At 35.2% G+C, this 144179-nt stretch overlaps 3 protein-coding genes across 4 annotated transcripts in view; 2 read left to right on the plus strand and 1 right to left on the minus strand.

Annotated features, from left to right (window-relative positions):
- The window catches only part of LOC129217047 (AT-rich interactive domain-containing protein 1B-like), a 78509-nt gene extending 54956 nt beyond the window's left edge, over window positions 1-23553 (plus strand). Inside the window, exon 8 of the mRNA XM_054851285.1 lies at window positions 23357-23553. Within this exon, the coding sequence (XP_054707260.1) occupies window positions 23357-23454 (98 nt within the window). The 3' untranslated portion in view covers window positions 23455-23553. The remainder of the gene's footprint in view (window positions 1-23356) is intronic.
- Window positions 23554-31644: 8091 nt separating this feature from the next.
- Window positions 31645-113025, plus strand: LOC129217049 (homeobox protein Hox-A3-like). Of its 2 annotated transcripts, none has more exons than XM_054851288.1 (8): window positions 31645-31792; window positions 51294-51793; window positions 64124-64795; window positions 89962-90031; window positions 102513-102634; window positions 105571-105675; window positions 109207-109404; window positions 112906-113025. In XM_054851288.1, the coding sequence occupies exons 1-8, from the start codon at window positions 31731-31733 to the stop codon at window positions 112956-112958; spliced, it is 1782 nt and encodes a 593-aa protein (XP_054707263.1). In that variant the 5' UTR covers window positions 31645-31730; the 3' UTR covers window positions 112959-113025. The 2 variants fall into 2 exon arrangements, with proteins under 2 accessions (XP_054707263.1, XP_054707264.1); XM_054851289.1 differs by having other exon boundaries at window positions 105571-105666.
- A 9269-nt stretch (window positions 113026-122294) lies between these two features.
- On the minus strand, window positions 122295-125981 carry LOC129217050 (DEAD-box helicase Dbp80-like). Its single transcript, XM_054851290.1, has 3 exons — window positions 125863-125981; window positions 124773-125805; window positions 122295-122579 (listed from the first exon to the last, which is right to left on the minus strand). Exons 1-3 carry the CDS (start codon window positions 125979-125981, stop codon window positions 122295-122297), a joined length of 1437 nt encoding a protein of 478 aa, XP_054707265.1.
- Between the last annotated feature and the right edge of the window lie 18198 nt (window positions 125982-144179).

Below are 144179 nucleotides of genomic sequence, written 5' to 3' on the forward strand. Positions count from 1 at the left end.
TACACACCACCAAATACGTCATTTGAAAGCAGAATGTCATCTTTTGCGCAACAAAATTTAGAGCAGCTCCGGCTTTTAAAAAACAGCAAACTTCGTACTGCGTTGTTGAGAAAAGCTCCCAATAGTGTTATAAAAGCACTATGTGAATGCTGTAAGAATTTATTATGCGGCAACATCCCATTCAGTAAACAACGTTTGAAAAGACTGAGACCATATAAAAGGACTCTGCGAGTGTTAGCGCAGCAGAAAGTTCCCTTGTTCAAGAAACGACGCATCCTCGTTCAAAAAGGAGACGGTTTCCTAAGTATTTTAATACCTGCAGCACTATCTGTTTTAACGTCTCTCATTCATGGATAATGCAAAGAAATACGTGTTGTTACCCGAGGATCAAACGCAACACTTTGCTACGGATCATTTATCTACACTGGACAAGGATATGAATGCCATTTTACTTCGCCGCGATCTGGGTGACGAAGAAAAACGTGTGTTGTACTTGCAAATTTTGCAAAAATTCGTAAAATTTCCTTCTACAAAACCCTTGGAATCCGAAATGGTGGAAGAAAGAGGTCCCTCCTGATATTCTGAAAGATATTCTGGAAACAGCACCAGAAAAAGGGAAAAAATACGCGCTGAAGATTCTAGAGTTTCTCAAGAACAACAACAATCAACTGTTTCCTGGAATGATAAGAATGAGCTTCTGGTACAAGGTGAAAGTATACCGAATTCAAATATTACAGATCTTGGTCACTTTTTTACTGCGTTCTAGGAAAGCGAGACCCATTGGACATGAAGCATTTTTGAATGTATTAGACGATGTAAATTTTCCTTCCGAGTTTATTCAGAACAAGTATTTGAAAAAAAGTGTTCCCAAGCCCATTGTTAAAAGACAGAAAACTATGTATGCCAAATCACCTGTAAAAGAGCCCATTGTTAATCGACAGAAGAAAATGTATGCAAAACCATATGCCTGGAAAAATTATTTGTAACTTTTTTTGTTTTGTGTTAAATAAATATGAGTTGAAAAATAAAACTTTGTGTGGATTGTGTTACTAATTTTTTTATAATCGTTTTTTTAAAATAAAAGTGAAAAAAATTAAATTTACCTTAAGTCAAATGCAAAGAATTAAAAAAAAAAAAAGTTTAATAGAAAAAAAAAGGGGGGAACAAAAGACTACAAGGGGGAAAAAATGTAAAAAGTTGGAAAAAAATACTTGCAATAAAAAAAATTAAATAGAATAAACATTTATTTACAGAAAGAGAAAAAAAAAAATTCCAGATATGTTATTGCTTTGCTGGAAAAAAATATTGTGTGATGACAAAAAATTATACAGACAGTAAAACGAACTCAGAATTAAAAATAAAAAGAACATTTTATTATTTCTTAAAAATCATATTTACACCGAAATTCTTTTTAACATATTGATACAATTGAAAATCACTGACTTTCTGAAATAAATTTTTCACAATGATATCCATACATAAACCTTGACATCTTTTGGTTAGATAGTAAATACAATATTGTCCACATACATTTGAAGTCAAACTTTGAAGAGGTACTTGATTCCATTTTTACATGTTTATATTTCTTCACAAATCTTGTAATATGATGGCCATAGGCTTGAGGAGACAAACCATAGGAGTCGAAAAATTCAACAGTTTGAGGGTTTTCTATAAACAGGGCAATCCAGTGAGTTCCTGGTTCAGTGTGCTCATCAGTATTAACAACTATTGCAGCAGGAAACGATGTAATGCAAGGAATCTTATCACAAGGAAAAACTCCTACAAAGTATCTCGACGCATAGCGATGACGAAGCAATACTCTACGAATATCCAAAGAATTCATTAGTTACCGAAATCGTACAAGATATTTCTAGCTTTGTTGATTTCAATCAAATTTTCGAATTCGGCATACACCAATAAGGAAATGGTTTGAGGTAGAGGCACTTTAAATTTAAGTTCCAGTCTTAAATTACTGTGTCGAACGAGATTTAAATGAGCTCCATCGCAGAGGTCAGGGGACAGATCAAAATGAAATAAGCAGTATCCGTCGGGAAATTCTTCTCTTGACAAATAAAGTCCTCGATCTTCTGAAGTGCAAAATAAATTGTTAAATGCACGAATATAGTTTTTATTGGTAAAATCAGGCTGCAATGGATTATGAGGCATCGGTTGTCCGTCGATGTAAACTCCAATGAAATTAATATCATAGTGTTTAAATTCAAATGGTGACTTTTTATAGCTTCCATTAAAAGCATCGTTGTCCACACAGGCTACGACCAAGCGCTTTGGCATTTGTCCAGTAAAGATGTTGTCTTGCACAAAACTCATGTTTCCTCCAGGAATAGAATATACTTTACACAGAACTCTGTTAATAGGATACTTGGCTGTTGTCTTCTCCAAGCTTTTAGCATGCCCCAACACCACGCCAGGGCTGACTCGAACTTTGCGTACAAACATCGATGCTTGCTCGAGGACTACTTTAAAGTTACCATCTCCCAATAAGCAAAACTCTGGTTTGCTTCGTATTAGCTTGATTTTCATATCCACCATATTAAGCATGAGTCGATCTTGATGAAATATGTCAACATGCAGACGCCCTATCATATCCACTGTAGTACTCAGTTTAAACATATTTGCTCTTTTAATAAATCCTTCGTTAGGGGTCTTGTTTTCGGCAGTCAAATCACAGTTATTCATTCGACCTGCAGTGTCCTTGAAAAATAATTCAGAAGACAACTGTGACGTCTTTGCTTCATATCCGTGATTTAATAATTTTTCGATAATTGCTCTGTATGGATAAGTGTTGTTGCTCGAAGAAATTAATCTTTCATTCAAGCTAACATCTACCTGGGAAAACAAGGCATGTAAAAATAAATTGACTGGACCCACATTTTCTTTAGTTAATAGAGTTCCATTTCCGTTCACAATTTTAACTTTAACAAATAAGAGATTCTGTGACAAGTCTAAATAATCGTCACCGGTCCCAGAAATGTTAAATTCTATTGGACTACCATCAGATGCATTCGCAACAGGGTGAAATTCTATCCACTGCCCTCTTTCGATAACTGTTTGCGTGGGTGGTAAAGTAAATAAATTAAGTTCAGATTTAGCACATTCAGGAGAATCTTTTAACAAATAAGCCATTCTGATTAGGAGTCAAAAATATCACGTCCTTTTGCTTTCTTGACTTTGGTTCGAATGACTGGTTTATAAGCTTTGCGCTTCCTTTTCAACCTTCCATGGCCAATCATCTCATCCGCCTTTTTAAGAGCTTTCTTAGCTAACAATTTTCCAACTTCTTTGCCTCTTGTTTTAGCTGAGTTTTCTAATTTCTCTCCAGCTAATACATCATTAGCAATCATGGCTCCAGTTCGTAAAGCTTCTTTTCCTATTGTTTTAACTCCACTTCTCAGGAAAGGCAGTGCAGTGCGGAAAAGTTTTGCGAAGAAACCACCAAGGCCGTGTCCCTTTTGCAGAGACAGTCCTTGATAAAAGGGCATACCGTTTCCGGTTTGCCCGACATAATAGTCTTCAAATTTTTTCGGACAGCAAGTGTAAGGAACAAGCATGATTCACGTTTTTTACACAAATGACGATGCACGTCAATGTCATGCAGTATTTATACAATTTGTTTCATGCGAAAATGGAGCACGATGTATGCCATGCCTCGTTCAAAAGGAACGAATTCGCCAGAGTGTAGACGTAAATCTATTTCAATTGTTTGAAAATGTTGTCGTATGACAGGTAAGTAGTGAGGTCTCGTATAATGAACATTAACCATTTCACCATCTCTTCCTTCTACTTTGATAATTTTTAACAGAGGAGCTTTGACATCACCCACGATTTGTGGCTCTACGAGATCGCAATACACATACATGACGGGAAAGGAAGCTGCTGGATCGGCTATAAAGGGACTCTGTGTCGTTCCATTATATTCTCCGGCATGAAAACCTAAAAGTTCTGCTATGCCTGTGTGAAGAATGACTTTACCACCTTCTTTTGTTTTGATTGTCACTCGTTTTGTTACAGGATGATAGTGAAATTCTAATTTATTTTTGAATGTCGTTAAAATCATAGCTTTCAAGAGATCTGGAACTGTTTCATAACAACCAGGAGGTATTCGTCGCCCTTGTACCACTCCATCGCCTAAATCAAATCCAAATAAATTATTGTCCGACCTGATGTTATACCACGAATGAGGGTATATAATATCTGTTAAACCTACTTCCCATTCATGATGGCTCAAATGAATACTTGAGGGAAGCTGTGTAATAAAATGAGAAGTTTTATTCTCAGGGAAGAAGCGACTAGAGCTGTCACTGATAAGCGTCACATAGAATGACATGATTGCGACTGAATGAAAGAGGTAAGTGCAGCACTGTTTTATATCCCTTTCACATCATTCACCCATGCATTGAATTTTTCAGGATAGCCTTGAAACTTAACAAAATATTCCGTCTTTCCTAATCGCCGTCTTGTTTTTAAGACCTTTTCTATGGGATAATACCCGGAATCTGTTATTTTCTGAAGCTCTTGTGAGTAAAACGTCCCCTCTAACACTTCGCCAGTGAGATCTTTTAGTTTATACACTACGGGATTTCTGGGCAATACTTTATGGATCGTAAATATTTCTCTCGTCCAATTCTGCTCATATCCTTTCTCAAATCGCAATTTTTCTTTACTTATTCTAACGGTGTCTCCTTCTTTAAGTAAAGATTTACTTCCATGCCTTGGTGTGGTTTCAAGATCTCCGTAAAGATTTTTCCAAGCAATATCTTGATTATCTATGTTAACTGAAGAAGGCTTCATTTTTATGCTTCGATGCCACGTATTATTGTAACTGTAAACCAGTTTATCAATCACATCGATGTAGCGTTTCGTATTCATTTCTGTAAAATACTTCCACATTTTTGTCTTAAGTGTACGATTAAAACGCTCAACGACCGATGCTTTTGTTGAATTGTTTGTTGTAAAAAAGTGTACATTTTTCTTCTTCAGGTATTTTTGCACTTGATTGTTTGTAAATTCTTTACCCGCATCTGTCTGCATTATTTCCGGTGTTCGTTCCGAAAATATAATTTCAAAAGCGGATACGATTTCATCACTTTTCTTACTTTTTAGCGGTACAACCCATGCATATTTTGATAGAATATCCAGGCAAGTAAGTAAATACTTGTAACCATCATTGGTATCTGCTAGGGACTGCATGTCGACCAAATCAGATTGAAACTGCTCGTTTATACTTCCTACGATGACTCGATTTCTCTGGAACTTGTGTCTGATAGGCTTGTGCAAAGTGTACGAGTCCTTTGTCTGCAACCATGTTTTGATCTCCTTTGTCTTCACGCGTCCTTTTAAAGCACGATGTAAAGCATTCACACCTCCAAAACTTCCTGGAACTTGAGGATCCCGATACAGAGGATTCAGAACCTTGTCCATCACAGCAGTGATTATGATCAATCCGTACGTTAAAGTTCATATCGATACAATGAGGTAAAAATGTTTGGGCACCTCTTTTTATACGACTATTATGTAAGTATGCCAGAAACTCAAAACGCACTCTAAACTTTGTATCGCACTCTAAACTTTGTTAATATAAAAAACATGCTCAGACAAGTAATAAAAAAAAAACTCATTAATAATAAATTTTAATAAAAGTTTCTTTGCTTCATCATGCAGGGTTAAAATTGTGTTGCCTGATTAATCTACTCTTGACTTTCATTATTGAATTTAATGCAAATATATTCCTTGGGTGTCAACTGTGTTTGTATATAAACATTAAATCGTTTGTTCTTCGTAAGTTTCCACAGCCGAGCGGTCTCGCGTGTTATCCAAACCGCCGACTGTGGAAACTTTATGTCCCAGGTTCAAATCCCACCAGAAACATTTTATTTTTATTTCAAGAAAAAATAAACAAATATATATACATATTTACAAAAATGTCATAAATAATCCGATAGATGGCGCCACCATCGTTCAACCATTTAAATTAGTTTCCATTACCTCCAAAATAATCCAATAGATGGCGCCACTAATTTTTTTCTAGCAAGCAATATTTCTCACATCTCAAAAAATATTTCTTTATTGCTCCCAGCTTTCGACAGATGGCGCCACTACTGAATGTTGTCCATGTAAAGCTTTATTATCCTTCCCTACTAACTGCTTAGTCCGGTCTAGTGGTTAGCTCATCCTCGTTCGGAGCTAAAGATCACGGGTTCAAATCCCAGGGAGAGCATTTTAGAATATTACCCTCGTAAATATTTCAGAATAATTTCAATAAAATAAATTAATTAAAAAAACAAAATAATTAAATTAAACCATTCAAGCTCAGACATGAATAAACATGATAAATGACGTAATACAAGATGGCGGATGATTCAAGATGGCGTCGTTCATGACGTCATCATACCCTCGTAAAAGACGACAAGAAATCAGTGACGTCATCCTAAAAATACCCTCGTAGAAGACTACGAGAAATCAGTGACGTCATCCTAAAAATACCCTCGTAGAAGACTACGAGAAAAATCCAAGGTGACCACGCCCCCTTCAGGACTGTTGAGTTGTTTTCCTCCTTCTGCCCCGCGGTTTACGGCCCTTACTACTAGCGTTAATTGATGACAAAGTAACCCTTTTCGAAAAACTTTCCATAGAATTTGACCATTTTAGCAACTTTCTTCGATATTTTAAACCTCATATATGTTAAACCGAGATCAACATTTTGCTGATTATGCTCTTTTAAGAATTCAGTGTGACAGTTTGTGACAGAGGGTAGGGAGGGGATAACAAGAAGTGTGACATCGCGCGTTGTTTATAACAATATGTTCATGTAAAATAGCGTTACATGTGACAAGGGGGGGGGGGGCAAATTTGTTCAAAATCTTGTAAGATCGTTTATGGACAGCCCCTTAATCCAATTTATGTTACAGTTTCAGGGTTCTTGCAAGCTTATTAACAGAAAATCCAAGGAATTCAAAAAATATATAGTTGAAGGTATTTTGCTCTTTTTAAGCATAACAAACAAGCATAGAGCATTTGGCAAAAATACGTTGTGTATTCACTGCTCGAAAGTATAGCAATTTATGCACAAATAGCACAGAACTTAAAGACGACAGTGAAAATAACAAATTCATATATATTTTTTCATTTATTTACAGAACCAGCTAGTTTGAATAACATTGCAGTGGCGTAGTCGGAGGGAAATGTTTGGATATCGAACCCACGACCTCCGGCATTCAAAGCTAAGCTTCTACCTCAGAATTACGGAAGATCACAAGGAAAGTTTTTTGATCAAAATAACACATGATAGCTTATGAAACAATTTAATCGAAATCGAAAATATAAGATCAGTTCAGTTAAAAGCCTGTTTCAATAAACTTGTTTGCATAGCAACTGAATACCAACACTAAGTTTCGTTGCTTCTGGTAGCAACAAGTATATTTGCAGAAAATTTTGACACATGTATATTGTCAGCTTGGAAAATCCATTTCGAATAATGCGTGTACAAGATTGAAAAAATAAAGAAATAAAAAGTTGCAAGTTAACCGTTTCAAAATATTAAAGCAGTATGCTGAAATAAAAAATTACAGACAAAGATATTAGAAACGGACTGACAATCGTTTGTGTAAGGGAGTAAAAGTTAAGGAACCTTAACTGCATGAACTCTTCTGCATAAAAAGTAAATTAGTTTATCTGAGAAAAGTACTTACCTCTGAACTTAAATATTTATTCCATAAGGCGCCCAATATTTTCTTCGCATGCAGGTTGTTCGGAATCGGAAATCACTGACTCACTTTCACTTAAAAGAGATGTATATATTTTTTTAATTGCCTCTACATTCCGGTGTGTGCATGTGGACAAATCCAATAGTACGGTATTGAAAAATGTGCATCCGAAGTAACATATATCCTATTTCATCTATTTCAGCTAGAGCAAGCAACACTACTGTTTACTGGTAAACTGCACTGCTTTCAAAATTTCGCTCCAAGTTCATAGATCGACGACTGGTGACGTAACGAAGCGGGGGGGGGGGGGGAGTTTTCCGGTCTGTTATATCACGTGGGTTACGACAGGGTAGATCGGAACAAAATCCGGAGATGTGTGCATTGGCGACACGCTCTGCCTTGTATATAGTATTATGTATATAGTAAATGTAGCAATAAGAAAAGTAAAGTCTAGTATTATAATGTCCGAATGATCAATAACCCATTACATGTCCCAGCGAGCATAGGTTCCATAAAAGGAACCATAACAGTGGCAACGAGTGTGTGACGAAACCACTAATGTAGTGCTATAAAAGTTCTTGTTTCAAAAAGGATAGGGTAATTACCCGAAGACGGCTCAAGGTAGAAAATTTATATATTTTTGCATTTTGGATTGAAAAAATAATGGAGGCCCTGGTTCAGGAACCCATAAAACAAAATGAAGCCCTCGTACAAGCTCTCAAGCTTAAATCGGAAAACCCAACTGAGTCAAAAGTGACAGGGGTCTATTTTGAAAAATATGATGAAATGTCCGAAAATTTTGATTCCTTTATAGAACGTTTCGAGGCATTAGATATTCAAAATATCTCGAAAGAAAAAAAGGGCGAAAACGCTTATTATATCAAGTTTGTCAGCAAAATTATAAAATTTACTGATGACTCTTTTGTCACCTGACACCCCTGGGGGGAGAAGATTTCGAAACGCTCAAGGACATACTACGAGATCATCTCAATCCGAAGCTATTAATTAGCCGTAGCCGTCACATATTCTTAAACCGCAGCAGTACGAGAATGAGTCGATAAACGCCTACATCGCAGAACTTCGCTCATTAGCAATTCCCTGTATGTATAAACCAGATGTCTTAAATATGATGCTTCGAGATGTTTTTGTTAGCGGATTAAGAGATCGTGCAATACTAGATAGATTGTTTGAGGAAAATGACCTTAAATTGATGAGTCAAACCTTACAGATTGCTTTAGCGATGGAAAAATCTCATAAATCCACTGCAGAATTAATTGGTAGGCAAACGGAAATTCATTACTATAATGCTGGAAGGAAAAGAGCCAATATCAGAAGAAAAAAGTTCTCTCAAGAAAAAGATAAAAGAAAATGCTCGCGATGTAATGGAACGAATCATTCTAAAGATGAATGTAGGTTCAAGACTCTTACAAATGCAAATTATGCAGTGTTGCCAGATGGTCAAATCCAGATTTCCCTAATTCCCTTCCAATTTTTCCCCAAAAAGCGATGTTTTCTAGCAAAATTCCCCAAATTCAAAAATTATTTTTCCACTAATATTTTCAGAAAATGAATCAACTTCCTCTAATATTTTTGTCTCTTGAAAATTTTTTTCCCCCCAAATAGCCAAATTTTCTTATAAAATTCCCCAATTTTTTTTCTTCCCATTTTCGCTTTTTTTTTTCTTTTTGTCTTCTTTCTTTTTATCTTTCTTTATCTGTACTAATAATAGAGCTGAAAGTCTGGATATCTCTCTGTCTGTCAGGATCTCTGTGATGCGCATAGCACCTAGACCGTTCTGCCGATTTTCATGAAATTTGGCAAAGAATTAGTTTGTAGCATGGGGGTGTGCACCTTTAAGCGATTTTTCGAAAATTCGATTAGTTCTTTTTCTATTCCAATTTTAAGAACATTTTCCCGAGCAAAATTATCATAAGATGGACGAGTAAATTGCCAACCTATCATAACGTGGAACCGTAACGTGTGGGCAAGCCAATCGGTGAGAAATTCATCATGCATTATTTGTAAATATACAGGGGAACCAAAAGACCTTTCAATTTTCTTCTACGGGCAAAGCCATGCGGGTGCCACTAGTCATAAATACAAACGCCCCCCGAGAGATAAGAAATAGCTAAATGTTTTTTTTCCTACTTGCATTTACTACTCTGCTTCTGTATGTATATTTAAACTATGATTTTTGTATATATTTATCCAAGAACATTCTTCATCACACTTATTTTTACCCGTTTCACGTATCAACTAGTTACTCACGCAGAACATTAATGCAAATTCCGTAGCATTATCTTCCACATAATGCGAAATGCGAATTCCATAAAGTTGAGCAAAGCTAAACCAACGTTGTTTGATACAAACAATGTAACTACTACTTCTTGACGCGAATCTAAATACGAAAAAAAATCTTTTTTCCTTGAGGTTTTTTTCCCCCCCAGGTTTTCCCCCAAGAAAAAAAATCCCCCCCCCCCAAAAAAAATTCCCCTCAAAACCCATTTCCCCAAAATTTCCCCAGAGAGCACCAGATTTCCCCAAAATGGGGAAATTTCCCCCAATCTTTCAACACTGAAATTATGTGACAAAATTGGCCATTTAGGCAAAGCATGTTTTCTGTCAAAGAAAAGAAAGTAAAGTTAATAAACCTGTTATAAGCAAAAACAGGTGCATGTAGAAGCTTTTTCTGAAGATGAAGGTACAGATTCCGTGCCTATTTGCACCATTCAGTCTCAAGAGTTGTACACTTCCTGAACAAGAACCAAGGAAACCCATAATGGTAAAACTTCAAACAGAAGGCTATTGGGTAAACTTTGATGCCGATACAGGTGGAGCCGTTTCAATAATGTCGCTAAGGAATTTTCGAAAAATTTCTAATAAGAAAATTCAGCCTACAAAATTGATTTTTAAAACGTAAAAGGGGATAAAATAATTCCAATGGGTTACGTAACAGTTAATGTTACCTATAATGAGGTTACATACGCATTAAATTTGTATATCGTTAAGGAAAATTCAGATACAATTTTTGGTCGCGAATGGTTGTATAAAATTAAACTAGATTGGAATTCAACAAAAAATTGCAAAGCTGAAACAAATGTTAGTATTTCTAAATTGTTAGACGAATACAAAGAGTTATTTAGTGATGATTTGGGAGAAATTAAAAATTACGAATGCAAATTAGAGCTAAAACCTGGCGCTAGTCCGGTATTCTGCAGACCTCGACCCATGCCCTTTGCACTGAAAAATAGAGTTGGCGAGGAAATAGATCGCTTAAAACGCGTGAAAATATAATCGAAAATGTACATATTTCAGATTGGGCAACACCGATCGTACCGGTTATTAAATGAAATGGTAAAGTTAGGTTGTGTGCAGATTACTCCGTAACATTAAATAAGAATTTAAAAGTGCAACAACACCCACTTCCTAGAATAAAAGATATTTTTGCATCGCTGAGTGATGGCAAGGTGTTTTCTAAGGTTGATTTCTCACAGGAATATTTGCAAATGAAAATGCACCCTGAGAGTCAAAAATTATTGACAATAAATACACAAAAGGGACTTTTCCTGTGTAAAAGATTAATGTATGGGGTAAACGCCGCTTCAGCAATCTGGCAAAAATATATTGAAAGTGTTTTTCAGGATTTAAAGGGAGTTGAAGTATTTTTTGACGATGCTAGAATTGCAGCTCCAGACGTTGAAACTCATTTAGTAAGATTAAAGGAATTTTTTGAAAGATGCCGCGCTCATGGGTTAAAAATCAACAAAGAAAAAAGTAAATTCTTTCAAAAAGAAATAGAGTTTTTAGGGTATAAGATAAACTCTCATGAACTGTTCCAAACGTCAGAAAAGGTTAAAGCAATTAAAATTGATTCGAAACCCAAAAATGTCCATGAAGTAAAAACCATTTATGGGGTGGGTGAATTTTTCTTTGCGCATTTCAAAAAAGTTAACTACTCTGCACTGGCTTATCCATTGCATGAGTTAACGAAGAAAGATGTTCCCTGGAAATGGGATAAAAAAATGTAAGGAAGCTTTTCAAACGGTCAAAGACGAAATTTGCTCCGACAGAATTTTAACACATTACGACCCGGAACTTCCACTTTTGTTGGCAACTGATGCGTCACCAGTTGGACTGGGAGCAGTATTGTCTGGGAGCAGTCTGCTTAAACTTCTATCTCCAGCTCATGATTTTTGAGAAATTTTTATTACTGTGTCACAATATCTTTAGTTGGACATTTTTGTTGCTGCTTCAATTTACAGGGAAGAAAATTTTTTTTTTCTATTTTTAATCTCATATTTTGAAAATGGGGTAAAATGGGTATATGGTTAGGCTTATCATTCCAGCAAGTTGTTTTAAATGATACAGTATATTTTCCTTTTAATGAATATTAATTCATTTGTGGTTAATTTAAATTGATTTAAACATAAAACTATGCAATACCATGACTTTATAAAATAAACTTCGCTCCTTCATAATAAATAATAAGAAGCCCACGGTACACTTATTCTGGAGTTTGTGTGCACTTGCGCACAAAATCACAATTTCCTCAGAATATGCAGGGCCCAGCCTGTTGCTAGTCGTCACATTTGTATTTGATTGCAATCAGATGCTACCAATTTCTCTAATGTACCTTTAAATTCTCAGAACTCATCCTCGTCTCAATCCAAAAAATATACGTCACAAAGTACGATTTCGTCACCTTATAAAGATTTGAAAAGTGCAATATTGTCTGCAATTTCAACAAGAGCTTCAGATTTGACATCTACCTGCATGAGTTATTTAAAACAACTTAAATGTACGCTGCTAAATGCAGGAAATATTGACAAAGATATTTTAGAAAGGCTAAGAGTTGAAAGTGAAAAAAATAATGAATTAAAAAACAAGAAAATAAAAAATATTAGAAAAAGAAAGTTTCCATTTAGAGGAAGTATCTGGAATAAAAACTGCTAAAAATATGCTCATGAAGCGAAGTTTAACCACAGGTGCCTGGGTATAAATATTATGCTTAGAGGAAACAAGCAAGAAATAATTTATTGGCAAATATATGGCTGTTGAGGGAAATATTATGAGATGAAATATTTTTAAAAAATCTGAGATGGGGGGACTTTTTTTTATTTTCCTGATGCAGACGATATGGATTTCATTGAAAAACATCAAATAATTAAAAAAATTAATGAACCACAATTTAACAATAGAGGCCACTACTTTTTTTAAAGAAATACAAGTATGGATATCATGCATTGAAGGAAACTTGATTAATATTTCGTCAAATTGACTGTTTGCAGTATTTTTTTAAAATTAAATAGTTAACTTTTGTTAACTGACTCTTAAGTCTATATTATCACACTGCATTGAACAAATAGTATGCTTTTTATCACTTCTTAGACTTCAATACCCATTTTACCCCACAGGCTACCCATTTTAACCTGCGTGGGGTAAAATGGGTATAGAAAACATATAGTCATAAACACTCCTCTCAAAAATAAATTTGTATCAAATTATGTGTGAAAACCATTTAATTCTACTCTCAACATATGTAATGTATGCATAAAACTAAAAAAAATTAGAAACAAAATATTTTGACAAAAATATTTGAGTCAAAATCCAAAAGTAGGCTATTTTATACCCATTTTACCCCACCTGACCCTACTGCATTATGCGTTGACTCTGCAATCATTTCAATTTGACATTATTTATCGTCAAACTAAAGAACACAGCAATGCAGACTTTCTTTCGTGTTTACCTACGAATTCGAAACAGTTGGCTATATATATATATATACATGATGATATTGACATCTTCCAATTACATCAAATTGAATCGCTGGCGGTGATAGCAAAAGATTTAGCCAAAGAAACGGAAAAGGATGAAGAACTCAGTTCGTCATTACGAATCCTGGAAAGTGGAGGTGAACTGAAGGAAAGGGAGATGGAGTACAGCCTGCAAGATGGTTGCATAATGTATGGGCAAGGTGTATCTATTCCGAAGCTGTATAAAGAAAGAATTTTAAATGAACTGCATCACGGACACTTAGGTGTAGTCAAAATGAAAGCAATCGCGAGATCATACGTATTCTGGCAGAGAATCGACAAGGACATCGAAAGAGTTGCGAAAAAACTGTGTAGATTGTGCAGTTAACAAAAATGATCCTCCTAAAGTAAAAGTACACATTTGGGAGTACACTAGCGCCAAAATGGATAGAATTCATGTTGATTTCGCTGGACCTATATTTGAACACATGTTTTTAATAATAGTTGATGCACACTTAAAATGGCTGGAAGTATACCCCATGAGAACTAGCACTGGATTACAAACTATCGAATGCTTACGAGATTTCTTTGCTCGCTTTGGACTGCCGATCATGTTGGTAAGTGACAGTGGTCCACAATTTACGTCACAAGAATTTCAGGCATTTCTAAAAAATAATGGCATAAAACACAAACCCACAGCACCGTTCAAACCATCTAGTAACGGTCAGGCCGAAAAGTATGTGTTTACTGTAAAGCAGTCTTTGAGAACTATGAAAAATTATCCTGAAACTTTTGGACAAAAGATGAGTACCTTCCTTATGCAATATAGGAAAGCCCCCAACATGACTACATTACAAAGTCCTGCTATGCTTATGATGAAAAGAGAAATTCGTACAAGGATCGACCTGGTTAGACCAGATCTAAAGAACAGAGTCGAGGAAATAGTAATCAAGGGAACTTATGAATTTTCGGATAGAGGATTCAATGTAGGAGATAAGGTTGCAGTTAGAAACTATCGTCAAGGCGATAGAAAATGGCGATTTGGAACTGCCAGGAGAATCATCAGCTGTTCCACTTAGACGTTCCACCCGTACGAGAAAAGCACCAGATAGACTGGGCTACTAAAGATTAAAAAGGGAGGAATGTGGTGTATCGAACTAATCGAACTCCGCTATCATAATCGTAGTGACGTCAGAAGCCACTGACGTCACTGGGAAAAACATTCTCTGGACAAGGCAGATCGGAACGAAGTCCGGAGATGTGTGCATTGGCGACACGCTCTGCCTTGTACATAGTATTATGTATATAGTAAATGTAGCAATTAAAATAGTTAAGTCTAGTATTATAATGTCTTAATGATCAATAACCCATTACATGTCTCAGCGAACATAGGTTTCGTAAAAGGAATTATAACAGAAACCTTATCTTTAAGCAAAGCACAAAACAAAATCACATCTTATCTAAGTATTATAGGGGAAGGTGGGCAACAATGAGAGATTGTAAATTCAAGAATAAATACAATTCTGACAGCTCCCAACACCTAGGAGGAATAAATATAACCGAAATGCTTCCCAGAATTCCTAGTTCCATGCTGTTCTATGCCTTTGTTTTGTAGAAAAAAAATTAGTTACTGTTTGGACACACTGAAAATTATTTGGATAATTTCTTGCATCTATCATAATCTTGAAAAACTTCAACAATTAAGCTAAATGTTGTAGTTTATGTTGTTACTAACACTTTAATCTTCTATTATTCAGCTATATTATTTTTAACTCATGTTTTTTTTTAATAATATGAACGAAAATCTGTATTTTGTTGTTTGGGCCACAATGAGACGTCTCATTGTGGCCCAAGCAGCAGTAAGCAAGTGTAAAATTCTTATCTAGTTCTTGTTTTAGTTTACAAAAAAAAAAAAATTAACAATAAAAAATAGGCTTGATTTAAAAATATTTATATTTTAACTAATTATTACAAGTGAACTTTTTATTTTACTACACTGCTTTGTACAAAACAAAACTGGAAACCGGTTAGGTATTGATAAGGTTGCCAAACATAGTTTTTATTTCAAAGCACTTTATAATTATAATTAATATTTATAAAATAATTATGAAACATATAGTGCCTCTGTGAAAAGTTTTAAATCCTCTAAAAACAAATTCATTTACATAGATAACAATATTTCGAATTTTAGCATCCAAGATATTATCCTGGGAAAACTGCCTCAGCCAGATATCCATTGAGAAGGGAGAGTGCTTATAATGCAATTTCCAGGATGTATTAATACTGTTGAAAAACATTAAAATTTAACCTTTGCTTATTTTTTTGTTTAAATACTTTACTGAATTGTTTAAATGCTGTACTGAAATGTTGTTGTAAAACGCTTTTTAACAACTCTGTACCGAATTAAGTTTCTTTAATAAACTAGCTAAAGGTACTTATTTTGCAAACTTTAGGTAAAAATGCAGTGATTATCCAGCTGTCCGATTGTGTCCCTACTTATGTCTCATAGTGGCCCAAAACTGGGCCACAATGAGACACTTTTCATCAAATTTGTAAAGCCTCATAACTTTTTTTTCTGACATTAAATGGGCTAAATTTGGTGCAATATACTATAATTTGATACCTTTAACACAATCAAATACGTTTCTGTGCTTCAGAACTCACCAATATACGAAAAATGGATAAAAATATGTTTTTTGTCTAATTGTAGCCCACCCTCCCCTAATGTATTTTTAAATCTTAAAAAATTATTGACTATTTAGAGAACGTATCTTGATTTTAAATGTAAGTTGATTGGATTCATCTATTGTATGAAATATATTATGTTTAGAACTGTAAAAAAATAATATCTACAAATTTTTGAACATTAAAAAAAATAAAAATCTCATTTAAATATAAAAAAATCGATTTAAATAAAAAAAATCACGAACCCTGGTCCAAAGTGATGCCAGATCAGGGGATCGAGCAGGCCAAAGAAGGTGATGATGCGGACGAGGAAATCCCCTGAGACTCTTACTGTGTATGACCATGACCGAGAACAGCCCTGTTAACCAATGTCTTCTGACAGCCTCACAACGAATATCATTACAGTGTGGGTGAAAGAACAGGACATAGAAAAACTGCTCGTTAGGCTTCTAGTGTTTAGAATAAAATAAAATTTTAGGAATCAAGAAACCTAACTCAAGGTTATAAAAAGAAAGTATAGACATGAAAATAATGTAAATTTTCAAATTGGTTTGAATTTGTCTTTGAGAAAGCTTTCTAAAACATAAGTGTTCAAGCAATTCTTCCAACGCCTATTTTTAAGTACTGTAAACCTTATTAATAGACAAAAACAGAGCTTTCGTCAGTTTTTAACAAAATTTCTTACAATTTGCACATTTTTCTATAAGATCTATAAGCACAAATCTAAATTATATGAAAAATATTTTTTTCATTGAGGTTTAACTTTTCGTGAAATGGCTCATTAATGCTTTCCTTTTACATGTGTGCAATTACATTTCATTTTGACTACTCCTTCTCGATGCGTCGATTTTTTTTTTTTTTTTTTTGTTATAGAGTGTAAAAACTACAGAAAATCATGGCTTGTGTGTATAATCCGGACATTTTTTTAAATGTCATATCTTATCGATCAAAAATAGCGTTTTTTGTTCGATTGCTTAAAATTTTACGAAAGTTCATCCTAAATCAGAACGAGAACTCGAAATTCAGGAAAAAATCAGGACATTTTCAGAAGTACGTCAAACTTACAAAACCCAGGACAATTTTGTTAAAATCAGGACATCTAGGAGCTCGACTCATGTTGCAGTTAAACATGTTTGAAACATATCATCAGCCACGCCTAAACAACGGGGGAACGAGTCTTCCTTTCGCGGAGTTAACAATTTTTTTATATTTAGAGCTTTAGAAAGATTACAAATTTGCAAATTTTATTACATTAAAGTCATTCAAAGACAACTAATATGTGGTGCTTGTTCTCAACAGAAACTGCCAAGTGAACTGCTCGCACGGATATGCGTTTCCTGAAAAAAGTACAAGTAAAACCAACAAATGCTGGCACATGACTGGAGTGTGGAGACCAATGAAGAATTTTCCCGCATGTGAACGTGAGTTTCAGCACATTTTTTAGGCATAATCTCTGGCAACAGTAAAACAGTAAGCTAAAACAGTAAGGAGGGTCGGATACAAAAAAATCTTTTGGAGGGGGCACGGGAAATTGAATAGCTCCCCCCCCCCCCCCCTCGCCGTCACCTTCGATGTTTCATAACAAAGTTTTAAAGACTTTATTTTTAAATGTGCGTGTGGGGGGGTTTTAATTTTTAATTTTTTTTTAGGATTTCTTCAGGTTAAGGAATCTACTTCTAAGTACATGAATATTATGCACTAACATATTTTGAATGTAGATGGAAAGCATTTTTAACGTTTCAAGCCATTTAAATACTAAACCCAATATAATGTCACCGAGATGCTTGACTATGAGCGGCTTTACTTAGGAACATTGTCATAATGATTATAATAAGAGGGCAAGGTTATTAAATAAACCCATATCTCGAGTTTTTTTTAAAATTAATTTATAAAGAAAATCTTAATTTCATAACATATAAGTTTTACTTAAGAATTCAGAAATTATTTCTGTGTGAATTTCAAATTTCAAAACAGTTTCTGATTTGTTCTTAAAGCCATGATATAGTTGAGAGAACATATTGATACTACATGCCGTTTCCATTAAAAATCATGGTTTTTCCAAGAAACTACCATATAACACTTTCATTTTGCATTTTTTATAAGCTGAAAAAGAAATCTATTATTTCATAAATAGGTTCTTGCATCAAAATGACTCTTTTAAGTGCGCCTACACATTAAACAAAAAAGTTAGTTATTGATTCCATCAAAGAAGAATTAGTGGACAAATCGCGATAACACGCTCCCTTGAATTCGGAACCAGTGAGTTAAATGTATTCTGCAAATCTGGGCCTCTGACTCCAGTAATTCTACTCCAGTAACAAAAATGCTTTTATTCAAAATATGCTGTGTGTGTTTTGTGTTCTTTTTAATTAACTACGCAAAAAATGCTAAAGAAATGTCAATTAAAAAGTAATAAATAAAATAGTGAAATTAATTCATCCTTGGTGGGGGAGGGGGCACGGGCCCCTTGTGCCCCCTTAAAATCCGCTACTGACAGTAAGCAAAGCCAGTAAAAATGCAGTGCTTATTTTTCTGTCCCCTACCCCCCCCCCTTTTTTTTTTCTTTACCATGACAATTACTTTCGGATTTGGGGTAATAATTTAGAATCGCCTTTCCTGTTGATAATCGCTAGAAAATACTCTTCCGATTTTGACACCATCTGATTCCCCTTTATTCTGATCACTAATACACTTTCTGAGACACAAAGTTTGAAAACTTGGAAAATGTCCAAAATGTCAACTGATAATTTGCTCTAAAACAAATTAATTTTTATCAATACGACATTGAAAATTTTTACTAGATGATATAAGGTTAATAATAACATGGGTAATTACATCAATGGTGCCGCCTTAGAGTGGCGCGATGGTTGACCTCTTGCGCTGAAAGACGCAGGTTCAAATCTGGCTCCAGTTGGTGGATTTTCAAGAGGTAGAAATTAAGTTCCTAGGGCAGTCCCGCCCCCGCCTCGAAGAAAGCCTAGGTGCCTCCATCTGGTGGTGAAATTGGACATCCAAATTCTCGTGGTAATGTCTATCCGTCGATAGTAGTGCCACATGAAAGAATAATTGCAAATTTTGTTGGGGAGTGCACTAGGTGTGCAAAGGGTAACAACATTACTTTTGAGTTTCCCTAATATTTCGTGAAATGTTCTGCAGAAAGTAAATAATAATAAAACATAGGTTTTCTTTGTTTTAGTCCCTTTGAATCTATTTTTCTTTACAGGAAATCCATAACCGTAGGTCAAAAGAATATTGTATTGAGTAGACAATATTTTAATGATCTAAGATCATTTGGTACTCTTTTTTTTATTTGCCAGCTGTATGCAACCAGAGCTGTTTGAACGGCGGCAAGTGCATCGGCCCAGATCTGTGCGGATGCCAGCCCGACTACAGAGGTCCTCGCTGCGAATTTCGTAAGCAATCACATTATTATGTATTGTATTGTAGTATAGGTATCTATATTTAATACGGTAGTCCCTCACAATTCCAGGCCGCAAATCGGGTGCATTATTTAAATTCAAAAATTGCTAAAACCCACGCGATTATTCCTCATTGCAAAAATGATACTCATTTTATATCTTTGGCCCTCGATGTTAGAACAAAATTGGCGTCGTTAATGATTCGGCCTTTCGCCATATTATACTGCGTTCACGGGAAAGATAGACAAGGGATAAACAAAGAAATGCGCCCTTTGGCGACGTCGATCACATGTCTGGCTTGGACAAGAAGAAATAGGTGCCAAGCAGATGGCGAATACGAATACTATTGGGGAACTTTTTCTTTTATTCAAGAGAAAATTTCCAACAGTGGTATAGTGGCAAACCTTTCTTTTTACTTTCGGTCTATCTTTTCCGTGAATCCGAATTTTTGAGAATCTATTGTACATTCGAAGCAGCTGGTGGGTGAAATGTGAGGAACATGTGCAGTTTGAAAAACATTTAACCCTTTGAAGAGCGATTCATTAAAATCATTGAAGTATAATTTTTAAAAAACCATGAATAGGTTTAATTAATCATCATAGATCTAGATTTTGCAGTCTTTTTTTTATATAAATAAATTTCGTTAGCAGGAGGTGGTGTTCCCATTTCTTCACGCAGCTCCTTTAAGACAGGAAAAAAGCGTGGTTATGCATTCAAAACTGAATTTGAATCGTTTGCAAAAACGTGGGTGAATACCTCAAGAAAAATGCGAGAAAAATGATTTGACTGTTTCAACGTCAATTAAAAATTTTAAAATCTTTAAAAAAATTCCAATTTTTCAGTTCAAAAAAAGGGACGATTTGAATAAGAAACTGAGCCAACAGAAAAAAAATAGTTTTGTCCTGCTACTGTCTATTGGTGTTCACTAAAGTTAAAAGAAAAGGACTCACGTGATTTCAATCCAAAAGTCGTAAAACAGAGATAATTTTCTTTTTTAATTGATGGTTTCGAGGAGCGACTGCTGCCCTTTAATGTATTAAAATCGTTCAAAAAAATCTCCGACTCGTCTCCGCATTTCACTGTTTCTTATTAATCAAACAGAAATTGCGAATAAAAAATTATGTGTTTTTGCTACATTTAATTTGAGTTACATAATTCGTTTGACTGATTGTGGTCCATGGTCAAAGGACAAGGCATGCGTAATAATTAAAAATTTATTTCCAAACCGAGACTAAACTTTTAGCTCTTAGGTATACACGTCACAGATTCCACAGGGAACAGATTAAGAGTGAGGAATGAATTATTTTTTTTAAAAAAAGCTATGTATATCCAGTGACGTATACACGGGGGGGGGGGGGGGTTAAACCCCCCTTGACAAAAATTTAGGTTGAATTGTGAACTTGTGTGAACTTCTTATGATGATTTTTAATGATATATATATATATATATATATATATATATATATATATATATATATATATATATATATATATATAATTAAAAATCATCGTATGATCAAACCCTCCCCTTGGAAAAATCCTGGATACGTCACTGTGTACAACACTGTGTTTATTCAATCTTTTGTTGGAATACGAAAGAAAAAGTGTCAGTCACACTAAACTTTAGTGCATCCTTAGCAAAATTAATAAAAGTTAAAATCACATATAAATTTTTTGCTTACGAAATGCAGGGAAACCCAGCAGTTAAGCCCGATTCCACTTACAAAAATTTATAGCATTCTTAAAAGATGTTGAATTTGGCACACGCAGTAAAAATATTTTAATTGATGTAACAATTTTAAAAAGTATGTAAAAAAGTGGGAGAACTTTTACGGTCTTGAGCAGTTTTTTTGGAGGAGTTGAAGAAAAAAAAAGGGGGGGGGCATCAAACCAGTGAATGAGCACCCCCAGCCAGGAGGCAAACACTGCATTTTTTAGTCATGTGTACAGCACACTAGCGCAGAATAGATCAATGTAAACGGGCTCTAGTCAAGAATGATAGACTCCACTCTTGGTAGATTTCAGCAAAAGTTTCATTAACTTGGTACTTGATGTGAATCGGTCAAGTGGGAACTAGAAATAACAAAACTGTATACAAAAGAAAGCAAAAAAGAAATTAGAAGCAAAATGCATATCATACTTTTTACGGGTTTTGTCTAAAATGTGAAGAAGGAATCTGGTAATTTTTAGTAGATAAAAATTTGAACCCATAAAATAAATAATACTGGAACGCAATATACACCATTAGTTGAAAATTTGATTTTAAAAATTTATGTTGCAAGACACGATGTTCGATTGCCGCCCGCCTTCTCTAGTGGTCAGAAGAGTCTGACTGCTATGGCGTGGTCCCGGGTTCGAATCCCGGTTCGGGCATGGTTGTACTTTCTGTCTCCTGCCCTTTTCGTTTCTTTGTCTGAACGTGTTGTTGCGCTGTGAATGGTTGCCTTATGGCATGCCCTTACGGCATATGTGTACTGTCGAAGTCGGACTTCACACCAAATTACGGTACAGTTAGAAAAGTGAAGCAGCGCACCCCAAATTGCCAGCCCAGCTGGCACACGACAACAACAACAACGATGTTCGATTGACAGGCTATTACTGACAGATCGGTGTGTTGCTACCAATATGATACAAATTCCTTCTTTTCTCTATAGATTACTTGAAATGCGATATTTACAAGTGGGCAGGCAGTTCAAACATCAGCTGGGTCTGTACTCATAGGAAAAATGAGACTACATGCCGGGTCAAGTGCAAGCCTCTTGCAGAATTTGCAAACGTAACTACTACAGTTCAAGACTATCACTGCAATATTAATGGAACATGGACGCCAAGCTCCTTACCTGATTGTGTAAAAAAAGGTAAACAAGAAATGTTTAGTATTTATAGTTAGGTATTCATCTTTCAAAATGATTTTCAATGAAACTTCAGAGGTTTTGTTACGCGAGGGAGCAAACACATTATTATTTCTGGAACATATAACCTCTGACAATAAAGTTCGGTGATTAATTCTGTAACATTACGGCAGATGAAACCTTAATAAAAGTTATCTTTCTATCCTTCGAAATAGTAACCTCTCATATGCCGCTGAGATCTGCTGGAAACTTTTCAAGAAGTCTTATTTTTTTTTATGTCTAGAATATCGTCAAATCTCTTTCCTTTCAAAGCAAGTTAGATTCGTGGTACTAGGAAGAAGTCTAGAGGATTGAGATCTGGCGAGTATGGAGATTTGCACTACCCCCTTTTTTGCCAGTATATTTTGAATTTAAAGAAATTCTGAAAAACATTTGCACTTTTTACGGATATTTTCTTTCCAGGATACTCGTCTTTCGTGCCCTGCACTACACAGAGTTGCGAAGTCGGAGGGAAAATGAGCGACTCCGACTCGTTTGTCCCAAAATCAATCTGATTCCACAACTTCTATTCTGCAGCCATGACAGAGCTGTTAGGCTTGAAGATAATTATTTTGAATGTAATATCTCTTTTTCCGCTCCATATTTGAAAGCATAAAAGCAATTGGTGAACCCAAATTATTATTAACACAGCTTATTTTTAGCTCTCCACGTTCCTTGTTCACATCTTTTGTCATTCATTTTCATTCCTTCATAATACGTGAAATTCACAACAAATAAATTAGACTCATCTATATTTTGACTTATTTTCATAAAAATTACATTCAAAAAAAAAAATTCTTGAGAAATAATGTGTATGAAGTTACGATTTGTTAAGTGACGTAAAAATGCAGCTTTATTCGCAACTAGATTTTTTTTTTTTTTTTTCAGAAATTACAACAGAAAGTGTGACGACAACAGAGAAGGAGGTAACACAATCAACCACATTGCAAGTGGATGAACTCAGTATCATACAAGAAATTTTATGACAAAAAAAAGAACTTCCCCTCAAAAGAAATAGAAATCAGTGCTTCATTTCTCTTTCGACTGCTGTACAAAACTGAAATGCTAAATAAAATACATTTTGATCTCACAAATACATGTCTTGAAATTGTTTTCCTTGATTTATTTCAGATAACTTTGAGTAGGGCAGGATTTGGAAGTGTGGAGGCTCCGGGGCAACGAAGGAGTGGAGGGCTCTAATCAGGGTTCGAAAAGATCATCATATTTTCGAAAATATCCGATACTTTGATGTATATCCGAATATTTTGATATATATGTATATATCCGATATTTTTGATTAAAAAAATTTCCATTCAATTCATTTCGTCAAATAATTTTTAAATTTTTGAGCTCAAGAAGCGAGAAGTTGTAAGGATGACCTGCAAAGTTAACCATTTTTCGGATTTTTTTTTACTTACTTTATTCCTCTTTAACAGGGCTGCGGAGTCGGAAGGAAAATGGCCGACTCCGACCCCGACTCCGACTCCTGGATTTTGAAACGCCCGACTCCGACTCCAACTCCGACTCCGACTCCGGATTTTTTTTAAATTGTATTTTTTCAACTCCCTCTCTCCCTTCAGGGGAAGGGGGAAAACCTCTAAACAGAGATTGAAGTATTAATTCCTTTTTATGAAAATTTCGCATTTTGTTTTTTATTATAAACCCAAGACGCATACAACGTCAGAAATTCAATTTAAAAATCAAATTTTCCAACAGTTACGAGTTAAAAAGTGAGTTGACTTAAAAATCCCTTTTAAAAAATTTGAAAAGGATTATCTGTAATTTGCTCCCCTTTAATGTTTAACAAATAGACATTGATCAAATTGTGTGCTTTTAATTTTTGAAGGGAAAACAAAAACCTTTTTTTCTAAATCCAAGTTCTTGAGAGGGAGTGGTTTGCCCCGGGTGACACCCATCTGGTAGATGGTAACCAAAGTTAATTTCAGAGTTTATAAAAAAAATATAAATACTTTAATTCTGAAAATTTTCGCGAATATATTTTAAATTATATTTCATCAATAAAATTGCAACGAAAATAGGGCGCATATACATCAGGAGCTAATTTTACACAAAATGCGGCGGTATACAAATTCGTACGAATAGCTTTTACTATACCTATGTTTCTCATTCGCAAAATTTTTAATTTAAATTTTATTTGCTGCTTTAGAGTTAACCTTAATATGAAGATTTTAAGATTAGCTGCAATTATTGAGTGTTGTAATCAAGAAATCATTTACACTTATTTTGTTCCATACTTTTTAGTGAGAATCAAGCTTATAAATAGTCTTAATAAAGAAAAAACCATTAGATTATTTCGTCGGATCTTTTGGATTCGTGCTTTCGCGCCAGAACTTTTTTGAATTTGCCGTTCATCCTTAAACGTTTCAACATTAGCTACGGGCCTCAACTTACTAATTTGTTACGTTTCTTTTACTATTTTACAACTGAGATCGAACAAAACACTATATTTCTATTTTTATTTGTAAGTGATTACTTGAAAATGTTAGGCAACAAAACCGTTTGCTGACAGTTGCTATTAGTTAAGTTAAAAAGCAAGCAAACTAGGGGACGGCTACAGAAAGTTCTGTAAGCACTCAAGCTAGCTGGTTGCCATAATGGCAGTTATTTTCTCATTAGTATCTTTTCATACATGTAATCGAACCAATTGGAAGTCAGTTTTTAAAAAATGCAAGGAGAGTCAGCGAAAGGGAAAGAAAAAAAGAAGCCCGGAGTCGGAGTCGGAGTCGGCATGTTTTCTAACAACTCCGACTCCGACTCCTTTACCTCAAAATCAGTCCGACTCCGACTCTTCGACTCCGACTCCGACTCCGACTCCACAGCCCTGCTCTTTAACTCATAGGTTCAAATTACAAATTAAATGAATAAAAAAAATAATTGCCATTGAAATGCTCGATCAAATAAAAAATTGATAGTAAATGGATACTTGCAATCACGGCTTTCTGACATATCGATAATAATATTATTTTTGTGCAAGCATTCTTTGTAGAAATTATTTAAAAAAAAGTCTGGGAGAAAAAAAAACCGTAAAATTTGCTGACTCGTGAAAGTTGGATATTTTGTAAAAATTGTATTGTGGGGGCCCCTTTGTTGTGGAGGCCCCGGGGCAGTAGCTCCGCCTGCCCTCCCCTAAATCCGGCCCTGGCTTTGAGCATAGTTCTAAGATAATTCAACCCTTCTAAGTAGAGGAAGATATAAAATTAGAAATTTAAACAAATGAAGAGTTCGTCAATTGCATTGAAAGAACAAAAAATTATCTATGAATGTAAGTAGACGATAACGTTCTAATGTAAATTAGATTTTAGACACGTGCTTCGTGCAAAGTGAAAAATGTAAGCTTTGGGGTGAAAAGACTCCCGAAAAACATTTGGACTTTTTACGGATGTTTTTTCTCCCGGATCCCCTTTTTTTGTGCCCTACATTACACAGGGTTGCGAAGTCGGAGGGAAAATGAGCGACTCCGACTCGCTTGTCCCAAAATCAATCTGATTCCACAACTATTCTGCAGTCATGACAGAGCTGTTAGGCTCGAAGATAAAATGAGCGACTCTGACTCCGACAGTTTTAAAATATAGTACGCAGCCCAAATTGTGCAGCAGTTTGATTTGCATGGTAATGAGTTTAGCGTGATTGTTGAGATGATATTCTTTCACAGCAAAATAGGTAAAGATCTTATTACTTTATCCACCGGTGAGATTTCAGAAAGTAAAGGAAGAAATACAAGAAAATATATAAATTAAAAATTTTGCAAAGCAAAATTTAGTAGTTAGATTGAAAAATCTGTACCACATTCAAAACGTTTCAACAAACGTTCTCCTTGTTCCGCCGAGTGGCTTGCTCCTTCATGTGCGCATCCAATTTATTGAAAAGATACTTCTTAGATGTTGCTTCTTTTATGAAAACGGGCTTCAATATTTATTTCTATTTAGTTAAAATCATCAAATGCAAGCAGTTGCAAAACTGCACTGTTCCTCTTTAGAAGCTTTACATTCATGAAGCGAGAGTAGTTTCGGATCGTACAGATTCCCATTTGAGGAGGCTAACACCACTTACCACTTTTCCACTTGCCACAAAAACTCGTTTTTGACACTACTATATCTTTCATATGACCTTAATTGAATCTCCTAGTCTCTAGAAGTAAAAACGGAGCAAATCTCAGTTTATTTAAGGGTAAAGTTTGACTTTTCTATCAGAAGCTAACAAATCCGTCAACTGGAATTTTTTCAGGTCACTTCGAGCAAAAGGAGACATTAGGATGATTCAAAAAACTTCTTTTCAGCTCGAGTCCAGGACACCCTTTATTTCTTTTAGATTTACTAATAGTATTATGCAGTAAAAGTTTCAGCTTCTTACTCAAATTTTAAGAGGGTGCTCAATGACCCCTTAATTTAACATTAGCCGTCGCATAGAAAATGCCACAAATTTAGAAACATTTAATTTTCCCAGCTGTTTTTTTGTAAATAATGTTTTTTGGACACATGTTTTTTTTTGTAAATTGCAATGTTTAGGCATATTACTAGCGTATATTATAATATGTAGCATTGTTTTTTCAGTTCAATGTATTTTTAACCCCCTCCCCATACCAGGGCCGTCCCAAAGGATGGGCGAGCGGGGCAATTGCCGCGGGCGCCACGAAATGAGGGGGCGCCCCTCGTTTCGACGAACATGACGACTTTCACACGAAATGAGGGACGCCTTGCTGCGCCCCTCTTCGTATAAAATGCCCCGATTGTATAAAATAAGGGGCGCCTTGCAGCGCCCCCTCATTTTAAGTATCATAGATACGCAGCCATAGACACACAAAATAGAGAATCATTGCAATGATTCTCTATTTTGCCCCTATGGGATGAAAATATTCTGTCTCTCAGTCTCCAAAACACTCGTTTCCTTTGTATCATTGAAACAGATACAAATTCTGAGAATATAACTGTTTAAAATCAAACAAAAGGCACTTCTCATTTGTCTAGTTCTTACCAAATTTGCTCGATATCTGCCCCTGCATGCAGTGACGTAAAAAAGAAATTTTTTTTTAAGGGGCACATTTTTAAATAGATTGAAATCAATTCCTTCTCCCCCTGCAAGTTTTCGAAATTGAAGTTTCAGAAATGCAACTTTAGACAAACTTTGAAGATTTTATGGATTGGAGGATCTGGAGCATTTCCCAGGATAATTGTTCAAAATTATGGTTAAAAAAATTTAAGCTGTGTTTTACTTTCAGGGGCTATCCCACTTAAATTTTTTGCAAGTGTGGTTTGAAACATCCTTTGCTTGTGATATTAAAGAAAGGCGTCACGGGGTCCCTTGCACGAATATTTTTTAAACTCAAGTCTTAAAAGCAATTTGTAAGGCTATATTTTGTAATATTAGGGCCAGTGATTTTTCGAAATTAGAGCTCCAAAAACGCAATTCTGAGCGATTTTTTTTCTGTCTGTATTTGTGAGCTTCTCCCTAAAACTTACAAATATTTGATGCAAAAGAAGAACATCTTTGTTTATAACATATAAGAAAGCTGATATTAAATTGGTACAAGTAAAACCAAAAAACTCTTGAAAAGAATCATTGGATGAGTCCGGATCAAAATTTAAATGTGATATAATTTACTTCGATAAATACATTTTCTATTTATAATCAGCAAATTATTTATTCGTGTTCTTAGTTTGATCAATTAACCAATTCAGTTTTAATTGTTTGTTTTTTATCTAGTGGGATAACATTTTACTAGATAAATATTTGGATTTTTAACATTTCCATTTTTCGAAAAGTTTTTGGGGCATTAATGTTTTACTAATATTAAAAACAGATTCATTGCTTGTGTTTTAATTTGTATTATGCATAGCCCTTTGATTGTTCTGTTTATCAATATGTAAAAAATTCAAGTAGTGTTATGCACTAATGTTATAACTAACTTGATTTTTCTGTGTGTATAGGGGGGGGGGGCAGGAAACTTTCGCCCCGGGCGCCGCACAACAAGTTCAAAACGACAAAAAAGCGAAAAAAATTCAATAACTTTGAATATTCTCAAAAAATGCTTTGGAAAATTGTTAAAATTGTTGCATGGTAATATTTATCTTCATGCTTGCTGATCGTATTCACTGCGGAACCCCGATTTTACGTCCCTCGAATCTACGTTTTCCCCACATTTTACGTTTTTTATCATCAGGTCCCAGTTTTTCCGTACACTAATAACGTTAATTTAACCCGGATGGAAAGTTTGTTATTCATTAATTTCCCGCCTTTTACATTTTCCCTTGGCTGTTAAAAAAAAAAGAAAAAAATGTTTTAAAATTAAGAAAAGTGTTTCCCTCTGTGCATTTTTAAACATAATTCACTCTGTTGAAAGTTAATCCATTAAAACAGAAACGCTTCTGCTCCATCCGTAGCTGACCTTATGGACTTATCGGCCGCCAATGAAGATGAACAAGAAGAAGAGGAAACACAACTCGTCTCTTCTTTCAATACTGCATTTAAGAGTTTAATAATAGTGTAAGACTATTTTCTTTATCATAAAGACCAGGAAAAAACTTTGCAAAGTGTTCCAATCCTGGAAGATGTTGTATTTACTTTGAATTCAATGACTCATTATTACTGACTATTTTCAACCCAAACTCCCGAATTCGTTACTTAATGTGTTAGAATGATATAAACTGGTGTGTACAATAATGTTCTTTTCGTAAAATATCGCATTTTTACATTTTATAAGCGTCATCGTAGCAACCTTTATTACTATTTTTGTTTCGTTATCTGATTTTTGCTTTTTATACATTTCCCGTATTTTACGTTTTCCCATATTTAATGTTTTTGGATTTGAATTGACGTTTTCCCATATTTTATGTAATTTATGTTTGATTCAGGCCTCTGAGAAACGTGAAATCGGGGTTTCTCTGTAGTTCAAATTCATTTCTATTTTTAGTGAAAAATATAAATTAAATCAGCCGTACGCCACACGCAAGGTTTATTTATTGCAATTGATACCTTCGAACAATATTTTCTGGCAATTTTGACAAACTGAGAACAGCTTTATACTAGAATGATTTCGAAAAGGAAATCAGAAATTTCAAACGTTTAATGATTTTCTAATTTCATTGTTTTATGAACAGAATGGTTATTTAACTTTTTATATATAATTCTGTATGAGTTTTAAAAATTTCTTTCTCATATGTATCTTTTTTAAAACCAAACGGGTCCGAAAATTGTTATTTTCAGGTTACTACTGCATTGCATGTAGAATAATACTCCGCATTAAGCCATAACAACGTAAATCTGTTTTTAAAAAATCTTCTATATTTATTGATGAATGTTTCAAAAGCCCCAACTTTCGAAAACTGTAAACAAACGTTTTTAGGCTCTCCTGCAAAGTAGTGAAAGTGTGACATACGTTAGTCTGGAGCATGTCAAATTTGATGACCAATTCCTATGATAAAAAAGCAATTTACCCCTGTCATACCGTTACGAGTTATTTTCTAACTTATTATATTGGTATTCGTAAATAGCGAAGATCAAACAAAAACATCTGCCACGACTGCAGTCGCAGGTGGTCGCAGCTAAAATGTTGTTGTTTATTTACAGGAAGGATGAAACTATTGATACATGTAAATTTTAGCTCACCGGAAGCCGCAGATAAAAGTATATTCCACAATACTTTTCATTATATTTTTAAGAAAATGATGTTTTTTTATTTCAGGTAGTTCAAAAATTAAATTTTAGTACTCCTTATTGAACGAATAAATTACAACTGAAGTATAAGGCGTACGCCCTAAAAAAGTAAAAACATAATTGTTCAACACTCTCGGCCTATTTTTGTAAAAACGATTTTTTTTTTTCAAAAAACTCTTATGGAGTAAGTTACTACAACTCAAGGGCTAAGCAATTACGGCATGAAATATTTTTTATCTTAAAACTTAAAAATGGCTATTTTTTTCCGCCACTGTGCGCCGTCAGCTCTTCGGACGGCCCTGCGCCCATACTTATGAAGTTTGGGAGAAGGGGTTGTTCACTTGAAGTAAGAAGCTAAAATTCTTCCAGTATATTACTATCCACAACTCAATATTGAAGGGTGTCCTGTTACCTAGGAGAAACTTTCTTTTACATGTATTTTTGAACCACTCTAGGGGACATATCCCGAATGAATCTGTTGAATGTCAACTTTTTTTTTCTTCAAAAGACCACTTGTCCAAAATCTCTAAATTTATATCCACTACTTTTAGGATCAAGTTCTTCAATATGATGGTATAAAGTGCTGATATATTAAGGTTTTGGTGAAATTGGAGCTATCAATATTCAGATTTTCGTTTAAAAGGACACATTATCTTGTTTTCAAGCAAAGAAACACACATTAAAATGGCGATATCTTCCTTTTAGGTTTCGAGTTAACCTCAAAAAATCATAAATTATCTAAAGCAGTCTACCCCGGGTAACATCTGAAATAGATTTAAGAGTTTTTATGAGAAACAACAATACTTCAATTCTGAAAATTTTCCCCAAATATATATTTTTTCTCCACTAAATTTTTGACGGTTATGCATGTGTCTCGGGTGTCCAGAAGAGGACGATACAGAGTACTTTGGTAGTTTTTTTTTTTTTTTGTTGTTAACCACTTTTACGGTCTTTCCAGCTTTTGTATAATTGCTCCTCCAAAAATAATTTCACTATTCTTAAAACTTTTTAAAATATTTTCACATCTTGGAAAAAATCATAGCAATATCTCTGCACACAAGTAATATTATATTACATTTCTAAAAGTCGGAGGGTGTGGCGGCAATTTCCCTATTTTTATCCCCAAATGTCACAGACCTGCCCTAATACCCCCTTCATCGCTATGCCATTGTTTTTTCTAATGTTGTGTCGATGAACCAAAACTGCGACAAAAGATGAAAAAAAAAAAGATGCCTAATAATAGCTTACAAACAATCAAGGAAGACGCTTTTATATCGCTTATTTGCATGATAACGTTTCCTGACTACGCCTGCTACAACTCGCGATCTAAAAAGAAAGAAATCAAATTCTAAAGTACAATACAAACTTGCCATGACTTTTGTCACCACCCCCCTATCCGTGTTCTGTTGCCTGTGTTCTTGCAACTTCCCACCCCCGGCGAACGTCACGAGTGTATCCTGTTTGATCACACAAACACTGACCAATGCACGCTTGGCGTTGCGACATCCACTTCCTCGCTGGATTCAAGGTCCGCAGAAGAGTCAAGTCGATTAATTGACAAGAGTCGCGGATTAACATGCGATTTTGAAATATGCGGCTTCTGTCTTGTCCACAACTGGTTTTGTTCCTGCTGGTCACTCTCCTCTGCGTCACGTGAGTGTTTTTCCGCCAGTTTTTCTCTTTTTCTTTTCCGTTCATTACATTTTTTGATCTAGTTACAGCTTAAAGACCTCTTAGATTGCAAGAATTCCGTTGTCGCATTGGTGTCGAATTCGGAAACGCCATTCATACGGGGCTTGTTCTTGTTGTGGTACTGTTACGCAATTCTTTATTTGTAACGAAAGAAGTGAGAGTCTTATACTGCTCAAAAGTCGTATTATCAAAATTAAGTAATTGTCACGTGGTGGTTCTTTAGAACATGTTTTACCTACATACCAGGAACCAGGGGTTCCCAAAGTGGGTGCCGAAGGACAAGAGGCGAAAGTGTGGATGGTATCAATTACTCCCTCTATTTGAACACTTCTATATTCTGTGCACATTTTGATGGTCCCGGCAAATACATCTGCCTTATCCAGTTTCCCTCTAAAATGAACATCCTCATAATCTGAACAGTTTTGTTCGGTCACATGAGTGTTCAGAATAGAGATAATCTACTGCATCTATAGTATTTTCAGTAGAGATAGGCTAGGGTGCCGTGAGAAAATGCCAATTCTTCAAAGGGTACCGCAGATCGGAAAAAGTTTGGGAGTCCCTGCTAAATACAATGCTTTATGGTCATTTGTGAGTAGGAAATATTTTTTGAAAATCGGAAAAAGTGGAATCTGAATCAAATATATGGAGGCTTAAAACCAGGGCCGCCAAAGCGGGCCCCTTGTCAGTTCGGTCGCCGGGGCCCATCTCCTACCCCCAAAAAATATTAAATGCATATTACTCCGATTCTGAGCCGGGTACTATGTTTCCGACTAGGTTGACGTGGTCTCCGTCAGCCCTGCTTAAAACTTTAAAAAACAATTTCTCATTTTCAGCTCAGCTACGGATACTACTTTTGTACTTAGCAAAGCAGCATACCCTACAGAACGTATTTTTGTATGTAGACAGCCTAGACTAGCATGACAGGTAAAAACTGGCAAAAAAAAAAAAGTGCAAGCAGGGCTCGATTAAGATATCGGGGGAAGGGAGGGAGGGGGCAAACGCTTTTTCGGGACCTCTTGCAGTGAAAACTTACAATTATAGCCATTGGCTAAAACAATTTTAGCCAGTTAGGGCCCTAGGTCACAGCCTAATTGACCTATTCAGTAATCAGCCCGTGAATGCAGAACCTGAGCTCCAGGGAGCTCCTATTCAATTTAGCCGTACTTTACGGCGTAGTAGAAGCTTTAAGCCCTGCTTTTATGGTATAACTAAAACCACGACTATTAGGGCATCAGGGTATGTTCCCCGTCTAGAAAAGTCGAAAGGCTGTAATCTACGGGAAAATAGCTTTAAAAACTACAGTCGGACCCCGATTTAACAAATTCATTGGGACCGAAACTTTTATACATTAAATCGGGGTTATTCGTAATATCGGGGTGTGAAAAAAAAATTGCCCTTACTTTACCTAAAAGCTCTTATAATCAACTGCGCATAAATATCCAAAAGAAGAAAGTGTACACTTTTTGTTCAGCATTCCACGAATTATTCCACGAACACTAGTTAATTCGAAATTTTAAAGTGCTGAGTAATAGATTTTGACAATTTCTTTGATAGTTGACTGGAAATAATTCTCTTTCGACTTTATGGAGAGCAGGAAATACTGTGTCATTTACAATTTGCTGCATGAGATAATTTTACAGTTTCCAGGCCATGTAAAGCATTTGAAAAAGTAACAGTTTTAATGGGTGTTTCACTATCGCTTTCTGCATTAGAATCACTATTCATTGGCTGCCCCCTCGCCCGTCAAAAATTGCAGATTCTAGTAAAAGTGTTTTTCTCCTTCGGACAATATGCATATGTCATTTGGAAAACAATCCAATATTTCCTAACTCAAATTGACAAAAAAAAAATGTTTTTGGCTGTTGAAATGATTTGTTAATTCGGGGTTTATTATTCGTTAAATAGGAGTTTTTGCTTTCATTTTAGACGGGGAAAAATAAAAATTCGCTAAATCGCGAAATTTGTTAAATAGAGGTTTGTTAAATCGGGGTCCGACTGTATTTTTCGTAATTTCTCCTAATTAAAGACGCAGCAAGCAGTTGTATTTCCTGCTCGACAAAGTAACCAACTGAACAAAGTAACACACTGAAAGCATTATTTCAGATATTGCTTACTTGAAAAATTAAAAAATAATTGATTCTTAATCGGGAAAAGATCTGTAATCGATGAGATGGGTGGAAGTAAGGGCGGCCCCAACCATAGTTTATGGGGGTCATGAACACCATAATACGATCAAAGATAGCTGAGAATTGCACCTTGAGGATTTTAGTTTTGACGTTACACGGGACAAAGCACTTCTATTTTATTTTAATAATAACCCTCACCAAAACCTCATCTTGCAGTCATTGCCATGAAAAACAAGGAGCTACAAATACAATTACAAATGTGACGACCAGTAACAGGCACTGGGCCCAGCTAGTCTGGTCCTAGTCAATTTATTAGGACCAATTTTTATTATTTCAATGAGGATCAATGACCCCCTTACTGAGTACAGCCTTTTCGGGTAAGGGGTCATTCATTAGTTACGTAAGGGCCCCGAGGGGGAGGGGGGGTTAGAAAAATCTCTACATATCCCATTGAACTATAAGAAGTTCAATATGACATACCCTTACTTTGGGGGGAGGGAGGGGTCAAACCCGTTCGTACGTAATAGTAAGTTTTCAAAGTCGATATTTTATATTGAGATCGCGCGGTCAAGTGGTTTGGAAGAGATCACATTTCATTTGCTTCTGGAAGGTAAAAAACGTATTAGGATGAGTTGTTTTTTTTTTTTCTTGTTTTATGAAGAATGAATAGTGTAAAATATAAGTAAACGTTCGCACTATTCATGGCATGTTTTATTTTTAATTAGTATCGCATCATATAATATATTTGAAAAATAAAAATCTTTGATTTGCGCAAACTGGGAGTTATAGTGTAACTGATCCTTTTCTAACATTTTATTATTTTGAAAAGCGAAATGGAATCGTACGTAAGAATAGGGGGGAGGGGTTTGAAAAATCTTACGTGCCCTTACATGGGGGGAGTGGGGTCAAAAATTGCCAAAATCATCCTTACGTTATTAATGAATGGCCCCTAAGCAGTTCCAGATGCCCACAATTCGACTACGAGAAAAGTAGTAATTTTTCTGAACTTCCAGATTAGCCTGAGATTTGAATAGCTTAAAAATGATCCCTTGTCCTGCTTTCGGAGAAAAAATGTATCCCATTAACATCTTTCATTCAAACAACTGAATCATGTATGTCCCCTCTGACTCTCCTTTGTTCCGAGCTATACATATTACACCATTTAAGTCTGGTATCATAATCTAAATCTCGAACATCTCTCTAAAAAAGAAATATTTCTCTTGAGACAAGGAGCCAAACAGTGGAGATATTTCCTGGTCGAACACTGTCAAAAATCTGAGAGTTTTTCTTGGGTTCAGTTCAGCCTACTTTACTAAACGCTAAAAGAGTAAATTTTGGTACATGGTAATTTTTAACCCCCGATACACAAAGGAAGGGGGTTATAAGTTTGACGTGTCTGTGTGTGTGTGTGTATCTGTATGTGGCACTCAGGCGCCTAAACGAATGGACAGATTTTGAAAACCTTTTTTTTTTTGTTCGAAAGGATAGTTGATCGAGAGTGTTCTTAGCTAGGTTGCGTCTTCGGATGACCCTAAATAACGAGAATATTAATTAAAAACCTCTAAAAGGTGTTTCGCGTTTTTTGCAGTGAAAATATATTTAAAATTTTTTTAATTTGGTACCAAAATAAACAGTATTTTTTCTGCGTCTGATAGAATGTGTTTGGAACTTCCATGTTACATAGGATTCGAATTATAACGCTTTTTAAAGCAGATTTTAAATACAGCTAAGCTTTTATTCAGCGATTAGTAACCGAATTCATTGTTGGCCGACAAGAAAATTAAAAGCAATGATTTAAAAGTTTTATCTGTTACAAGTTTCTATTTGTTAACAAATAAAATACTTGTAATCGGGGGGCACGGAAATGCCCCCGCCAAGTCGAGCGCGAAGCAAACACTGCCGTACCATCCTTTACTGGAACCATTTCGCCGCATTTTCAGGCCCCTATTTGAGAATCTTCAGATGAGACCAGAACGCAGAAATTTTCGTCATCCAGTAAGCTATAATCACATACTTAAAATCTGAAATTTCAAATCTGTAGGTCATTTAGTTCCGAAGTTAAGCGAAAGCAAAGTTTCGCATTTATGACACTCACTCACTCACTCACTCACTCATGATCATCAAAATAGAACTAGTACTTCCCATAAACTCAGAGAGATGAAATTTGGTACAGAGTTAGGGTTTAATGGCCACATAAAGAGAAAACTATAAAAACTAGGTTAATCGAAGATCTGGAGTGACCCTGATTAGAAAACAAAAGAGCCCAACCAAACTATTAGAGATCGACATACCGCCTTTAAAAAAAATATTCATCTTGGTGAGCCGCTTCATTTGATGTCAAAAATCGAAAGTCTGAAGTATCTAATGAAGAACCCTCAGCTGGTCTCAGCTGTATTAGAGATATGGTAATGCCCCCTTCTACTATTGGTACATAAAAAAATCGACTGTCATTGCAAAAGTTCAGCGTAGTGAGACACATCTTCTAATTTAATTTAGCCTAACTTTAGTCTACTCGAATATTACACAAATTAAATGTTTCTACAAAAAGAAGTGAAATCCCACCAAAAACATTCTGCAAAAAACTAGCCAAGCCTCGATGGAGCTGCTTGTTTATCTCTAAAAAGTAATGAAATCTAGACAAAGTCATGACAAGTCGAAGGTTCCTTACTGCGATTTCTTTATTGTTATAGTTAATGTTGTGTGACTTGGCCGTTAAAGGGTACACAAGGGTACAAAACCAGATGCTCCATGACACGATTGCACCAATCTGTCGCCAGAACCGCTACCCATTGACGATGGAAAATAGCCACTTGGAAAACGTGTAAACAAAATTGACTTGTACCCACTAACGTAAATAATGTTTAACGGCCAAGTCACGCAACATTAACTATAACAATAAAGAAATCGCAGTAAGGAACCTTCGACTTGTCATGACTTTGTCTAGATTTCATTACTTTTTAGAGATAAACAAGCAGCTCCATCGAGACTTGGCTAGTTTTTTGCAGAATGTTTTTGGTGGGATTGATTTTACTAGTATAAGGCTTTTACAAGGATTTTCAATTTGCCCTCTTGATTCCACATTTGTGACGCAGTCGGTTTTTTTTTTAAACTTTAATTTTAGTTATTATTATATTTTAAATTGACTGAGACCGTTAGTGAAAGAAGTTAATTGCAGTAAAAGAACAAGTACGTGAAAACTGCGGACAATGTCTAACTTCCGATTCACGAATTCACTTCACAATTTGGTGTGTGGAAATGGGATTTTGCGTGGAAATGAGTTGTTTTATATATTTTTTTTTCATAAAAACTGTAATTAGACGGTTAAAAAAGTATTTTGTTGATATTAATTTTCCGTAAAAGCTACAATTGACAAAATACGCAATGTCGGAAATGTACCGTACCTTTTGCAAAATCGAAGCCTTTTTCGCACATGATTATGTAAATTGTACGCTTCCGATCATTTCCCTTCATTCTAAAACTCGTTATTTCTTCGAAAGGGTAGAATTCTTTGGCAATACTTTCCTTATTTCTCTTTAAAAATCCTGAATTTCGGCCTGCTGTTTTTTTTAACATAATAAATAAATAAATAAACATACAAAAGTAATAACAATCTCAAAAATTGCTGACTACAGATCCTATACTGTAACTTTCTATTTTTAAATAAGCCAATTTATTATTCTAAACCTAAACCAATTCTTAAGAATTTTTCCTTGCTATTTTCATTAATTTAAAATTTTGTCCTCTAACGCAGTGAGGCTCAACTCTTTTCAGCCCGAGGGCCAAACCTCAAAGTAAAATCATTCTCGCGGGCCAGAACTCATATAAAATTTCGGAAACTTTCATTCTTTTCTAAATAACATGGGAAAATAAGGAAACGTAAAGAAAATCACTAACTATTGAGCAATCACGATTGCTTATTGCTTTCATTTGACTGTTTTTGACGTTCCTTTGATTTTTCCCACCAGCACCCTCCGCAGCATCACCGTCGACCGGCTCCTCACAATGCTGCACCTCTAGCGAAAACCGTCTCCAGGTTTCGTCAATATCCTACACTTACACGCATACATACACGCACCTACACACATATACATATATACACCTACAACACACACATACATACATCTACACTCATACACAAACACATACACACACAAGCACACACACACTCACATACACACAACTACCCACACACTCATGCCTGCACACAGACACAAACACACATGTCTACACACACACATACCCCCACACACAAACACACACGCTTACATATACACACACACTCGTGATTGCGAAAAACATAATTTGAATTCAAGATGAGAAAATTCAAATTATTATTATTATTTTTTAATTATTGTTTTCAGTTGATGCTTATTTTCTTCAATGCATGGTGCATGCTTTTCAGAAACCAATTTCTGAATATTTGGCTCCAAATGTGTGACATTGTCACTAATCATAATCTTCTATTTGTTACATTGAACAAAGACGCGGGTCACACGGATCAGTTTCGCGAACCGGATATGGCCCGCGGGCCGTAATTTACGCACCACTGCTCTAACGAAATTCGCCGCGTAAAGGAAGTTAAGTAATTACTACACTTTGAAATTAATTTGCAATTGCTATTTTTAAGAAAAAAATAGTTGTAACCGTAATGAATTGACTATATTTGTAATAAATTGTGGTTGTAGTTAATTACAGGAGAATGTAGTTTTTTTACGACCAGTATTTGGAAGCTGCTTTTGAATGCTGATTTGAGGTTCATGAAATATCAAGCCTCCTACTCGGTAGCATTTTATGCAAAGAAATAAATTATAGAAAGCTAGTGATGTTATGAATGAGAAATTGGGAATGTTTAAACATTTAGGAAATTTGACTTTCCGGTTTTCCAAGTTCCACAACTTTCATTAAAATTAAATATATTACATCATATTACTCACTCGGTTCAAAGAGGCCGACGCATCAGCTTAAGTTTAGCCATTTTGGATCGGATTTTTCATTGTTGCACTGTTAGGGTTACCTCAGCAAAATTTCAGATTTCGCCAAATTTGCTGGAAATAATATTTTATTTACTAAACAATTCACGTGTGCCGCCAATAATTGCTCACAGTGAACAATCACCAAACGCGATAAATCGACAGAAAAGACAGCCATCCAAACACACGCTCCGATCCGAAATGGCTGATCTTAAGCTGATGCGTCGGCTCGTATACTGTCCAACCACAGATTGTATGGAATTTTCAAACGTCCAGATGAGACGAATCTATCTGAATGAGGGGGAAAAGTAAAAATTTGATGTGTGTATTCCGCTCATTTGAAGGAGACTCTGCTTTTGCAAAAGCTGACATTGCTAAAAATAATAGATTTGTCCATTTCCGGCTGTAAAACGGATGTTTGTCTTTCCATATAATCCGTGGTCAGACAGTATATAGGCGCCTTAGTTAAAGTTACCCCAACCAAGAAGCCATTCCATAGTTTAAGAAAATAAATAAATAAGTAGCAGTTGAAAGAGCCTAGAAAAACATCTTTCCGGTCGCATATATTATTTGCTCTAGTGTCCCTTTGATCAAAATACGAGATCCTAAAATCAGCCGAAATTTTGAGAAAAATCGCTAAACGGCGAGTTTCGATGAGCAATGGAAGACCCCCAACAGACGCTGTGCAGATGGATGTCTTGCCACATGCAGACGGTTAGACCTGGTACAGTGGTGGTCAGAAAAAAAGGACAGCAGAAAATTGCACAGAAAAAAATATTTCTGAAATAATTCAGTATACACAAAATGCCTTTTTATGCTAGAAATCATTGTGGATGGCAAAACATTTGAAAATACAAAATATAAATGTTTTAGTGATTAATAAAAAAATGTCATTGTTAAAATTTGGAAAAATTATAAGGACAACTAGCGTTTTGCCTTGAAAACCCCTAGTAATCAATAACATTTTATCACTTTCTGTGTAAGAAATCATAGTGAAGTGCAGAACATTTGAAAATAGAAAATATACATCATTACTCTCAGAATTCATTCTGCCCTGCACAAAGAAATATTTGAGTAGTTTCCGTCCTTTGTGAAACTTCATCAGACCATTACTGAGTCGCCTCCAAATGTACGCTTTGAAAAAAAAAAAAAATCCTTCACAGAGATATCATACCAGATGTACCAAAAACTATCTAGTTCATTATAATTGAACTTTTCCTCCTTAGAAAAGAATACATTGTCCCACCTTTTACCTAAAAAAAACGTATTTTCTGCGCGCTCAATCCTTAGTCTCTTATGAACTTTTTTAAGAGTCGGTCGTGACATTAGTTACACATCATGAAACTTTTACTATTTTTCTAAAACGTGTTGAACAGTTCAAGAACTGCATCGTAACTTGATATCTAATCCAATATCTCTTGATGTTTGTTATTTGAAGCAAGTTCGTCTGATTATCACGTGTTTTACACGTACAGAAACAAAAGATTTTCTACATATACGTCTTTGTGGTTCTTATTTGCCGGGATTTTAGAGAATGCTCTAAATGACCGATATTTATCTATTCAGATTTGTTGCTATTTGACATTACAGTAAGTAGTGAAATATTTCAAGCAACCACTTTCCTTTTCTCAAATCCTCTAAGTTTAGTACTTAGCGGCATGCCTACACTGTTAAAACTACAGGATGCATTCGGCACCTTTCAGGGGAGAAACGCTTGTTCACCAGCGGCACCCAATACGGAGCCGAATTAGCACCTCTAAATAGGGTGAAAAGCAGGCACCTTTAAAAAAAAGGCAGCCGGGGTGAAAAAAAGGAACCGTCGGTGAGAGAAATGGCACCCTTACTACAGATCCTCCTCCCCCTCCCCCGTATTGTGTGCGTTTTTGAATACAGTTGTGGATTTTTTTTTATTTTTTTTTTTATATAGTTTTCTTTTGATTCATGATATTCTACGTTTTGGACATTTTTCACTTTGAACTCAGTACTGGAAATGATTATAACTTGTAATTACAGCATTTGATCATGTTTCAGAGTTTTCAACATAGTAAAGAAGTGCTCATTGCTTTAATTCATCTGATCGTGCTCTAACTCAGTGTTTCTCAACCTCTTTTGACCCACGGGCCGGTAAAAGCAAATGAAAAACTTTGCGGACCAGTGAAATCTTAATCGTTTTCTTAAAAATTCATAAAATAAATAATAATAATAACTCGGGGGGCGTTAAAAACTTGTGAAAAAATTCGGCGTTCTGGTGACATTTTTTTTTTACAAAGTAAAGTTAAAAATTAATAAAACAATAAATATATACCCCCTTTACTTGGTATCAAAGAGATGTCACAAATATGTTATAATTTAAAGACGAGTAATTATTTAAATAATGTGAAAAATTATACATTTACTAAAACATGACCCGTGCCGAAAATGAAGTATAGAGGTACTCATGGATTATTTACATGAAGAGCCAAAAATATTCTGGGATATTACAGTCACGGCAAAACAAAATCGATTCATAAAAGTTAATCAAGAGAGTAACAAAATAAAACGAACATGAAGTTTCTCAATAGTTCAAAAAACCAAAAGAAACTTCTAACGCTATCAAGACATTAACCACTAACAGGAAATGATTCAAACACTTGAATGAAAAAGAAAAAAAAAAAAAAAAGCCATACGGAGAAAGATTTTTTTTTTTTTTTTTGCTGTTTATGTTTTCGCATGCTATTCTGTTATATCCTACGAAGCACAAGAATAATTTTTATTCTGGTTCTCACTTGTTGATTATTGATAATCGTATTGCTGGTTATTCTAGTGATTAAATGTTGCTCATCGAATACTCAAGAAAATAATGATAGATATTTTTGATAGCATTTTGTATGATGGAAATTTCACGATAGTAACAGTAAACTGAAACGACAGTAACGGTAACTGAAAAGCAGTAAATGCACTTTTAAATACTTTTAACTATGTTTGAAAGCCCTAAAAGCTACAAAGTGATCAAAAGCTGTACTTACTTGTTATTTCGGATAGTCAATCCTAGAAAAGTTGTGTTTTAATCCAATAGTGTACTTCATTCAATGTGAAAGACACATAGATGCGAACATCATTTGTGCGCCATATCGAAGTGGTTGAATGCATGTCTAAGGCAAAAGCGCATGCGCAGCGAGTCTTTCTGTGATTGCATGTTGTTTTGGCTCCTCTGCTCTATTTCCTGGCCAGCGTGGCACCTTAGAGCACCATGCTTTCACCTTAGGGTGCATTCGGAAACACGGATCGGTCGCCTCGGTGCCACCGCAAGCATTCGGAAACGCTTGCGGTCGAACCGGTGACGTCACTTAACCGCGTTCAGAAACGCTACGGTCGTTTTTTGGCGGTCGACTTGGTAACAACCTGTCGTACCGTAGTCTGGAAGCGGTTAGCAAGTTCACATGCGTCACATAGTCTGTGTTGGCCAATCCGGTCGTGTTTCATGTTTTGATCGTAACGCACGTGACTTTCCCCATCACGAAAGTTACGCTTTGATTGGAGCGTCGTTTGCTGCTGAACTAGAACTACCGCGGTGTAACCACGAGCGTTCGGAAACACAGCTGTTCTACCAGGCTTCCTAGAGAAATTCCAAATACGTCATAACCACACCGGTCTAACCACGCGGTGTAACCAGTGGATCGTTTCCGAACGCAGCCTTAGAGGGAATATATTAACTCGTCTGGAACCCCTGGTTATAACAGTGTATAAAAATAGAATTTAACATCCCCAGTCGCTTACTAAGCATTTATATAGTTGTGTAGTATAGTGTGCAAAACATAACACACAAATGTAATTGTCCTTATAATTTTGTCCATATAACAGGGATGTCTGAATTCAAACTTCATTCTATGAATACGAAATTAATTATGTATTTCCAACAAAAGATTTAAAAGAAGTTTATTTTACCATTAGTTTCCAGTCATAATATTTGCCTAACTTTCCGACCAAATGCTGCCAAGATTTGGAGGTTTTTCTTTTGTCCTTGTAATTATTTTGGTCACCACTGTACCTTCAACTTCTTACCCCGGCTTTAAATTTGGAACTTTCCTTGAAATTTCTGCAGACTTTAAGACCTTATATCTCTGTAACGGGGGCACGAAGGCAAATAATTGTTGCGTCAAAAATATGTCTTACCATGCTTTTTCAATTGCTACCCGTTTAAACTTGCATTATTCGTGTGGTTCCCTGGTAAGTGGCTGGATAACTTTGAACCGGACTAATACTTCATTTTAATATGCTTCATATTCATCATTTCTTCAATTTTCGATAACTACGCAACGCTGGTTGTGAGTATTTCTTTACTTTTGTGAAAACAGATACGACACTACTAAAATAAGAGTATAGGGAAGTTAAAGATAAAGAAATTCTCTGGATTAAGGTTTCCTTAAATCTGAGATGTGGTTCATTTTGGCTCTGTAGCCGCATTCTCCGAGTATTTGTATAAGTGTGGAAAGAGGTGTAATGCTCATAATTCAATGTAGAAACAATAGTATTAGCTCTGGATTTGTTCTTTGAGCCACGATGTCGTATTAACCGCTTTCATAAGAATCAGCTTTGTAATTAGTGAGTGTAAGGGTTAAAAATATTTTAACCCCCCCCCCCAATTAATCGGGTTAAAAATATCTACAGAAAGAAATAAAATGCAATCAAAAACAAAAAGGAAAGAGTTTAAGTTAATCCAATTTATTAAACCATTCTAGCATCTAAGCTCGTTAATGTTGAATACTTTTGTGCTTGAAAAGTAAAAAAAGAAATAACAACGTTTAATTGTACAAAATTGCAGATTATTGCATACACGTGTTTCAGTGCTACAAGGAATCCCTTTTTCAATACAAAATAACTGAGTTTATGGATGAAAAGACACCCGACAACTTTTTGTGCAATGAAACGTTGTTGTTTCTTTATTTTATAATTTAGCTCATTATTGTATTTAAAGATATAATGATGCTGCGCACGTCGATGCGCATTTCATACAAATAAATACTCAAAGGCGCATTTGCCTAGAGATTTTAATCATTTTCATTGCCGAAAGCAGAATTAAAATTGACAGCTAATTGAGAGGCCAATTATGTAAGAGCGAAAATATGCGCCAGGATGTTATTATAGCTTCATCCTACTTATCGCAAAAGCTTCTAGAAAAATCGGAAGAGTTTCTCGAAATAATAAGATCAACACAGTTGAAGCTTAAATTTGCGAAAATACTGCATGTTCTTGCTTACAAGTTTGTGATCACAATACTGTAAAACCGGTTTCAACGAAATTTTGCAATTTCATTAAACCGATGTTTGAAGAAGTAACTGGCATTTTAAAGATTAACTGTAATTAATAAATGATTTTAAAGGTTTAATTTTACTTATTGGACCCTAACTGTTAATTTAAATACATGCATTTTTTACTTCCTGAGTATTGCTTATTGTTCACACTTAGTGGTTGTAAGTAGCGCGCTACAAGTAGCGACGCTACTGTAGTAGCTACATTTTTTAGTAGTTTGTAGTGTAGCGCACTACTTTTGAAAAAAAGTAGAGTAGCGAGTAGTTCGCTACAAAAAAAAGTAGTTTGTAGCGATTTCTGAAAACTACTTTTGAATAAAATTTCCAAAAAAAAAAAAAAAAGGTTTCAAACATTCTGACAGCTGCAAGTCTTACGCGAGTAAAACTTGCATCAATTGGATTCGTAAGACGCTGAAAAATACGAGCTGTCATCAGACATATTTCGACACCATACGTTCTATCTGTTAGACGCCATTAGTTTGTTTGGCATCGATATGTTCACATTTCCCTAATATTTGCCTTGAGTAGAGCATGGCTTAGAAAGAAAAGAATAACTGCCAAATAGTATCAGGTTTGTGTTTTCTGTCAGCAGAGAATGTCCCATGGATGAACATCATTTTAGATGTCAATGAGATTATTGTGTCAGTATCCTCTTAATATGGAAGCTACTGCAAATGTTATAGAAGATAATGATATTGAACTGCCTTGGCCGGCTAACAACAAATATTACGGTGTTATAGGAATGGATGATAACGGAAATGTTTCCGTTTCATGCAAAATTTGCCCGTTAAGCAAAAAGGTATGAATGTCATCCGCATTTACTATCGAATCTCTACTTACGTGAGAGATGAGTTCCAAGACGTAGGTTGACATTTTGCGTTGAGGAAAAGAGTATGTATACGATTTTTTTTTATGAACGTACCAATTATTTTAGACATTTGTAAACACCCCTAAACTATTTTTGCCCATTGCTTAAGTTCATTTTTCCGAATTTAAACGTAGAGAAATGACATTTTATTGTATTTAAAATGAAACTGTTATTGAGTAAAAATACGGTTAGGGTGCACAAAATCAATGGAGGAGAATGGCATAAAATGAAACAGTACGGTACGTATAGTATGTAGTAATAATAAAATGCAGCACTACAATAGTACTGTACAGTAGATACAGTAATTATATTCGACGCACTTTTTACTTGTTTAAGAATATCGAAAATCTTTTGTTTTTTTTAGTTGTCAGGAACTTTTCTATTATTCCTTTTAAAACTTTAGATTAACAGCCCGCTTATGTGAAATGATGTTTCATCAACTTCATATTTAGAATGAAAAATATGCGGAGTGGCGATTTTTAAATTAAAAAAGCAATGTTTCGACTAGTACAGTGTGGGGTACTTTTTCTTTCAGTGATGCTGAAAGGAAAGTTCATTCACGAAACTCATATTTAGTACCCAATAAAGCGGGTGATACTTAAGCCTTGCGATTCCTTTCTCAAAATTTTCGTGTTACGGGGTGAGGAATTCGCGTTAACTTGAAAATTCGTTACTTGAGAAAAGCTCACTATTTAGCCATTTCGCGTGTTGACACTTGCACATTGAAGTAAAGTAAGCACTCTTAGTTATTTTTCATATTTCGGATATTTATTAATATTCGACAACAAATACTCGTACCGCTTGGTATATTTAAAAATGTTCTTTAGTTTTTCTTTTTTACTGGTTAAGGGTTCATATATCAACAACATAAGAGTCAGTTGTTAAATATTTTTAGTTTTCGAGATCATTCGGTAAAATTGAAAAATGCTCTTAGTTCTTTTTATCAGTTGCGTATAAGAAAGAAGATTGTGTCCAGGTCCGGCCCTCTAGCTTAAAACTCAAAATCAATTTACTAGTTCCTACAAAATATAAGTCCCTATAAAATTAACTCCAATAATGAAAATTAAGTTTATCTCTTTTGTTTAAAAGGTGTTTCTCACCATCTAAATCTTACGTACATATACACTATATGACCAAAAGTATTGGGACACTTTCAAAAATTTACATTTTTACGGATTTCTCGAAAAATAAAAGAACAATTGCTCTGTAATTTTTTGACATTAAAGGTATACTCTAGTTGCTATTTTTCAACAAAAATTAAGTCTACTATTCATTTAGGAGACGAGCAGCAAATTGAGGAAACAAAAAAAAAGTTTTTGATCATTTTTCATTGTAAATAGCTGGTAATAAGCTGTAAATTTCAGAAATAAATTAAAAATCTATCTAGAATTTATTTTTATATTTTCGTGAAGGTATCTCTTATACCCACAGAGATATAAGCATTTCTTTCAAAAATGCACAATTTTTTTTTGAAGTTTTCGGCTCATATCAGGCAAATTTTTTCTGTTAAACGTTACTTAACTTTCAGAATATTTGACAGCATATTAGAGAAAAATAATAATACAATTTGAAGTTAAAATATTGAAAATTTTCTGAAATATGAAAGGTTAAAACCAATTAATTTTTCACTTCGCATGCACGAAAGATAGCAATTTATAACTTTCATAATCGGAAGTCCAGATACATTCTACAACTCATAAAAAAAATCTCACCGTGATATCTTTAAAATGTAAAAAGTTATCAGCGATCTAATGAGCCGAATTTTAATATTTCTTGGCTAGACGGCGAATCGTGAGGGATCGTTCGCAAATAATTCATTCTGATCATGAATCACTCTGCAATGATAACAGGAAAGTGTTGCCAGTTTGCAAACGACCCCTTACCGTTCATCGCCTGTCCAAGAATTATAGAAATTCGGCTCATTAGATCGCTGATAACTTTTTGAATTTTAAAGATATTGAGGTGGATTTTTTTATGAGTTGTAGGATCTAAGCTTTGAATCATGAAAGTTATAAATTGCTATCTTTCGCGCATTAAACGTTCACTGCGCATGCTCGAACGTGATTAATTGCTTTAAACGTTCATATTTCATTAAATTTTCAATATTTTAATCTTAAATTTTATTCTTATATTTCTCTAATATGCTGTCAAATATTCTGAAAATTAATAACGTTTGACTAAAAAGTCTGCGTGATTTGAGACAAAAACCTTCAAAAAAGAATTTTCATTATTGAAAAAAAAAACTTGTATCTTCGTGGGAGATACTTTCAAGAAAACGTAAAAATAAATATTTGATAGTTTTTTAATTTATTTCTGAAATTTATAGCTTGTTCCCAGCTATTTAGAATGAAAAATGATCAAAAACCTTTTTTTGTTCCCTCAACTTTTTGCTGGTCTCCTGAATGAATAGTAGACTTTGCTTTTATTGGAAAATGACAGCTGGAGTATACTTTTTATGTGAAATAAATTACAGAGCAATTGATCTTTTATTTCTCCAGAAATCCGTAAAAATGTGAATTTTGAAAAGTGTCCCAATACTTTTGGTCATATAGTGTATGTATATCTATATGAAATTTTATTCAAATATGACTGCAACTATTTACATTTTTAAGTAGCCGAGTTGCACTTCTTGAATGAAATATTCACTGTCGGGAAAAGATTAAAAACTTGAAGGTTGAATTCCTTCAACTTTTTAAATCCTTTCTTGCAGCGGGTATTCGTAAAAATCGTAAAAAATGTTTGGAATGGCTCAATAAAGGAATGAAACAATAAGTAATTCGTAGTTCATGTTCAAGTGAGTAAATTTATTAATCGAAACCAGTTTTTTAATTTTTTCGTTCAATCTTTAAACGGTGTGCATGTGTATGCTTTTTATTTATTTATTTTTATGCTTTTTATTTCTTTATTTTTTAAAAGTAGCGAAGTAGCGACTACTTTTCGAAAGTAGTTTGTAGTTGCTACATTTTGAAAAAAGTAGTTGTAGTTGTAGTTAACCACATTTGTAATAAAGTAGTTGTAGTTGTAGTTCGCTACAAAAAGAAAGTAGTTTTTCCAACCACTGTTCACACTATACCGTGGCAGTGGGTGGCCTAGTGTGTACTGCATTGAGCTCGGGATTGGATAGTCCCGAGTTCAGAATCTGTCACAGCCAAATGGTCGCTGAATATAAACGGAGTAACATGTTCGTTAAATTCGTTTAGATTGGAAAGTCCTGTGGTCGATCACGAGTAGCAGCCATGGGTGCAAGGTTCCTGAAGACTTTTCCTCTTCAGAGTTATGATAAAATTTGGATTTACAGGGTGTCCAGGAAAGGACACCCTCATTTCAAAATTAAATATCTCGAACACAAAGACCGATATGGGAATGAAATAAACGGTATGTTTGATGTGAAACATGTGTCCAATAACTTGGAAATCAGTAACAAAAATTGCCAACAGGTGGCGCTGCATGCTGAAATTGCAATAGAAGTTCCCATAAATAGTGCTGCGAAGGGGTTGGAAGATAACTTCTAGCGTAAATGTAAGTACCTCTGAGAGGTAAAACTGCTGTTAAAGTGCCTAACCCCTTCGCAGCACTATTTATGGGGACTTTTATTGCAATTTCAGCATGCAGCGCCACCTGTTGGCAATTTTTGTTACTGATTTCCAAGTTTCTGCAAAAGATTTTTATGGGTTTCACAATAAACATACCGTTTATTTTTTTCCAATATCGGCTTTTGTTTTCGAGATATTTAATTTTGAAATCGGGGAGTCCTTTCCTGAACACCCTGTATGATGCTGCATCTGTCGGTTGACGCATAAGCTGCACTCTTGCTCTTACCAGGGAACCACACGAAAAGTGTTATAAGTAAATCGAAGGAGCATATTGAGATCTTCTTCTCATGCAAAAAGTACTTGCCCTCTTATCCTCACCTCCCCCGTTTTCTAGATATAGGGTCTATTCTTAGAAGTCTGCCGAAATTCTAAGAATAGACACTAAATTGACAGGCTTAGTGAAAAATGAGAGGTTTCCCGGACTTTACTGCCGTCTGCATGTCGTAGTGTAGGACATACGTCTGCAAAACGTGGGAAAGATGTCTCCCGTTACACACCGAAACACGCTACATTTGACGACTCTTTTTAAAATTTCAACCGACTTTAAGACCTCACTAGCTGCGTCGCCCGGTTTTGCACGGTCCACCTCAAAAATAAAAGTTATGTCAAGTGACATGTGTTCAGCAATCAGGCTTGAGCAAAAAAAAAATCAGTAAAATTTTGCGGCAGATTGCGGACAAAAAACCAAAAGGGAAACATTTTAAGTCCCCCGATTGCAGGAAAAGCCTCAAAACAACAACCAGAGTTTTATTTATTCATAATCGAAAAAAAATGGCAACAGATCTCTCTTTTCAATGATTTTCTTCACGCTACAAATCCTCATATATATAACAGCACAATGATCGAGTAACACGCGTGTTTTAACAATGAAACTCGCGCCACGGGATCATAATTTGATAATGTGTTAATGTGTTTTGGTAATGTTTAATGTGAAGGGAAAGGCTTTATTGTGACGAGGCTGAACTCGATCCGGTCACTTAACTGTTTTACTGGTTAGACTGTTATTTCAGTGGAATGAGGAAACGAAAAAATGATCAACAATGAACGCTACCTACTGGAGTTTAGGTTAATTCACTAGAGTTAGGGTTACAATTTCAACTATCAAAACATCACCAAACAGGCAATGGCTTCGTTCAAATGTAGAAGCAATTTTCACCCGTCATTCCTTGACGGACTATTTTCTAGTTTTTAATAAAAGCATTGTTACGGAAAGTTGAGATGAAGCACTGAATAGCTAAACATAAAGACGGGAAAATTACGAATCTATCGATACTTGGTTCGATGGTCAATTCACTGGCGTTTGGGAGAAGTAACTTAGGCTTAGAAATAGATACATAGTTACATACATAGATACATACGCTCAGTTTTTAATTATATAAGATATTTCAATCACGGCGCCAAGAGAACAAATAATTTATGCTCCCAGAAACATGTTTCAGTATGGTTTTTCGTTTATTGCTTATTGAAATTTTTTTGATTAGTACACTATCGTCTGGTTTCCTGGTTAATATGGTATGCTACACTGTAAAAAAATTCCAAACCGTTACTGATTATTTCTGTGAAACGTTTCAGGATTCCACAGATTTTCATCCACTTTCTGGGGAAATCATGTAACTTTGTCAAAAAGTTTCCTGAATTACTACAAGTTGCACGAATGCGGACTTCTCACTGTTACGAAAAATACTTTTAGCTACCAGTTTAAATATTAACTAAGTGTATTCATTAAGTGTATCGGCTTCAATCGATTATCCAGATTGACTAAGCTTGCAGTTAGAGTGAATAAATCTTTGGATCTTGTAGCTTTTCAAGAATTGCAAGCGAGTTAGATTCTTGATTTATAGTACTTGCAATCTGTCTTATCTTTGGCCATGTTTGGAATAATGCTTTTGGAGCTTATTTGATAAATAAGGATATAATAGGTGCCAAGCTATCATAGTAAACCTACCTAAGGAATGAGTTTTCTCTGAAGGTTCCCCGAGACACGACTGACTTTAACCGGGGAGATTTCTGAACTGTTCAGGAAAATTTTAAGACGTTTACTGTATTTTAGCGGAAAACATTCCAGAATAATTTCAGGAAGGTCACTGGATTTTAGCGGAAAAAATTCCAGAATAATTTCAGGAAGGTCACTGGATTTTAGCGGAAAACTTTCCTGTTTTTTACAAGATATGTTACTTGCAGAAATTGGGCACATTAGCTACCCATTATTTTCCAGGAACGATTCTGAATTGTGTTTACAGTGTATGTCTCTTGTGGTCTGGGGGAATAAGTCGCTGTCATTCACACCAACGACCCAAGTACGATCATGTACTTGGGTCGTGCATGGGTCATGGGAACAATCGTCTCTCATGGAATAGGGAGAAAATGACTGTAGCTGTAATAGGGAGCCTCGTTCTCACTGAACCTGCTTCTTGCTGCCTTAATTCCTATTTGCTTCTCGAAAGAGAAAGAGACAGAGGTTTTTCAAGAGGAATGGGTAACAACGACACCTGGAAACATCTGCAGTCTTCAAAAGTTAGGTCAAATGTGGACATATTAAAGCAAAAAGTACGTACGTTTTGCGGATCTTTAATAAATAGAGTAATTTATTCATTCTAAAATATTCTGCTCTTTCTAGAAACGCGAAAAGAGGTGGAGGCAGTCGGGGAGGAAGTCGCTCGAGCAGCCGAAGTTCCAGCCGCACCAGATACTCCGACCGATCCAGAGATCGAGGCTCACCCAGTGCTCCGGCACCAATACCCATTCCCAGAGCACCTCCGGCACCTGCCCCTGCTCCTAAGCCACCGGCCCCACCGCCAAAAAAGCCACCGGCGCCGAAACCTTCTGCGCCAGAGGAGCCCGTTGTCGCTCGGCAACCTGCGCACAACCCCAACTTCAGAGAGTCTAGTCCAAACCAGGGAGCCAGTCAACCGGCAAGCAATCCCAACTATCCTGGACAAAATGTACCCAGCAACAGACAACCACCTCCTTATTCTCCGGGAGTAGCGCCGCCTGCTTATTCACCTGCTGGTCAATCTCCACCACATGCCCCTGCGGGGGCGCCACCTGCCTATTCACCAGGAGCCCAGCCACCGCCATATGCTCCTGCAGGTCAGGCGCCACCGTACAGTCCACCAGGTATGTATTCTTCTGGTCATATTTGCCAAGAGGGCCGTGGTAGCCCGATCGGTAGAGTGTCGGATTCGGGGCTGGAGGGTCCTGAGTTCGAACCTCGATGGTCGAAGATCCACCGTCGTCATTAAAGGAGACTGGGCGACGTTAAAAATGCTCGTGGTCTCAATGTCCTCCAAGTGAAACGATACCTCTGGGAGTGCTAGCACCAGGTAGCTATTAGCTCCTGGTCTAGTTCTAAATTCTCATTAACTGTTCAATCCGGTGATGGTGCTGCCATCTATCGGTATAAAAAATAATGGAGGCAAGGCACTTAGTATGCAGTCCTCGACATAAATACAGTTGTAGTCAGTTGTGACTCGGAATCGAAATCGAAATATTTGCCAAGAGACTATATACTGTATAGTACTTCGTTTTAAGTACTGTCAATTTTAACTTGATATTTGCACTTTAAGTATTGTATGCAGTACATTGGAATTAGTGGTTGGTGGAGAAGAATCTACGCTTTGAAGTTACTGAAGCAGCATATAAAAGTGTACTCTAATGCTCTTCAAAGCTCAGCATTTAAAAATGTATTAGCAATACCTGCACAGCGATGCCCGTGCTAAATATTTAATGGAAGTCCGTTGAATAAAAAAAACTGACGCCCCCTCCCCCTCTGATGTGAAATGATCTTTTTTTTTTTTTTTTGTATAAAATGCGTACACACCTTTTCAAAAAAAAAACTGTTAAAGTTTCTTTGGAATTTAAAACTTTTCGTCAAATCATTTAATTAGATTTACAGTTGCTTTAAAACTCTATTTAGCGAGTGAAGCGGTTTTTACTGCAATTTAAAATATTTCGCCTAAATAAGCAAAAAAAAAAAAAAAAAAGATATCAAATATTATCTTTCAAGTGTAAAAATAATATCGCAACTCTATTGTTTATAGCCAAACTCGCCCAGCAACCACGCTACCTTAATCCATCCATCTAACGAAAAAAAAAAAAACATCCAGTGGAACATTCAAAAAACATCGTCAGAAAAAAAAAGAAGAAAATGTCGTACATTTCACTCGGATAAAAACAAATCAAAAGTTTCTTTTCTTTCAAAACAAATGGCCAAAACAATAAATTACATTTACGGTTGCTTTGAAACAATAATCCTAGACTGAACTGCTCAGCGCCTAACGCGCCAAGCGACCACGCTACCGGAACCCAGCCCTTTGCGAGTGAAACGGATGTTTTTTCTTTGGCAATAATAAATGTTTCGCCAAACAAACAAAAAATCACATTAACTTAAGTAGCTTTCAAATCTTTATATACTAAGAGCTGCGTTTCCCGGCTTTGCCCGGTCTGCCTTGAGAATAAAAATTGTGTCTAGTGACATATATTCAACAATCAGGCTTAAATAAAAAAAAAAAAAAAAAAAAAAACACCATGCAAAATTACCCTTACAAACAATGACGACAGATATTAAAATAATTTTAAGAAATTAAAATGTTAAAGATGGATTTTAAAAGCGTAACCATGGAAACACGAAATAAAATAAGTTTAAGAAATTAAATGCAAAATAAGGAAAGAAACAATGGATTCAAAAAGTGTAACCGTGGAAACGCGAAAATAAAATGGTTGACAACCTGAATCAAAATGACATTTCTCGAAATTGATTTAAAAGCGCTTGTAACTTTTTTTCCTTTGAAGATAGAAGCTAAGTTTTTCGACCATAGGTCGAGAGAGAGAAAAATGTCGCTTTTTCCAACGGTGTCAAAAGGAAAACTAAGGGACAATTCCTTCACTTTTTATTGATAGATTTAATGAAGAAAGTAGTGCCTAAATTTCGGCTTAGCCTAAAAAATTTCGAGCTAAAATCGCAAATTACTCCCGCCGTAATTAAGTTAGAGCATTGAAACAAATTGTTTAGAACGCGGAAAGTTCTACCCTTTTCAACGATACATAATATTAATATGTGCAAGACACTTTTCACTCCCATATTCGGTAATTTATGTGAAATTTGGGCCTAAATTGGAATAAAAAAAGAACTAATTATCGGATTATTTCGAATTATAGCCTATGTCACTCAGCAAAGAAGCACCTTTCATATAGTGAAGGAATTTTCAAATAGGTGCAATGGTTCTGGAGCTTACCTTGAACAAATAAACACGCAAAAATCGGCCCTCTCTATTTATAATATTAGTATAGATAAGAAGTCAATACGCGTGGAAAAGTATGAACTTAAATGTGAAATACGGTCAATTCATTACAAATCACCCAGGCCGTAGGTTGTGTTGCTCGACATTTTTAATTTTCCTAATTTTTTTTACCAGTTATTTTCCCTTTACTAAGTGAGTTCAAAAGTGTTGAAAGAAAATTTTTTAGGCTCATGCTTTTTTTTTTTTTTTTTACACGCCATTTTAAGTTTGCCTAAGCCGTTTTTGGACCCAATGGCAAGTTTTACGTAAATGCATCTAACTCGGTTAATTTTACAGCCATCAAGACAAAATAAAATCCTACACCATCAGAATGATGTCCTAGATATGATTTGCTTGCGAAATATTATCTAAATGGGGAGAAAGGTGAAGAAAAAAATTCACAACTACAAACTGAAATACGAGTTTGAGTGCTGCGAAATTAGTAAAAGGAGGAAAGCCTCAGCTTTTTTTTTTTTTTTCTTGTGTGTGTGGATATAATATAGAACAGTGGTTCCCAACCTATTTTGGCCCATCGCCCCTTTCGAAAGTTAAATCACACCTATCGCCCCCCACGTTCTTCCCTTAAAAACACAAATTAGATGGCGCTGATTTTAGTGAAGATTAATGTTACTGAACGCCTAATTTTAGTTTAAAGCTCCAAAAAGTGCATGATAAAGCAATAATTAGCTTTAAAACTGATTTTTTTTAATTCTTAACCCCTTGCCTTCTCCCTCCCCCCCCCCCCAAAAAAAAGAAAGAACGTAATTTGAAGCGCTTTAATTAACCAACGTCATTTACATACTTAGCAAAAATAAGAATACTACATTTTTCAGTAGCAGGCTTTTTTTTAAATTGAAATCCGGAAAAAACGAAAATTTTAACTGTTAAGATTTGTTTTTTTTTAACCTTTTTAATGGCTGCCTTGTGCTTGATGGAACTCCCTTAAAGCTTTGATGTTTGGCTTTATATTAGTGAGATTTAATCTTAGGTCCCCTTTGAGGCAGATGTCCAATCTATTTCTTTGCTTCGTGAGAAGCTGCACTACAGAGCTAAAACCTCTTTCAACTAAATATGTTGAGGGGAATGAGATGAGGAGCTGTTCAGCTTTTTTCCAAATTTGTGGGTAAGTACCCATAAGCTCCACCCAGGCAAGTTCGTAACCGAATTGCTTGAAAGTAATTTTTGATTCACAATCAAATTTCAAATCCATAAACTCTGTCTGCAAAGAGTTTTCCAGTTCATTTAATCTTCAAAACTAAATGGGTCTAAAATCCAGTCAGGAATTTGTAAGTTGATCAAATCTGCAAATATTGATCCCATGTTCTTTTTTAACTGATCAAGGTGATCAATAAGAATTAAAAAATTTTCCTCTGGAAGTTCATCATCCACGATTAAACTTTTTTTTTAGAGTCGGAAACAGGGTAAATTCTTTACGGCCAATATTTGCCTTGTGGATTTCGAATTTGGCAATTAATGCTGAAATTATGCTTTTGGCTTTGATTCAGGTTCATCTCGTTTCCTTGAAGCTTAACGTTGACTTCGTTCATTTTTTCAAAAATAACTGTGAGATACGCAAGTTCCAATTTGCGCTGTTTCAAATTCTCACTTAAAGCAGGATCATGCTAGTTGAGAAACTCAGCTACAGAGTCGAATAATTCAAAGAAATGGCGCAAACAGTTTCCTTTGAAAAGCCACCTCACAGACGTATGTAAAAGCAAGCGTTCGAATTTTTCATAATTTTCATGGCAAAGCTCTCAAAACAGGCGATCATTGAGAGAATTAGCCTTGACCTTGTTAGTACCAGTAATGACTAATTGTAAGGTTTCGTGTAAAACACCACTTTATTTTTTTTGCAGCCAAGTGTTGACGATGAATGACACAATGGATAGTAATCACTTCTGGCACTTCTTTTTTAAGGTGTGCAAGAAACCCAATATGACGACCCGCCATGGCAGGGGCACCATCTGCTGCGCAAGCACTTAAATTTGTCAATGGAATTTCTATTTCTTCAAAATAATCCTTCACCACTTTAAAAATCGACGATCCCTTTGTATCAGTAATCAAAGTTCTGGCGAACAACATTTCCTCAGTTATCTCTTTCAGTTCATTAATAAACCTCACGTAAGCTAATATAATAGCTCTGTTATATCAGTCACAGTTGATTCATCAATCTGTAGTGCAAATTTACTTTGTTTCAAAACATTTATGAGTTTGCACTCAACGTCAGCAGCCTTTTCATCTATTCTCCTGGAAATTGTGTTGTTACTCAGGAGGAGAGATTGACTCATCTTTTTACTAGAGCCCTCACCAAGCAAAATTTCAACTATTTTTTGGGCAGCCGGTAGAATAGGATTTTCACCTATCGTATGAGGCTTACCACACTTTGCTATCAAAAGAGACACTTCGTAAGAAGCAAGAAGCCCTTTGTCAAGATCTGTTGCTTGTCTTCTAAGTAATTCACCCACCTTTGGCCGATTACCCGCTTTTGTTTTGAGATCTTGAAAATAACTAAAAGGTTTATTTACTTTGTCATTACTCTTGACAAATGCTCTTTCATTCGCGAGGGCTTCATCGCTTAATTGCTAGAAAATATTTTATCGCACAAAAGACAATGCGGAAACTGCACATTTTGCGGTGACGTGACAAAACCAAATTTTAAATACTCTGCTGAATACTGCCGGCACTTCTTTTTTGAATTCATATCGAACTTCCACACTACGAAACAGGCACAATTAAACATAACTTCACTAAATTAAATCAAACAATAGAAACTACGTAAGGAGGTTTATGCGCTGATTGCAAGATTCCGAATGACAACTGATAAGTAAATGCAAAAATCCATTCCTACACATATCCATCCACCTTTCAGGCGTAAAATATATGCTGGCTCCAACGGTCAGACAGTGCTTACAAGATTTTTTTTTTCTTCCTCGTGAAAACGGCAATAAAATAAAATATATTATTTTTCGTTTTTGGGATTTTTTTTATCCGAACAGATTTGATTGAGCTGTAAATCATACATGCCTTATTTTCTGGGAACGACTTTCTTTGATTTGATATGTGCCATATGCTTGGTTCGGTATTACACAACATTGGTATTCTGAAAGATATTTCTGAATTGCGTACCGATTTGTTTTAATAAATATAGTTTTTGAAAGGTCAAGAATTTCCCATTACCAGGTATCCGAATACCGGTCGCCCCCCTATCGCCCCCCAGAAATTTATCGCCCCCGAGAAGAGTTCGATCGCCCCTTTGGGGGCGATCGCCCCCGGGTTGGGAATCACTGATATAGAACTACGTGTTGTAGAAATTTTAAGCTTGAGAACTTTGTCCTTTTTTTTTGGTACAATTTTTAAAAATGGCAAAAATCGCATTTTGGCAAAGTTTAAAGTAAAATATCTCAAAAGGGACTGAGTGAAAAATTATGAAATCAATACAGGTAACACATTTTCATGACATGAAAACATGATAGCAATTTGATGACTGAGACTCAACTGGTACTAGAGTTATAGTGCATTAAAGTTGACCAAATATTGCATTTTCGTAGAGTTTAAAGTCAAAATATTTCAAAAGGGACTGAGTGAAAAATTATGAAATCGATACAGGTAACATATTTTCATGACATGAAAATATGATAGCAATTTGATGACTGAGACTCAACTGGTACTAGAGTTATAGTGCATTAAATTTGGCTAAATATTGCATTTTCGCAAAGTTTAGTCAAAATATTTCAAAAGGGACTGAGTGAAAAATTATGAAATCGATACAGGTAACACATTTTCATGACATGAAAATATGATAGCAATTTGATGACTGAGACTCAACTGGTACTAGAGTTATAGTGCATTAAACTTGGCCAAATATTGCATTTTCGCAAAGTTTAAAGTGAAATATTTCAAAAGGGACTGAGTGAAAAATAATGAAAATAATGCAGATAACACTTTTTAATGATATGAAAATATGATAGCAATTTGATGACTGAGACTCAACTGGTACTAGAGCTATAGTGCATTAAAGTTGGCCAAATATTGCATTATACATACTTAACCTTCAGCGTCATTAATGGTAATAATGCACATTTTAACTTTATATGACTGGATCTGAGTATTACGTGTTCATTTAATCAGTCAATATGTTAAACTAGGAAAAATACCCGGCGTTGCCTGGGTCAGTAATAATTGTGAGAAACAATCGCTACTTTCATTCGTTTGCTGTTTTAACTGTAAGAACTCAAAACACCCCGCTTTGATGTGATTCATACATAAAAGTAAAATAGCAATAAGTATAAAAACCGAAATAGTATTCTGTTAGAAACGAAAGCACGACATTTATGCAAAAAAATTTGAAGAATTTACAAAACATGAAATTTTCACTCGTTTAAAAGATTTATCCTTTTTTTTTTTTTTTGAACATATTCTAAAGCTTTTTCTATATGGCTATTGAAACACATAAACGGTTTAAAAAAAAAATGTAGCCGCCCGTAATCCCGCTATACTTTCTTTAGTTGTTTTGGGAATGGGTTACTAATTTTTGTCAAAGAGATATTGTCGCCAAATACTGAGATATTTTTGGTGATCACATAATGATGCTAAATATTTTCTTCCGAAATAAGTAGCAAAGCCTGGCCAGTGTTTGAAATTGTGAACAAAGACAAACTAATGGAAGTTTTTGTACTGTTTATAGATTTGCCTAATTTAGTTAGCGGATTATTTTATATTTTAACAAAAGTTTTAAAGATTATTTTAATTGCGATATTTTGGTTACATGGTGAAATAAAAGCCGAGAAACATTATTACGTAGTCTTTGGCTGCAAAAAAGCCGCCAGTTGAAAAGATTGCCTTGCTTTATAATTGAATCGTTATGATTAATTATTATTATGTTCTTATTTCTATGAAATTAATATATTGTTACGGGTCCAGCCACTTCAAGAAATTCTTTAAATGACGACACAGTTCTTGAGAAAACACAGGAGATTTATTTACAACTATGTACAAGAAATATCGTTAGCAACTGTTAAATTAACCATAGCAAATATCAACTAACACCGTAAACTCAACGGTTACACACGTATTTACTTCAAAATACGCAAAAACACAGCGCAAAGGCTAATACACACAGAGCTAAATACATGCTCTCTAGCGCACGGCTGATACGATTCACAAGCAAAACTAACTCCCCCATTCAAATGCCACACGGCTTTTATACTGCTTTGGAAAGTTCGACAAAATTCTACAACTTTCTCATATTTTCTTTTTATTCCAGTCACAAATCTTATCATTCAGAAATGGGGGACTGTATGCTTTAGTCGTATGTTAGGGGGTTGTATGTACATTACAAAGGAGCTATTTACAGGTTACGTTACTAAGATAATTTTAGATGAAAAATAATGGAATAAACGACTAATTTAGCCAGATTACAACAAATTAATCACAAAAATAATTACTATTTACAGAATTTGTAACATTACCGCCTTCCTAAGGACTGCACGTCCCGGGCAGTACAATCTCCAGAAGGGATACCAATCTTATATCACAAGTTTACAAATACACACATTAAATAATAACTAATCAGACACAGAAAACACAATAATAACAAGAAATATTACTAAACATTTCTATTTTCTATTTCTATTCAAGAGTCACAACTGACTACAACTGTATTTTATGTCGAGGTCTGCATACTAGTGCCTTGCCTCCATTATTTTATATACCGATAGATGGCAGCACCATCACCGGATCGAACAGTTAATGAGAATTTAGAACTAGTCCAAGAGCTAATAGCTACCTGGTACTAGCACCCCCAGAGGTATCGTTTCACTTGGAGGACATTGAGACCACGAGCATATTTAACGTCGCCCAGTCCCCTTTAATGACGACGGTGGGTCTTCGACCAGCGGGGATCGAACCCGAGCCCCTCCGGCCCCGAGTCCAATGCCCTACCGATCAGGCTACCACGGCCCCTTACTAAACATTAAAAGCAAAAATTATCTACAACTTTTATGTTATCAACCATGATTGTTTACGTAAATACTCATGAGCTATGGCCATAGTATGGGGCTAACCGATCATAATGTACAACCTTAGATTTTGCATTAGGTGATTTTTGAATCCTCACTACGACGGCATTCAGTCGGTTTAGGATTTTGTACGGTCCATCCCAATGCGACTGCAATTTGGGTGAAAGACCTTTCCGTCGGATGGGATTCCATAACCAAACCTTGTCAACTTCGTTGAATTCATGTTCAGTGGACCTTGTGTCGTATCGGGTCTTCACCTTCTCCGCCGCGATGTTGATTCGCTCCCTTGCGAAGTTATGAACATCTTCCAACCGGGCCTCGAGATCCTGGATGTACTCCTCTGGCGATGAATGCGCATCCGGAGGACGACCGAAGATGAGATCACAAGGTAGCCGAAGCTCTCGTCCGAAGAGCATCTGAGATGGGGCATATCCGGTAGTCTCGTGGACAGCACTGCGATAGGCTAGCAGGAAAAAGGTAGCTTCTTGTCCCAATCCTGTTGATTTCTGGAGACCACAAGCGAGGGAATTATTCAGGATTGTGCGGTTAAATCTCTCCACCAAGCCGTCCGATCGCGGGTGTAGTGGTCTTGTCCTAGTTTTCTCAATTTTGAGAATTTGACACAGGCCCTTAAACACAGCAGAGATGAAATTCCTTCCTTGATCGGAATGAATCTGCAAAGGTGTTCCATATCTCGAGATCCAATGCTGGACTTGAGTCTTTGCTACGGTGGTAGCTTCTTGATCTGGAATGGGGTATGCTTCGGGCCATTTGGTGAAATAGTCAATGGAAACAAGGATGCATTTGTTCCCATGAGCAGTTCTTGGAAGAGGACCCAGGATGTCGATCTCGATTCGTTCGAAAGGAGCTCCAACGTTGTACAGATGTAGCTTCCCTCGGCTTCTTTTCTTCGGTCCTTTACGGGCAGCACAGGCGTCACAGGAATGGCACCATTTCTCCACGTCAACCTTCGCCTTGCTCCAGAAGAAACGCTCTCGAACTTTATTGAGGGTTTGCAGACACCAAAATGTCCTCCAGTCGCACTACTATGTATTTCTTTCAGAACATCTGAAATCCTTGATCGAGAAAGTAGTAACTGCCACCTAGATGTTTTACCGTCGTCAGATTCCATTTTCGGTGTAGTATGCCGTTCCGTCATTGGAGTGAGTTCCATAAAGCCGAATCTTTCTGTTGGAGGACTGAAGATGGAAACGTCCTGCCATCTAGGTCGCCGACTGTCACTTTCCATGAACTCCAAAATTGCTTTTATGTCTATGTCTTCAAGTTGATCTTTTCGAACTTGGTCGTCACTCTATGGGTCAGGTTCTGATGATGTTGAAGTCACTGTCACCTGATAGGCAGATGGGCTAGTCGTTCCATACTGTTTCTTGTTTCGGGAACAATAATGGCAGTTCTCAGAACAGGGTCTCCTTGATAAAGCGTCTGCTTTACCGTGAGACAACCCTTTTCGGTGCTTGATCTCCATGCCATATTACTGGAGCCGCTGTATCCACCTGGCTATCTTTTATTTTGTGCTTTCTATCAAGAAGTTATCTCGCTTACAACTTTACTTATATTAATTGGGTGACATTTTGCAATAAAAATATGAAAATACGTTTTGAAATAAAAAAACTGAGAAATATACAGAATATAAAATTTTATACACAACACTGCCATTGGTGTACTCAGAAAGGAACTAATAGCTACTGAGACCAATTTTAATTTGAAATATACAAAATTTGAATTAACAATAACTCACTACCCCAAAAAACAAATTGGTTAAACTCATTAAAAAAAACTTTTCGTTTTCATAGCAACTATAGATAAGCAGGCTATAAATTGAAATGTATTGCAGACGATAATAAGGTATTTGTGTAAGTCAACTTAACTGGCACACAATAATTAAATTATCTATCACATTTGGGACTAAAAAAATATTTTATTTTTTTTTTATTTAACACAAATTTCTGTCGCCTGAATTTAATTTATTGAATCACAGAAATATAAACAATATAATTTTTTTAATATAATGTATCCCATTATATTATAATATGGGGTCGCCTCAGAACAACACTAAAACATCTAATCCGAGAAGTAACACTAAGAGATCCTACTGTTGCTCTGAGGCGATGATATATTCTTTACAAAGCTTGTCCGTCTTATTTCATTTATTCATTTCTTTATTTTTTTTGTGCATATTTCTACTGCATGCATTTAATTTATTAAATAAGAGGAACTGTTGTTGCTGTTAAATGTTTGGAAAGTGGAGTTTTTCTATGAATTAATGTTTAACTTTGTGTATGTGTAATGCAATATTTAACCAACTTTCCTGCACTGTAACTCTGATACCAGTTGAGTCTCAGTCATCAAACTGCTATCATATTTTCATGTCATGAAAATGCGTTACCTGTATTGATTTCATAATTTTTCACTCAGTCCCTTTTGAGATATTTTACTTTAAACTTTGCCAAAATGCGATTTTTGCCATTTTTGAAAAATTGTACAAAGAAAAAAAAAAAAGAACAAAGTTGTCAAACTTAAAATTTCTACAACAAGTAGTCCTATATCATATCCACACACAAGAAAAAAAATAGAGCTGAGACTTTCTTCCTTTTACTAATTTCGCAGCACTCAAACTCGTGTTTCAGTTTGTAGTAGTGAATTTTTTTCCTCACCTTTCTCACCATTTAAATAATACTTTGCAAGCAAATCATATCTAGGGCATCATTCTGATGATGTAGGATTTTATTTTGTCTTAATGGCTGTAAAATTAACCGAGTTAGATGCATTTACGTAACACTTGCTTTAGGTCCATAAACGGCTACTAGGCAAACTTAAAATGGCGCGTAAGAAAAAAAAAAAAGCATGAGCCTAAAAAAAATTTCTTTTAACACTTTTGAACTCACTTAGTAGTGGAAAATAACTAGTAAAAAAATTAGGAAGATCAAAAATCCCGAGCAACACATTTTATTCTTTTTGGGTGATTTCAAATTCATTGACTCAATAGCAAAATTATTTCCCTTTTCAACCATCGCTCATTTCTACCATTTATTTTTACTTTTTATTGATGCAACTATTGTAGAATGCACTGGAGATATATTGAGAGTAATATATGATTGCTTTTTACATCAAGCATTTATTTTCATACTAACGAAAATGACTTATACACCGTAAAAAAGAAATGCAGCATTACTTGGTTCCATTAAGGTTTCTAGTAACGATACAGCTTCTTCTTAAGTATTGTCTGTTTTTCACGAGAAGGCACTTCGCCACTCCTCCTCGAACGCAGAGTTCCATTTCACGCGGGGATGATCGGTAAGCAATCCTCGCGCTTCTAAATGAGACAACCAGACAGGATTAGCTTGGGAGTGCATTTTATGTGCAAAAAAGTCTTTTTGTCAAAAGTGTCCTTTACATCACTTGTCTGTTGTCATTTTAGCTATTCTTGCATTTTAAAAACTGCTGCTTTTACAACAAAATGCTATGATCCGAATATACCTTCTGCAGAAAACAGCGAAATAGAATCATCGGATACCACGTAACGGAGGAGGAGTCAAGTGCCTTCTCGCGGAAAACGGACAATTCTTTGACAACCTTAGTAAGAAGAAGCTGTATAGTTTCTAGAAACCTTAACGGAAGCTCGGTTTCCTGAGATTTTCTACTAGTACTGCAGTTTTTTTTTTATTATTTTTTTTACAATGTACGATGGTCATCTACAAGTATCCCTGTAGTATATCACCAAAAAAAAAAAAAACTACGTTGGAAACGCACCTATTAGTGCAAGTTAATTAAGTTGCCCACGATGCTTCAATTTATTATTTTGATTAGGAGCAATACAATATGATTAATTAAGTAATTTATATCAATGTAGCTGAAAAAATAATGTTTATAACATGCTATGTCTGCTCCCTCATTTAATCGTCATTCTGTACTGAAATGCTAATAAATTCAGCAGAAGTGCATATAGTCACTAGAATGGTATGCGATAATGCAGCGGTTCAAATCGAACGGAAATCAGACTTGCATAGCAAGTTAATCATTGCTTTGCACAAAGGCGAGCTCCAATAAATTAATTATTTATTGCACTTCTTAGAATATTTATTTTTCATTTGCATGGTATATTAATAAATATTTTCATGTTTAACTCCTAGGACCTGGTTTCAGGCCAGGAATCAATCCTCCTGCGTATCCTCAACAACCTGGAATGAGGCCTGCACCTTATCCTCAGCAGCCGGGCATGGGATCAGCTCCCTACCCTCAGCAACCAGGAATGCGGCCAGCTCCTTATCCTCAGCAACCAGGCATGGGATCCGCTCCTTACCCTCGTCAACCAGGAATGAGCTATCCTCAGCAACCAGGAATGAACAGACCCTATCAACAACAACCTCTGGGGAGCAATGTTTGGACACCCCACTCTGGCATGCCTGCACCTGCGTATATGAACTACGGAGGTTTGCCAACTGGTGGAAACATGTACGGAAAACCACACAAACAGAAAGGATTCTTGGGCTCCCTGATGTCTCTTGGCGGCACGAAGCACAACTCGAAAAATAAGTACTACGGATCTTATCCTGGTTCATATGGAATGGGTGGCGGACTTGGCGGTATGGGTGGTAGGGGAGGAGGCTTCCTTGGTAGGCATGGGAAATCCGCTGCCATGTTTGCTATACTTCCTTACATGGCCATGAGGAGTAGCCATAGCTTATTCATGCCGAGACTGGGATTCTTTCCTCTATTTTTACCAAGTCCATTCTATCATCATCATCATTATGGGTACGGATACGGTCACTCTCATTACTACGATGTGTATAATGAAAACTACGGTGAGTAATTTCATATTGTGTGTTCCTAATTCCAATACAAAAGTTGTTTCGATAAAGACAGAACTTATATGAAGCTAATTACGCATTAGGGGCGGGCTCCACATGGGTAGAAAATCAACAGAAACCGAAGGCAGAAACGTAAAATGTTACCTATATTCAGGTGTTTCTATTTTCTTACAGCGTAAACGCAGCGTAATCAAGAGCTGAAAAATATTGAATTTATTATGTTTCTGACAAATTTTTACGTTATCCAACAACCAATAGAAACTCACCGTCAGATGTAAATATATTTAGCGATGGCATCCGCCATTTTTATGTTGCATGAACGAAGGTGCATTTGGTAAATGTTTATTAGAGAAGATAAACAATATCAATTAATTAATTCGCAACTCCAGAGCTCGAATACGCTACCTTGCGGATATTTACAAAACTGCCGAAAAAACTAAAACATTGCTTTCCACGTATTCATTTTGGGAAAAACAAACAGTTTGTTATGTGCATTTTTTTTTATTTGCGTAATTCATCATTTGGAATCGTCATCCGCAACGGCGTAACATCAAAAATATCTGATATAAACTGTGAGTGCACATTTTATTTATCTTGTTCTGAGTGAATTTGAATAAATATCAGTTTTTCAATTCGCTACTCCAGCGCTCGAATACACTACCTTGCGGTGATTTATAAAACTGCCGGGAAAACTAAAACATTGCCACGTTGCGTTCCATGTGTGTCTGTTGACGTAAACGCAGTCAGTTTGTTCTGAGCATTTATTAACGCAATCGATGTGTCTTAGTTCGATTTCTGTAGCTTTCAGCTACAGAAATTGTTTCGTTCCTTAGTAGTATTCTCGAGCTTCTCAGAATAATGTTAGCTTTCCTTATCCACTATAATATTAAAATCTGTTCGAGTCCGTCTGTCTGTCTGTCTGAAGATCGATCTTCTCGAGAACCGCTGCGAATCGAGAGTCAAACGAGATACCGATCAATTCGAAAATTTCCAAAGAAAACAATAGGACCAATCTCGTAATTGTGCAACTTTAATTAGCGGAGATATTAGTTAAAACGTTAATTAACATAACGTTATTCAGGAATTTTTATTTCTTTCCTGTTGCCATTTTGCATATGCTTGAGCAAGTAAAATTCTAATAATTGTTTTAAAAGAGATTTTTTTGGCTGCTGTCCAAATCTTAAAACAACGTTTCTATCTAGAATTTCATTTTAAATTAGTTTAAAATTGGTTGCACTATTCGGACATAGCCTTTATTTTATCGTCTGTCCTTTTTTTATTTTTTACATTCAACGTTCTTAACTCTTTTCAGCATATGAAAGTTGTTTCTTTAGCTATGTTTATTGATTGTAGTGTAAGTTTACCATTCACCGGCTTCATATTTTGGTACACTTAGGATGTGCGACTAATTATGTTTATTTTGTTGGACTTTTTCCCGTCACATGGGTGAGTTTTCGAATTGTAATAACTCTCTTTTCCCTTCCTGTTTCTATTTTTAAAATACAGTTTATATCGTTAAAAGAACATGTTAAATTAAGATTGTTTGGATTTCTTTGTGAAACAGAGTTGAACAATAAAGATTGTTTTTAAGGATTTTAACTAAAGCTAAATTGGAATCTGATGACTTGGTATTAAATTTATGCTCTTTGGTAGTTGTTTAGTCTTGGTGCTTTAGTTTCACGTAATCAACAAAAAGTATGTGTCATTCTATGTAAAAAGCTGATTGTAATTGTACATAAATAGTTCAGATATAGTCTATCAGATGTAATTCATTTTAACGTGAGCACAGATTATAGTTGATAATGCATGTATTTTCATCTTTTGTGCTAATTGAAAATACTCATAACTTGTATCATTGATAACTATGATTAACGTTAAAGAGATTTTTGCCAAAAATATGCTCTACTGGTGTTTTGCAAACCTTGCAATAAGCGTATTTATTTATTCCTCTGCGCTTTAGAAACTGATGTCAGAGTAATACAAAGACACCAATTGGACATCTCTTTCATTTTTTCAGTAGCCCGTGCAATGCCGGGCGCGCAGCTAGTTTCCTTCTAAAATGTGAGTTGATTGAGAAATGGTTAAAGCGAAACTTCTGGATTAAGAAACTTGGATAATGTTATACAAGGTAAAACATTTTATTGTTTTATATGAATTTGTAAGAATATGGGGTTTTTTTTTAAATCTTAAATTAATTTAACTAACCATATTTTACAGTAGCATTCAGTTGGAATGGACGGTATGCAAAATATTTTCTTGAATATATTATCGTAGAACAAAATGAAAAATGTTTAACCGAGAAAGAATTTACTTTATTCCTTTTATTCTCAGCTGAAAGGGTTCGCCAAATTTGTTTAGGGTTATAGTTTTAGTATTGTGCGAGCAAAGTAGCCTTGGCGTGATTTCGCGTTTTTAGTTAAACCATTTTTAATTTTTATCATGAGTGGAATAAAATGGTAGTAAGATTACAGAATTCGATAAGTAAAAAGAAATAATGGTCAACCAACTGAAAAGAAAACTACTACCATATATCCGTGAGAATTTTGTTGATGATTTGCATAACATGACATAATTAAATCGTAACTCAGAAATTAGAAACATCGAAACAAAAAAATTTTAAATTAACCGATTCGGGAATTTGAGAGAAATAACTCAGCTACAAATGCAAAACAATAAGCGGTAGCCAAGCAAGGCAAAGAAGTATCATCTTCTTTTGATAATAATTTGTAATGTCATATTAAATTTTCTAGCATTAATTGTTATTCTTGTCAGGCCACAATTATTATTTAGTTTTATCAAGAATTGATAAATATTGAATTCAACATCGTGGAAATGGCTGCTTAGAACTACGAACTACGTAGTTTGCATTAATGTTTGACGTTTAGTAATGAATGCTTCTTGAACTATCATTTCTTTCTACGTGGGCCAGAATATCAAAAAGACTTTGAAAATTAATTTAAAAAGAATAAAGCGAAAAAATCATACATACGAACTAAATTTACTAGGCTTATTAGCATTTTCTTCGTTACCACGTGCGTTTGTTTTAGTTTTTTCGTCCGCCATTAGACAGTGACTGCAGTGCCCCCTATAGTTCGTTGGAGTTGCGAATATAAATGAGCGTGCGTTGACAAAATATCACATAATAAAACACTACTAGAAATAATGCGATTGCGTTATACGATTAAGTGGGAATGGTCACTTGGCGAGATTTGAAATAAATAACGGAGCTCTCATTGTTGTTTGATTTAATGGTGTGTTATTTTAGGTTATGGTGAAATTTTCAGTGAATGCCAATGGCTTGTTTTATTTACTTGAAGGGTTTTAATTTTAAGGGATTTTTCGCGGAAGCTTACCAAAAATTGACGATAAATTTCCCATTCAGTAACTTACTTGAGATTTGGCTTGGTATTGAATAAAACACCGTATTATGTATTGTGAAAAATATGTAGGTAAAAAAAATAAATTCATAAAAAAATAAAAATCATTTGAATTTTGACTTCTTGAACTCAAATTATGTTTTTCGCAATAATGAATTGCGATAGGATCCTACTCGTTGGATTTGGAATGGAATGAAAATGGTCAAGCAATTTGCACCCGTCATATTATGACTGGTTATTAGGGTGCGGTAATAAAGATAAAGATTTTATGACCGATATCCACCAGTACACTTATCATAAAGATTATTTACCGTGTATAATATTATGTATTGTTCTTCTAATCAATCTTAAATGATAGGAATTAACAAACTAAACTCAGAGGCACAACAACCCATGAAGAAACAAGATCTACTGTGCTCATCTCAGTTAACGAGACCAAGGGCTCGGGCATATGTTCCGTTCAGGGTGACCAGACGAACGCGGAACCCCCAGCGTTTAGTTCCTAAGCACGCTTGGTAATTATTTTTTGACCCACTGAAGGGATGAAATTCTGATTCCCGTGCCTAACACGGGAATCGAACCCAGGTCCGCGGCGTGGATGGAAACTTGTAATCTGGAAATTTAGTATTTAGATGACGTTTTGTTGTTTAAGTTCCACTATATGTGTGTTTTTGACTGAAAAACCGTAAATAAAACCTTTTTTTTAATGTAAAGGCGACTCGAATCAAGCCCTGAAATAAATATGAATAAAATTCAACCACAGGCAATTTGAAACTACGACAGCAAAAATTTTCCTCTCTAAATAAATATTAAAAACAACCGTATGGTGATCTAAACAATCAGAGCAACATCAACTTTGGTCAATTCATTTTTGGATACACGCCGAGACGGCGTTGCCGTAACGTTCTCAAATATGCTTTTTATGTTTTACAATGAATTTATGACATAGGTTTTATAACGTGGTAGTGGCGAGTTAAAAAAAAATAATGGTGCCTCGACCAGTCTAAAAATTCCATTGATGTGTACTAACGCTAAAAAAAAAAAAAAAAAAGAATTAATTTGAATTCTGAAATTTTGAATCCAAATTATGTTTTTCGCAATCACGAACTGAGACAGGACCCTACTCGTTGGAGTTATTGTTTCTAGAAACGGCTCCTGTCCCCCCCAAGAGTGCATCTCCTCATACGTGTGCATAGTTGTGTGTGCGCGTAGACCTGTGTGTATGCACGTAGGCGTGTGTGTGTATGTGTGTGAAGTCGTGTGTGTGTATGTGTGTGAAGTCGTGTGTGTGTATGTGTGTGAAGTCGTGTGTATGTGTGTGAAGTCGTGTGCGTGTATGTGTGTGAAGTCATGTGTGTGAACGTGCGTGTGTGTAGGACATGGACGCCTCCGACCAGGAGATCGGATAGTTCAAAACCGGAGCAGCGGGGCCACGCCGCCAGCAGAGGACGGTGGGTGGTGGTGCTGGTGTCCCTGGTCCAAGTTGAAAAAGGCACGGACACCAAAAACGGTCAAATGAGAACAATAAGCAATCGTGATTGTTCAAAAAATCTATTATTTATCTCTTACTTCGCCTAGTGATTGATCATGTTAGGATAATCCAGTTAGAAATGTGCATTAAAAGTTTTATTAAAATATAAAACGATCCATCAAAATTACATCAAACAATTTTAACGTATTTCCAATCTCGCCAAGCGATGCATAACCCAACCAAAACATGTCAAAAAATAAAAAGTTCCATTTAAATGCACAGCAATCCGCTAACTAAATTAATCGTTATTTTTTCAAATCTCGCCAAAAAAAAAAAAAAAACATATTTCCTTGTCCCCTTTCGAATTTTCAATTAAATTATTTAAATCTAGTCACGATATGAATTGTTGACATGATTACGCATTTCGGATAAATCATAGACTAATAATAAGAGTAGACCGAGCTTTCCCAGACTTGCTGATGAAAAAATTGGTTCTTGGATACATCATGTGACTGGTGGGAAGCTTGGCGAAAACTTTGGTAGCATGGTTGCAAGATGGCAACATTATCTATAGTTTGGTACTCGACATGTATTTTAAGACGTAATGTGTTTTCATTATAATGTTTTTCAAAGTGCAGAGATTGCACTGTTTTTCTTTTAGTTATGCATTATTTTGACATTAGTAATTAGTTTTCGATCACAGTTTTCAGTAACTTTTATTTCATTTGGAACTGCTACGTCAGCGTTGACGTGAAAGTAATGCCGTAAACGTTTTGCGTTAACGCAAAAATGTACTAATCGGTATCTTAAATTGAAATTGAAGGTAAAAATCTTACCGTTTGCCGATTCTTTTCGGGCGCTTGCATCTTTAATTGCTTAGAGAGTTATTGAAATTGACTAAAGAAAATGCACAATACTATTTAAACGAAAAACTCACTGTATTAACAAAATATTTACAACTTAGAATAACAAATTTACAAATCGGACTCCATAAAAGATCATTCTTCCGTGTTCCATCAATTTTATTTATTTTATTTCTTGCGGGCGTTGATCGTCTGCTACGATCAACGCCCGCTGTTGCTAGGATTCGCAACTCCAACAAACTATAGGGGACGCTGCAGTCACTGTCTAATGGCGGATGAAAAAACTAAAACAAACGCACGCCGTAACGTATAAATTGCTTTTGCTTCTAAACTTAGGAAATGACAGAAATTTTTGTTCGCATGTATGATTTTTTGTTCTTTATTAATTTGAAAAGATTTTTCAAAGTCTTTTGGTTATTCTGACCCATGTAGAAAGAGATTAGAAATCAAAAAGTATTACGAAAGTTGTTGTTGTTGTTGTTGCATGCCCCCATGGTCAGCAGAGCTAGACCAGGTCCATGAGTTTGTTTACCCTCAAGAAATCCAGCACCGTCAGTGGGTCTCCAGTCAGATCCCTCCTGGAGAGCAGGCACGACAGAATATGGTCAGGCGAGGCCTGCTCAACGGAACACTTGGAAAAAGTCTGAAAGGTCTTCGACCCCTCCGAAAATTTTAAAGTTTTAAGATGTCCACTACGAAAACGGGCAAGAGTTGTTTGTTCCTGTCTGTCAAACCCAGGGGTCAGGGAGCCACCAGGTCGTGAACATCTGTACCAATGGTGTTCTGGCTGGACAATCCAAGTGATATTATCCCTGTGCATAGGCGTCGGAACGGGGGGAGCTGAGGGAGCTTGAGCTTCCCCTAGAATATTTCAGACCGGCTTAGCTCCCCCGGAAAATTCTTGCACTGCTGCTTTTTGCCGTACATTGTTTACCTCAAACCTGATATCAAAAATGTGATCTGCCTTTTTTGGGAATTTCGGAATTTCTATACCCAATGAGCAACAAAAGCAGTGAGCAGACGGAGTGGTCAGTGCACTTGAATTCACCTTCACCTTTTTTTTCACTGTTTAAACACTCTTGATTGCCGAAATGCGGGAAAGTGGACTCTACTCCGCGGCCTGCGAAAATCAGTACCAGTCAGAGGCGTAGCATAACCAAACTTTTTTTTTTGGGGGGGGGGGGGGCACCAGAGCCATCACCAAGAAGGGTTTTGCTACCCCCCCCCCCGCCCAGTTTTTTAGAAATGGCGTCACCAATTTCATATTAGTAATGAAAAAAACAGCAGAAAGGAAACCTTTACGATTTTAAGAACATGTAATAGAAATGATAAGTGAACAAATAGAATAAAAGTGTCGAAAAGAGTTTTTTCTTCAAAATTTGAAAGCAAATGCAATCTCTGAATATTATTTAGGAACATTCAAGCAAGGTTATGCATTATGATTTACCTCTGAGGGAGCGCTGAAACGAACGTTTCGAACATTTTTTAACGAAAAGAAAGTATTCAGTGTTTAGTACAAATCAATGACAAGCGTCAGTCAAGTAACAAGAAGTTCTGTCTAGAACTAGACGAGCCTACTTTCCCGTATACCCATACTACTTTCTAGTACCTGATCAATATTCTCAAAAATAGCTAAAATCGCAAATTGTTTCAAACATATTTTTTTAAATATTTTAAGCTGATTTCTAGGAATAAAATATTTCTTACTTTTCTTTAAAAAAACGAACAAATAAAATAGCAGCACCTTTTAAACAAAGCAGCTAATACACTTCTTTCCATTAACAAAAAATCTTTAACAGCTTTCAAACGAAAAAACAATAATAATAAGTTCATTAAAATAAATATATCATACATAAAAAAAATCGTTTCTTTTTCCCCTGTTGCCAAAAATAATTTTTTAAACGAATTAATGCACTTACCAAAATAAATAAAAACAATAAAATGTCAACTTAAAGAAATAATTTTCATTGTCAAAAAAAAAAAAAAAAAAAATCGTCTGCGCATATCTTTAATAGAAATGACTTCGAGTTTATTCGCCGAAAACTGAATACCTAAATTAAAACTTTAGCGTGAAAATAAAAACAAGTCATATCAACAATAATTATTTCACAGTTAAAACCACAGCAGCGGAGTCGGAGTCAATTTCATTTTGGAATAAAAGAGTCGGAGACGAATATCCAAGAATCGTAGTCAGTCATTTGTCCTCCGTGTATAAATGTTTGCCAAAGCTACGAAGTCAGAGGGGGAGTCGGAGTCCGATTAATTGTCGGGCACAGGAGTCAGAGTCAGATTCGGAGTCAGGTGCCCCTAAACTCTCGGAGTCGGAGTCGGGAGAAGGTCGTCAAGAGCTATTTCCAACGAAGTTTGTTTGAAGTAAATTCGGCTTTAAGTTCGGAATCTATATTGACTTTCAGTTTCCCCTTAGAGGCTAATGTTAAGAGATTTGAACTGTTCAAAATTGAATGAAAACTTGTTCAAATCAAAAAGATATTTTCGATACATGTTTTTCATCAAAAGCTTTTCCCTACAAAGTTTGTTTGGAGCCACTTCGCTACTGAGTTCAAGATTTATTTTTGATTTGAATTTCTCCGTAGGCGCTAATGTTAAGTTTTTTGAACTGTTCAAAATTGAACGAAAAATTGTTCAAAACAAAAAAAAATGAATTATGGGAATGAGATGTCCTTGCCGAGATCTTTCTATAAAAAAAAATTTGTTCGAATCGGACTATTCATTCAAAAGTTTTTAGGGGGGGGGGGGGTGGAGCAGACAGACAGACCTACAGACATTTTTCCCATCTGAATACTCCGCTTTCCAAATTTTAATTTTTCAATATTTATCTAACTATTTTATTTATTTTTGACTTTTTTTTTGTTTTTCGGGATATTTTTAAGATGTATTAAGCCTTCTTTCATGCTTTTTTCTTCTTTCTCTGTTTTTTACTGGGAAAATAGGCTAAAAAATGAATACGTAAATAAACATAACTTCATAGGGGCTGCCGGCATTTTTAAATTTCTTTTTTTCTTTTTCTTTTTGTAAAAATATCATAATGAAAATAGTGATTAAGTAGAGAAAAATATATGTGCCACCAAAATACATTTTAATTAGAGAAAAAGTTGAAACAGAGTAAGGCGAGATTTAAAAATGTCATGACTAGTCACACCACTGCTAGTGTGCTAATTCCAAGTGTTTAAATACAAAAGGCGAAATTAAACGAAAATTTTATCGCGATTTTCTGGAGACATGACATCTAAAACAAAAGAAAGTGTAAAAACTAAGGTAAGTCTGAACTAAGAAAAAATACAAAATGTTTTTCTTTTTTATTAACGGGTTCCGCAAACGCTTGTATTTCAAACAAATAAAAATTTAAGGCTAGAAATTGAAAATTTTATTATGGAAAAACCAAACCACTCAAATAATTTTGGAAATGAATAGCACCTCAGAGCGAAGACACATCGGCTTGGTTGGATAAAGCAGCGTGCTAATGAGGGAAAGGGTGGGAGTTCAAATCTGGGCCGAAAAGTATCGACGTAATAGGTTTTTGTTTTTCAGCAGAATTTTAATCCAAGTTTCCACTAATATGCAAAATTCTAAGCTGTATATCTGTTGTTGTTAAAATCAGGAAACAAAACATTGATTTTAAGAGGGTAAATCGAAGTTTGACTTTGCAGAAGGATAAATTTCAATTTATTTTGCTGCTTTCTACGCATTGCTTTGGTCTATAGCATCTCGAGGTTGCATTGAAATCAGAAAATTCTTCCTTTGAACTCGAATGCTTTGCGTAGGTCATGCAAGGGGTCAAATAGTCATCTAAAACTGCGTTTCTGGAATTTCACTATAGGAAAAGTGCTGAAGACGGATCCCGAACCTCTCCTCCCAGTAACATAGCCAACTATCATCTAAAACTGCGTTTTGACAACTAACTTCGAAAATTTTATTAATGAGCTTCAGCCCCTCCACCTCCGCCAATATAATTTAAAATAATCTTAAATTTCGTTTAAGGTCTTACCTTTCAAATAATTACTGGGGTAAAGCATCCGAAAACTCACCCCTAACATCATTAAAAGTCAAATAAAATTGTTTTTGGAGCTCCAATTTGCAAAAATTTCCAGTCTTCATAACGATATCAAAGATGGCACACAGCTGCGTTTCTTAGATTGTTCATTTTCGACAAATTTCTGGGAGGGGGGCCCCGGATTTCTCGTCTAATTAACATCTCCGAATAATGTCTAAAACTGCGTTTTCAGAACAACATAATGTCTAAAACTGCGTTTTCAGAACAACAATTTTGAAAAATTTCCAGGAAGAACCCTAAAATACCAACCTCCTTAACGTAATTAGAAAAACAATATAAAATTTTTCAAGTTTCAATTTCGAAAAATGCCGAGGAAAACGCTCCCAGACCACTTTTCCACCCTAGCATTAACAAAGATCATCTAGAATACATTTTTAAGACCACACAAATTAGAAAAAACATCCTATTTTTTATTTTTGGGCTGATTTCTTCATAATTCTGGAACAAAAGATTAAGTGTCTACCAAGCTGGGGGTGATGAGTCAGTTTGGCATTTAAATATGAATAGCATGGGTGCTCCAGACATAATTAAAAAAGATTGCCAAGGTTGTTTGTCCTTGTTCAAATAATTTCAACTTTCCAAAAACGTATCTCATTTTAAGTTATCTGACCCCTCAGGTTATACTTTACGAAGTTACAATTATTCTTGTTTTTTTGCTTTCTAAATTACGGTTTTTTCGTCACTTACAGATATATTTTCATGACAAAATTGTTACTTTTCACCTACTATTGCAGAAAAAAACCCCAACAGTATTATTATATTAATATTTTATAGTTTCTATCAAAGACTTTTACAAAAACTTATCTGAACAATATAATATATAACGAACATTTCATTTTAACACATTTCCAACGTTCTGTTTCTCCGCCCTCCTGTTTCATCTATTCGCTTTTTTCTAGTTCTCAGAAAATAAGAAATTCTTCTAAATGCTACGCTGTCGAAGCCTCCCCTTTCATCCAAAATTATTACAGAGCACCTCAAATTTTGTTTTCAAGGCTCCGATTTCCTGAAAATTACCGGAAGAGAGTCCCTGGATATCTTGCCATCCAACAACATGGGAGATTATGTAATGTTCCGTTTTTGGGACTTCAATTTAAAAAAAAATTGCTGGGCCATTAACGCCAACAAATATGATCCACAGTCGCGTGTTTTAGCGATTAAAATTTCGAAAAAATTAACGAGAAGGAACCTCTGAACCTTTTCTGATAACACCATTGAAAAACACTCTCTTAGCAGGACTTCAAGTTTAAAAATTTCCAAAGTAGAACCCTAGTACAGTCTTTTCCTCTAACATCATTGAAGGTTGTCTACAATTACGTTTAAGACTTCAAAATCGAAATATTGGGCGGGAGATGTAAATCGATTCGAAAAATCGATCGAGGACAATCCTTCGAGTCATATTTTTACTAAAGTCAACAAATATGGTATACAATCGCGTTTTTAAGACATTAATTTCGAAAAATTTTCAGGGAAGGTATTCAAAACTTTTCTCCCCTTAACATTACCAAAGATCGCCTAAAAATTCGTTTTTAGAACAAGAATTCTGAAAAATTTCCGGGGGAGGATCCCCGAAACTCCTCTATTTCTACGTGCTCATCATCGAGCACTGACTGACCTTCTTTCAAAACCAGAAGTTTTATCACCTCATTCTCTCCACAAACAATTGAAAAAAAAAAAAAAGAGATGGAAGCTTCGAAGCTAATTTCATATGTAGAAAAAAATTTAAAGTCCCCCCTCCCCCCACCAATTATTTAAGGGGCCACTGCTTCTGCTTCTGCCCCTTACATACCAGACACTTCTCATAATGTGTCCCAGCTCCCCCTACTTCTACAAAGTTCCTACGCCTCTGTCCCTGTGTTTAATCCCCCCTCCCCCCATGAGTGATTACGAAAGTAAAAAATTAATGCAGAACACACAGTAAGTTGTTCTGAAGCAGCCATTTTCACGATGTTGAATTCGGTATTCATAAATTTTTGGTTCGCTTCGAACAGCATTTTCATTTTGTACTGTTTTTTCTATACATTAGTACATATTATGTCCAATTTCGTGACATTTCCGGCATTTGTTGACATTTTTATCACATAGTGCACATACGTGACAGACTGTCAAGAGTAACATTTAACGCTAGATAATTTATTTCTATGACTATATAATTGGATATCAAAAGAAATCATCATGCATTTAATTCATTCGTCATGGAAATGATTTAACTGATATGCGAAATCTTGTCAAGATATATTATTCTTTCACACAATTCTAAAACCATAACCCTATAAGCAGATTTTTGGCGAAACTCTTCTACCGATAATGACAGCTTTTGCAGAGCAATAAAATAAAGTTGGCGCGATATTTTAGCGATAAAAATTCCAAGCTTTTATTTTTTATTGTTCAAATTCTTACGTTCTTTTTGGATTTTTCAATCTGTTCTGCGATAAATATTTTCAAGAAAATTTATTTGCATGCTGTCCATTTCAGTTGGATGCTATACACTGTAAAAAAAATCCGGAAACGTTTCTGAGTATATCGTGCAGCTGTGGTTCATGAAAGTTTCAAAAACGTTTCTGAGTATTTCGGAATCCTCTTTCTGTAATGTCCAGAAACGTGTCTGAGTATTTCGGAATCCTCTTTCTGTAATTTTCAGAAACGTTTCTGAGTATTTCGGAATCCTCTTTCTGTAATGTCCAGAAACGTGTCTGAGTATTTCGGAATCCTCTTCCTGTAATTTTCAGAAACGTTTCTGAGTATTTCGGAATCCTCTTTCCGTAATTTCCAGAAATGTTTCTGAGTATTCTGTGCAGCTGTGGTTCATGAAAGTTTCGAAAACGTTTCCGAGTATTCCGGAATTCTCCAAACAATTTTCAAAAACGTTTCCGAGAATTTCGTAATCCTTTTTCCGTGATTTTTTCTAAAATATAATTCTTTATTATAGTATTGCATACCATATCAGTTTCAATTCCTTCATATCTAAGAGCAATAATACAAGCAATTTTAGAATCATTCGTGAATTTTTTTTTTTTTTTTGAATTTCTAATGACAAATAGCATGGTTAACAGCATAACATATGCACAGTTATAAATTTTTGAAAAATTATGAAATAATCTAGTAGTTTCATTCCTAATCACAAAATCATCGGGGAATTGGAGAGGGGTACCTTCTGAAAAGTGGGGATTGTTTGTTAAACAATCTTAAACTTCAGTTTTTCTCTCAATATTTTCAAGACAAAACTATCAACATATTGTATTTTTAATGCAGAACTTAAAAACATATCTTGTATCAAACTTGATAGCTTTTATCTTCGGATAAAATTTGACAGGACTTACCTACCCTTCGCGTTCCAGAATTCGTTCACCTCAAGTCAATTTCTCTGACGAACGAAGTGTACCGAAAAGTACCAACAGAGAAATTGATGAATTTAAATATGACACCAAGTCCCCCTGTTGGAACCATTCGGGTTGATTATTCTGTTCTTGCCCTTTTCCAGCTCATCACAAATATAAATACTTATTCAAAATAGGTTACTGATTTTATTTTTACACTGTGCGCAAAATGCAATATATATTTTATTTATTAAAACATTGAACTCTATTACATGATTATTCCATTTCATATATACGAGAATCCCCCCCCCCCCCGCCATAAGAGTGATGGTGCACCCATAAAATGCTATGAAGCGCCCCCCCCCCTTGAAAAAGCAACCCCCTGAAAATGTCAATGGCACAGTCTGCGTGGTGAACACCCCTCGTCTTCTCCCCATATGTACATTGTATATTAATAACATAGTTTTTTAAAAATGATCACTTTGAAAACAATGACATGAAATAATATTACTTTTTATTTTGGCATGTAAATGCAGCTGTTCCATTTTTGCCACTGACTCATTCCTCCTGACTGTCCTACATTAAACTAGTATGCATGCAGTAGGTACTGTCCTGAGGAAGACAAATTATAGGGACTTGTTCCTTAATTTAGCCGAGTTAAAAAACCCCTACTTTTAATTTTAGGTTTAAGCTCTTGTTTATTGCATATAGTTTAGCATATGGTGCGTTTGGCCCAATGTAATGCATATATTAGAGCTTAAACACTCTCTATTTAGTAAATAGTTTAATATCTTTTGGTTTTTGACCATATTTATCGAATCTTCCACGGCTGATGAGCTCCGAATTCAACCTTTCAACTTTATTCTAATAATTGCTACTTTTAATTTTCTTTTTCTCATTGCTATTCATTGCTTGTGTATTTCATATATATACAAAAATATATTATTGAGAAATAACTCTTGTTTGTTATATTTGCAGCTTGTTTCCCTTAACGGCAGGTACATTGCACCTAAAATAAATCGTACTAATGAAGCTCTGCTGAGATAAATAATGTTTCATGTATAATATAAATTATAAATCAAAGTATCATATACATTATAAATCAAAGTATCATATACATTATAAATCAAAGTATCATATAAATTATAAGTCAAATACTTTAATATGGTGTAAAAGTACAAAATTATTTTATTAAGTCTTTTTTTTTTTTTTTTTTTGCTTTTGGTAAAATTGAGGCTCGCAAAACGAAAAAAATGAACACTTTTAAATACATACATGTATCTATTTGTTAAAGAAATTAATACATATTTAACTAATTTAAAGCGTTTCGCTAATGCAAATATTTAAAGAGATATCGTCATTCAGATAATACTGAAGCACTATGTTCCTAATTACAAGAGATAGTTTTTTTTTTACTTCATACAATCTAGCTACACTGTTTACAAGAGAATGAAAACATGCAACCTTAAAGACGAACTATCAAACCTGACAATTTGCATATTATAACATTTAATTCAAAATGCTTGATACATAAATGTTCAGCCAAATATTAACTGAGATTGACACATAAAAACAAAGTACACAATAACACTTATTTAAAGTTTTTTATAATCTTCAATTCATAAATTTTACAGAATAAAACTAGACACACTTGCACTTTAAATATGTGTTCTATGTAATGTAAAATATTTTCAAATTGCAATAGTTCACAACGAAAAAATGATACTTAGGAAAATAGTTTTTTTAACGAGATTTATATGAACTAAATCTCTTTAAAGTAATAGAGTTGCAAAGCGACTTACCTATTCGTCGGTGGTGGTTTTTTTGCAGGCTTTGGTCACCAAAAAGGTGATTTTTATGACAGAATAAAATTCTGCCAACAAAAATTACCCATTTGGTAGAAAGAAGAAAAGTATCCAAGAAAAAAGTAAATTACCTACACAAGTTATGCGACGCAACGAATTTACATGGCGTCCTCTCGGCAGTTATTTGGTTTTTAATTTCAATTTGTATTCCTTCCGCGAGCATGTGTCGAGAAGTTGCACTTCGTACTTAAAAATACGTGACATAGCTTCAAATTCAATCTCATGACGATACATAAGCAAGAAAATATAAGACTTTAAAATTATCTCCAGTGAATTCATGCGAGGAACAAAACTTCTACTAATCCCCTTGATGAGTGTTACTTCGCGTACATGGTCAGCACTTGTTTTCATTGCGTGCTTTCGAAAGTTTCAGTTTGGATTTGGTGCTGGACTATAAAATTGCCGTGTGAGCTGCGCATGCGTCGACTCTTACTTTCTTGCTAAACGGGAAAGGTTTTTGATAAGTGCAGAAAACTGCTGAGGGCGTACGAATCTGTGTATTACGGAAAGCTTTTTTGTATATTCAGAGAGTTTTCCGAGATTTTTTAGAGTGTAGTAACAAGGTTATTTAAATCATTTATGTGGAATTAGGTTAAGGAAAAGCAGTAATTTTTCAGCATGGCCCTAGTGTCCAGTCAATGTTGTTAAGTCCGCTTTTTTTCATCGAATTGAAAAACTGATATTTATTCAAATTCACTCAGAACAAGATAAATAAAATGTGTACTCACAGTTTATATCAAATATTTTTGATGTTACGCTGTTGCGAATGACGGTTTCAAATGATGAATTACGCAAATAAAAAAAATACACATAACACGCTGTTTGTTTTGCCCAAAATGAACACGTGGAACGCAATGTTTTAGTTTTTTCGGCAGTTTTTTAAATCACCGCAAGGTAGCGTATTCGAGCTCTGGAGTTGCGAATTGTTTATGAGTTAAATCGATGCCGTCGCTCTGTTGCGACGGTAACGGTTAAATCCACGCCCAAGTAATAATAAATCCCATAATACTTTGTATTAAGGGGGCGTTGATTAAATATCAAAGATCCAATGAGATTGTAAGGATTTTTCTGTTCAGAGGGCGCTGATGTTTTCGGCATGAAATATTCTGCTCAAGTGGAGTCCACGCTTTCCAGAAACGGAACAGAAACCGAAAACGAGCCATTTTACGTTTCTGCCTTACATTTCTATTTTACGGCGATGTGGAGCCCGCCCCTTTATTCTTCAAAACTGAAACGATTTAAAGAACGACTTTAGCAAATGAGGCAGTGAGAAGCAAAGGGATGTAAATGGACACTTTCAAGTTTCGAGTAAAACGACTTTAAACATAAGGTCCTAGGTAGGTTTTCATTGAAAAGTCTTTCTAAATCATGCTGTATAACAGAACATACACCTTTCATTTGCGTTTACCGATACTTTTTGGCAACACTTGAAGGAACATGTTGCGTGTTGATTTTTTTGCTCGTGGTAAATATATGTTTTACATGTATTTTTTTTTTTTTTTTTAAGTTGGGGCGAATGGAGGTCAATTTTTGTGTATAAGTACCTCATGAGGCATTATTATACATAATTGATAGTGTTACTGCATTTTTGTTTTTGAACAAAATGCCTCCGAAGGTGAAATTAACAACAGCCTCCACACCTACGACATCCAATTTTGGTGATAGTACAAGCGAACTCAAGAAGCTAAAAGAGGTTTGGAAAAGTGATTTTGATGATTTAAGTTGCAAGTTGGAAAACGACGTGAAATTGATGATTTCTACACAAGAAAATGATGAAAGTTTGTGCAATCGTGTAAATAACCTGTTAAAAGATGAGTTGAAGAAAATGGAAACAAAATGGAACGACCTTTTCAGTGACCTTAATCATAAGGTGACGGTGAGTAATATGCATTCCAGATTAAATTGCCTCGATGATAATGTTGATGTAATAAAACAATATGATAGAAAACAATCCCTAATAATAAATGGTTTAGTCGAAACTAGTAAGGAAAACCCGTACAATGTTGCAAAGATTTTCTAAATGAAAAATTCAATCTAACCCTACTAAATACAGATTTTATCAACATTCATAGAATTGGCAGACCAAGGGAATCTTTAACTAAAAGCACAGAAGGAGCAACGTCGATGACAAGACCTTTGATCGTCAAGTTTGTGAGAATGCAAAATCGGGACAAAGTGTTTACTAACAAACTTTTGAAATCGACAGGTATATCGATTTTTAAAAACTTAACTAGAGCTAGAAGTGTTTTTTTACAAGCAACTAAGAAGTTTTCAAGTCAACTGTTGGACAAGAGGGGGGGGGGATATACTTGTAGAGTATGAAGGTCACATTAAAGTTTTAAGAAAATTATCCGAAATGCAACGTTATATTGATTCATTTGCGTCTGATAAAAATGTTCATTAATTGTTACTATTTTTATAATTATATTTGGTTTTCTATGTTTACTCATTTGTTTAGATTACTGGTTGACTTGCTTTAATTTATAAGTTTTTTTTGGTGATATTTACTTTGTGGCTTTATGTGTTTCACTGGTTCATGTATTTTTTTTTTTTTTCGTTATTTTATTTAATTGGATTATGGGTTGTGTCTGCTGATTTTCTTTTGCTTACACCTTCAATAGTTCTATTTTTTTTCGACTGACCTTTCGTTTTCCCATTTTGTTTATTTTTTCTTAATAAACTCTGCATATTGATAGTCTGAACACTCAAACCGCATATCATAACCCTAACACACTTGAATAATTTAAATACTGCGCTATTTTGCACATAAATGTAAGAGTATTGGATCTAAGGTTGATGAAGAATTAAACAGATTAATTAATGAAACTGATGATACCATAATAATTGGAATCACTGAAACATGGGGTATTTTGGATGGGTTTACATATTTTCCAGGTTTCAACTGCCATTATATTAACAGAATGATTAAAATTGGTGTAGGAGTAGCTCTTTTTTGTAAAACAAGACTTTAATAATGTTTTTACATGTGTTAAATTTACTTCTATAACTGAATTTTGTGAAATTGTCACTGTTGAATCTGATAAAGTTATATTTAGAAAACCTTCAAAAGATAACTTTACTGCCTTTTTTTCTGTTATTGATTCTCTGTGTGATTATGCTAAAGAAGTCAGAAAACAAATATGCATTTTTGGAGACTTTAATATTAATTTTCTTCAAAAAAAATGACCATGTTAATATGATACAAGACTTATTCAGATCCCATTGCTGCATTAATTACATTAACAAGCCTACTCGAATAACTCATAGTACTTCTACTTCAATTGGTATAATTGCTACAAACGTATATGATTTTTTTTTTTTTTTTTTTTTTTTTTGACCTTAACCCCGAAAACTTGGGCAAGTTTGACATTGCAAGTTTCGATCACTTTGGTTCTGTTGGTTTTAATCGGGAAATTTTTGCTGGCGTAATTATCTCAGATATTTCTGATTATCTGCCTGTTTTTGTCAAAATTAATCAGAAATTAATTTTAATAATCATATAGTTCTAAATGAAAATAATGTTTGCACTGAATCTATGATCCGGTCTTATAATTCGCAATCTCTTGAAGATTTCAGACTTTTTATTTCTACAGTAAATTGGAAAGATATCTTGACATTTAATAACATTGATGACGAAAACATTTTCTGCTATGATATTTTTTTCCCTTTTATTGCCTTTAAAAAGAAGAAAAACATTAGAAAGTGTTGGATGAACAATGACTTACTAAAAAAGATTAAATACAGAAATAAGCTCAATCAGAAATTTATTCACACCAGAAACTACGACGATTTATTAACCTACAAGACTTATGGAAATAAAATAAATAAGGAAATTAAAAGAGTGAAAAGGCAGTTCTATTGCAATTTATTTTCCGTTGATAAATCAACTATAGCTATCTGGAATAATTTTAAAGAAAATTACTATCAATGTTAAGAGAATGGAACAGTGTAATATTGGAGATTTAAACAATGGCGATGTAATTGTTGAATGATGCAGATAAGGCTGAGCTCTTGAAGAATAATTATTTTCTTAGTATAACTGATAATTTAATCAATGCTAATGATACTGATGTTTCTAATGATCTTTCATTCCAAGGGTATTTAAAAAATTTGGAGTCAGTGCCTAACTCCTTTTATCTTTATGAAATTACTACTTCTGAGATTTATATGACAATTAATAAATTGAATGCATCAAAAAGTGCAGGTCATGATGGAATACACCCTAAAATGATAAAACACATTATAATAATGAGATTTCTCCTGTACGTACTATATTATTTAAAAATGTTTTTTTCTGAGTTTAAAATGCCTAATAATTTAAAAATTTGTAAATTTGTCCCCATCTTCAAAAAAGAAAGAAAAGGTAGCCCTAAGGATATTAAAAATTATAGACCAATTTCTATTGCTTGCACATTTACTAAAATTCTTGAGAAATTAATTTATGCAAGAATTTGGAACTACTTTTATAGTAACAAGTTATTATTTAATAACCAGTATGGTAGCACTAAAAATAAATCAACAGAAGCAGCTATAATTCGAGCAATTGATTACATTCAGAAAGAGATTGATATTAAAAAGAATATTGTACTTGGTTTTTTCCTAGATCTCACAAAAGCTTTTGACGTTATTGACAACAATATTTTGCTGCACAAATTATAAAGTTTTATGGTATAAGAGGGGAGCCATTTGAATTGTTCCAGAGTTATTTAAGGAATAGAAAACAACATGTTTATATAAAAAATACAAAATCAAAATTACTTACTGTTACTCATGGTGTTCCTCAAGGATTAATTTTGGGCCCACTGTTATTTATCATTTTTCTTAACGACATTTTCTCTATTGCAAATAACTCATTAATACTGTCTTCTGCTGATGACACATCTGTTTTATTGGAGAAAAAGATGTAGTTTCCTTATATAATAAATGTCAGGTAATTTTAGAACAAGTCATGACATGGTTTTTAACTAATAAATTATTTGTTAATTACGAAAAAACTAATTTCACTGTTTTTCATTGGAAAAATGAAAAAATTGATAATTTTGAACTAAAATTGAGTGGAAAAACTTATCAACATGTTGAGAATATTGATTTTTTGGGGGGTAAATCTTCAAAATAACTTACGGTGAGACAATCACATTGAGTTTGTCTCAAAAAAGATTTCTCGTAATTTAAGTTTAATTAATTTTGTGTCTATTTTCTTCCTGCTGATGTTCTGTTTATTTTATATTTTTCTTTGATATATTCAGTTTTCAATTATGGTATTCTTGCTTGGGGCCAAACAACTAAAAATAATCTAAATGGAATAAATATTTTATTAAAAATATTTCACAGAATAATTAATAGAGATAATATTGTGGGTAACAGTGATAGAAGCTTTTTAAAGACCGTGGAACAAATTTATAAATATAATGTTGGTATTTTTATGCATGATTTAGTAATAAATGGTTTGAATTGAGAAATAGTAACAATCCGTGAATTGGTTCATAATCACCCCTCTAGAAACCGTGAAAATATTATACCTATTAACGCAAAAAACAAATCTATTGTTCAATGGTATTAACACTTACAGACCAAGACTGTGGAACACCTTATCCAATTGTTTGAAAACCATTAATAATCGAAATTTGTTTAAGAAAAGGCAAAACATTTTTATACTCAATTCTACTGCAGTCAATTTAGGATAAAGTAGCATATATGTAATAGTATACCTGGGTTCCGTTATAAAATTAGACGTACTTTATTGCATTATTTGTGTTGTGTTTATGCGTTCTTTGTATGATTATGCATTTATTTTTTGTTAATTCTATCTTATGTTATAAACTGACCCTAAATTAAGTTCTTTTCTGAGTGGCGGGAGCTAGTCAGGCTATTGTTATAGCCTTTACTCCCATCTAAAAAAAATTTAAAAAAAAGAAAGAAACCTACCAGGGCTACTAGTACTATTTCTTGCCCCAAGACCGAATAGAGGTTCACCTATCATTTGTACTGGTTACCTCCAAATTTTTAATTTTGCCACTTAAATCTCTTTGCTTCTCTGTGCCTTAAACAATAATTACATTAATGTTTCAAATTATGGATCAAAAGTAATCATTTCTAAATTTACGAAACAGACGTTTGATAACTAACTGGCGCCAGCCTGGATGTCAGCACATAAAAGTGCCGAATGACGTGCTGAAACAAATTTTGGCAATTGATATTTCCAGTTCTTTAAAGTGTAGTAAATGGATGAGACAGGGTGGAATGGCTTTTCCTGGAAGTATTGAATATGATGGTGCCTCATTCGCCTTCTCACAATCAGGCAGTTTGGGAGGAGGTGTCCGGACGGGCAGACAAACGCGCACAGATTTTATTATAATGAGATAATTTTTGTTTTGTCGAACTCGGTCCAAGATAAGTAATTGAATTGAGAAGAACTCGGTCCAAGATAAGTAATTGAATTGAGAAGAAACTCTTTGTAACACGTTTATGAAAAGCTTATCCTTATTCATGAGATGTTTTAATTTAAGCTCGTAAGAAAGAAACGTAAATGAGAATTACAACTTGAAATTCTTGCCGTGGGCTAAGCTCAGGAATCCAGTTCGTTATCTTGCTCAGTATGTATTTTTTTCTCATTTGAGTTTGATTTAATATTAAGTCTTCCAGCTATATTAAGTACGATGGGGACTGCGGTGTGAGAGCTTTTCGCTTTTGTTGTTTCTATAAGATTGGATTAAACCAACAGAAGTATCATCACAAAGTAAACGTATAGCAACAAAATACTATATATGCAATATGCAACGCTAATTTGTCTTTTGAGATCTCTACGAAATCTTCAACATTTTATGCTTTTTTTCGTCGTTAGTGGATAAAGGTTAATATACCGTAAACGCGGGCTACTTTGGCCCACATTTTGGAAATTGTCTCATCTTTTCTCCAGAATTTTGTAACTATTCATATTTCCAAGCTGTCGAAACCTTTTTTACTCAACTAGAGTTATCTTGATTTAAGCTGTAAATACTGATCACTTTGTTTCAAAGTATTATTACCCTTTATATATTGTTTTTTATTTGGGCCAATGTTACCTTTTCGTTTGGATTACTTTGGCCCACAGTGGGTTTCCCTATTTAAAATCATTGTAGAAATAACTAGAGATAAAGAAAGATTTGTGTTCATAGGAAAAACTATTTATTTGAAAGAAAAATATATTTTACAAGAAGTTTGAGTCACACAAATTTGTTTTAAGGAAAATTAATTTTTTTTCAAAATGTGTGTGCATACCTAGTTATTGTTTCAGAAATTACCAACGGAGAAAAGTAATTTTTTCATCACTTTTGGAGGTTTAATAATTTTATTAAGGTAACAAGATTCGAACAAAGGATCCTAAATTTTCGGTCACTTCCAAAACTTTTTGCTGCTTTCCATACTCTCAACATTAGGTCTTCATCTCTCGCATGAACAGCTATCCCTGGAAACCTGAGCTCATTCTATTCTACAATAACAAAAATCCAACTTTCTAGCAAATGTAACAAATTTTGTAAGAAGTAGATGCAACTGTGTCAACGTTTTCTAAACCTCCTGCAACTTTTAGTTCCTCTTCATCTTTCATAATAAAAGTCAAAGCCATACAACTGAGCTCTGAGAATTTGAGTCTGCAACCGCTCTCTTAATCCATTGCTGAGAATTCCTGGTTTGTATTCTTGTGTTTTTCCCGTTTAGAGTTTTACTTTTAGCTTTTATTTTCTTTTAGAAATCTCTTTGACGGATTTTTTCAAGGTTTTATGCCGGGCCAAAGCAGGTCGTAATTTTTAGGTTAGGAAATAAGTTGTTATTCTGAAATTTTTAAATAAAAACCTTAACAGAAATGAAAAGTACAACTATGCTACTACATAAAGTATTGAATAGTGTTCATAAATAGGTAATTAACAAACTCTTCGCTGATATAAAACTGCTTCTACATGTAAAAGCCCAAGAGGTTATAAAGACACATGTTAACACAAGGAACACAAAATCAGTAGTGTTGCTCCTTGTGGAGAGCTATCAAACAGCTTGGTATGCATAACTGAGTCCTTGAGACTGCTCTCTAACGGATTGCGTCAAAATATGTTTAAAAATTGCTTCTTCAAAATGTAGAGAAAACGGAATATCTTTTTTACCCGATTGCGCGTGCGCGATGCAAAGGAGGATAATGTGTTTATCAGTCTATGTATGTATATCTGTTCCTATGTGGCGTTCTACAGGCTAAACGCCTTGCCCAATTTTGGTAATTCTTACGTCCATCGATTTGTCTTAACCTTGGGAGTGCCACTAAACACATGACAGTAATCAAAAGTACCATTTCAAAATCCAGTTGCCATTTTGTCAGTTTGGGATCGGCGCACGCTGGGTGTCGCACACTATGTCGCACGCTACCTGCGTGCGACTAATGCAGGTAGTTTTTACTGCCTGAATTTTTTGTTTACTAAGTCTACTAATTGGGGTCTCAGTGGCCGAGTGGTCTAAGCGATTGCTTCTCCCACTTGAGGCGCTGGGTCAAGACACCCTCGCTCCGGATGTACTTTCCCCTCTTTCTGATGTAAATTCTTTCATGTGTTCTTTATATGAATTCTGTACTTTAATAAAAAAATAAATGATGCGTAACGAAGGCAAGACACTCAGATTGTAGTCCTCATCAAAATAAACCCATGCAATAAGCACCAAAAGAAAGTCTACTAATTCGATTTTCATCTCTAACATGTTGCATTTGTTTTTGCCTTGATTCAAGGGACTGAGTTTCGCGACGTGTGCTTTTTTGACAGGCTTTTTCAGTTTTGCGAGAAAGATTTGAGTGACGGGGGCCTCAGTGGCCGAGCGGTCTGAGTGACTGCTTGACATTGGCACACTTGAGGCGGTGGGTTCGACTAACACCCTCGCTTCGGTTGTACTTTCCCTTCTTTGTGATGTAAATTCTTTCATGTGTTGTTTATATGTGTAATAAAAATATATATCATGCGTAAAAGAGGCACACAGATCGTAGTCCTCATCAAAATATACCTGTGCAATTCAGCACCGAAAGAAAAAAAAGATTTGACTGACGACGTTTCCGATTTCGCGTCATCATGAGTTATACTGGCTGTTTATATAGCTGTGCTATGGTTGACTTAAGTTCGCGCATTTTTGCCGAAGGTGAAGCACATGTAGCTTTAAGCCGAGGTAGGTCCCTAGAGGGACTAATTATCAGTAGTTTAGACCACCCCAAGTTACTTAATAAATCTCACGATACAAATAACCTCTCTCAATGAAATGACAAGATTGCGAAATATACCGTCTCATAATCATAATAATTAAGTCAATGAAAATTAACTAAAAAGTGTAAAATAAAAAATTATTAAATAAAAACAAAAAACCCGACTGCATAAAAACCAAAAAAACTAAAAATAAAAATGTATAAGCCCAGTAATTTAGAATGTTATTAAGTACTACTGAATAACTACACCGTTGAAATAGTTTTATAACCGTATACACAGATAAGACAAATCATAAATTCAAAAGCAGAATAGAAAGATTAACAGCCGGGGCCCATTCAAATTTTACGGGATTCCTTCAATCGGAAAGGAGTGGGGCCTGACTGTTGATCCTTCTATTCTGCTTTTGAATTTATGATTTGTCTTATCTGTGTATACGGTTATAAAACTATTTCAACGGTGTAGTTATTCAGTAGTACTTAACAACATTCTAAACTACTGGGCTTATACATTTTTCTTTTTAGTTTTTTTGGTTTTTACGCAGTCGGGTTTTTTGTTTTTATTTAATTTATTTCAATTTGGGCCAAAGAAGGACTCTAGGGCGAAAGTAGCCCGCGTTTACGGTATATGTTTTTGTTAATATTCTGAATAAGTATTTCTGCATGGAAAATATATGAACCAGTTCTAAAATATTGAAAATCATAGAAAACACTTAAAATTTAGTAATTTCACATCTTTAGTTTTTTATTTTATAACATTACAAGTAAAGTTAATCTTAACTTAGAAAGGTAGAACTTCCCATACTTTCTGTTATGACCAAAAGGAATGTAATACGAATACTCTCTGAGAAGCAGCTTTTTTTTTTTTTTTTTTTGTAAGGTACTTTAGCACGAAAGGAAACATTTCTTCATACATATATTGTTGTTCTAAAATATCATTATTTAAAAGTTTTTCAAAAATTCTTTATTTGTTTACGAATTTCTTTTCCCTTCCAGCTGGAAAGTGCAAGCGCCCAATTACACCTATTCACGGGGCTGTACAGTGCAACTCAACGTATCGTGAAACGTAAGTGTATAACGCAGTGGTAATTAACCTTTTTTTTTTACTTGAGGGCAGCACCTCATATTAGGCTTACTCTAGCAGAGGTGCCCATCCCCCCCAAGCTCAATGGCGCAAATTCCCCCCCCCCCCCCCCAAAATTTTCCCGCTTTCGAATGGGGTGATACATAACAGTTTTTAGAGTGTGTAATTTCTAGTCAAATTCAGGGGGGGGGGGGAGCGCTAACAAACTGAAATATTGTTGGATTGTGTGACCCACCTTGCCTTCCCAAATTTTACAACGTAGTCCTTGTGTAAACAAATTTTAGGTACCCCTGAATTTTGCTACACTTTTTTTTTTTTAACGTATGAATCGTTACAGGGAGAGTGGATTCAACTTGCTGGCTTGGGATGGAGTCATTACTAGCTGTATACAATATGAATCTTGAAACGGAAATTTATTGCCACTTTGATAGGGGGTCCGGGAGTTTCTCCCCCGGAAAATTTTCGAAATTGTAGTTTTAAAACTACAGTTTTAGACGATCTCTGGTGATGTTAGGGGGATACATGGTTTGGTGTTCCCTTCCCAGTAATTTTCCAATATTGAAACTTTAAAAGCGCAACTGTAGATAGTCAACGTTGTGTTAAGGAGGGCTCTCCTTTGTTTTAAAGTTTTAGTTCTAAGAACGCAGTTTTAGACAATCTGTGGTAATGTTAAGGAAAGAAGATATCCTAGGGCTTGCCCCAGGGAAATTTTTAAAATTAAAAGTCTTAAAAACGCTATCTATGGTTGGGGGAAAAGCGGTTTTCTGAAATTGAAGCTCTAAAATCGCAATCATAGCCGATCTTTGTGATGTTAAGAAAAAAAAAGTTTTCGGAAGCTCTGCCGAAATTTTCTCGAAATTGAAGCCCTGAAAACTAATTTTAAGACGATTTTTCAATTATGTTGATGAAAGTGGGGGAGGGGGGGTCGGGAGAGGGGTGCTCCACTTAAATTTTCGAACTTGTAGCTTTAAAAACGCAGTTTTGATAAATCTTGATAATGTTAGTGGAAGTAGCATTTCGGTGCCATTCCCCCGGCAATTTTTTTAAATTGATACTCCAAAAACGCATTTCTAGGCTAGTGTTTGATCGTGTTAAAGAAAGAGGGGGGAATCAGGGGCTCTCTCCTATAAATTTTTCAAAATTGCAGTACTAAAAACTCAGTTTTAGATGACTGATGATAAAGAGGGTGTTATTCTGGCATTACAGTACGGGCTGTTACAGTTTTCCAAAATTGAAGTCGCATAGCCAAAAAAGATGGATCACACACACCGTGACAGATATTTTTCGGAAATCCTTAAAAATGGATTCAGCTATTGAACACACATCGAAAACCAGAGCTCGAGAGTTTTAACGAATCCAATATCCTTCTATACACGTATTAGATATAGAAGAAAGTAAATATGAATTACGAAAAATAATTTAAACACCTTAGGAACAGACTCTTCTACTTCTATCAACAAAAACCAACATCACTGAAAGTTTTAATGAAAATCATCTAATGATAAATTGAAACAGTCAGTTTAAAAATGGTAGAGAAGATGGGAGTAAAAGTGAAATGTGTGTGTGAAAAATTATTCATAAGCTTAAGCTAGTTAATGAAGAAAATATATTAATTGTCGATTGGAGGGAGAAAAAATATGTTTCCCGCAAACTTCAAAACTAGTTCATAACAATTGTTAAATGAATCAATGAAAGACTAGAGCATACTGGTTAGAATTATTACAAACAATAAAACATTTTAGACCATTCTCAATCTCATCACTGTCACACGTATTCATCATGCAAAATTGTGCTTCTTCCAGAAAATTTATGAAAAACTGAAAAGAAATCAAATTGTCTGATTCAGTTTTGAAACGGACACCAACTCCATACCGTCTGTGATGTTCCCCTCATTGAAAAAGAGACACGGTCATTAAATTTTAGAAAGGAGTACCAGAGCCGTCGCTAGTCAAAACAAAACTGGAGGGGGGATACGATTTTGGCGGCCCCTTGTTTCCAACGCATTTTCCAATACGCAGAGAGAGATGATTTGGCTTCTGGTTTAGCAGATATAGTCATATTACTAGACCTTTTAGTGCTAGCAATAAAAATTTAATCGTAAGAATAATATTCAGTCAGAATTAGGGGGTGTCGGAGCGCTACCTTCTTGCATTATTTCGAAATTGAAGACATAAAAACGCAGTTTTAGACTATATTTTAAGTTTGGGAGGAAGGGGAGAGGAGGTCCAGGATAGCCTCTCCCGATATTTTTTCCAGATTTAAGTTCCCAACACAATCGTACGTTATATTTATGTTCATAAGAGGGAGTCCGGGGGGCTGCCCCCCTCGAATTTTCAAGATTCTTATTTGAAAAACAGTTTTAGACAATCTATGGTGATGTTAAGGAAGGAAGATCGGGTCATCGTTCAATAATTCTTCAAAATGTAAACTTCAATGACGCATTCCCAATTGTGAATTATTTCTGATTATGACAAGTAAAGGGGGGCCGGGGGCTCATTCCCGGGAAAAATTTGAAAATTGTAGTTCAAAAAATGCAATTTTAGACCATCTATGGTGATATTAAGGAAAAGAGAGATGCCCCCTTCCGAAATGTTTTGAAATTTTGAAGCATTAGAAACGAGATTGTAGACTTTTTTTGTTAAAATTTAGTGCACTGCCAGTTTTTTTATAAGTAAAGCTCCGAAAACGTAATTTAAGTTAACCATCGCTGAAAGGGGAGGGGGGTTGAAAGGGCTCGCGATCGGAAATGTTTCGTGACTGAAGCACTAAAAGCGAGATTTAAGATGTTTTTCGATGATGTTGAAGGGAGAGAGGGGGGTGGGGGCATTATCTCGAAAAATTTTCGATCTGTTGAAACCGCAGTTTTAAAAATTTCAGGTAATGTTAATGGGTGGAGAGATTCGGTGTCCTCCCCTGTCAAATGTTCAAAAAATTGAAATTCAATTAACGCAATCGTAGACGATTTTAAATACTGTAGAAGGTTTTGGAGATCTCCTCCGAAAAATTTTCTGAATTGAAACCTTAACAATGAAATTTTTGAGGATCTTCGGTAATATTTGGAGGACGACAGTTGTGAGAAACCTAAGGGAGTTTTCTTTAACATTACTGCCCAAAAGACGAAATTTATTCGGCCTTGAATGATGATTAATGGAGAGTGTGTTTCTCGAAGGTTAAGTTGGGAGCAAGCACTCTCACGGTTTTTCGAAATTGCAGTCCTAAATACTCAGGTGTAGGCCATCTTTAATGACGTTATGGTAAGAGATGGGGTTTGAGAACGTTTTCCCGGGATTTTTTTAAAGCCTAAGTTTTAAAAACTCACTTACAGCCCAGCTTTGGGGACGTAAAAAGAAGGGTTTGGAGTTCCCCACTCTTCCTTTCAGTTTGGCTACGTCCCTCCTATCTCCATTGTAAATATTAATTATTGATAAACATATTGTGGTAATATTTTCTTCCAATTTTTCTTTGCCAAACATGGTTATTTGCTTGGATTTTCCATAATAAAGTTTTCAATTTCCCGCCTAATATTTTTGTTTACCTGCAATACAAACGTTTGTGACCTTAGAAAAAGGACTTTTAACGTTTTGAACGGAAGTGGTAATTTTCAGCAATACCTTAGGTCTCTATTCCACTTCATCTTATTTTAAATGTGCCTCCTGCATCTCTTGATCAAGCTTTGATTTACTTACGATTTTTACATTCAAACATTTAGAATTTTTGGTGTGAGTATTCATTATAATACCTTGAATCGCTCTCTTTGTATTTAACTGTTTCTCTCTCTCTTTATTTCGGCGACCTATACATTTTTCTCCACTTAGCAATTATTTTCCGGACAACATTTTTCTTCAAAAGAAAAAAAAAACATATGGGAATGTTTCGGCGTCCCCTATCCTATGGGCTGCCCTAATGAAGCTGCCCTATTTATGGTTTTTTCCTCCTCTGTCTCTCTCTTTAAACTGAAGAACTATATGAAGCATGGTTTTGTATAACCAAGGCCGCCGAGAGACAAGGCGTGCACCATGTTAGTTTTGTCACCGGTCCTCCCTCCCATTTTGCTAATTTTACTCTATGTACAATACTTTGAGTCGAGCCCATACTTTCCGACTAGACAGACATACCCACTCTGCGGCGTAGTCAAGTGTACTGCACAGAATTTTTTTTTGCGTTAGTAAAAGTTTTTGAAGCTTACATTTCCGCGGTCCTTACTTAGATACTCTTAATAAAAGAGAATCATGGATGTTCCTAAATTGTATTTTAAGATTACTTTTTCTATTCAAATTTTACAAAAATACTTTTTGTCACTATTATTTCGATTGTTCATTTATAATAAATATTTTAATTTTAAAAAACAACGAAGAGTTTTTCTGTTTTTTCGTTAGTTGCATCGCTAAAATGAAATTTGCGGCCCCACTTCTGAAAAAATGGGGGGGGGGGGGGGTGCTACGGCGATGGCCCTGAAGAGTACGTGAAAAAAGTATTATTAATGCATCTATTTCTTGCTGAATGAGTTAAAACATTTTTTCATTCCAAAGTTCAAAAATTCATTTTCTAAAGAAAAAAAAAACTTCTGGAAAAAAATCCCCCCCCCCAAATTTTGATGGCGCAACTTGCGCCATAATCCCCCCCTGTGGGCACCCCTGTACTCTAGCGGGCCAAAAAGCATACAATATTTAAATGCATTTGAATATTTTCCCTAGATAATATGGGAAATGAATTAAAATTATAAAAAAAAAGAATTGTCATCATTTACTGTCGAAGTTTCCATTCTCTTTTGGAAACCATTTGGTTCCAAATTTGCAGCAATCATTCTTAATACCGAATTGATATGATTTGTTGTTTTGGAAAAGTCCAGAACAAAGTTGTCGATTCAGAATATTGAACAGAACACCGGGTCACATGAATCCGTTTCGCGGGCCACATGTGGCCTTCAGGTCGTAGGTTGGCACCACTGGTATAGCGGAATATGGCTATTTTTAAGAAACATAACAGCAATAATTTGACGTTCAGGCATACACCCAATATATATACATAACAGGGTTTCAAAAAGCAAGGTAACAAGCGCAACATCTTATATAATTAAAAACTGAGCATATATACCTATGTATCTACCTATGTATGTCTAAGCTTCTTTTCCCGATCGACAGTGAACTGACCATCGAACCAGGTATCGATGGATTCGTAATCTTCTCGTCTTCATGTTTGGCTATTTAGCATACTCCTCCGATAATAATTAGCGGAGATATCAGTTAAAAACTTTTAATTATGACACTTAGATTTCGACATGAAGTCCGCATTTTTCGAAGGCTTTCCTCCATTGAAATTATTATTCAGTGCTTCATCTCAACTTTCCACAACAATGCTTTTATTAAAATGTATAGCGGGTAAAGAAAATCATTGAGATGAAAGATCGGTTGCCATTTTTTTTTCTCAAATATGAACAGGTAAAATTTTTTTTTTTTGTTTTGAGGCTTTTCCTGTAATCAGGGGATTTAAAATGTTTACTTTTTGGGGGGTTTTCCGCAATCTGCCGCAAAATTTCACCGACTTTTTTTTTTTGGTTTGGTTCAAGCCTGAGTGTTGAACTCGCGGCACTTGACCTAACTTTTATTTTCGAGGTGGACCGTGCAAAGCCGGGCGACGCAGCTAGTAATATATTATTCAGGAACTACAAAAATGTATTAATCGTAAATAGGCAAAGGTGCGAAATTACTGCTCTATATAGTCACCATACTTATAAAGGAAATCAAGAATGTGAAACCACATCAAGACGGCTTGCTGAACCGTAGCATCGGTTCTGAAATGCTGACCTCACAACTGTGTCTTTAAAGGTCCAAAGAGATGGAAATTAATTGCGAGATCGAGACCGTAAGGAGGGTGGTCCTATACCTCCCAACGCAAAACCTTATCACACTTCGTATTTCAATGGCGGACTATGTTTCCGTCAAGGCAGCCGTCGTCTAACTGACATTTTGTCATTGTTAAAGGACACCCAGCTCCATCCACCGATACCGTTTGAAAGCTCTGATCATCTTCGTTATCATTAGCGTGAGTTTTATTCATACAAAGAATCTGCACACCCTTTAGAACTTTTGTTACCTTACTTTTTGAAACATCTATACTGTAAAAACGATTCAGAAACGTTCCTGAAAAATAATGGGCAGCTGCCCAATTTTTGCCAGTGACATATCTTGCAAAAACCAGGAACGTTTTCCGCTAATATTCAGTAACCTTCCTGAAATTATCCCGGAAGCCTCCTGAAAATTCAGAAATCTTCCCGTTTATAGCCAGGCTTGCTTCCGAAACTTTAGAGTAAACATAGATAAGTGTAATATAATATTTTGTCACCCTCCTGGTTTACTAAGAAAGTTCCATAAGCAGTATTGCAAGTAAGTAACGAGAATTTTACTCGTCTGCAATTCTTGCAAAGCAATGTAGTCCATACTTATTCGCTCCCTTTGGGAGCTTAATCAGCATAGATAGACCGTAATTGAACTGAAGCCGATACGCTTTAAAAATCCGCTCAGTTAATTTTTAAACTGGGAGCTAAAAATATTTTTCACACCAATGAGAAGTCAGCATTCGTGCAACTTGTAGCAATTCAGAAAACTTTTTGACAGTGATACTTGATTTTTCCAGGAAGTGGATAAAAACCATTGAAATCCCCAAACGTTACATAGGAATACTCAGTAACGTTTCGGAATTTTTTTATAGTGTACGTCAGCGGTTCCCAACCCTTGGGCCGCGAACAGCGTGTTATTGGGCCGTGGACACTGGTCTAGAATCTGAACCAAGATAAGACTTGTGGTCTTAATTTCCGTTTTTTGCGAAAATTCACTTATTAGATATACTCTCACTCAAAAACTCTTCCTCGCCCATCGCCAATAAGAAACTTTAGGGTTAAGATTTTTCATATTTCTTAGGAAAATAAAAAAAATCCCCTATAATTGAAGATGAAACCTAATAAATCAGAAACTTCTTTAATGAAAATTGCCAAAGAAACTATAGTATTAGCTTCAAGCTTCAAGTTAAAAATGCTCCTCCTATGCTGAACTGGCATGACTAACAAGTGGATTGAGACACTTGAGAGGCTTTTAGACAATCTACCTATTTCAATGAGACTTTTCATCGCAGTTTTTTTTTTAATAATTTAGAAATGTATTGAACGTTGCGAATTATTTGAGACTAAAACTATCCAGTTTCAATCCAGACATCAACTCCCTCGTAGATGAAAAACAACGTCAAAAATCCCATGGAGCTTTAACTTTAATGACTTGTTATGAGTTTCCTTACAGCTATGCCAGCTAAGTTAATGCAATCAAGTTATTTTCTTCCTTAAAAAATATGTTGAAAATTGTTGTTGTACAGTATATTTATATCCGTGGTGCAACATAAGGGGATAAGGGGATTAGCATCTCCAGAACTCTTGTTTTTAACGCACTTTCACTCCTAATACGGCATATTATTTACACTTAAGTTATGAACAGGTGCCCCCCCCCCCCCCACCGAAAGTAAATTTTGGCTGTATAGTAGCTATTGTGCGGCTTTGAGAAGCTGAGCTCCGACTCTGACAACGTTTATCTCTGTTTCAAAAAATACTCAGGGTAATTGGCGCTAAGTTGATTTGAGAAACTTTCTTAATATTAGTTTTACAAAAATATTCCAACCAAAATCCGAGCCAATAACACATCTATTTTTCACTTAACTCCCCTAAAACAGGTAAACATAGTCAAGGTCACAGCTCAACTAACCAGAGCTGTACTATAGTAAGCCTCAATCGTGTTTTCGACAAAAATTGAAGGCCGCACAATCAAAAAGGTTAGGAACCGCTAATCTACGTACATTCCGCTTAATATAACATTATAAATTCATTGATTCCGTTTCATTTAATGGGATGTTTGATACATGCACCACGTTCTACGAATTACCACTATAAATAGTGGGGTAAAGTAATGATGGGCAACCATCCAGTAATGGGCAGGTTTGGCTCGTTGTCGATATCCAGCTAGCAATCGATATTCCAATAACACCATCAGTGGATCCTCAAAACAGCATTTTTCAAGAACACCCTCACTAAGTATTTATCTGGTAGATTTATTATGCTAGTGTGCTCTCTCTAGGGTTCCCAATCTCGCACCCAATTCAGTCCCGCGGGATTTCGGGAATGACTTTCTTCTTCTAAAAATTAAATTTTAATGTCAAATAGAAAAAGTTGTGCTTTCTAGGAAGGACTGCTTTCATTACTTGAATTAGTAGTCTTCTTAAATTCCGTACACCAATTGTAGAGCACTACAAAGTCAGATCCTAATTAGCAATCATCGTCTGATAAGCAAGAGTGGGCCGCTGGAATGGGATGAGAAAGGATTTTTGTTCTAAAAATAATGTGCTTGATAAAAACACGTGCTGTGGCTCCATTGCAGTTGGTTTTATTGAAATTAAATAATTGTGGACCCATGTAGAAAATGATCCTCATTAACTTCAGCACCTTCTGAACTAGATTTTTCTTTTCTTATGCTTGGTTTTTCCCCCCAAGAACTGCATATTTCGGGTAAAAAAGGATTACAATGGACACATTATGTCCATTGGATATGTGTTTTGCTATTTCCAATTTAACTTGCATAACCCTTGTTGCTTTATTAACGTTTTTTATTGTATCAGGGAATTTGATTCACTGCAGCAAGGGGTGAATACTTCTTGATGTTACCGTTTCACCAATTCGCAGTCTCAGTAAAAGTTTTTGGATAACTTCGCAAATTTTATCTCACATTAAACTAGTATGTTGTGGCCATCACGAAACTTTCTTCTATATTTTTCTCTTTTTTTCTGATCCCTCCCCATGCTTGACGAGGAAGCAATATTCCCAACAAAAACAAAATTATACATGCAAAAACTTGACGACCATCCCAATGTCTGAATTATTGCAAAAGCAAAGCAAGGCAATATTCTGCGGGATCCCGCGGGATTCGGGATCGAGATTATTCGAAGCTCTAGCTCTCTCTCTCTCTTCTCAGTGACTAATAATTTTCTTTGCTTTCTTGAGCTTTGAAGGGTTTCTTTCTTAAGGACATGACATTGCTGTTTCTTTCTCTCTCTCTCTTTTTTTTTTTAAATCTGATCGCAGATGATTGGCACGTACTCATTCCTTAGCTTTCTTTCTATCATATAGATGTATTTTTGCAATGAATTAAGATTTTTAAGATCTTTTCTAGCTAATGTGCCTATAACCAGTCAATAAAAAGTAAGTTATGGACACATATGACATGAGCATAATTAATTCTTTGGCTATTCTTACTCAAAAGTATTACAGTAAAATCCCTTTAAGATGAACTTCAAGGAATAGCAAATTTTGATGTGAGTTTCGTTGAAATGAAATTCAAGCAATGTAATGGAAATTAAATATGGACAGAAAATTTATTTTGTCGAAACGGATATTTCGTCGTAACGGGGTTTAACTGTATTTAGAGCTGATGATAAAACATAAGCTAAATTTGGAAAACGATGCATAAAAAATGCAGCAGTGAATAGTTCTAGTTATTTATTTATTTTTGTTGTTGTTCGAACGAAACTTTTAAAAGTGATACGTCAGTTGTCCTTTTTTTAATTTTAATGTTTCTCGAATTGGTAAATCAGGATACTTTAGATTTGATTATATTGTAATAAAAACAAGAGTTTTGATAATTTTGAGTACTTTTTCGTATATTTCCTGAAAATTATTGAATTCAGCTAAAAGCATGACCATTACTAGTTTTTTAAACCATTACTAAGCGAATATGGTCGTAACTGATCAAACCAGTGCATTCCAATTTATATCAATAAATACATAGAAATCATAATTAAAATTATTGTAAATATCACAGCTAGAAATGTAAAATTTCTAAGTTCTAATACCACTAGAACTAAGTTTTTTCCATAAAAAAACCTTAAGCATGCCCATAACTAGTAATTTACTTTACTATTCATAAGATGTGTGAATCGATATATGTGTGTTTTCGTATTCAAAATGTATGCTTCCTTTTTAAACTTGTTTTATTTCATTCTTTAAAAAGCTGCTAAATTATCGGACCTTTTTGTTTTTAATAATCTGCTTACATGACATGCAATGACCACGAGATCCAGAAAGTAGCGCCACTTACCTATGAGCATTTTAACTATGCAGTAACATAATGTAGGCTATTCCAGTCAAGAAAAAATTTCATCTGAAAATCGAAGCAGATGATAATACAAGCAATTTTCAAAAATGGATACTCAAATTGTAATATTTTACTAGCTGCCTCGCCCGGCTTTGCACGGTCCACCTCGAAAATAAAAGTTATGTCAAGTGACGTGTGTTCAACACTCAGGCTTGAACCAAAAAAAAGTCAGTGAAATTTTGCGGCAGACTGCGGAAAAAACCCCCAAAAGTAAACATTTTAAATACCCTGTGTGATTACAGGAAAAGCCTCAAAACAAAAGCAAGAATTTTACCTGTTCATATTCGAAAAAAAATGGCAATAGATCTTTCATCTCAGTGATTTTCTTCACGCTATACATTTTAATAAAAGCATTGTTGTGGAAAGTTGAGATGAAGCACTGAATAATAATTTCAATGGAGGAAAGCCTTCGAAAAATAAGGATTTCATGTCGAAATCTAAGTGTCATAATTAATAATTTTTAACTGATATCTGCGCTAATTAATAGCGGAGGATTATGTTAAATAGCCAAACATGAAGACGGGAAGATTACAAATCCATCGATACCTGGTTCGATGGTCAGTTCACTGTCGTTCGGAAGAAGAAGCTTGGACATACATAGATACATAGGTAGATACATAGGTACATACGCACAGTTTTTAACTATATAAGATTATAAGTCAAAAATTATTTTGATATTATCAAATGATAAAGTTCTTTTTTTTAAAAACATTTTAAGCATTATTTGGGACCTTCTAATATTCGTGCAGTATTTATTTAGCTAATATTTAGCTTATTTGTATTTTTAATATTTTTCACAATTAGTCAAGTGCATGGGGGGCAAAGTGAAATAGTTCATTTTGTTTACACATTCAATAATTTACTAAATCACTTACGTATTTACTAATTAAATTTTTTTTTACATTCCTTTATTTAATAATTCACTTATTAATTAATTCATTCATTTATTTTCTTATCCAGTATTTTAATTTACTCATTTTTCCTCATGTAATAATTAACTTTTTTTTTTTTTTTTTTTTTTTGAAGGCACAATTTTACTGCCAAAAATTTAAAATGTTTCAATGCAAATTGTATCATAAAATACAATGTTCTTTCTTTATGCACTCTAATTTTCAATTTATTCATTTTGAAAAAGCTGAGTCATCTTAATTATTTCACTTTACCCCACATTCCCATACATTGAAACAGATTAATTAATGTCACGTCGAACATCAGTGTTGCAAATTTCAATTCGTTAAAAGTGAACTAAAATTAAAATGTAAAAACCCTAACTAACCTGGTTGGTAAAAAGCAAGTTATTGTGTACTTTCAATATTTGAGATAAGAGGAGCGGGTTAAAAATAATACGTAAGGTTTTCAACCCCCCCCCCCCCTCTCTCGCCCTTCAATTAAAATTACTCATATCTACCAATAAGTTTGACTTTACTGGACAAGGATAATAAGAGTTTATCATAGAAATACTAGTACTGCTTAATAACAGCAAGCAAACGAATTTCGTAGCTTTAGAAAGAAAAGTAGAAAATAAAACACACATTTACCGCACTTTTATTAACTTTTGGTATTCCCAGGGTCTGATCACCCAAATAGCTCGGGAAGCTTGAGTTTACCCTCAGAATTTTTAGGGGGCCCCAACTATAACTAAAACTGTGCTTAACAATTCTAGTTTCCGCTTTTGACTGCGTTTTTTAAAGAGATTGCTAACATTAGAACTTGCCAAATAAAAATATTTGAAAGAATCAAACAATTATAGCAAGTGAAGACACATTTGATAATATGTAGACACAAGCTAGATTTTCAAATGTGGGATTTTATCTAACTCTGTTACAATGTATTTTTATGACGTTTAGTTTTCTTTGTGAAGTTAATTTAAATTTGATTCAACCTGTTACTACCCATATTGTTTTGAATTCAAGTGCAACTTATGTGAAAAATAAAATTCCTGTCAATCAGTAAGTGGAATAAATTTAAATCTGATTTCTGCTAAGCCACTTAGCATTAGTCAATGTTGTATCAATTTGCATATAATGTTTAGAAAAATTTCCCATAACAAAAAGTGTGGAGCCCCTAAATGAGACAGAGCTTCCACTAATTTCATAGGTTATTTGGCCCTGGGTAATACTATGACAAATCTGTTCTATAATGAAAAGAAACAACAAAAATAATTTAATGGAAAAAATATTATATCCCTTTTGAAAATTACTTTTGTGAACACAATCAACTTTTGCTTTTAATTTTCGTGACCATCAATCTCACCGCCCTTGCTTTTATTTTCCTTGCAGGCGATGTCATTTTAATTGCACGGAAGGGTATCAGTTCCCCGATAATACAACGATGAAGGACAATGAATGTTGGCATGTTACTGGAGTCTGGCGACCAGAAAAGAACTTTCCTGAATGCAAACGTAGGTATTTATTCCTCTTGCGTTTTGAAAAGCAATTAAACTGCAAAAAATATCATCAATCGGTGTGTCTTTCACAAAGCAACATGTAGAAAAATCAGGACGTATATCTTTTAAGAAACTTGAAAGCAATGAGAGTGAAATATTGAGATAATCATTTAAGTCTTATCAAAAACTAGATACCGCCAAGCAGGACAACTTTGTCATGATATCTTTGCCGGTAATAATAACAGCTGAAAACATTGAATACCCGAATTACAGAATGCCTTCTTTGTGTAATGAAAACAATACAGCATCTTGAGCTGGAATTAGTAACTGGGGGGAGTAAGTTCAGTTATTGGCTTAGGAAATGCTGAGGCAAAGATCTCAAGTCACATGGTTCAAATTCGACGAATGGGAGACACGTTTTTCGTGAAACGAGTGGAAGAAACCATGGAAGATACCTGGTTCCTTCCAAAATTTTACTATCAAATATATAACGTGACTTGGAATCATTTCTTCAAGTATTGAAGGCTTCACTCTCTCCACCTTAACTTTTATTATTTCTCAATATACAGCCTCGATTAGCTGGGTTTTGGAACTCAGTAGTGCACCAAAATTCATCATTTTCAAGCATCACAGTTGCAACACTTGTTTGCATAATGTCTGGAAGCGTCCATCTGAAGGTATTTTTCTCACTATTTGGACAACCAATTTTTCCCTGGGAATCTTTTTTTCCCCCGTATTGGACAGCGGTAGCACCTCGAATCGAAGCAGCAGTTGCTTTATCCTGCTGGTTTCCTGTATGTAAACCTCGCTTTGCACCTCCACTACTTGAGTGTTTATTTCTTCTATCTTGGCAATCTTGAAAATTTCCTATTTCTTCGCAGGTGGCCCTCACGCCACACCACCACACTTTTTTTTGGGCATTCGGAGCTGTAAAGCGAATCACTTGTCTTGCCATCTCCTTAATCTGATTTCCTACTTCTGTGGTAAAGTGACGATTCCTGATCAAGTTGACCATCTCTCACGGCCCTGATAGAATTTCGATCCATACGAGTTTCTTGCTGGGCCGCTTCAAATCACAACAGAGAATTTCAGATCTCTTACATCCGTCCTCTTGAGAGACCTTTCTGTATTTTAAGAGCTCGAACTTCTTCAATAAAGATAAAGTAATTAGGGCTGCAACAAGGATGGATCCAGAAAATTTTCAAGGAGGGGACGATTATCTTTTACTCTTTACTCTTTGGAACTTCAATTTCTAAACATTTTCGGAGGAGTGTACTGAACCCCATCGCTTATACCCTTACGTAATTAAAGGTGTCCGACAGTTGTGTTTCTTTCGAGAAATATTTACTGAGAGCCCTCAAACCTATCTCTAATATCCATCTAACGTCCGAAATTGAGGTTTTGGAACTTCAATTTCGAAAAAAATTCTGTAGAAAGTTCCGGTTCCTAGACTAGAGTAATAAGAGATGAACTAAGATTTCGTTTTCAAGACTTGAATTTCGGGAAAAAGCTCCCATTCTCGATCGAAGGTAACGTAAAATTGCGTTTTTGGAACTTTAATATAGTAAATAAACATGAAGAAAGTTCCTGTACCTCGGTTTAAGGAGGGGGAGATCATCCCGACCGCCCCTCCCTTGTATCCGTCATTGGGCTCCGAACATTTGCAGGACTATCGAAGAAAGGTGAAAAAGTCTTTATACATCCACCGCAAATTTAAGCAATGTTAACTGACCTTTTTTGACCTAACAAGCATGATATCTATCCTGTAAAAAAAAGATCGTTTCGGCAAAAAAAAAAAAAAAAAATGATGGGCACCGATCCTAGCAGTCGATTCACTCTTCAACTTTCAACGCTTTTGGCTTGCAGTCAAATTACTCTTCAGCTGAATTATAGCCATCCTTGAGATGTTCTTGATTTGCAATCAAATCCTCTTTTCTGTTTAATAAATTTTCCTTTCTGTTTTTAGCATTTTATTTTAATATACATATATAAATGTCTTCTGAAAGTTTCGTACATTTTAACTCAAAACCTTTAAAATTATAAGAAAAAATTGTTTGAAAAATAGGTGATTCTTTCAAATAACTGTTACTGTTTTTTTGAATTTTAGTGACATTTTTACGAAAATACACACATAAATTAGACAATAATTATTTTTGAAAACATCCCACATTTAATATTGCAGTTTAAGGTGCAGGGTAATCTCCCTGAAACGTGTTGCTCAACTTATTATGTAAACATGTTTTTTTTTAGTTTGAAAGCATGAGTTTCTTTTTTTTTTTCGATCAAAGTTTAAAATTATTCTGTGAATGGGGTCGTTTCCAAAATTTCAAAAGTATTTTTTTCTGAAAGAGCATGCTTAAAAACATAGGAAGAGACCATTTTTTAAATAAAATTATTTAAGTTTAATATTTTTAAAAAATTACTTAAATCGGTGCGCTTTTATTGTTTACACTTTTGTCGTGTGGCATCACAAATGATGAAATACCATACATTGTTGCCATTCACAGAACAAAATATATAATTCGCATCTTTACTCATGTGCATTGGCAACGATATGGTTGATAGCAAGCGTAGAGCGCAATTTTAATTCGCTGCTTGATCGTCATAACGTGGAAACGTAGTAGAAAGATGCGGCAAAGTGCATCATTTGTGACGTCATCAAGAACCCGCCTCGTTTGAAAAATCAGACATTTTAAAAAATTGATTAAAAAAAAACTGTTTTAGAAATGAAAGTATTTTCTGGGACCACGTAATTTTTTTTTTTTTTTTTTTTGCTCATTCTATCCATTTCAATGACTAAAAGTAGTACTTTTGACTGAAACCACCCCATTGTATTAATTCTCCGAGTAGTTTTTCATACTTTTTCAACGTTGTAAAGTGCTTGTATAATTTTTTCCAACCCCTGTGCGAAGAAAATAAATTAATGCATTCATATTTTTCTTATCTATTAGCTGTATGTAACGAGTCGTGCTTGAACGGCGGCAGCTGCATTCAACCAGGAATGTGCGGGTGTTTGCCCGAATACCGAGGACTTCACTGTGAATTTCGTAAGTTAAGTAAGCAAACTCACACTAACCATGAATACAACTACTAACAACAGAAAATTCATTACTGTCAAAAAAACTTGCATTCTAGCTTTTCAGTTGTAAATTCACCTCCCCTCCTCCCCCAAACTGTTATGTAATTACTCTTGTGTCGTAATGTTTATGATTGTCTTGGCTGAAACCGTTCTAGAAATTATTCAAAATTAGTCCTAGGAAACGAATTTCAAAAATGCAGCAACAGCTCTTGTTGTCAAGAAACCAAATACGGGAACACCAAGAATCAAGCATACATCAAGGCTAAAACACAGATCCAACAATTACATAGACCTTCTGACGCATCCATATCTCTACATAGTATAAAATGAAGTCTCCAAAAAGCGTCTGTTTGTGTGAACGCTCAAAACTCGAGATCTACCCGGCCAATTTCGCTGAAATTTTCACAGTATCTTTCTTTTAGCACCGGAAAGGTTTGCAGACCGATTCGAAAAAAATTCGATTAGTAATTCTTTTTTTATTCCATTTTAGGCTCAATTTTCACATAAAATTCCCAAATATGGGGGTAAAAAATTACTTACACATATTAACAGTGGTGTTCCCATAGGGTATATTCCATACCTGCCCAAGGGCGCCCATATAGGGGGGCAATGGGGGGGGGGCTCAAGCCCCCCCTTTGAAATGAGAAATTTATTAATTTTAGTGCTTTTTTCTTTGCAAAAATGGTTAAAAATCTCTTTTCCAGCCGTTAATGAGTAAGTTATTGAAAATATCAAATTTTAATATGTCTACTCTGTATAGAAATCGGTTTCCATGGGTAAAATGTTCTGCTAAACCATAAGGAAAATTTTTGAGCCACCCCTTAAAATTTTGCATATGAGCGCCCTTGTACCTGCAGTATACCTTCAAGCTTCAAAAATGTTCATATTATGACTTATTATGTATATGATCGCATACACATATTGTGCATAGCTCATTACTGGGATCATACCCTCAGAAAATTTGACGGAAACATCACTGCATATTAATATTACTTTTCGTTGGAAAGTGCAGAATTTTCCGCGATCTACGCAATTTGTTTCAATGCTCTACTTAATTACGCCTGGAGTTATTTGCATTTTTAGCTCGAACTTTTTCAGGCTTAGCTGAAATTTAGGTACTACTTTTTTCATTAAATTTATCAATAAAAAGTAAAGGAATTGTCCCACAGTTTTCTTTTTGACACCATTGGAAAAAGCGATATTTTTTACTCCAGATCCATCTCGACCTAATGGTCGAAAAACTAAGCTTCTATCTCGAAAGGGATAAAAAGTTACATGCCCTTTTTAAATCAAATTCGAATAATCTCATTTCCATTCAAATTGTCAACCATTTTCTTTCGCATTTTAGTTCCTTAAATTTATTTTATTTTGTGTTTTCATGGTTACGCTTTTTAAATCCATCTTTCTCGATTTAATTTCTTAAAAGTATTTTAATATCTGTCGTCATTGTTTTCGGGGGAAATTTTGCATGATTTTTTTTATTTATTTATTTAAGCCTGATTGTTGAATATACGTCGCTTGACACAATTTTTATTTTCAAGGTGAAACGGGCAAAGCCGGGAAACGCAGCTAGTGTTACATATTAATATAATGGCTTAGTTCATTTGTTTGGTGGATTTTTTTGAAGTAAAAGCTTTTGTGAGTGCTTTGAAATTCTGATCCGCAAGCTTTTTTTGTGACGGAAGTGACGTATGTGGTTTTTAAGTGTTGCCAAACACAATGAAAAGTAATAGTAGTCATAAAGTTAAAATACATAAGCAAGCATACATTTGTGGATCTTAGACATTTTAAACTCTGTAAATAATGAAATAATGCAAGTTTTCGAAGATTTCTTTAACTCGTTGTTTATAAACTATTTTCTTCAATGCAATGTTGTTGCAAATGTGTCCAAGTTAGGCGCAGAAAGAACAAGAGCGTGGTGTGAGAGAAAACGTGCGGGTGAAGTGACAGTTCAGAATTTTAATTTAAAAAAAAAGAGAAAATATATAAATATTTCACTTTTGTCGTGTCCTTTTTCTTTTCATTTTGATGCCGCTATTAGTCTTGTTAAATGGATTGCTTTATTAAAAAAATAAACATTACATTTTAAATTTCAACAACACCGATTTTTGTGAAGTTTCACGAGCAATTTGATCAGTTTAGCAAAAAATTTTGAAAATGACATGTGACATACCTTAACGGAAAAGTACCATCTTTATCACACTTATCCGGGCTTTTGTTTGATTTCGTGGTGTATACAAAAGTACAAAAAAAAAATTCCGCTGAAATTTATCCTTTCACCTTAATACAACAAAATTTAGGATTTTCTGGCTTTAAGAGTATTTTTTAAAACATTTTTTTTAATATTCAGTTGTACGAAGTATAAAATTTTCCAAAATCTGCACTCACTCGAAATCCGCTTTGAGTACAAAAATTATCAAAAATTAAAGAAGCAAACTACACGGACTGTCCTTTATTCTACTAGCAAGTAATGAAATCACAGAAACCGTGATATTTTCGGCAATTTTGCCGATTTGAAATGTACACATAATAATGTATGACTTGGACGAAAATTAAATATCTCCTTTTAATGTCCCTTAATGTCACACTGGCTGTTGTGATGATGGTCATGTTTTGGAAAGTTAAAAAAATATTTCCTTAACATTTTAGTCAACGTACATTTTAAAGTCTGGTGTGATTGTGAGTTAATCAATAGGCAAAGTTGAAAACTTTATTGGCGTCAGAAAAAAAAAAAAAATAACTTGAATTTTCACATCTTGAATTCAAATTATGTTTTTCGCAATCGCAAGTGTGTGTATGTAGGCGTGTGTGCTTGTGTGTGGGGGTATGTGTGCTTGTGTGTGGGGGTATGTGTGTTTGTGTGTAGGGGTATGTGTATGTGTGTAGGCATGTGTGTTTGTCTGTGTGCTGGTATAAGTGTGTGGGTAGTTGTGTATATGAATGTGTGTATGTGTGTGTGGGAGGGGGAGTATGGGTATGTGTGTGTAGGCATATGTGTTTGTGTCAGTGTGCAGGCATGAATGTGTGGGTAGTTGTGTGTATGTGTGTGTGCGTGTGTGTGTAGTTGTGTATGTATGCGCGTGTGTGTAGGACATGGATGCAACCTGGAGATGGCTTTCGCTATAGGAGCAGCATCGTGAGGACCCGGTCGACGGTGACAGGGTGCGGAGGGTGGCGGTGGGAAAATAAAAAGATAGGATATCAAAACAGTCAAATGAGAACAATAAGCAATCGTGATTGCTCAATAACTCTTCAGTTACAGAATCTGTTAATAGTTTTCATCAGGCGACTCCCTGATCCAATTTTGACAAGGAAATAAAAACCAAGCAAACAGAAATGCGTTATTAGATAATATAGTTTTCCGTCATTTAGAGATTAGAGTTCAAAATAAACAATTAGAACACGTAAAGTTCTCAGGTTAAGCTAACCTAAGATCAAAATTTCAAAATGAACATTTTTTTTGTATTCCTCTGCCACTGTTCAAATTATAAAATTAATTATTTACTAGATTTCCTGAACTGTGACGTTCGCAAACTGGCGGGGTCTACAAAAATCAGCTGGGTGTGTACGCACACGAGAAATGAAACTTCGTGCAAGATTAAATGCAAGACGCCGACAGTATTCGCCGTCGAGCCTGCCTCAGAATACAAGTGTGCACCAGACGGAGTTTGGACCCCAGATTCGATACCCGAGTGCATCATCAAAGGTAAAAACGGAAATTGTTCTTTTTTTTAATGGCATTTGCATCACTGAAAATCGATGCAACAAAGTAGTTGATCCAAAAGAATAATTTTTAATCCTGCAAAATAGTTAATAGAATTGTGTACGATTACATACCTCCTCAAAAACAACCCTGTTGTAAACATTTCCCCGCCAAGGAAATCTTAAGCTCTTTCCCACAAAAAAAAAAAAAATAAAAATTCATTTAGGGGTGCCCACAAGGGGGGATTCGCCATCAAAATTTTTGGGGGGTATTTTTAAAATTGCTTCTTATTGATGTATTTTTTGATTTATTTTTAATTTAAATTAATATTTATTTTATTTTATTTTACTCTGTTTATTTTTTATATCATTTATTTAGTTTGTGTGTGTGTCATTGGCATAGTACAGAAATTTTCTAATAAAATAATAATACTAATTAAAAATAACTAAATACATAAATAAATAAAGGATATTTAAAAGAATAAATAAATAAAAATTTATTTATATTAAAAATATAAAAAAAATTAGAAAAAAAATAAATAAATAAAATAAAAAAAAGAGCTAAAAACAAAAAAGGGAGTGGGGGAGAGTTGAGGAATTTTTTTTGGGGGGGGAGGGAATTTGAGCCATTGAATTTGGGGGGGGAGGGATGGGCACCCCTGCCTTCATTTAAACTCCAAAACCCTCAGCCTTAAAAAGAAATGATATTTAGTTTAGCTGCTAAGCATCTGCCAAACTACCATCTTACCTATTTTCCTTTTTCATCGCACCTACTTCCGCCAAAACTCTTCAACAGGATGGATAGGTCTTTTAAATTCTGTTTGGAGAGAAGCTTTTTGCTCATCAAGCAACCCTCTCACTTTACAAAGCCTTTCGGCATTCAGGATTGAAAATAATTTCAAGAATTTATTTACCTTGTTGACTGTTGGCGATGGGGTAGGTTCTAGCGGAAGTGTGGGTGATGAAAGAGGAAAACAGGGCAGATACTTGGAAGGCAAACTGGATATCATCACTTTTTAAGGCTGTGGGTTTTGGGGTTTAGGATGAAGGCGTTATTTTTTGCTGAAAAGAGTTTTAAGTTTTCCTGGCGGGTAAATTTTCTCAACGGCGTTGTTTTTTAGGAGACATCACATCTTTTTCCATTGGTATTATTACTTTATCTGTATTTTTTTTCTTGTTACATATTTTAAGTATATGGTTAAAAATAATCTTCTTGGACTGAAACTCGAATCTTTCTGAAGTTTTTGAGCGTGACTTTATATCGGTTAAAGTGTGCGAAATTTCAGCTCGATCCGTTATTTCGTCTGAGCTGTATAGTCTTATCAAAGCACACGAAAACTCTGAAAAATAGCAATTTTCTAAATTTTATCACTCCTTCCCCTGATGGTCATGGGGATTGAATTTCGAAACCACTGGATTTCGTTTATACCAAAAATCAAACCCGAGGGTCTTTATGGAGTTGAGAACATAGATAGGTAAAAAACCCAACTTGTTCTGTCGTTTTAACTGTCTTAGTCGCATTTCTTTTCTTTTGTTTTTCATGGCAGTGGGCATTTGGTTTTCTTGGTAGGCGGGATGCTGCCGCATCTCCTGGTAAGGTGAACATTTATTCTTTCCCACAAAACGGAACATTTAGGCTGCGTTCGGAAATAATCCACCGGTACACCGCGTGGTTAGTCCGGTGTGGTTATGACGTATTTGGAATTTCTCTAGGAAGCCTGATAGAACAGCTGTGTTTCCGAACGCTCGTGGTTACACCGCGGTAGTTCTAGTTCAGCAGCAAACGACGTTTCAATCAAAGCGTAACGTTTGTGATGGGGAAAGTCACGTGCGTTACGATCAAAACATGAAACTCGACTGGATTGGCCAACATCGACTTTGTAACGTTTGTGACTTCGCTAACCGCTTCCAGACAGCGGTGCGACAGGTTGCTACCAAGTCGACCGCCAAAAAACAATCGCAGCGTTTCCGAATGCGGTTAAGTGCAGGGGCGGATTCAGACTATGGATTTGGGAGGGGAACTTTTTTAGCAGTTTATGTTTATGGAGGAAGGGGGGGGGGGTATATGAAATTATTCATTAAAAAACAACCGTAAAAATTGAATTTTACAACTTATCCTCTGCTTCTTCACGTTTCTTATAAAAAAAAAATGCCTTACAAATTTTGCAAGTATAATTTTCAGAAAATATTTTTAAAAAATCGTTATTTTCATTGCTATATTTACGTTTTAATCCTAAAATTTTCGCCACCTGATAAGGGGGGTTCGGAGGTTCTCCCCCGGAAAAATTTTGAAAGTAATGCCCTAAGAACTCAGTTTTAGACGGCCTCTGATAATGTTACGGGGAGGAAAGTTTCGAGGGGCTTAAGCGAGGAGTAAGAGCGATCTAGGAAGATTGAGCGCCGAGCACTTTGGGCGCAGGGAACATTGGGTGTCGAGCATTTTGGCGCGGGGAACATTGGGCGCCGAGCACTTTAAGCGCCGAGCACCATTGGTCCCAATGTTCCCGGCGCCCAATCGACGGAGTCAAATCTTCCCATCTCGGGGTAAGAGACGGCACTTTTGGGGGCTTCCCCAGATCTTTTTTTTTTTTTTTTTGTAGAATAGATCTAAATCGATCACCATTCCACCAAATCTTTCAAAATTGAGTTTCCTGAAACACAGGTACAGACTAACTTTGATGATGTTATGAGCAGTGGGGTTCTGGGTCTGTTACCAAAAAAATGTTTCGTGTAAAGCACTGACTATTCTCATTGAAATTTACATGGTTGGAGAGAAAAAACGTTTTTCTATTTTTATACATAATCGCCATCTTTTTCTGTGCATTATTGGCAACGGTGCCTTAACTTCTGTATCGAGTGTCACAGAATTAAACCGCCAGATTTGGACATGAGTCAACAAACCACTCCGTTCTTGATTGCAGTTCGGAGCTCGAATCTAGTGATTACCACTTGTTTCCTAAGTTTAAGGAACACTTTGATGGCCAACGTTTACGGTGCGACGACGAAGTCAAAAAAGGGGTGAAACGTTTGCTCAATGGGTTGGCGGTAGAATTCTGCGACACTCGATACAGAAGTTAGAGCACCGTCGACAATAGTGCACAAAAAAGATTGTGAAAAATGTATAAAAATAGAGAAACGTTTTTTCATTCCAACTATGTAAATTTCAATGAGAAGAGACAGTGCTGTATATTTGTAAAATTGAGAATAACCTTACTTTTGGATCTACCCTCGTATGTATGAAGTCCTAGGTAGGATTTCTTATTTTACTTTTACTTTCAACAGTTCTTTAAGAAATGCGATGTGCAGCTTGGCTTTTTCGCTACCCCACACATTTATTCATCAGCGCTGCCGAAACCAGATCAGATTGAAAAACTAACATCATTAAAGGGATCGGAAATCAAAAACCCAGTTTCGGAGCAGGTTGAATTGCATTTTGGAGCAGTAACTTGCGGCTTCGGAGCAGGTCGAACTCCAGTTTCTAATTGTTTTCCATTCTATATTTCAGATGATGTGACGACAGAAATTGCTTCAACTGTAGAAGTAACTACAGCCGATTGAAGAATATGCTCAATTTTCTTTTAAAAATTTACGTGTGCATGTATAATAAAATGATTTTATAAGTCTCTGCTGTAGTTATGTACTTACTAAGATAAGCAGTTGCAATATATAGCAACGGGACACAGAAGACGACACAAATTTAAGAAGTAATAAATAGTGAGCCGTCACAAACAACTTCTGGGCATCACGGGCACGCACAGGAGGGGGAGAGAAGAGGCACCACCACCAGTTGCTCTAGGGCTCGAGATTTTTGAAATGAGGGGTGAAATTCATGTAGGGACGGAGGGGGCAAACAATATAGAGGGGAGCTCGAAAAGTCATTTGTGACGGACACAAAAACTTCTGTGCATGCCCCAGCTGGGCATAACGTGGAGTAAATGCAAATTAATCTCTGTACCTCAGAGCTAGAACGACGTAAGTCACATTATGATAATTTTACAGGAGGGGGGGGGGGGGGAATTTTTTTTTCTGGCGCATACGAAGGATGGGACGCACGTCCTTATAACCCTGGTAAAGAATTTAAAGGATTTCTTTTTTGTTTTAATTTACTTTCACATGGCTCGATGCGGAATAGGCTTCTAAACACGATGCACTAACAAACGGAAAATCGCAATTTTTGGACTTACGTCAGTCATTTATAAAACCATGAAAATTAGTAATATTTTATTGGACCATTTGAAGGCAATTTCAATTTTATCGCCAAAAGGTACTTTTGAAAAGATTTAATTGACTAGGATTTCATTATTATTTTTTTGCATATCTTAAGTGTAATTCCTCTGAGATAAGATGTCTTACTGTTGCTCTAAGGCAATGATATACATATTTAAAAAAGTAAAAAAAAAAATTATTAAAAAAATTTGAATTTTGTCATCTTGAATTCAAATTATGTTTTTCGCAATCACGAGTGTGTGTGTGTGTATATGTAGGCGTGTGTGTTTGTGTGTGCGGGGTATGTGTGTTTGTGTGGGGTATGTGTGTTTGTGTGTAGGGGGTATGTGTGTGTGTGTGTAGGCATGAGTGTGTGGGTAGTTATGTGTAGGTGTTTGTGTATGTGTGTAGGTGTATGTATGTATATATATATATATGTGTGTGTGTGTAGGTGCGTGTATGTGTAGGATATTGACGCAACCTGGAGACGGTTTTAGCTAGAGGTGCAGCATTGTGAGGAGTCGGTCGACGGTGATGCTGTGGAGGGTGCTGGTGGAAAAATAAAATCATAGGAACGCCAAAAACAGTCAAGTGAGAACAATAAGCAATCGTGATTGCTCAAAAAAAAAAAAAAAAGAATTTCGATCAATACGAGTACAGTATCGAAGCTTATGTACTGAATCAAATGTATCGATACCTATTGGCTTTGAATCAAAAGTATGAACTCCTATGGGTGTCGTAATGTAGCTAGTTATAGCTACAGGTAAAAGTTTTAGCAAATTTCTACTCAAGTATAGTCCAGGCTAGTGTCCATTGAAATGTCATGATACCTCTTTTTTGTACATATATAAGATTTTTTGGTGGTTTCTATATGAATTTCACTAGCTGATCAAGAATCTGTTGAGTGCCTGACGCTAAACCTTGAGTGTTTTTTATAAAAATGGTAAAATTTAAGAGATCAGCAGAAAAAATGTAAGGTTGGATTTTCAGGTAATAATCATCTTTTAAAATATAATCGGCATTAAAAAAGAATGTTTTACTAAAGATAAACACTAACATTGATACATAGGAAACATATAACTTTTTTATTTAGCTCGACAATAAACTCTAAGGGGTGAAAAAGGCTTAAAACGTATCAGCAGGGATGCGCCGACCAAAACTCGCTTTTGGAGCAATCTTGGAAGCAGGAAAATGTTGAGTTGGGAGCAGCTTGGAAAAGTAAAACGGTGAATTTGGAGCAGCCTTGAGCAGTAAAATTGCAAATTTGGAGCAGCTTGCAGCAGCAAAAATTTAAATTTTGCATCAATTCGGAGTAACTATGTATATTTCACACACAGAAGCGTGTGTGACATGATAATAACAAAAAAAAAAAAAAAAAAAAAAGTTAAATAAAAACAAAAAAAACCCGACTGCGTAAAAACCAAAAAATTTAAAAAGAAAAATGTATAAACCCAGTAGTTTAGAATGTTATTAAGTACTACTGAATAACTACTCCGTTGAAATAGTTTTATAACCGTACACAGATAAGACAAATCATAAATTCAAAAGCAGAATAGAAGGATCAACAGTTGGGGCCCATTCCTTTCTGATTCAAAGAATCCCGTAAAATTTGAATGGTCCCCAACTGTTGATCCTTCTATTCTGCTTTTGAATTTATGATTTGTCTTATCTGTGTACGGTTATAAAACTATTTCAACGGTGTAGTTATTCGGTAGTAAACATTCTAAACTACTGGGCTTATACATTTTCTTTTTAGTTTTTTCGGTTTTTACGCAGTCGGGTTTTTTGTTTTTATTTAATAATTTTTTATTTGACATTTTTTATTTAATTTTCATTGATGTAGATATTATGATTATAAGAAACATATAATCGCCGATATATACATTTCGCAATCTTGTCATTTTATTGAGAGAGTTTGTTTGTATCGTGAGGTTTATTAAGTAACTTGCGGTGGTCTAAACTACTGATAATTAGTCCCTCTAGGGACCTAACTCGGCTTAAAGCAACATGTGCTTGGCCTTCGGCAAAAATGCGCGAACTTAAGTCAACCACAGCACAGCTATATAAACAGCCAGTATAACTCATGATGACGCGAAATCGGAAACGTCCGTCCGTCAAATCTTTCTCGCAAAACTAAAAAAGCCTCTCAAGAAAGTACGCGTCGCGAAACTCAGTCCCTTGAATCAAGGAAAAACAAATGCAACATGTTAGAGATGAAAATCAAATTAGAAGACTTTCTTTCCTTTGGTGCTCATTGCACGGGTTTATTTTGGTGAGGACTACAATCTGAGTGTCTAGCCTTCGTTATGCATAATATACTTTTCATTACAGTATAGAATACATGTAAAGAACTCATGAAAGAATTTACATAAGAAGGAGGGGAAAGTACATCCGGAGCGAAGGTGTCTTGAACCACCGCCTTAAGTGGGAGAAGCAATCGCTCAGACCACTCCGCCACTGAGATTCCAATTAGTAGACTTCGTAAACAAAAAAATTCAGGCAGCGACTACTATACCTGCATTTGTCGCGCGCAGATAGCGGGCGACAAATGCGTCTTGTAGGTTAAAACAGAACACCCTATGCGGGAATGAACAAATTAATGGCATTATTAGGGAAACAGTATCCTTTCTAGGGTTTCCAATCCCGCGCCGAATTCAGTCCCGCGGGATTTCAGGATTCTAAGGAGCCAATCCCACGGGATTGACTTGACATTCCTAAAAATTTAATTTTAACGTCAAATGGAAAAAGGTTGCGCTTTTTAGGAAGGGCTGCTTTCATTACTTTGAATTAGTCCTTTTCCCGAATTCCGTACACCAATTGCAGAGCACCACAAAGTCAGATCCCAATTAGCAATTATCGCTTTATACGCAAAGTGTGCCCTAAAAAAGTCCAACGCGTCTTAACAAAGCATTGCTCGTATGAAATGAGAAATGATTTTTGCTCAAAAAATACTGCTCTTGACGAAAACACTTGCTGTGACTCCAGTGCAGTTGGTTTTATTGAGATTAAATAACTGCGACATTTAGCAAAACATCACTATTAGCTTCATCACCTTCTGAAGTAGATTTTTTCCACTCTTATGTCTGATTTTTTGCTCAAGAACTGCAAATTTCGGACAAAAACGATGTCTATTGGACACGTATTTTGCTGTATCCAATTTAACTTTGCATTAGGCATCATCAAGTCGCATTTTCAAGAAAACGTTTTAGGATAACTTCGCTAATTTTACTTCTCACTTTAAAGAGGCATTCAAAAACTTGAGCAGCTTTATTTACTGCACTGTCATGCTAGTCATCCTGTGTGCCATTCAAGTTTCTTAGAGTCGTGCCGAATATATAAAAAATTCCAGGTTTTTCATTACTTTCTTCTTTTTAGAAGAATGTTGTGCACTTTTTGTAAGTTATAACGTTTTGAGTGCATTCTATAAGCGAACAGAAGTGATCCAACATTGAATTCGAGCTACTCCAGCGGGTTTGTAATTGGTAATACACTTTCCCTACTTTTTTGGGGGCTTAATTTCCTGGATTTTAAACTTTAGTGATGGTTTTCAAAAAAAATTTTAATTATGCGCATTTTCTCAATTGCTGTCCATATGGAAACTGTAATCTCCGATTGAGAATACCAATTCATTTTCAGAAAAGTACTACATTTTTATTGTTTTCTTAAATGGTGAACTCACAGTTCATCATGTGAAACACATAGTTTTTCGTGTTCTTCTTGCAGATATACGAGGAAGATGATTCAAACAGATGATACTTGTGAAAATGGCGCGGCAAAAGTTGGAAACTGTTTAAATGGAAAAAATTTGCGGGATTGGAAATCCCGCGGATTTTACTCTCAATCCCGCGGGATTAATCCCGCTAAATATCATGCGGGATCCCGCAGGATGGGGATTGGAAACCCTAATCCTTTCAGAAATGATTTAGTCATCAACTGGCTCCACATTCTACTTACTGCTTTATTTGATTTGATAACGATGGAAATATGAAAGATCCAAATAAATCTGAGCATTCAAGTCAAAACGGAAAGTAGATTCTGGGTAGGCGGTAGGAGTCACCCAGAAGTTACTTAGCGACGACAGTGGTGAATGATTATATTGCTGCTGTAGAAAACTATATTAAACAACACATACAAAGTACTTCATGGGCACACTTTGTGTTTTCAGATACCATACCTTTAGCACCAAATCACACTAGGAAAAAAGTTTGTGCCGTGATTTTCAACCGAACGAAGAATCATCACTTTGTTAAAAGAGATATTAGACTGAAAGAAACACAGAAAATAAGATGCAAGTATTAGTTAAGATTGGTTGTGAGCAGACAGAGTTTAATGAACGTTCCTCCAGGCCAGGGTTCGCCGATATATATCGGTCGATATATATCATGATATATATCACGATATATATCCGATATTTATTTTGAAAATATCATGATATTTTGATATTTTCGACATTTATTTTTTCAACTAATGTATTTTCAATATAAAAATTTTATGAACATAGTAATATTGTTCATTTACTATTAAAATAACCAAAAAGTTATGTACTATATTTTTATGATGCATTAATACATCATTAATATAACAGAGTAATATAATATTCCTTTTTTATTTTATTTTCATAAAATTATTAGTAATGTAACAATTTCAATTCATATTCCAAGTGGCTTATTAAATATTAAACATTAGTCAGAAAAAAAGAAACGTTTTATGACTGTGCACTGACTAATGCAAATGTTTTATGTCTGAATCATACAACTGTGTAAAAGTAGCCGAAAAGAAAAATGAGTAAAACAGCCAATGCTAAATTAACTCCATTAAAATTGATAAAAATGTAAAATGAAATATTAGATATAAATAATGAAAAAAAAAACCTTAGTTTTCAGTCTACATATTGTAATAACAATATAAAAAAGTAAAGAGTGATTTGAGGATGCATTTACTATATTTTGAAGACTTTTTAATTTGTGCTGATTGATATCAGATAGGTTTCAAAATATCCGATATATATCAAAATATCGGATAGAAAGTATCACGATATTTTCGAACCCTGATCCAGGCACATGTATAAATGTTATTTTTACAGATTTTTTGAATTGAAATTAGGGTTGGACTGTAAGCGGACTCCCATTTCTCATGGAGAATCTGAAGTAAATATGGCACTTCATTATTCGCGAATAATCAAAAGGAATGTCAAACATAAGAGTAATTTCTGATGACACATACGTTCTTTGCATCTTAGCTCATCATCTTTTTATAAGAATTTGTACAATGCATCAGGGAACTGAGTTGGCCATACTTAATTTATGCTCGCAGGGTCAAAGTATCATTAGCAACAGTTGAGACATAAAGAAACAAGAAAAAAAAATCGTTCATCCAAATCTCTTAGCAACATATGCTTTAATTGGCTGTGATACAGAGTCATTTATTTCTTCTATTGGAAAGTCAACTGTCCTTGTTCTAGAAAATGGTTTTTATCCTCACGGCCTACTTGCACATTACCAAACAATTTTTTTGGAAATCAGCTGGTTCACTTTCCCACTGGCTCTCAACACTCTTGATTTCAACTGAGAACAAAAATAAAAGTTTATTACAGACAGCGAAAGTCAACTATGGCTACTGTCAGCTCCCAGCGAAATGCTCAACTTAAATGAGTTGCAGGCGCTCTACTGGATTTCGAAGTATACTTTGCTTAGGCGGAAAATTCTCTGTGCCAGGTCCTGGATTTTATTCTGCTTAAGTTATGAATTTAACTGCATTAATCCTTCAAAACCTTCAAATGACAATAGTGATAGCGATAATGGTTGGGGCAGTTAAAAAATTACTTCTCAGAGAAAATAAAAACACAATTTGTGCAAAATCATCTGACTATATCATTTTTCTTTTGTTGATTATTCTTCGTTTCAGCAAACAAATTGTTCTATTAGTGTATGTATAGATTGGCATACTGGCTTTATTCTTATCCAATTTTATAAATATTTTCATTAAATAAGAGTAGAACGTGATTAATCCGGGCTTATAGGGGATCCAAGTCTTTCGAATTCATGAAAGAACGATTTACACAAAATAACCTATAAATTGTGCCTATACGCAGGAAAAATTCTCAACAGCACTCTAGCTTGCTGCTATTGACTCCATTTGACGTCGCCGGTGCTACTGTAGGTTCTCTCGCCATGCCCCGTGCATGACACAGGCATGCAAAAATGCATTATTGATCGGGCTCGCCTGTACTCATACAATATGTACTAACATAAATGGCTGTCCGGATTAAGTGACGGTTGGTTTAACAGCGGTGGAATGAATGAGGGTTTACTGCAAATTTTATTTTGACTAAAAAATGCTATTATTTTAAAATTTCTAATAAATTTCATTGCATGCATTTGCATCTATTATTTTGCTTCTCATGTTTTATAACGGCCATTTTGAATTTCGAAATTTTGTCAAAACCGCTCAAGGTTTGACGTCGTCAACGGATTCAGAATCAGCAGGTCAAAATAGTACAGAAAGTCAAAAAATATTATATACTAGCTGCGTGCCCGGCGTTGCACGGGCTACCAAAAAAAAAATACAAAGTAGTCAGATTCCAATTAAGCTTTAGTTAAAATCCTTAAAAACAATATTTTTTGTTCAACTCTGTTTCACTTAAAGAAATCCAAACAATCTTAATTTAACGTGTTCTTTTAACGATACAAAACGTATTTCAAAAGTAAAAACTGGAAGGAAAAAGAGAGTTATTACAATTCGAAAACTCATCCACGTGAAGGGGAAAAGTCCAACAAAATAAACATAATTAGTCGCACATCCTAAATGTACCAAAATATGAGGTCGGTGAATGATAAACTTACACTACAATCAATAAACATACCTAAAGAAACAAATTTCATATGCTGAAAAGAGTTAAGAACGTTGAATGTAAAAAAATAAAAAAAGGACAGACGATAAAATAAAGGCTATGTCCGAATAGAGCAACCAAAGATTTGGATAGCAGCCAAAAAAATCCCTTTTAAAACAATTATTAGAATTTTACTTGCTCACTTATATGCAAAATGGCAACAGGAAAGAAATACAAATTCCTGAACAACGTTATGTTAATTAACGTTATAATTAATATCTCCGCTAATTAAAGTCGCACAATTACGAGATTGGTCCTATTGTTTTCTTTGGAAAATTTCGAATTGATCGGTATCTCGTTTGACTCTCGATTCGCAGCGGTTCTCGAGAAGAGCGATCTTCAGACAGACAGACGGACGCGAACAGATTTTAATATTATAGTGGATGATGATGATTTTCTTTGGAAAATTTCGAATTGATCGGTATCTCGTTTGACTCTCGATTTGCAGCAGTTCTCGAGAAGATCGATCTTCAGACAGACAGACGGACGCGAACAGATTTTAATTAATATTATGATGTTCGAAAAAGAGGTAATGGTCTACAAGACTAGACTAGTATAGAATCATTTTACATTGTGATAATGGTGTTGAAGGAGAAGGCTTTTTTCCTCTGGAGAGTTTTTCTATATGTTCTTTTTGCTAATGTGCTTGAAGTTACAGGGGGAGAAATTGATCGCAACCTAAAACTAGTGCTTAGTCAAAAAGAGTTCAAGAAAACTGTTGACCCCCATCCCAATTAATATGGGTCAGCGGGTTCTAAATTATGGCCATTTTGTGTGCCAGTTAACAAGTTATAGAAAATTATTCAAAAACTTCTGAATATTATTTAAATATTGAGACAGAGAACTTCTCTTCATATTTTGAAATTACGGTGATTGTTTCATCGTATCTACTTTCGGTTCGGGAAAATAATGAAGAAACGAACGTCTTCATGTTTATCCGCACTCTCTCGCGCGCACGATCGTGCAAGTTTCCAGCATTTGAAACCATTAGTTCGCTGTTGTAGGAACACCAACTTTGATTATTTTTCACAAAACAATGGGAATTGCTTTAAGTGAGTTAATTTTACCAACGAGGTTTGAAATGCATTTCTATTTATTTAAAACCGTAAACACTTTTGAAAATACTTGAATTTCGGGATTCGTCAGGTAAAAATCACGGAATTAATAGGTAGCCCTGGAAAAGTTACACCCATGCAAAAAGGTTCCTAGGACTGACACCCAGTGACGGATACAAAGAAGGGGCGACGGGAGCAATCGCCTATCCCTTGAGGAACTCCACCGGTAGTTTTTCGAAAATGAAGTTTACAAAACGCAAATTTTGACGAGTTTCATCGATGTTGGGAGAAGGGAGGTTTGGGTTTGGGACAATATCTCGGAATTGTTTCGGAATTAAAGTTCAAAATCTTTGTAATCAATATATAAAAATCAGTATACATAGTAAAAAGTATGTAATAAAAATCAATCGCCCTTACCTTGGAAAATTTCTGGATACATGACTTGCTGACACCGTATTCTTTTTAGGTTTCCAACATGCAATTTACACCGAAAAAAAGATACAAGCGAAATTTAAGTATTACGCGTTTATTTAACGATTTTTCTGAAAATAATTCCAATATGAAAAAGACACAACAATCATTTTAGATAAAATTAGCAATGATGTTTCGCGTGGATCTTTGACATGATAAACAAAAACAAAACTAAAGAGGGAAAAATTGCACAAATCAAATATACATAAACAAAAACGAGAAACCTGCACGAATTGAAACAGCAAAAAAAAAAAAAAAAAAAAACACATATAATCATCGGTCCATTCCTTCGAGGTCGTCAACGTCGTCTGCGTCGACCAAATCGATCTTCTTGTCGAAATGCCATTCGATGTCTTTCAGCAACTGCTCGTCCTTCTCGTCGACGACCATGTTGACGGCGATGCCGCACTTGCCGAAGCGGCCGCTGCGTCCGATCCGGTGCAGGTAGTTCTCGAAGTCCGCCTGGCCGTCCAGTTTGACTGGCAAGTCGAAGTTGACGACGAGGCTCACTTGCTCTATGTCGATGCCACGGGCACATACGTTCGTCGTGATTAAAACCTTCACAGAAACGAACTCAGTCAGGAAAAACATTCTCTAATATAAAACGTTTATTTTCGAGGGCAAAAACCATCATTAAGGTAAAACACAAGTGCTGGCCAGAGCTTCAGAAGAGGTCACTCCAAGGTTTAATATACACTGCACAGTGAAGTATATTTTTAAACTGTAGGTCTACAATATTAATTGCCCTTTTTGAAACTCAATGAGCGTGTTAAAGCCCAACACTTTCTAAATCGTCCCAATTTTTCAAAATGCCAGAATTCCATTGTGTTCAATTTTTTATCAATTTTTTCCCAACCTCAAATTTGATCCAGTAGTGGCCACTTCAAAATCTGAAAATTTCAGTGGTGACCATCTGACATTCTCTCACCCAAAGAATTTACATTACTTACTTTAAATTCAAATAACTGATGAATAAAATTGATTCAATATGATAGTGACATTAAGTACCAACAAAAAATCACATACAGTAGAACCTCCTTAGTTTGAGCACGCTTAAAACGAACTACTCCTACGACGAGCCACATTTCGACGATAACCTAAACGATAGCCGACGATCCCCGGCCTATCGTTTGTTGTTCGGATAAAAAGAACGGATTTTAAAGGTCCTTTGAGTTCGTTTTAACGAGGATCGGCTGTATCTTTCTTGGTGCGGAAAACCTACACCACGTCGCGAAAACAGCGACGCAAAAGAGTTTCAAAAACAATCTAATGTTCACCCAACAGCTATCTCTAATAGTACAATAAAAGTAGGTGTCGGATCCAAACATCCAAAAAAAGTTTAAACCTGTTGCAAATTGTTTATTACCCTCCCAATAAGAACAGGTAAAAGTCCCACCCCATTGTGCGTCGGGTTTCGGAATGGGGGGCATCTAAAAATTGCTGTTATGGATATTTTTCGGAATGTTTCGAGTAAATTTCAAATGGGAATGTTATGTCAAACTAAACTTAAAGGCATTAAATAAAAGCTATTTACCCCCAAGAGGGATGACCACCAATGCTACAGAGCCCTCCCCTCTCCCCGTAAAACGAAGCAGTACCCCCCAAACCCCCCTCCATGCATTTCAAGTAGAAATATTGTTTCATGCAAAGCTAAAGTTAGAAATCAAGTGTGTCCATCCTTCAAGAGCGATGGCGCACCTCCTCCCAAAGCTACACCCTTCCCCAAATAAAATATTACCCCCCCCCCTCCTCCTCCTTTTCATTTCAAGTAGAAATCCCGTTTGAATTACTAGGATTTAAAAATGTCATTTTCGTCAATTTTCTGATCTTTGAGGGGTTGTAATTTATAAATGGTAAACAAACGCACAATTACAGTTAGATTTTCTCATTAGTGTGATTCCAGTGATTAGTTTTTGCAATATTTCTGTTTGTATTTTTATCCCCTAAACGAGTTATGACCCTTTAAAATGAGTAAAAATTTTACATTTTACCTTGAACTTTGGCCTGCTGCCATTATTTTAATTATTAAGTTATAGCTGCATAACTTAGTGTGTGAGACTATTGTCTTATGTATTTTAACACCAAAATGTTAAATTTACTGCCATGATTGTTATTCAATTAGATTTGAGCCAAAATGCAAAGGTCTAAAAGTCCCATTTTTGACTACGAAAATGACTTTTAATGACCTCTAAGAAATCAAAGGTTAAGATTAGGGAAAAAATAAACGTGGTTTTAAACATCATTCAAATGCAGCTCTTTGGGATATGAGTTTCAAAAAAATTAAAAAAAAGGTCGAGCGCACTCATCCGTCGAACCTGTATGGTTGACCCGTGAAGTAATCAGGATTGTCAGGGGCTAAAAGGTTCCAAAATCGCGAGATAATTTAGCCCTCATCGAGTTCACGGAAACTGTTGTCATAAATGAAGAGTGAAAGCTGTAAATAAAACGCTAAATTAAGGTTGTCTACCTTCTTCCGGTTCCTAAGCAGGGTTGCCAGAGGCTAAAAAGTGTCCAAAAATGAGTAATTTACCCTTTATTAGGTACCTTTCAACCCCTGAAAACAGTTCACAGTCCACGTGAAAGAGATACGAAATTCTTACTTTCGAGTTTTATATTCTACAACTTTTACTCTTCATCTACGGTAGCAATTTTTGGAAACTCGATAAGAATAGATCAAGCCTAGTGGGATCTTGGTCTATTACCACACTGCGGAAGGTTTAAAAGCACAAAAGTTTCAGATTATGAACTTACTTTTTCATTTCCATCACGAAAACTAGTCAGAACTGCTATTCTCTGGGATACATCCAAATCACTTGAGAGATATGCGACGGAATGTCCATCTTGTCGGAGCTTTTCACCAAGCCAACAGGCAGTGACTTTCTTGCGACAAAATATGATGGCTTGGCCAATGGAAACTGCGCCATAAATGTTGGACACGTAACGATATTTGTCGTGCTCTGTTTTGCAACTGATATAGTACTGTTTTACGTTGTCCAGAGATTCTTCCTCTTTCCGTAGACGGATGGTTATGGGATCATTGACGATAAATTCGGCGAATTCCATGACGTCAGTCGTATACGTGGCGGAAAAGAACAGCATCTGACAGTCAGGCGACAGCATCTTATGAATTCGGATGCACTGATCTTGATGTCCTTGAGTAGAAATCATCACATCCGCCTCGTCCAACACAAACACGCGAATCGCGCTTATATCGAAAAAACGACGCCTGGACCAATCGAAAACCTTGCCCGGAGTTCCAATCAGGACCTGTTCAGTTATAATATGCCCTCGTTCGAAACTCTCTCCCTTGACCACATACCTAAAGCGAATTCGGTTGCAGAATTGGGCCATTTTTTTAGCAACTTCTCCTATCTGTAAGGCAAGTTCGTATGTTGGAGCCAAGATCAGAACTTGGGGGAAATCTTCGTTTTCCTTGACTCTACTCAAAGAAGCCAGAACGAAAGCAGCTGTCTTGCCAGTACCGTTCTGAGACTGAGCTATCATGTTCACAGGAGGGTTGGCAAGCAGGGTTGGTAAGCTAGTTTCCTGAATCTTCGAAGGATAATTGAAACCCATAGCGTACACTCCGCGCAGCAGTTCAGGAGGTAAGTTGAGCTGTTCAAACGACTTCACCGAATACAAAGGAGAACCTTCTCTTCGCCTTTCGATTTCAACTTCGTTCGTCGTGACGAGGAGGTGCGTTCTTAGAATCTTTTTCATCAACGATTTCTCAGCCGCAGTTAAATCAGGTTCGTCATCTGAATCATCAAAGTTTGTTTTACGTCTAGCGCTCGATAAAGCGCCTGGGTTAAATTTCGATTTTAACGATCCATTTGACGACTCTTTTGGAGGCGATCCAGGAGGAGATTTCATTACATGGAAATGTTGTACCTTAGAAGTAATTCTTTGGTACTGCAAATTTGCCTCTAAGCCCCAGTCTACTTCCACTTCCGAGGCCATTTCTAAAAGTAAAATAACATAAATATTTTAATTCTGTTCAAATATAATAATTATAGTCAACTTATTAACTTCATCATACTGTATAATAATAAATAAATAAATAAAGTGTTTGATTTTCATCGCACATTAGAAGGCGAACTTGACAAAACGTTTATTCTCCTGTAACCAGGGGCGGCATTTCAGCATTTCGTTTGGGGGGTCGAGTTTCTTGAACATATTTAAACTTCATGAAGAGATTGCTTCTTTAGTAGATGCAAACGATTATTCTCCATCAGTTTGTTCTGTTATGAAAATGCATGCAAATGATTTCTAAGTTATCTAAATTGAATTTACCCATTTTTTATTATTCTTAATGAAAAATTTGGGGGTGCAACCGCCCCCTCTCGCCCTCCCTATTTGCCGCCCCTGCCTGTAACTACATTAAACTAGGAGCAAATAGCGAAATACATCTTCCTCTAAAAACAGTTTCAGTTTGTATTAACAAAAACACAGTAACACTGCATTATTTTTGACCTCATTTATGTATTGATATTTTGTACACAATACTTCCTAATAGATTTTACTTATAATTATTTTTAAAAAATTTGAAAACAGTGATATTTTTCACTGAATGTAAGAAGTTGGTGTCAGATCGCTTGTAATGGCGATTCATCTGATCTGAACCATTGCGATTGCTTTAAATGTTTTCGGAAATATTTCATTACGTCGTAACTTTGCAATGCAATGTATGCACGGGACAGCAAAATGACTGTCATAACACCAACTCGCACAAGTTAAAAACTGCGTTTTAAATAATGTTATTCATTAATTCTAATTTCAAACACGATATTTTTGGCAACAATAAAAAATACTTGTTCGATTAGTTTACTTTTGTCAACAGGAAATTTTTCATCCGTCAGTGATCACAAACCTCACAACGATCCTTACACACAATAATCTTTATCAGATGAAACGTCTCGACAACCTTGTCAATGTGAAGTACAGATCTCAAAGAGGGAAAACTTCGGCAATAGAGAAATTGGCACGGGAATCAAATTTACGTGATAGTCTGGTCATTTTGGATACGACACTTACTAGGTTTCTCGTTTTCGGGCTTCCAGCATTTACTTTCCTGTTTAAATACATGTTTTTTGCGTGTCTTCTTGGACGTTTTATGTCGGCAACATGGCAGCCAAGAGCCGATGTGGGCTCCTGATCAGTTTGGATGTCGACCCGACAACCCCCCCCCCCATAAAACTGATTAAAACTTAAATTACTCCGATTCCGATCCGGGTCCTTAGATTCCGACCAGGCTGACATCTGACATAGCCCCTCGTCAGCCCTGATCGGCAAGCGAAAGACAAAAAAACTACTGTTTTTAAGCCTTTGCGTTTTGAATATTTTGTTCACAAAATATGTTAAGCAGTTTTCTTGAAATGAAAAAACTGTTTTGACCTTCGTCAATGTTTCATGTTTATTTCCTAATATAATTCGCCACCTCCTCGCCAACCCTCCGAAGATTGTATAGTTTCAAATATGCCTATGATTTTCGCTAAATTAGAAACGCTTATAACTCGTGTTCTAACTAAATTGAGAATTTGAAATAAACATTCCTTAAAAGAAAAAAAAGGGCTTTCAAACTAACATTTCTCACACTAAAGTGACAAAAATTATGAGTCACCTTCTAATATCGTGCGAGACTTCCTTTTGGTTGACGAAGTGCAACACCTCGACGTGTGATGGACTCAACAAGTTGTTGAAAGTCCCCTCCAAAAATATTGAGCCATGTTGCAGCGATATACGTCCAAAGCTGCGTAAATGTTGCCGCTGCAGTATTTTATGCACGAACTGATTTCTAGGTTATGTCCCATTTATGAACAATGGAATTTATGTCAGTGTGTCATCTGTGGTCAATCATTCTCTGGAACTGCCGAGAATATTCTTTAAGCCCATCGCAAGTGGCCGGGTGACATGGCGCACTGCCATCCATAAAACTACCGTCAATATTTGGGTAGATGAAGTTCATAAATGGTGGAAAGTGGTCTTACCGTTGCTGTTCCACTCAGTAATAGGTACAGCTAGATCATAGGACCCAGCCCATGCCATGTAAAAACACCCAACACCGTTATGCACAGTGCTTTGTTGACATCTTAAGTTCATAGCTTAGTGAGGTCTGTGCCGCACTCGGACCCTACTATCAGCTCCAATCAACTGAAAGCGTGACTCCATTGACCAAACCGTAGTTCTCCAGTCGTCTAGGGCCCAACCGATATGATCACGAGCCCATGCAAGGCGTTACAGGGGATATATCGTGTGGGTTGTGAAGGACCTTGAGTCAGTCATCTGCTGTCATATCCCGTTAAAGTCAAATTTTGCTGTCCCGTTCCAACGGACAAGTCTGTCGTGTGTCCCACATTTATTCCTTTGGTTATTTCACTCAGTTGACTTACCTGTTAACACTTATACTGCCGTGGGCAGGTAATGGGCAGTAACTGCAATTTTTTTAATTTATTTATTTATTTATTTTTTACATTTTTGTCATTTATTTAAGTTAGCTTTATTGTATAAGCTCGCTTATTTGCTTTCCACCGAAAAAAAGGCGCAAAAAAAAAGTCTAATTCCAACATTTCCCTTTTGTTAGTAGTATTAAATCCATCACACATTTCTTCAAATATTTCGAAAACTCAATTTCTGCATATACTGCCGTTTACCTGCCCACGGCAGTACAATTCTACGCACATGTCGCTGATCTCAGTCATTAAGTACAGGCTGTTGGTCACTGAGTTGTCTATGGTGAAAGGTTATGATTGAAAATTGGGTATTTTCGACTCTTTTGACACAGGGATCTCAGAATGTTGACTTCCTCAGCAGATTCTGAAATGGAATATCCCACACGTCTTGCTTTAACTAATAACCATTCTGGCTTCAAAGACTATTAATTTCCGTAGTGCCACCATAATCAGATTAGAAACAATTTCACACGAATCTCTTGACAGGGTTCATACTTAATACAAATAAAAAAAATTCCACGACTTTTCTAAGACTTTTTCATGATTTCATAAAAAATTTTCATGACCTCGTTACACGAAGAGAATAGGGCTATTTAATGTCAAACTGTACAATTTTCGGAAATAGGCATAAGCAAAATTTTTATGTGAATGCCACTACCTCACTGAAGCACTTCCTTGTGACTGAAAAAATATCAGTGCACATTGCAGAAACTAATTAACTATTCTTATTTGTCTTTATCACATAAATTTAAGTAAAGTAAAAATATAGTAAAAGAATATACTGATGATTAAATGTTTAATAACTATTTAATAAATACGGCAGAATAGTAATGAATGAGACAAATGTTGAATGAGTCATTGCTAAGTTTTCAATAATAAATTTACTTCATAAAAATTGCCCTTTGGTGTCTAATCATCCATGTAACTTGACAGTATTGTCATGCATTGAAGTAAAGCCTTGTTTATCAGTAAACTCATTTTTCCAAACCAGATGTTTCAGCTGGCAACACGGATCAGTTTTGTCAGCCGTATGTTGGGCACCACTGTTTTGGAGTACTAGAATTCCCCTATTTCTATGTTCTATCGCCTGACTAAAGTCTATTTTCTAAAACTTTCAACAAATTTAGATAAACTCTGATAAATTTAATGCTTTTTTTTACAAGTGGTTAACTTCGATGCAATAGAATTACACCTTTTTGAGCGGGCGTGGCAAAATCAAAAATATGCAAGTCCACTACTACAGAATATCAAGCAGAAGAGCAGAAAATAATGGTGAATTCAAAAGTAGTGATGTCCCAGCAGTAAAATCACATCACAATAAAAGGTGGGTGGTTATTACGGAAGCGGATGAAATAGGATTCCTAAACTCAGATTTTATTTTTGGGATCATTCAATTTTCGACTATTAATAGCTTTTACATGTTAAATCACTCAAGATTTCTAATGCTCTTTTAGCTGCTGTTACTTTACTGCTGCCCAAGACATTTTTCCATGACTTTAAATAAATGTCCATGACTTTTAATGAAAATATTAATTTTCCATGACTTTTCCAGGTCTGAAATTTGTTAATTTTTTTTCCATGACTTTCCAGGATTTCCATGACTCGCACGAACCCTGTCTTGAGTACAAACGAACTGAATACAAAGCCCTATGAACTGTCCGTTTATACATTTTGCAGGCGTTACTATTAACATCCGCGTATTTTCATATTGCTATTCCATGGCTTTTGTCACCTCAGTGTGCAGTGTTAAGGTGTGCGACAATTCCCCCCCCCCCCCTTAAAGCAATTTATAAGAAAATTTAATTGAAAAAATTGCAAAACAGCTTCGAAACTTGAAAAATTGCTTTGAGGTGTGACTTGTTCATAACAGTATTCCATGATTACCACTTCATTTTCGCCCTTAGCATGATTTCAGGAACGGCAAAAACAAAACTCACTTTTGGAGCAATCTTGGGAGCAGTAAAATCATGAGTTAGGAGCAGCTTGGAGCAGTAAAATTGCAAATTGCTGCTTTGCAGCAGCAAAAATTTAATTTTGCATCAATTTGGAGCAACTATGTATATTTCACACACAGAAACATGTGTGACATGATAAAATAACAAAAAAGGAGATTAAGGATGCAAAATTACCATAACTATATATAGGTATATATGTTATATACTGAACTACTTGATTAATAAATCTGAAGATCAAGCAAAGGAAACATTAAAATCTTTTATTTTCAACTGTTTGAGACTTAATTACAAAATTAATAATGAAATTACAATGAAAAAAAAATGATCTTGAAAAATGATGTCAAAGAAAAGGAATTTTAAAAACACACGTGAAAAAATATGAAAAATGTGAAAAAATAAATAAAAGTATAATTTTTAAGACAGGCTAAGAATATGGAAAAAATGCCATAATCTGAGAAACTTGAATATCTGCATATTCATTACCATAGCATTAGAATCCCCCGATTTTTGCTATCTTAAGTGTCTGCAACCAAAATTAGAGATCAATTTTCTGGCCTAAAATCTTAAGAAACCTCCAGATTAGAAACTGGTGAACAATATTATTTTTTACAGATGGCATTCGCTTAAATCAATTTGGATGAAACAGATTAACAATTTCGAGTGGGCGTGGCAAGAAGACGAACTTACAAGTCCTCTTCTTCTAAAAACAAGAGATAAGAATGGTTGAAAATAATAGTCAATACACATTTTTTTCAAGTAAAAGGAACAGAAACATAGAATAAATTAAAACGATCGAGTGTTTTGAAAGCAGATGCAATCGGATTTTGAAATGCGCAAAAAATCGCTACTAAGTCAAAAAAAAATCGTAAAAACAAGCTCCAAATGCACAAGTTTGATGATAATCTGTAAAAACTGCTAAATATGTTGAAGGAACTGCAACATTACATGCAAAATCGCGCTTTTCGTGCAAATTTTTCCGATTTTGGCGCAGAAAAGTCCATTTGGAGCAGTTTGGCGCATGATCGGCGATTGACGCAGTTTGGCTCAATTGGCGACGCTAGCACATCCCTGATGATTTGCAATTCGCTCGTTCTGACTATTTTGACGTTGAGTAGAAAGGCATTTTGGGGAATTAAGAGCTAGAATCGGGAACCAAGTTTGCGACCCTATCGTGCCAGAGTCAACATTAACTATCGTTTAACTTGTATGAAAAAGCTCGATGAACATTCACATGATGAACAAATGAATAACTTTGAAAATAGCTGGGAGGAAAATGTAGAATGATCAGAAAGAAGTTGGCTGAAATAAAGTGTCTGATTCGAAGAATCAACATTTTTTCCATGAATAGAACGGAAAAAAAGATCCAACTTCACAATTAAAATTTTCAATCACTTTGTCTTAAAATGTTTTAAATTTTAAAATAAAATATTTCTTTTAAGACTTTTTAAATATTATCTGGATGCAAACTGCATAAAAATATTGCAATTCATTTTTCACTTTAAGATTTCGTTTCAATGTAGCATATTTGAAACATCCAATTACGAAATAAAAATTGAAACATACAAAAAACTAGTATGTTGTGGCCATCACGAAACTTTCTTCTATATTTTTCTTTTTTTTCTGATCCCTCCCCATGCTTGACGAGGAAGCAATATTCCCAACAAAAACAAAATTACACATACAAAAACTTGACTACCATCCCAATGTCTGAATTATTGCAAAAGCAAATAGTCCAAGAGCTAGCAACGTCGAAAAAACAAGAATTTTAGGAAAGCTGGTTCTTTAATATATCTTTCCCGAAGACGTTTCGAACAGCGTGCGATTTGTCTGGCGGCCGGTAAACGTTGTGTTTTTTAGTGCGCATCACATCTTTAGAAGTAAAAATATGGATTTTGAAATCATTTTAGTAAGAATCTTTTCTTTTTCAGTGAATTCTAAACACTTTTCGAAACACGAATTTAATATTGCCAGACAATTTTGTTGTTGCGAATATCGTGCCAGATTCAATTTTTTACGAAAAAAAAATTAAAAAAAAAACTATTTTAGTATGTCTGTCATTTTAACATTATTTTACCTACATATAAATAAGTACAAAATTAATTTGACAGACATGAATTCGGTTGCGTACTCGACAGATAGACCGATTTATTGCTGTAGAGTAGCACAGCATTATGACTCTGAATATGAGAAAAATGAAACATTATTATTTAAATTCGTGCCAAAATGATATAAAATAGCTGGATATATATTTTGTTTAATAACAGGAGAAATATGTCACTTATAAGTATCAAAATTAGAATATTTACAGATTATATTTAAATCATAAAAATCCAATTGTAACTAAATTACATTATTTTTGTAAAAGATACAGGAAAAAGAACTTTAATTTAGAGCCAAAGTTCTCACTACTTATAAATATTATACTTAAAAAATTACAATCCATTTTTAACTAAAATAGGTATGTTCATTCTATAATTGCATCGCAAAAAATTGATTTATCTCCATAGTTGTCATCGTCGTCACTGCTCTCATCATAATCATTGTAATCATCGTCATCTTGCGTAGAGTTTTCGTTGGATAATACTTCACTTTCAATAACGATGTCAGCAACTGATGATGGAAACTGCTCCCCAGCAAACCAGAGAAAATCGTATTTATCATCATTGATGACCCAACCGGAAGTTAACGGCGATAAAGATGACGGATTTTTTAAATTAGCGTTTCTCCAAATTTTTGTCACATACCGCACTCGCAATAAATGCTGATATAATTCAGCTTTGCATGGGGGTAAGCTCGATGCATCAAAATTTCGAATTTTTTTTCAAAGTTATCACTACATTTTTTCGATTCATAAGTTTTTGAAAACAGATAAAAGCGAACATCGTTAACATTTGAAGGATTAGTCACCCCATACATGTGACATATAAAGTTTTCTAACCTGTCAAATGTGCGTTCTAGTACACGCTCATCGTCTGTTGTAATCTCTTGACATGCCAACTGGTACTCAACAGATTTCTCTAGCAACTTGAAGGGCCTTAGTTTACCTTTCCGGAAAAAAGCTGGGGTGTAATCACATCCTGTTATTGCGTGGAAACATGGTAGAGCTTTTGATAAGGAAATACCAAGAGCTTGATATAACTCATTGACGTTTATTAGACGTTCATGGTTTCCTACTCCCCATTGAATCCAAAGCTTTAAAGGTGCATTCAGGTGATCCATATTGCCTAGAAGTATAAGAATATCAGAGTCTGAGCAATGTACAAGAACTTGAGAGTCAAAATTTATCTGGCAAATATGGTATACGATACGAGTATCAGCTTCTTCGTGTTCTTCACATGATAATGATTCTTCAACGATTCTAATAACTTGATTATTTACAACCTGATACGAGTAACACTTATCAAAACTCAGGTAAATAGTTTTATTCCCAATAAAAGGAAACATGTCATCATTTGCCCAATGATCAATAAAAAACCTTACAAGAGCTTCCTTGAACTGCGAGTTTCTGAGTTCACCAGCAAAATGATGAGGCTGAATTTGACTAGGTTTGATGAAAACTGTACTGGTTAATTCACTGCGACGTAAACGCTCACTATCTTTTATGCAAGGTTTGAAGTACTGATCAAAAACAATGTCAATGCGAGATGATTTAAACTGTGAAATCATTTTGAGGAATTTTTTCGATATGCCATCGAAAGTTTGTGGTATTTTTTTCATAAGGTTTAACATGAAGAATCCGTCCAAAATACTGATATCAAAACATAACAATTGCTGATTGACACTGCTAACTTTCTTTTCGAATACTTTGACTAATTGTGCTTTATCCGTTTTACAAATACTACCATCGGCATGGCACATTGATGTTGGTACTGGTGTTAGTGGAAATCCTAATACTTTTTCAATATCAACCTTGTTGTTCATAGATATCCCCAACATTCTACCGAATAGATCTCTTTGCATTCTTAGCTCAACAATTTTGTTACCAAGAGTTAGTTTTTTCTTCTTTGGAGCACAAGCAAAATTAAGCACTTGATTTTTTTTTATTGGTTTGTCAAATCTCTCCTGATCTTCAGCGCATTCATTTATAAACTGCTTTCGCAAATCGTCACCCTTTTTTTCAATATTCAGCAAAAAGTCAGCTGTATTTTCAGGAGCGGGTTTCGCAGTAGCAATATTGTACAAACTATTTTTGTCCAAATTTTGATCAAATGGATTGTTATTTTTCTGAAAGATTTCTATAAAATCGGTGATTTGTTTGTTGTAAATTTTGATTCCATTAGGTTGTAAATCGGCAGACACGTCTTGTAATTGCCTCAATCCACAAACATCGAGAACGTGAGAAATTAAAGCAGCTCTAATGCTGTGACTCTTTGACCAGCGCTGACGGGCAGCTATGGAATTGGTAAAATGTGCAATACCGCTAAGACGTCTAGCCGCTTCGGCATTTATAGTCTGCTCCAGTGTAAGGTCAATTGGTATCCTTGAGAATGGTTTGTCGGTTCTTTTTATTCCAAAACATCCGTTTGTGAAATCATCTTTGAGTCCTGGATGTGTTTCATCAACATTATTCAAACTGTCTAAATATTTAACACACCATCGAGCATAATTCGGTTGATTTACAATGAAAAACAAATTTGTTATTTTTGGAATTACATACTTAAACATTTCGAAATCACCCATTCGTATACTTCTTGATAGGGTAATGTAGTAGTTTACAAGCTGGATGTAAATCATATAGAATTGAGCAGTTTTCCCATGTTTACCTTGTCTTGTTTCTGCTACGAATTTTTCATAAGCAGATATTAGTCTCGATAATACATTATTTGATAATTCTATCGTCGTAGATGTACAAGTAACTTTAACCTCCTGGTAATGTAAGAGATCGTCAGAAACTTGCTCTTTCATAAAATAGTATTCCATTTTGTCCATCTTTAAAAATGTATCAAAATGCAACATTTGCAAGCCAAGAGCCATCAACGGATGCAGACGTTTGCAACGATTAAAATGCTTTCCTTCAACTATCCCATTTACTGAGCCAGGAGCAATAATATGGCTCTCAATCATCATATGCGATAGACCACATTCATTAATAAAAACGCCTTTAGCTTTGAAGAAAGCCATCATTAAATGGAATGAGCAAAGATGGATGAAGATATTATCAAATTGGGGCTTTGATGTTGATTGAATTTTATATGCTATTTTAGCTATTGCCAGATCATAAGTAACTTGCACGTACCTTTGATTACATTCTTCTCCAACGATTTGAGCCTGTTCCAGTGTATGTTTAACCACCGCTGCATTTGTTGGTGAAAAATTAATAGGCGTAAGATACGATACTTTTTGTTTGGGGCTAGTATCTTCAATGATTTTACAATTAAAACCAGTAAACATTGGAGTATTTGGCACATGAAAGACGTGTGAAAGTAAGTATAGCATATCTATTGTTTCTATCAAAGGTAAGTTTACGGGCCGAGTTAATGCATTGTCTTCAACTGGTGTTAAATGTTCTAATATCTGCAATCCATTTCCATACGAAGGGAGTTCAGGAATTTCTTCGTTAAACGTCCGTCTTCTTTTTGCTGGTGGTGGTGACAAATCAAAACTACTATCTATATTGCTTGGGTTTAATTCTACATCGTAATCATCACTTACAATTTGGTAGATGATCCCTACGGTGTCATGCAGTGTATCTTTTCCATTTAAAGTGTCAACGTATCTATCGAAATTATCGAATGCTACACCTGTGCATAATGACGGACTTCGAATGATGTCAGGAGGACAAATTTCAGAACGTGTTACGGATGAGATCGTAGCTTCAGTTTCTAATTCTTCCAACGTATTGTAGTTGCAACAATGTCCAAGTCTATTCAAAATATTTATCATCTTTCGACTACTCGTAAGACTTTTGACAGTCATACCCAGAGTTATATGTTTTGATGGTTTCACAGTACCGTTGCTTACACAAAAAACAGCATCAGAAGCCAATGAGTTGCTCAATCTATGACAATTAACTCCATCTCTGCGACGAATATCTTTACCTCCAATCAATGCTTTAAAGAAACGATCTAATTTTTCAGGAATTGTGCATTCACCATTTATCAAATCCTTTGTTTTCATTGCAGCAGGTAATTTTGTTTTCTCCATTTTCAAAATTGTAGTTCTTAGAATCGAAGCAACTTTATCGATGAGATCATTTTCTTCGAGCATCATAAAGTCTTCTTCTTCTAATAAGTTACTATCAGTATGCATAATAATCTTTTTTTGTATTTTGTTATAATCTTTATTTGCTTGAACTGTTTTAATATTTTTTCTTCAAGCTGATGATTTTTCATCATATTTATTTCTGATTCAGGATGAAGTACTAATTCCTGCTGTAATTCATAATTATAAGTGTCACAAAGAGAATTTAATAGCAAATAACTTTTTTTTAAATTATGTCTTCCTGAATTATTGACACAATTTTATCGAAAACAGTGTTGTGAATATCTCTTACGCAATGCCAAGAGGTTCGTGCAGTATCAGTAATTATTCTTTTGTAATGATTGAAATATTCCAATTCACATGAATGATGATAGAATATTGGACCATTTGAGGTTTTCAGATAACTAATTTTTTGTATCAACTCTTGATTTTGGCATTTTTCAACCCACTGCGTTACTTTTTCAAGCATCTTGACATCATTGGAAGAATGTAAATTTTGTTGCTTACCTTTCACTTGTTTTCGATCCTTTTCACAGAAAAAAACAGACTCTTTCATTACTAAGACTTGAACAGGCATCACTACATGACGAAGTCTCTCTTGCATCTACTGGATTATTCGGTAATGTTGAAGAAGAACTTGATGTGCCAGGAAGAGTTATTGATGAATCATAATTATCATCAGATATATTCCGATACTTCGCCATCAAGGATGCAAAGGATTTGTAACATCGTGTGTGGTATCCATCAGAAGTATTTAGTTGTTGGGGTAACTTTATATTACTATATTTCAAGTTGAATGTAACACGAACACTCAAAACTTCTTCACATTTTTTCAATTTTCCTTCGTCAAATGCTATTATTTTTTCATTTATTCCATTGCAAAATACACATTTCATTTTATTTGCCATTATTCTGTCATAATTTTCACGATAATTTTGAATACATTTTTTAAAATAATATTTAAGAGTAATCATATTGATGAGAAAATTTACAGTAACATTTTTCGTCAAAGACGCGTAAGAAAAACAAAGTTTACATACCAGCAAAACATTTCCACTGTTCTATCTAATTTCTGTTTTCGCTGATATTACAAAGAAAATAAGAAAAAGCAGACGATATTTAAGTTAAATAACGCAAAGACACATAAACATTGCAGACGATAGTTTAATTACATAAAACAAAGAAGTATAAGCATTTCAGACTATCGTATGCAATGTTCTTTTTTCTTTGCATTATTTAATTTAGATATCGTTTGTAATGTTTGATAAATATTAAATGTTCAAATGTAAAACACGGCAGACGAGGAAGGGAAAAAAGGAGTCAGAAAAGAGTCTTCAAAAGATCTTGAGCAAGCAATTCACTATTATAGACCTTTACAAAAATATATATATATGTGTGTGTATTTTTAAAAAAATAAAAAAAAAAGCTTTAACTGAAGATTTAAATTACAATTTTGTAATTTTTATCTCAGCTCTATGATTGCGCCACCACAATCGTTATTATCTTCCTGTTTCAGTAAGTGATCAACAAGAATTACATCACAGTGCGCAAATTGAAAATGGATGTGGTTCTCTGAGCGGCACGCTCGCAAAATGGAAAATACTTAACTTTTTACATAAATTTTAACAAAAAATATTCAACATGTGTGTGAATTCAACAAGCAATTCTTAATTTTAAAGCGAGGTGACTAATTTGACCTAAAACTTGGGCACCACGCTACGAATACTTCTTTCGTTTGGTCTCAGCTTATCGGTCTGTCTGTCGAGTACGCAACCGAATTCATGTCTGTCAAATTAATTTTGTACTTATTCATATGTAGGTAAAATAATATTAAAATTACAGACATACTAAAATAGTTTTTTTTTTTAATTATTTTTTTCGTAAAAAATATCATCTGGCATGATATTGGCAACAGCAAAAATGTCTGGCAATATTAAATTCGTGTTTCGAAAAGTGTTTAGAATTCCCTGAAAAAGAAAAGATTCTTACTAAAATGATTTCAAAATCCATATTTTTACCTCTAAAGATGTGATGCGCAGTAATAAACGCAGCGTTTAACGGCCGCCAGACAGCATGCGCGCTGTTCGATACGTCACAGGGAAAAATATATAGAGAAATCAGCTTTCCTAAAATTCTATCTCGAAAACGTTGCTAGCTCTTAGACTAAAAGCAAAGAGCGAAAATTGAAAGTTATTTTAAAAGCCTTGCTTGAATTAATTACAAATATTTTATTTGTTAACAAACATAAGATGGCAACAGTTAAAAATTTTAAATCATTGAGATAATATTTCCGATCATTTCCATACAATTAAAATCACGAGAAATACGCAGACGACAATCTATTACGATTTATCTTTCTTATTGTTGCATTAATAAAGCTATTTTTATTCGCAAAAAAAAAAAAAAAAAATCAACACCTCTTGGAGCGATTGGCGTCAAAATTGAACCAAAGCCTGTTTACATATGGATTCACATATATTCCAAATTTCAACCAGAACGTAGCATTACTTCTTGAGATAGGGCACTCACAATGGAAAAAAAGAACGGGCGATTGCGCTACCCCCTTTTTAGCTGTTGACACCAAAATAAAATCAGCTCTTATACCCACTAAGGACTACTTGCCGATAAATTTTTCTTTCATTCTGTTCATTATTTCTTGAGATACAGCAGTCACAATTGACGACAAAAAACGTTCTATAGCTCAACCCCCGTTTGAGTTATTGACACAAAAATTGAATTAGCACCTGTTCCTGTTAATGGCAACATATGGACCAAATTTTGTTTGATTCCGCCAATTACTTCCTGAGGAATAGCAAGCACGCGTAACTCAAAAAACATCCCATTGCTCCACCCCCCTTGGAGGAATTCGCGCCAAAAACCAATGGGCACAAGTTCACATAGGGGCACATATGTGTACCAAATTTCATTCGATTTCATGCGGTAGTTTTTGCTGTAGAGCGGCCACAAAAAACTGGTCACACACAGACGTGACACACACACATACACACACACATACATACACACACACATACATACACACACACATACATACACACACACATACATACACACACACACATACACACACACAGACAGACAGACATTTTCCAAAAATAGTCGAAATGGACTCAGCACACCTCAAAACGTTCGAATCCGTCAAAATTCGAAATTCGAAAATTTGCACGAATCCAATACTTTCTTCTATGTATTAGATATAGAAGAAAGTAATAATCTTCCGCTTCTGCTGACGCGATTCGGTATAACTTGGTCAACGTTTTTGTTTTAAAACAACTCGGGTTCTGCTCTCAGTATAATGTCGTCGCCTCAGAGCAACCGTAAGACATCTAATCCCAAGAATAACACTAAGATATCCTACTGTTGCTGTGATGCGACGATATTTAAAAATTCTGATGCTTCTTTGAGTACAAGATTTTCCCAAACATGCAGCTCTTTTATCTCTGTCGCTTTAGAGGTTTACCAGCTGCCTGCAGCGGGTTGGTGTACACTACCTTCGACAGTGTAATTTGGGGTCTGCGCCCCCTCAAAGCCTGCAGCGATACAATAGTTAATTGTCAGCACATTAATTTTTGGCACAGCATGCCTCTAACTTGACCCACTTACACTGGAGCCATTCCAAGGTTCCATTTCCCAACGGAAAAGATGAGACAATTCAAAATTATTGGAAAAACGCAACTTAGTTCTTCCACTTCCGCTTGAAACAGGCATTCTGCAGCAAGCTTCTGTATTGCTCAGAACAACTGAAACGGCGGTATGGCCTTGAAACAGAATTTTTTGATCAGAGATTTTGAAAGGAAGAATAGACGGGAAAAAATGTTCTTACTTAATATCTCCGTTAATTAAAGTCGTACAATTATTCAACCCCAGCCAAACACATAACCCGAAAAATTACGAATCAATCGATACCTGGTTCAATGCAGGGGTGCCCACAGGGGGGGATTATGGCGCAAGTTGCGCCATCAAAATTTTTGGGGGATCTTTTTCCAGAAGTTTTGATTTTCATGAACATGAAATTTTTTATTTTTGGAAGGAAAAAATATTTAATCTTATTCAACAAGAAATAGATGCATAAGTAATACTTTTTTCACGTACTTTTACCAAAATTTAATACCCGTGTCTCTTTTCAATAAAGGGAACATCAGAGACGGGATGGAGTTTGTGCCCGTTCCAAAGCTTGATCAGACGATTTGCTTCCTATTTAATTTATTATAAATCTTCCGAAGTAGAACAATTCTGCATGATGAATATGTGTGACAGTGATGAGAGGGAGAGAGAGATCAAAAATGACTAAAATAAAAAGTTTTCTCCTCTCCTTAGTTTATTGTTTGTAATAATTCTGACCACTATGCACTTGTCTTTCATTGATTCATTTGCACCTTGGCAATCGTTAACAATTAGTTTTGAAGTTTGCGAATAACATATTTTTAATCCCTCTAATCGACAATTACTATAGTTTTTTCATAAACTAGCTTAAGTTTGTGTAGACTTTTTCATTTCACTTTACTATCATCTTCTCTACCATTTTTAAACGGATTGGTTAAATTTTTCATTAGATGATTTTTATTAAAACTTTCAGTGATGTTGATTTTCGCCGATGGAAGCATAGAAGGTATCTGATATGCATAGAAGAATATTTGAATCGTTAAAATTCTCGAGTTCTGATTTTCCATGTGTGCTGAATAGCTGAATCCATTTTTAAGGATATACGAAGAATATCTGCCACAGTGTATCTGTGTGCTATCCATCCTTTTTGACTATGTAACTTAAATTTTGGAAAACTTTCAGGAGAACGCCCTTCACTGTAACGCCCGAATAACACCATATTTATCATCAAGAGTCATCTAAATCTGCGTTTCTAGAACTGCAATTTTGAAAAATTTATAAGAAAGAGCCCCTGATTCCCCCCTCTCTTCTTAACATAAGCAATGAGAATCCTAGAATTGCATTTTGGAGTATATATTTCGAAAAACTGCCGGTTGAATGGCACTGAAACTCACCTTCCACTAACATTATCAAAATCAGGGCCGACGCCAAGGGGGGGGGGGTGCTACCCCCCGTTTTTAATAAGGGGAGCCGCCAATTTCCTTTTAGAGATGTAACAAACGAAGAAAAAGGAAAAACTCTTCGTTGTTTTAAAAAATAAAATAGTAAATACAAATGAACAACTGAAATAATAGTGACAAAAAGCATTATTGTAGTAAAATTTAAATGGAAAAAGTAATGTTAAAATACAATTTAGGAACATCCATGATTCTCTTTAAATCGGATTGTCAAAGTAAGGGCCCGGAAATGTGCGTTTCAAACATTTTTAACGCAAAAAATAGTATTCAGTGCACTATTCACTAGGCCGCAGAGTGGGTATGTCTGCCTAAGCAGAAACTATGGGCCTGGCTCAAACTAAAGTATTGTGCATGAGTAAAATTAGCATAATAGGAGGGAGAACCGGCGAAAAAACTAACATGGTGCACGGCTTATCTCTCGGCTGCCCTGGTTATACAAAACCATGCGTCATGGTTCTTCAGTTAAAAAAAAAAAAAAAAAAAAAAAAAGATAAATAAATAGGATGGCTTCATAGGGGCCGCCGAAACATTCCCCATATGTAATTTTTTTGATGAAAAATATTGTTCTGAAAATCGTTGCTTAGTGGAGAAAAATGCCTGGGTCGCCGAAATATATTTGAAACAGAGAGAGAGGGGGGGAAAAAAACAGTTTAATGCTAAGAGAGATTAAAAGTATTGTGATGAATGATCACACCGGGAGTTCTAAATGTTTGAACGTAAAAATCGTGCGTAATTCAAAGCTTAATCAAGAGATGCAGGAGGAACATTCAAAATAAAATGAAGTGGAATAAATAGGACCTAAGGTATCGCACAAAATTACCACATCCGTTCTAGTCCAGTCAATGAGTGCTCAAAATACGGGTGTAGCGTGCATGGAATATGCGATAATTTTTGACTTCAGAATATTGTTAGGGGTAGTTAGTAAGTCAACATACTGAAAGTCCCCGCCCCTAGAGGGTGAGCTAAAGGTGGGAGGGAGGGGGAGAAGCAAATTTTGAGTTTTTCGAGAAAACGTCTGAAACGGTGGAAAAAATGCGTTTAAAATAAAAATTCAAACTAAATAAACTTGCTATTTAATTGTTCCTTCACATCTTTGTAAAATTTCAACAATTTTTCAGGTATAAAATATGAAAATCGATAATTTTCAAAGAAATTCTCTCTTTGTTTCAAACCTTTACTCTTAGTGTCTCCCAGTATCAGTATTCATAAAAATTCTCAATGACAAAGTTCTAGAAGAGCATTAAATTACCTTCAATTTGATATGCTACTTTCTTACCTTTTCTTAAACCAATCAAAAGTTATAGAATTTCTAACCTTCCTTTTCAAAAAATTGAAAGCTCAATAAACTTTTCTTTACAATCATCTCCATAGAATTATCAACACTTTTCGAGGTAAATGTATGTCAATGAACGTCGATAATGTTTGAAAGCGTACTAATACCTTGTTCATATTAAAATAATTCTATCCATAGGCAGCTCGTACGTGTGGGCAAGGGGGGGGGGTAACTGCCCCCTCACTTCCAAAAGTAAACGAGCCTTGCCCCCTCACTTTTCAAAGATTCATGATCGATTGAAAAATGATTTTTTACATTGTGGACTGATTTATTTCACGAAGGTAAAAACTAAAACTGCCTGCCATTGGAATTTAACTTTAAAATGGAAAGTGTACGGTTGCGATTGGTCCCGATTTTTGAGGCCATATTTCACATTTTTAGAAGAAATGAAATCAGAAATGTTAAATAACCAGTAATCTAGCCCAATTTTACAAAAAAAAAAAAAAAATCTTTATGGGGCCACTCCCTCTAACCCCTTCACTTCTTTTGACTCCCACTTTTTTGGTACCAGCCGCCTAAGATACTATTGAAACGTTTGCAGTTACTTGCAAGTTTATTCTTGCATAAATTATTTTACATAAATCAGAAAGAAATGTTTTGAACAAATATTTCGCAAATGGAATTTTAAAATTGTAAAAAAAAAACTGTACGATTCGTCAAGGTTACCCTGGAATTTTTTCAAAAGATGACGTGAAAGGGGTAAGATTAAAGTGAGGCGCCCCCGCTTCTTATGTCATGAAGCAGCAAAAGTTGGCAAACAAGCAATGGCAAAAATGGTAAACTTGCCCTTCGCAAACATCAAACTAACACTGAAAGATCACGCACTCCCTGTTTCCTCGATGAACTCAACAATCCAGATTAACGATGAAAAAGTTGTGGTGGATCCATTCATGCTTTTTCAGCGAATTGCCATTAGCAAGAAATCGGACGAAGATTTGAAGATTTGCATGAAATATGAATTAGCTTCCTACCCCCTAGCATTATTTAACGAAAGTGGGATGAGGAAGTGCAGAGAATCAGCCTTTTACACCTTATTTAAGGAAATTGATCATGACATGGATTTAACTAAGTTTGAACTTGTTGTTGATGGGGGATTCTCTCTCTCTCTTAATCCACAAAGTTGTTTAGCAGAAAGATACAGT

Source organism: Uloborus diversus, chromosome 2 (genome assembly GCF_026930045.1).
Source record: "Uloborus diversus isolate 005 chromosome 2, Udiv.v.3.1, whole genome shotgun sequence".
Taxonomy (NCBI): Eukaryota; Metazoa; Arthropoda; class Arachnida; order Araneae; family Uloboridae; genus Uloborus; species Uloborus diversus.

Excerpts from the sequence above, each read along its gene's own strand:
- LOC129217049 (XM_054851288.1), top strand. The coding sequence starts at position 31,731 with ATGCGGCTTCTGTCTTGTCCACAACTGGTTTTGTTCCTGCTGGTCACT. Across the intron at positions 51,794-64,123 it reads GCCACCGTACAGTCCACCAG|GACCTGGTTTCAGGCCAGGA; the intron begins GTATGTATTCTT and ends TTTAACTCCTAG. Across the intron at positions 64,796-89,961 it reads TGTGTATAATGAAAACTACG|CTGGAAAGTGCAAGCGCCCA; the intron begins GTGAGTAATTTC and ends TTTCCCTTCCAG.
- LOC129217050 (XM_054851290.1), bottom strand. The coding sequence starts at position 125,981 with ATGGCCTCGGAAGTGGAAGTAGACTGGGGCTTAGAGGCAAATTTGCAG. Across the intron at positions 125,806-125,862 it reads CCTGGATCGCCTCCAAAAGA|ACGTAAAACAAACTTTGATG; the intron begins GTCGTCAAATGG and ends ATCGAGCGCTAG. Across the intron at positions 122,580-124,772 it reads TTCGTGATGGAAATGAAAAA|GTTTTAATCACGACGAACGT; the intron begins GTAAGTTCATAA and ends GTTTCTGTGAAG.